This window comes from Anopheles marshallii, chromosome X (assembly GCF_943734725.1).
Source record: "Anopheles marshallii chromosome X, idAnoMarsDA_429_01, whole genome shotgun sequence".
NCBI classification, from domain to species: domain Eukaryota; kingdom Metazoa; phylum Arthropoda; class Insecta; order Diptera; family Culicidae; genus Anopheles; species Anopheles marshallii.
Window position 1 is genome coordinate 6,072,512 of NC_071325.1, and position 142,154 is coordinate 6,214,665.

General features: G+C 47.2%; 1 protein-coding gene across 1 annotated transcript; it reads right to left on the bottom strand.

Moving 5' to 3' along the window:
- Positions 1–727: 727 nt before the first annotated feature.
- Positions 728–54,936, bottom strand: LOC128712985 (serine-rich adhesin for platelets). Its single transcript, XM_053807853.1, has 8 exons — positions 54,796–54,936; positions 19,419–19,610; positions 17,405–19,276; positions 16,699–17,293; positions 16,211–16,623; positions 15,930–16,010; positions 1,408–2,416; positions 728–879 (listed from the first exon to the last, which is right to left on the bottom strand). Exons 1-8 carry the CDS (start codon positions 54,934–54,936, stop codon positions 728–730), a joined length of 4,455 nt encoding a protein of 1,484 aa, XP_053663828.1.
- Positions 54,937–142,154: the final 87,218 nt, after the last annotated feature.

Below are 142,154 nucleotides of genomic sequence, written 5' to 3' on the forward strand. Positions count from 1 at the left end.
GATGTGTGTGCTTTTTTGTTGTTGTTGATGTGTTTGTTGCTGTTGTTGCTGTTTGCTGTTTCGTAGTAAATGTCGAGGTAAGCGAAGGTTTTTTGTTTGTCGGGGGTTTTGTGTGTGGTTAATGGTTGGGGGGTAGGCACAACCGGATTTGAACCAATTTTCAGGCATCTCTCCTCCATCAGAACCTTCCCTACGTGAAGCCGAACAGGTTCCCGATACCTGGCGGTAAAGGTTTCTTCTTCGCGCGGCCTTGCTCTGGCTGTTGGTCCTCTGATGTCGGTAGTAGCTGATGCGGTTGTTGCTGCTGCTGATGCTGCTGGAGATGCTGCAGATGCTGCTGCTGTTGCTGCTGCTGTTGCTGCTGCTGCTGCTGCTGTTGGTGCTGCTGTTGCTCCAGCTGCTGCTGATGACGGTGCATCATTTCTTGCAGCAGCAGCGGATATGGATCACTGTGTTGATGATGCAGCAACTGCTGTTGCTGATGCCGATGATGTGGGTGGTTCGGTTGAGCAGACTGTTGCTGCTGGTAACGAGTGCTGTGATCACTCAGTTGCTGATTACGTTGATGCTGTGCCTGCTGCTGCTGCTGCTGTTGCCGTGAGTGTTGGAACAGCGCTTGCTGCTGTTGTTGCTGCAGCTGCAGCTGTTGCTGCTGTTGATGCTGCTGCTGCTGCTGCTGCTGCAGGTTGTACAGGAGGAGAAAGTTCAGCAGATGCAAATCGTCGCACTATTGGGGAGAATCGTCTTTCCCGTCGATGGGCGGCGGGGACGTCAGGAACTTTCGCGCGTACTTTGGATAGTGCGTCTTTTCGTGCGCCTTCAGTATTGTCGAGCGCGAGAACGTTTTCCCGCACATTGCACACCGAAATGGGCGCTCGCCTGCAAAAGCAAGAGGGGAAAATAGAATCAGTGTGGTGAAGAAATCAGGGGTTTTGGGGCGGAGTTGTGAAAGGGAGGGGGGGAGGGGGCAAGAGAAGCTTATTTGTGTCGGAGAGGGAGAGTGAAAGAGCTACCTCTGTCACTCCGGTCACACTGAACTGATGGGGAGCTCCGCTCCGAAAAGTGAGCTGTATTCCTTCAAAAGAGCGAAGGAGCGATGGCGGAAGAACTAATTGAGCGATAAAAGTCTATTTTGAATTAGATCTGTTGAATATCTATTTTCATTTCCATTTGATTTATTTTTCATGAAGGATTCTTCAGGAGGTTTATACTAAGCTTTTTATTGCACATTTCGGTTGGCATGGCTCAATGCGCTCTTTGAATTTCGCTCATCGCTCCGCGCTCATTGAAAAGAGCTGCCCCACCCAACTCCACATATAGATTGCTCGGGATTTTTTTCCCGGTAGACAATTCGTCGGAAAGAGAGAAGGCGAGAGTGTGAAAGCGTTTGGTAACTACAAAACATACCTGTGTGGACTCGACAGTGGTCCTTCATGTGATGCCGTAGCTTGAACGCTTTGCCGCAGTACTCGCATTTGAACGGCCGGTCACCCGTGTGTACCGGCAGATGCGTGATGAGCGACGTCACGTCCGGGAAACTCTTGCCACAAAACTTGCACAGCACCACATTGTTGCCCTGGTCGGTGCCGACACCGCCGGTGAGCGAATTGCCACCGCCAACCACCGGTCCGAGCCCGAGCCCGCCGACCGGCTGGGAGGCCAACACCGCCGCCAGCTCCAGCTCCGCCATCGCTTCCGCCGGGTCGAGCATCTGCTCGAGCGTGGGCGGACCACCGCTGCCACGGTGGTGGCCGTAGTGCGGCGACGGTAGCTGCGACGGCGAAGGTGACTGGGCCTGCTGGGCAGCCAGCGCGACCTGCGTCAGCTCGTGCCGCAGCGCCAGGTGCGGATGGATCAGGTGTGTCGCCTCGCGGAACTTGAGCGACTCGAGCGAGTGCGACAGGATGTGGCGGGTCAGCTTGTTCTGGTTGTGAAACGTCACGCCGCAGTACATGCAGGTGTGCACCGGTAGACCGGCGGCCGTCGACGCCCCACCACCACCACCCGGCTGCTGCTGGTGATGATGGTGATGGTGATGGTGGTGCGCATGCTGATGCGGATGGTCCACCGCCGCCGCCAGCAACCCGGGCGGACCACCACCGGCACCCGCGCTTCCACCACCGACCGCACCACCGGACACACTCCCACTACCGCCACCGCCCGCCGTAACGGTTGCTCCAGCACTTTCCTTCCCACTGCTGCCACCACTACCACCGTTACCGCCACCACCACCACTACCACTGCTGGCCGTACGACGGCCACTGAGACCACCATCACCACCGCTCCCGTGAGTGGTGGTACAGAGTCCCAGGATTCCACCGATGCCGCTATTTGCACCACTACCGGCGCTCACGCCGCCTGCACCGCCGCCACCACCAATACCACCAACGCTTCCATGCAGCCCCTCCGACGCTTCCTGTGGGGAAGAACCAAACAAAAATCGGAAATGTCAACTTCTCGTTTTTCGTGTCACTTTAGGCGTAGGTGTATGTGTGTGTGTGTGTGTTTGTGTTTGTGATTTTTTTTGTATTCATGTAGGTGTGTTGCAAAACTGTTCTCTATCTCCCTCTGTATGCTTTTTTTTCTGCATTCCTTGACCAACTTTTGTGTGTTTGTGAGTATTTGTAGGGGGTTTGTGAATTTAATTGTTCTTTCGCGGATGGCGTTTTTTTTTCTTGGCATTGGTAGAGTGTTTTTATCTGCTTCAGACGAGTTAAAGACCAATGCTTTTCATTTATGTTACAAATATGGCATGGGTGCGAATTCTTGAAAGGATTTCTGGAGGAAGAATTTTGTGGAGTTGGAAGAAACGACTTGCTTTGGGGGGTTGTAGAAGGGTGGGATGATAATATTTCCCACCAAGCGGCGAGGAGGCCGCAACTCCAGCACAAAGAAAAGGACAAAGAGCGGACAAGCGTATGGCGGGGGATTTTTTTTTTTATCAGAAATAACAAATAAACAAAAATCCATCCGTACTGCAGGTGGACACTGTTTGCTTTCTTTGTGTTCGCAGATGAAATCCAAACGTCAACCTATTTAGCTCCGAGACCAAGAGAAACCAACGATCGATGAAGTGGACGACACACGAATTGGACGACAAGGGGTGGGGGGAGGGTGTGGAATGGAAATGTGGAATGTTTTCATCTCACCGCCGGGGGTTAGTGAACCTGGAGAGGAAGATATGCTGTGTGTTTTGTTGCGCAGTACCGGGATAAATTAATAGTTCGCGATAGAAACACATGATGTCACAAATAAAAAAGGTACAATGGATGCTGTGTGTGTATGTGTGTGAGTGATTCAACCGTAAGACCCCTTGTATGTGTGGGCGCTTGTTCCAAGTCGAAATAGGGCGGACATTCTTTGGTGATACGTTTTGTTTTTCTTCCTTTGAAACTTTTAATGACGTTATCCAAAGAAAACATGATCAACTGACAGAAACGGGAAGACGCACACGCACCCACTGCTTCATAAACGAAGAGTGAATAGTGCAAACTTCCATCAGAAGATGTTCACGAGCGGCGGCTAGTCGCATAATAATGGGAACAGGGATAAGGGTCAAGAATTCATTAGCTGAAGGTCGTTGTTTGTTTGTATTAAATAAAGAAACAAAACCATGACTGGTTCACCATTTTCCTCGCGACTTTTGTTACCACAACATGTCTTAAAATAATAATTTCCACAAATGAAACAAAACGATTGATTTTCCCTTTTTAAATCGTACGGCGATAAACTTCATAGAAAATGAGCTACAACCAAAAGGAACTTCGTAACCTTTCCGACCATCTAGAATTAAAAATAAAGAGCGAGTGAGAACGAAAGCGATTGAGAAAGATTCAGTAAGAAGTAGCGTGGCAGATAAGAGGTAGAGTAGCGAATCCGACGTGATAACTCAACGCACAATAACCATTTCGGGAACCAGTGGACCCATATTTCCGTACCCGGCAATAGAATGGGAAGAGAGCGCTAGATCGACAGGGACACACACACAGGTTCACAGCAAACGACGTGAGAGAGCGAAAGAATGGGAGAGAACGAGCGGTCAAGTGACAGATGCAACCTTGCTACATTGCGACGGGAATAGAGCGCGCTCGCTAAAGATGGAAAGGGAAAGGCAAAAGCGTACAACCTTCTGCATCGATAGCAAAAAACAACAACAAAAGAAAAGAAAAAAACAAACAAACGAGCGAGTTAAGGGGCATGAGAAAGCAGACTATTGAACAGGTGCGCTAAGGTAAACCCGTACACTAACCGTCCCAGGTGTGTGTGTGTGTGATGGTATTTGCGCTGATCTTTCTTTGTGTGTTTGTTTGGTTTTGTTTGTCCTTTTTTTTGCTGTTGTAGGTAAGAGAGCAGAAGAGTACAAGCGATGATACCGGACATTCCAATCAAGCTCAACAGACGGTGAAAAAGATGATGGGGGCCAGTAATGGGGTGGGTGGTCAGTCAGGGAGCGAAGGAAATTCATGTGAAAAAGCGAAACACGCGCTGATATAAACGGGAGGATTAGAGTGTTGTGGGGAGGGGAAGGAGGCTGAGGGTGGGGGCGGGGGAGGTGGAGTCCACTCAAAAATGTTTTGTAATGTTTCGTTTTCATCTCTTTGGTTAGCCTTCATTTTTATTACTACTGCAGAGCAGTAGTGTGTGTATGTGTATGTGTTTGTTTGTTTTTTTTTTCATTTCAGGCGAGTGTTCGTTTGTGTGTGATCGGGTTGTAGTGTTAAAGAGGAATGCGTTAGCAGTTAATTTATAATAGTGTTACCAGTGTTTGTAAGTGTATGTATACATGTTGATTCTTTTATTTTGATTATTTTTCGATTTGACAAGAAGTTGAAATTCGATTTTTGTCTGGTTGCTTTCGTTTCCATATTTGTTTCTCTTTTTTTTTTCTTCGTTTTGTTAAATATATTAATGTGCTTTCGAGCGTTGTTTTGTTTTTTTTTTTGTTTTCGTTTTTACTTAATTTCGTTTAGTTTTGTCGGATTTTTGGCTTTCTTTTGTTTCTGTTTTTTCTTCTTCTTTAATTATTTGTTTGGTTTTTCATTATTTGTAGCACTAGGGCGCTTCTTTTTATCGTCGTCTTCAGTCAGACTGAACGATAATTTGTGCAGGGTTCGTCGCTTGATTGTTGTTCTTGGTTTGCTTATCGTTATTTTTCTTATTTTTTAATCTCTGATTCGGGGGGGCTACTGGTGAGCTAATTTTGGCGCTGTGCTCTGTACCTTTGTGTTTTTTTGACGGCACACAGCGAAGCGTCAGGCGTTTTTGGGGTTTGCTGTCGAGACGTCGGGGGGCTTTGTGAGCGTTAACGTTTTTGACAGAGTTTTGACAGCTTTTTTTTTGTATCAGGTTTGCCGATTCGGGAGTTTTGGTTCCTGTTAATTATTCATAACCTTTTTTGTTCTCACTATATTAAGAAAAAACAACATTTTTTCGTGATTGACTGAATGTTGACTGATTAGTGACCAATTGGGAAATTAGTTTCAAATGTAACACACCAACCCGGAAGTTGTGATTTGGAAGATAGAAAAGTAAGAAAACAAATGTAAACACCCCAGTAAACCAACAAGCAAAACAGCGCCCAATTTTCGCACAATCGTGTATGTGTGTGAGCGAGAGGAAGAGCGCCAAACAGTGTTGTTCTTCTTTTCTACTGTTCTTCAAATTGGTCAATTTTTGTTCACTCTCTTCATCAACATAATATCGCTCATTCGATTGCTTTCTTTTGGTGCGTTTTTTTTCTTGTTTTATGTTTACTGGCGAGCTTATGGTCTTATGTTTCTTTGTAATAAATAAAACCATGTAACGTTGTTTTAAACTTTTTAAAAAGAATTTTTACTTGGCAGAAGGCTTGGCCACCGTCGTGGTTCGAATTTTGTAAAGCGGTAAAACAAAACAAATAACTAAAAACAAACTCGAATTATATACACAGTGAATGGAATATTTGAATAAATTTGCAAAACGAAACAAAGATTGATCAAAAGATTAAAAAAAAAGAACAATTATGAAAGGAAAAAATTAATCCTTTCTTTAACAACATCATATATCAATTACTGTTTTCACTTTTCTTGCTTAATTGATATCTCATAGCTCAATGTTGTAACAGTTTTTAAAAACTTCAGTAATTTAATGGAAAAACAAATGAAAACGAAACACATAGGGCGGTAAACAACCATGTTACTATAAGAAAGATAACATTTTGAAGAGATTTCCAATGGGTGAGTTCAACAATCGAGAAACGAAAAAACAAAACAAACGTAAATTGCATATTTAAATATATAGCAAAAACAAAGTTCTATATATTTACATATTGAAGATTTTGATCTGAATCGGAAAAAAAGGTAAAGAAAAAACGTGTTGACAGCCAATGCGTTACATAAGTGAGAATATGTTAAATAGTTGAAAATGCGCAAACAAAAACAAAGAAACAGAAACGAGTACACAAATACTAGAAAAAGGGTACACGTGTAAATAAATTTTGGTTTTGTTTTTAAATTTAGTTTTTGATATGGTTTTTTTTGGTGTATAATTTTTTGGTGTTTTTTTTTTTTTGAATTTCGTTTTGGAAGTCCGAAAGGTTGTATTTTTTTTATTGGTATCGATAATCTATATATAATAAATATATTTAGCACAGCCATGTTCAAAAAACGTAGATCAACTTCTTGACAATTAATCATATGAAACTGAAAACGCAGGAAAGTAAAAAAAAATAAAAGAAGAAAACGTAAAAGGGACAAAGAACGAAAATGGAATAACAAACAAAAACAACAACAAAAAACAATAACATTGTTTGTGATAGGTTTTGCATCGTGTGTAAACGAGGACACTTAAACAAACAAAACAAAAATCGAATTCACACTACGGGGAGGGAGGATGCAGAAAAATACGGAAACGAAAACAAATAAAACAAAGACAATGAAAACAAAACAAAACATAAAAAAAGATAATGAACAGAAGAAAAGAAGTAATAAAAGGTAAGGATCATATCGATTAGTAAATTATAAACATAAAGTACATCATGTTGATAAACATGAATAACGAACAGAAAGAAACTAAACGAAAAAAAAACTCAACTGAATGAACTAGCGGTGTGAAATGGAAACGAAAAGAAAAGAAAGAAAAAAACAGGCTAATTACAGGCGTACGAAACGATACAATCACACATGAATTCGATTAAGAGCAACAACAACATTTACACATCGAGAAATAAGTTAAACCACATCGAGAAGTAAACACACAGAGAAGTGAGAGCACGAGCGAACGAGAGAGAAATCTATATGTACATACATCGAGTAAGAACAGAAACAAAAAACACATCGAAACAAAAGGAAGACAATAAATGAAACAGCGAGCAAGATCGATCCGACGACCGGAAAGAGGCGCGCGCGGGAGGACATGGCGACGAGCGTTCTAGAGGAATGGTTTGACGGATGCGGTGAAACGAAAATGCACTGGAAAACAGTTATCCTTCAACGTCGGCACGACATAAAATATGCGAATTATTAGCTTAATCTAGCGCGCCGTTGAGCATATTTGTGCGATGGAGACGCCTGGCCGCGGACGAGACGAGTGCGATGGAGACGCATGGTCGTGGACAGAGACGGGCGTAATGGAGACGCCTGGTACCGTTTAAAATTTATCAGCAAAAGCAATTCGGCCGGTGATACGGTGATGACACAATCGTACCCAGCGTATTCAAAACTAGAACAAGTCCCCGTCAAGCGCTTTGTTGTCACTTGGCAGTGTCGCTTCCAAAAAAAAAAATATTCCAAATGAATCATGATTGTCCCCCTCTCCCTCACTCTATCTCTTCCCTTTCTAAAACAAAAAAAGGCGACAGTTCCCCCTTGTATTTACCACCATTTTGTAGCAGCTGCAGCTCAACAGAAAAAAAAACAACCCCTAAAACGTCACACACAATTCATTGTCGTGTGGCATCCGGAAGAAAGGGTGAAGGGGGGGGGGGGGAGGGGGTTGGGGGGTGTATTATATCGATCCGTCCCGTCTGGTGGTCACGTAATTCGGTCGCCTCAATATGTGTGTGTTTTTTTTTAAGTGTGCCCACACATTTTCCTACTATGGCAAGTTCGGGGGTGAGAGGGTGTGAGAGAAATGGAACCAAAACATGGGCAGCAAAAAAAAATATACGGGACACAAAAATATGAGGTCATATTGGTAGAATGGGGACACATACAAAGCTGTGCCAAAGAAAAAAAAAACACACACACACACACAACAGCGAACTAAACTAGCCGGTCTCGTACAAGCAAGCAGGTTGGAAGGATGAAGCTACAAAGGAGGGTGAAAAGGTGGCAAATGAACGGATAGTCTACATCCTGCTATGGCCACCTGCCATCTCAACGCATTTATGCCTTCCTTCCTCTCCTCTTCTCCCACCCCCAACCACTCTCTCTTATGTGTGGGAAAATGAAAATGTACGACTGTTGCAGCAATCAAATGCTGAGGTTCGAATGCTGGTTTGAAGCAAGCACAGCCACGAGAAACCAGGTGAAAGAAGCCGATTAAAGAATTGTTTGTTTCTCCCCCTTTCCCACCATTTCGTCCTGATCACCTCCCACCCCCACTTCCAACCAAAAAAAAAAAACATAACATCGGTCGTATCGCAGCAAAATGAAATCATCCGAAAAGCAAAAACTGCCAAACTGGTCACCAGAATAGACAGGGGTAGGGGGGGGGGGGGGGGGGTAAGGGGGGGGGGAGAACAGGCGTTGGAGGCGAGTGTGTGTGTCCCCGAAAGCAAATAGAACTAGAAATTGTAATAATCGAAACTCGGTGCAAGCGGCCCGACCGACGTTTGTCGCCAATATGACGTGGTGTGTAGCGAGAGTCGCAAACTGTCTCGCTATGGCGACCCACGTGTGTATGTGTGTTTGAAGAAAGGGAAGGGATTTAGGGGGGGGGAGGGGAGGGAATAGGGAATGGTCCATTATGTAGGGCAACAAACGCGTGGGAGAATGCGCTCGAAATCGATACACCAGCTCCGGCAGTTGCCACCGAAGACACGGCCGAAATACGGAGGATGGAATGGGGCGAATGGGGGGAAGGGGGGTGGGCGAGGCGGAGTTGACATTATCCTTTTTAGAAGCGACAGAACATGTCGGTCGGATTGAAATGCACTATCGATTATGTGTAACGCTGCCTCGGATGGCAAACCACAAATGCGCTCGCCTGTGTGAGTGTTTGAGTGAAAGAGAGGGTGAGCGAGAAAAGAGAAAGGTAGTGCAGAAAGTTTGATCTTAGTTGGTGTGGTTGTGGTAAAAATTGTGAACCAAAAGCTAGTTTATAAAATGCCGCACACGCATTAAATTGAGACCGAAATGTTTTTCACCAAGGGGTAGTCACCCTTATGGGACCAAAATTCGTCATAGAAATTGTTCACCAAAGGTGTAGCCGACTTGAGGTAAAGGGAAACGATAGTTTTGTGAGTACGCGATATCGATTGACACGTAACATGGAACCGGGACGGGGCAAGGGTGGTTCACATTTTCCTCCCCTTTCTTCCCACTCTTCCTTTTCCCTCAACCCACAACTCCCTAACCTCCAAACTTTGTCATTTCGTTCAATTGTGACCATGCACACGCCACACAAATCGTAATCGTCCCGTAATACCGGACCGCACACAAACTCTAAATACACACAAAAACCACACAGGTACTGTACAAGCTGTTGTTTCTGTTTATGTGTGTCTGTATGTGTGTGTGTTTGTGTGTACGTGAGTTGGTAGCTTATTCTCTGTTAGTAGCTTCAGTCGCAGGGTGTATGCCTTTTTCGCTTAGGGTAGGTTCTGTACGATATACAACGGTCCCGCAACCCTCCCCCCTCCCCCTCCCGTCCCCCTCTTTCTTGGTGGTTTAGTGTTGTGGATTTTTTTCCCCGTCTGATTTGGTGGCGGTAAGGTCGTACCGGACCTAATATCATTGTCGCGTGTGCGTCACTCAGCAATAGGGGTGGTGTGTGGGATTGGGATAGGGGGGGCAAGTAATTCAAATGGAGGTAAGAACACACACACACATTCGAAGGAAAGTGTGGCAGTTTTTAACGATGTACAACCAAATCGTCAGGAGAAAAAATCACTAGTCTAGCAAAGCTATGACCAAATGCTAGCAATTTGTTCACTGGATTGCATACATTTAGGCGCATTTTTTGTGTTGTAAAACAATTATAGAGAAAGGTTCGCTCAGATGCTCGTTTTAAAAGCTGCACCTATGAAGACTTCAACTATTACGTTGTGCTTGTTTTCATGAAAAAGTACACACTTTATAAAGTATGTAAAAATGTATTTTAAAGCCACTTATAAGTTGAGGGTTTAACAAGCTTTCTTATGAAGCGCTTTAAAAGTAACTCATCGGTAATCAAATAAAATTACAAAATAGATAGAAGATACCGTTGTTTAATCCTTAAAAAACGAGCCTTGGTGTTGAAAGTTTAAACTTATTGGCAAAATGGCGGACGGTCGAATTTGAGAATTTTTAATTTTAATCTACCATTTCACTATAAATTAAAAATGTATCTTTATAAAAATAGAAACTCGGTAGAAAATGTTGGAATGTGTAATTGAAATTGCAACAAATGTTTCTGCGCCGTTAAGATAATAAAAAATGAAAAAAAAAAAAATTACCAATTTGTATATCACGCCTAAAGGTATGCAATTCAATTGACAGTGAAATCTTTTTAGCACCACTGGTTAGGATAGGCGGTTGCCAGCCATTCTCAATCGAAAGTAATTGATTGTAACAGCCTGTAAATAGCTCAATTTCTACCATAACGTTGCATTGCTACGACAATATTCGTTACATTCATACAATGTCCTGTGTTGGAGTTGTGTGTTTGTACTTTATGAATTAGTTTTACAATAATGTACCTGTCAAACTAGCGGGGTATAGGATGCGAGCCAGAGCCGCAAATCAACTGCTGTGTACTCAGTGGATGGCAAACATGGCCGCTCTCTAAATCTAAAAATTACAACCGAAATTGGTACACACAGTGGTACAAGCAGGAGCTAAAGCACGAACAGGAAGAGAAAACGCAGCGAAGTACTTTGCCGCTTTCATTCGGTCCTTTGCGTGTGCAAACGCTACAAAAACCGTACGCAGAGTGCATTCAAAGCACGGAAACGCAACGAGCGTGAGCTAAAATATTTAAAGATTTGCCACTCGCGTCGCTTCGCTTTTCCAAGCCCCCCCGGAGGGGGGGTGTGGCATTTTGCCCCCATCATCCACCGACTCGTGGCCAATGGGCCACCGACAAATGGAAAACTTTTGTAAAACTAATTAAATGATGAATAATACATGGAACCGATTCGGGCAATCGGACGCTGCCACCGCTTCCTGTTGTCTCACCCTTTGGTCGTTCGCTTTCCCGCGCTGTTATTTCGTTCGGATTTGCGTGATTTTACCTATTGTCGAGCTGCATATCGAGGGAGCGAGAAGGGTTTTATACCGTACAGTAGATACGGCTCTCTGTGTGCCTAGTGCTGCATTTGACGGGGGGGTAAGTGCGTGTAGAGATAGCGAGCACATGCACTCTCCTTCTACACCCTTCAAATAAGCGTTCGCTTCGTTCCTTAAACGAATATATAACGCATAGAAACTTGTTACAATCCGATAGTTTGCGCTTTTTTTTGTTCGTTCGTTTCTGTAACATCGCCAACTTATCGCCTTTATGGAAAGGGGATAAAAGGCAAATAAAAAAAAAACCCCAATACATCGAAGCGAACAAAAGTGATACGATTTTTTAGTTGCTGCCTCGCAGGCCCCGAGAACATGTTTGCAGCTGTCGGAAAACTATCGTCACTTTGTCGGTACTCGCTTGTTTTCCCAGGGGATGAAACCTGGACAGGAATAAGAAAAGCGGGGGGAGACGAAAGCGGGTCGCACTTCGGAATGTCCGTATAGTTTGCGAAATGCTGATCGAAAACCCGGCAAAAGGCTCAATCTAGCACCGGACCGGACGGAGTTTGGGCGCGATGTACGCTTTTCCTTCGGCCTTTGTCTGGCAGTTTCGTGTGGCGCTTGCCGAATAGGGGCGCATCATGAATGGGGGAACACGCTTTATTAAGATGCTTTCTTGCTGCGCCGGAAGCACGGAAGTAATCCTGTCAAACACGGTCCAAACCCTGCCACGTACTTCCACCTATCATCGGGCCAACATAACCGGACTAAGTGTGCTGGTGCTCAAATTGGGTTTTCCGTTTTATTGGATATCCCCATTCATATTGAGTCGATAAAGATTACAAAAGGATCTTACTTGCCCTTAGGTTGATGACAAGAGAGAGAAAGAGAGAGCAAGAGAGAAAAGGGGATGGGAAAAGTGGAGTTGAGGGAGATATTGGTCCCATGCACTCCTCACTGTATTGGAGTTTTGTGCATTGACGACATAGACATAGACATAGCTTCAAGTGTAACGAGAGCTAATAGAGATTGCGAGATATGGATTGCAACTGCTACCAATCACATAGGAGTTAGATAGAAAAACAAAAAAAAAACCATCAAATTTCATCAAACTGTTGTCACCACAGTGAAATGCTTTCCCGATTGTAATGAAAAACAAAAGAAAATGGGAAAAATCAACAGGAAAAGATGAATCAATATACCACTCCCTTTATCTATCCCCCCCCCCCCCCCCCCCCCCCCCCCCCCAACCCAGCTCTCCTTCCCCCACTACCCCTATTATTGCTGTCCATCAAATGCCCGTTTTGTATGCAGATAAAACCCTTTTTAGACACTTCAACAACCGAAAGAGACCGATATTTTGCCGAGCAGTCAAAACAACGGCAAATGTCACCAAGTTTTTCTTATTATTATTTAATTTCCCATCCCTTTTCCGCCTCCTTCATTTTGTTTCTTCTTTTTTTTGCTTGCTTGCTTGCTACCCGTTGCCGCCTGAATGTATGCAATGCGGGCTACGGGAAAAACGCATCACAGACCGTGCATCTCGACACGAATACATGTACGCGGCAACGCACCGGACGTCAACTGACGTTGAAGCAGCTGGATTGACAACCTGGTTGACGGACGGATACAAAATCCGGCCCGAAAATGGACCGATTGCTCGCGGAAAGTATGGGGCTTGGGTGAGGCGAAGGCGTGTCAAGGGGGAAAATGGATGGAAATATGCAATTCAATAGTAAGGGACGAGCTTTTTCCTCCGCCATCGTTTTCCCCCTTTTAAGTTCCATGTACACGATTGTAACTGCACTTATTTCTATCATCGGGTACGTCTGCGATGCGTATTGAGAAAAGGCATTTTCGAATGACTTTTTGGGAAATTTTTCATCGAAATCCATCAGTCACAAAATCAATAGTTATGTACGCTGAAGTTGTAACGCCATTAAAAAAAAAGACGGTAAATATTAAACGTTTCCATTCCGTGGAAGAGATAGAGTGTGAGAGCCAAAATTTAATCCTACCTAGAGCTGAAGGACCGTTGAGACGAGTGACGAACCGGGAAGGGTAAGATTGAGGTGAACACACTGCAACACAACACACAAAAGAGCTTTTCTCGGACGGGATCGAATTTTACAGAGATCATCGTAATGAATGTCTGGACGATGACGAATGATTGATGCTGAACGTTACAACAGCACTGCATATGCGGGTGGAGGCAGATGAGCGATGGTTTTAATTAGTGAATAGTTTGCTGTGTGAAGTGAAGCTTATCGTTCGCAGAGTGTATGGAAATGACAGTAATTGTGAGTTGGAGTGGGAAAATGTGGATATCGAGAAGCAGAATACACGCTAACCGGACAACAACGAGAATCACAATGGTAAACACACACGGACAGACGGAGTACACACATACGACCATTAATAGGAAAAAAAAGATCGATGAATTGAACCTTTTTTTTAAATGAAATATGAACACATAAAGTGTTTAAACAGTTAACAAAACTGTACGAGAAAATAAAGCCTAACAGTAAGTCATGCAAATGATGGATAAGATGGTGATAGTAAAAAAAATCCTTTGTTATTTAAAAGAAAACACACACACAAAAGAAACTAAAATGACACTGGAATGTTCTCATATTTTAGTAGCAAAACATAAATATTTAAACATCAAGAAAGCAAAAACCACAGTGGGAGATATTTTAGTAAAAAAAAACACCTTATCTTAAAGTAAAAACCAAAATCTACCAAAGAGTTGTGTTTGTGTGTGGGTTGTGTGATACGAGCCCGAGAGTGGGAATGAGAGTAAAAAGAAATTAGAAAAGTAAATTGAGGCTGTGTTGTTACCAGTGTTTTATAAATAAAACGCGCTTGTGTAGGCATGTGCGATTAGCAAAATAACAACTTTTCGACAGATATTACCCTCACAATTTGTGATGAAAGATTAAATTTTGTATGCGCATTCAAGTATCACGTTAGCACACCGCTTAATACTATTCCTACTTTGAGCTGTCATTCGGTGACAGCTGTCAAACCAGGAATAACGTTAAAAAAATGTGCTTGCTAGTAACATGAGTATTTCACCTCATTGCTGAGGATTGTTAATGGTTGTGTATGTTGGAGGGAAATTTGTAGATATCTTGGTTTTTATTTCAAGTTTGTGGTTGTGTGCAGCGGATGAACTCGTCCAGCAAGAAGAAGAATACAAAGAGAATATTTTTGGCCTGTCAGTACCGTATTTGCCTTCCGTGTGTGTTTTTGATACACGACGTTCAACAATCAACATGCATCACACACGCACACAGAGAGACATTTAGATATGTAGTGTATATTATGTTTTGTTTTGAAATATTGACGTGTATATTGCTTCATATTTATATTTATATAACGATAATAAACACATAATTGGACATATAAAACACTTAATGGCATGAGACTAAACATTACGCTCATGTCAAACGGAACGGAGGAAAGCTTATATTGCGGTTGCACTACCGATGAGTGGCACAAAATGGCGGCCTTCCATCATCTGTCAACCACGCCCCACCGCATTCAGTTGTCTGCACAACTCATTCTACCTACAGAGCGCGCTGTGTCGCGATGCGATCGTCCTAAACACGGAACACTTAACGGGCGGGACGAGCATTCAGAGACACACATACAAAATAAAATAACACACACACACTCACACACACATATATAATGAAATTTAGCGCGCAACAAACAGCAAACTCCCCTCGGGGCGGGAGACATTGTTTCTTAAAGGGAGACACCGAGCAAAAAAACAAAACAGAAACATACACGTAAACACATACACATACGAAGAAGTATAGATGTATTTGGCAAGATTAACACATACAGATGCTGAAGATGCTGCTGATTCACGCTCCATCTCGTCCTATTCCGTTCTCTTCTCCCCCGTTCCACCCCCCACCAATACCTTCAAAACAAAACTTCTGAGTGAGTGCGGGTGGGCGTGTGTGAGCTAGGATTAACCCAAATCAAACACAAACACACACATCCACTCAAATCACAGCGTACACACAACAACCAGAATGAATATCACACTGTTCACAATGAAATATAGCCGGGCGGGCATACAAAAATACCGCCATGCGAGACACATTTGAGAGAAAGAGACTGGAGATGAACATGGAGCTGTGTGTGCTCCAATCTCTTGGACAGACGAGAGAGAGAGAAAAACAAAACGAAACAAAATAAAATACACAACAAGAGTAATACATCACACGCATACACGAAAAAATGAACGAAAAACAACAAACACAGCTAAGCACACAACAAGAGCAAATCGTTGTGCGAAGGCGCAGTTCCTCTTTCATTTCTTTTTTTTTTTAGGGGGGGAAGCGGAAAGGGGACCGAGCGCGCGATCGGACACAGCGATACATTATATGATATATATATATTTATATATACGAAATGTAAAAGTAAACCAAAGTAAACAAAGACACGAACGAAGGTAAAGAAATGTTGTTGCAAGTTTGGCAAGTTGGGTTTGCGGTCACTTACCGAGTCATGCGCATGGCGGAAGTCAAGTGAACTTTCGCCCGACGACTTGTCATCGCCCCAGTCGATCTCCTTCTTTAGCGACTGTTAGCAAGGGAAAGGAAGAAATATGGGTGGAAATTGATTAACACACGGAATATGGAGCTCAACTGCGCTCAGTCTGCACACAGCATTTTAAGACACTGCTTTCGTACTGCAAATTGCATACTTTTAGGCGCTTTCAGTTGCATTTACTTTAGAGCACGTCCGCGCGTGCCGGCAAGTGGATGGGAAACTACGCTTACCAGAGGCACTTGCTGGACCGGTCCCATGATGCCGGATGGTCCTGCGATCGGTTCGGGCAGCGGACTGGAGAGCCCGCTCGCCTTAAACACAGCCAATGCGGCCGCCGTCGCAGCGGCCGAGGCCGTCCGTTGGTGGTGGTGCTGCAGATGATGCGGTGGCGAACCGCGTTCGCGCTGCTGCTCACCATTCTTACTCCCGCTCGGTGCGGTTGTGGACGCGGTGGAGGCATTGCTGACGATTAGCGATTCCGCACCGGACACGGCGATACCGCCGCGCGATGCAGGCCGCAGATCGGTGGCGAGCAGTAATGGGCCCGGACCGGCCGCGGACGATGAGTTGAGTGCTGCGGAGAGGTTCACGTTGGCGCTCGCCGCATTGATCGTCATGTTCAGACCGGAGAACGCCGAAAAGTCTGCAATCGAACGGTAAGAGACAGTAAGTATAGGAGGGGACAGGGCACAACCCTCGCACGGTTGAAAATACGTACCAACTTCATTCTTGATTTTCATCGGCGGTTGATATTCGTCGTCCGAGTTGTTGTTGAAGTTGCTGCTGTTGTTGTTGTTCGTCACGCCGCTGTTGTTGGTTTGCCGCGGTGTGCCACCATCTTCCGACGAGCGACGCCGGCGTTGCTGCCGCTGGCGTGCCTGGTGCTGCTGTTCGGCCGACCGGAGCAGTTCCGCCGCGACGAGCTGCTGCTGATGCTGCTGCAGCAGCGGATGTTGCTGATGGTGTGGATGCGAGGAGAGATGCAACAGATGCTGATGGTGGCGACTGTGGCTGAGAAGACTGCCACCGCCAACGCCGCTGCCAGTGCTGCCAGTACTGCCCGTGCTGCCAATGTGCAAATCGTGCGGACCACCACCATCGTCGTCCTCGTCGTCATCATCATCGTCGTCGTCCTCGTCATCCTCGGCATCCTCCGGGACGACGTCATCGTTCGCATCAGTTCTCGCGGATGCCATCCGGTGGTGGTCCTCGGCATCATCCTCCTCATTCCCGGTCAAGGCGCGTCGACGTCGACCAGCACTCTCCACACTACCCACAATGTCCGCTCCTTCTTCACGAGCCTCACGAACATGCTAAACTCGGACAAGCGGGAAGAGAGAGAGAGCGAGAAAAAGGAAGTAAGTATAAAGGTGAAGGGTGGGAGGTGGCGTCCAAAAACAAATCTTAACCATAAAAATCCTTACATGTGCAACTGCGGCAGCCGCCAACAACATCTCTGCCGCACCATCATCCACATCGTCACTCTCCTCATCCTCATCGTCATCATCGTAGTCCGGTGCCATTGCGACGTCCCGCAGCAGCAGCGAATGGTGATGATGGTCGTCCGTGCGGAGATCGGTTGCCATCGGTAGTAGTGCGCTGCTGCTGGTGGTGCTTACCGGACGTCTCACCTCCTCTGGATCACTGCCGACCGGGCTGTGCGACAGACTTCGCCGCCGCGCCGGACTCCCGGCGACTCCACCACTAGCGCTACTGTCCGCAATCAGTGAGGCAACGGTTGTGAAGCTACTCTCGTGCTTTGCCGCCGTTACCACGCCGGGCGTACCGCTACTGCTGGGCGGGACCGGCTGTTCCGGGGCTGCGATCGAGGTAGAGGAGGAGCATGCCGCCGTCACCGGGGTTTCGTCGGGTTCGTCGCCTTCGTACTGTCGTCGCTCGTTGCACACGTCCGTATCGCCCCCGCTGCCCGACGGTGGCGAACCTATCCGCGTCGCCGTCCCACCCGACTGGTGGTGATGGGCACTTTGGTTGGGGCCCTTCTCGCCGCTCGCTGCCGGCAGGTGCGTGGACACCGCTGCAGTAATCGTGGCGTCGTCCTCGTCTACGACCCCCGCTGTGGTGGTGGTGGCACTGGCCGTTGGAGGTGTGTCCCGACCGCCTTGTTCGCCGTGTTGCGGGTGTTGCTCCTGATGTCCGTCGTCCTCGTCATCTTCGTGGTGATCGTGCAGTGGCGTGCTGGTGTCGTCACTGCTGACGGCGGATGCGGCCAGCTGCGATGGTAGAATACCGCCCGCACCGTCCCCTCCCCCATCGCCGGACGTCGGTCTTTGAATGACCGTGCTAGTGCTAAGGGTTCCGGACGACGAGGTGGCGGTGGTGGAGGTCGGTGACGTCGTTGTACCCGCCGCTAGTGCCGCCACCGACGTGAAGGAGGAGGAACTCGACGCTTTGCCACCGCTGGTACCACTGTGCAGCGCCGTGGAAGATACGGTCGCCGATGAGGATAAGGCTGTGGTGGCTGAGATAATCGCACCGACGGTGTCGCGATGCTTCCGGGTGAGTGAGAGTGGCGTAGTAGGGCAGGCGATCGACGCGACCGCCTCGGACGTGGGCGACAACTTCGGGCGGCTCGTGGTAACGCGCGCGCCCGTCGTGGAGGTGGTACCGTCCGTGCCGTCCTCTAGGAATCGGTGCTTACCAAGCGTTGTCGATAGATCCGTCACACCACCGCTGCTGCTGCTGGTGGCTGTGGTGGTGCTGGTGGTAGTAGTAGTGGTAGTACTGCTGCTGCTGCTGCTGCTACTATGCGAGCTTACTGAGGTGGCACCTGCACTGGCAAACCCGGAGGAACTCATACGTTGCTGTTGGTGGTGGTGCGGGTAGTGATGATGATGCGGGTGTTGGTGATGCTGCTGCAACTCTGCCAGCTGCTGCGACTGTTGAGGGTGGTGCTGATGGGATGGCGATACCGTGCACCGTCTCTCTCCACCATCCGGCTCACTGCCTGCGCCGGACGCTGCAGTGCTAGCGCTCACACTGCTACCGGTCGTCGTCGAGGCGCCGCCACTGGTCGTGGAGATGGTGGAGGTGGTGATGTACGAGGAGCTGCCGCTGCTCGCTAGCGTCCCCGTTGGGAACGTCGTCGAGAGGTTCGTTGGAAGGATGGCCTCCGATGCGGCCAGTGCACCGCCTCCACCACTGCTACCGTTGTTACCTCCTCCGCCGCCGCCTCCACCTCCGGCACCATGGCTGCTGTGGGGTCTGAGTCGCTCGGGTTCTAGTTTCGGCTCCGTCAGCGGACTGCTCTGATTTGTCATTTCTGTCAAACCTTTCACCTGCGAATGGGATTGCATAATAATAGTGCCGAGAGAAAGATGAAACGAGAGAGAGAGAGAGAGAAAAGAGAAAGTTAATACCGACTGCGGTTTATTGCTTCCGCTCCATGCATATCACGAGTAGCTACACAATATGACTTACCTTGAGCGATTTTGCTGTCTTTAGCAGTGCCGAAAGCTGACAGTATTCGACATTTACCTCGCCCTTGTACATGAATTCAATCAGCGTGCGCAGCTCGGCAAATCGGACGTCCTTCAGTATGACGATCGGGTGCCGGGCCGGATGGTCAAGAAACAGCGTTTGGAAGTACGAGGAGCAAGCCGAGAGTACAACCTGTTCCGCGCGCAACCATGAAAAGGAATAAAAAAAACCCCCCGACAAGGAGAAGGAGGAGAAAGATTCATTAGCATCATTTATCATCTTTTCTTTCGTTTTCCCTCCCCCCGTTCCCATGTGTTGAATTACAGCAGGCAAAAGGAACTATGTTGCAAGACAATGTGGATCTCGTAGCGGCAAAATTGGTACGTGTATGCGGTATTGCAGCGCTGCAGGCGCACCCCGCTAAGCCCGGGTGGAGAGATTTGCACCGAGGCCGAACAATGACGCACAGAAGAAAATGGACGTGTGTAACGGTTGTTGCTGCTGTCATCGGGTGCCTTTACGGGACAAATTGCCCGTCACCTGTCACAGCGTGAAGCAGGGGGAGTTGCAGGGTAGAGCAAAATCAATCCAACCAGTCGCTCAATAAGCCAACCACCAACCACGGCGGTATCCCACGTCAGGCGAAGGCGATTATCATTAATAATCTTCTGGACGTTTGTCTTTCTTCCCTTCCCTACTTTGTTTGGCAACACAAGTGGCTGCAGATGTTATCAAAAGCTTTACATCCGTGTAGGATATAAATCACGTCCAACTAATTTCGGGTGATGATTATTCAGCCGAAACGAGACGACTTTTAATTAGGATAGCTTGAGTTACTTGTTTTGTCTACTTGCTTATATTGGGGGTTGTAAGTTGTTGGAGAGCTAATCGGCGAACAACACTGAGCGGGTTTTATTGTCAACCTTTATGTGCGTTTTAAATGGAAGAACCCCCAGCAAGGTTCCAGGAAATGGTGAATGTCGAAAGTTCAACATCTTGGTAGGACCTCCAGACTCTATTAATACATCATCAGGCACGCAATTGTTGTTGCTCGAGAGGTGACAATAAACCTCCCCTCCCCCTCCGATACCACTAAAAGGGGAATGAAGAGAAAGCACGATCTTTATTTATGAAGTAATTGTGGTCGTTGTAAAAATTTGAAAATTATCATTAAAACTCGCTTGTAAATGAGTTTCGTAGCGCCGAAGGTTACACGACACGTTTACGACACGCGGTGTGAGGGCACGTAACAGCGATTGTTGCTGACGCAACACGACGATGAACTCCGACTCCTTTCCCCCACCCCCCACCCCCCCCTACGGTTCAGCGTCACAGTAGAGCTTCAGTCGCAGATGTACAACCGTTTATTTCTTGACTAATTTCATCCCTTCACCTGCACAGCGAGCGACCATTTCACACCCCCGCATTGGCGACCGAAGGGTTTCGCGGGTTAAAACGAACCAACCGCCCCTGCGCTGGGGTGAGGGGAGTTGTGTATCCCCCCTGGTTTTGCGATCATAAAACTGAAACCCAACTTTCGTTTCGGTTTTAATGGCCAGTAAATGTTTGTATCGATGCAACCCGCCACTAGTCGCGTGGAGGACAGGAATCTACAGCATCTCCAGCAAACCCCCGTGGTGGGAGGGTGGTCAGGCTTGGGGAAACGAGCAGAGTGTCTCGTAAAATTGTTAAATAATTTAATATTCACCAGAAAATGCATCACTCTCCCGCGAGACCGTAAGATTAGCCCGTCGAGGCTGTTTAACGACACAAACACGTCATGCTCGGGACACACAGAGGGAGGTGGGGGGAGTGGGGCTGACTTTTTAAAAAGGTCTCGACTTCCCCGACTTCATTATTATTGCTTCGAAAGGAGGAAAAAAAAAAAGGAAGTAAAATGCATGCATCGAGAGAACGGCAAAATCATTTAAGCACAGGCAACGAGAAAGGCGACGGAGACGAACCTTGAACGTGTGTGCATAAATATTCCAACTTGAGGGCTAATCATCATTTCGGAAGCCAGGTCAATATTGCGTGATTGCTTTGGCTTCCCCGCAGGCACCAAAACGACAACAACAACCACAAAAACGACCGGGAGAAGCTTAAGCAGCTTAGTGACGCTTACCTGTCCCAAACAATTGCAAAACCGCCGCTTTTTTTCCAGGAATTGTTGCGCGCTGCACAACGCACAACTTGCGGGCACAACAAAATTGCATTTTTCGCGCGTTTAAAACCCAAGGCACACATATTTAAATTCCCTTTCGCTACAGCAGCAACAGCGAAAACGAAAAAAAACCCCATTAATCTCGCGCGCCTCATCCCACACACACACACACTGAAACGGAGGGGGCATCCCAGTGATTTAAAGCGGCTTCCAACTTGAACGTTTTTATGCGGAAGCCCAACGTCCATCATGCACATCTCACCACCGGGATATGCGCCCGCAAAATGAATTGAATTGCTTCATTCGGTTTTATATGGGCGTTTTGTTTAGGGGAGCAAGGGATTGGTGGTGGGTGGTTTAACGATGCGCTTCGACCTTAGCGCTCACCGTTAAAAATGTAACATTTTTACGCGTGTTGTTTATTAGAGAAACGCGGATAGGATGTTTCGCTTCCCACGCTCGCCACCATCGCTGGATCCTGCGGAGGAGCGGGTTCGTCACTTTGAGTCTTTTGTTATTTTGAAGCTTATTTTTCGCGCAACAATTTAATGCATTTGGGAATTGCATTTTTCTTTCCCATGCGATCCCGCGTACAAATTACTTTTCAAGCTACCGAACCGAAATCTTATCTACGCAGACAAAATCTAGAACGAAATCGCGCTTGTGAAACAAAAGGCTGCACACAAACAGTGATTTATTTAACAAAAAATTAAAAAAAAAAAAAGATGGACGAGCAAATGTACAAATGGATATTAAATGGGTGCAACGGCAGCGGTGAAAAAAGTGTTGCATCTCGCACATTGAAACATACCGAGCGCGGAAAAAAAAAATGCATTACCCAGGAGCATCATTAGGGTGGCGCGCAGCATGACATCGCGCATATGAAAGGACAGCGCGTCGCGCGATTAAAAGGCGGCCCCCTTCATTGGCGGGCTCGCATTTCCCACAACGCCTGCCACGTTTGCAGATCGAAGGGATCCCCCCCCCCCTCCCCTGGTGCTGGAGGGTGGCGCTAGGGTGGAAAGCATAAATCAGCGCTGAGAGCTTGCAGGGACGCCAGGCCAGCAAGCCCGCGGGGATGCAACCGCACCATCACCGGTTGATGATGATAATTACGGTCCTTTTTTAACTCCATCATGGTAGATAATTTTCAATCGCAAAATCCACACCCGGCTTTCCAGTCGCACGCAGCAGGACGACACGACGCTGATGGTGAAATAAACAATCACCGTCGCGGGGTTTTACATCGTCCCCCAACAAACCGGCGCGCGCTGTGGGAATGGGGTGAAAAAATCAAAAGACTTCCACAAATGAAATTGTAGGCGACGAACCTCCTTTCAACCAACCCGCACACGCGCTCGATGGAACAAACGGGGTAAGAGGGTGCGACTACTGGAATTAATTCCAGCGGCAGCAGTAAATAACAAAAAAAAAAGTCTCAATACACATTCACAACACGGAATTCCACTCGGCAAGGCTCGAAAACCGCAAAAAGGGTTTGCATTGAAACGCTGGGGATTCTCCCGTTTGATGGCCTGCGCGCTGCTGAAAAATTGTGTACTGTAACGTTTGCCACCGTGTCGACTGGCGCGGGATTAGCATAGAACCAGCACAAAGCTTCCCAAGCAACAAACCAACAAGACAAACTGCCAGACTATCCCGCAAGCATCCCTTTTGACAGCGATGCATCGCGGATCAAATGTGGCTGACCTCTGCTGCCCGGCTTCGTTCGTTTCTAACTAACGCTGGAGGTACGATGAGGTGCAATAATAAATGTAATCACATGCAGCTTCAGCCGCCGCAACATAGTGGAGGAAAAACGCTCATCGACAACTCAAGCGATTCGCGCAAAAGCAGCTTGCATTGTGTGGAGAGAAATTGCAACGCGATCAGGTGCATCCATGACTGATCAACGACAGACAACAACAAAAAACGCAACTTCTTCTCCTTGTTCGTTCCCAATGATTCTTTTTTTTTGTGATTCATTCCCACATCACATCCATTAAACCGATGGCCAATGTCTGGCTTAACATCCTGTGGCAAGTGTACGAACGTAGCTTTTTTTTTTTATTTCAGCCTCGCGTAACGTTGTGTTGCCCCCGCCCGGTGGCGATTATCTTTTGTATGCCTCTTGCTGCTGATATTTCAGCTCCAACCCCGCGCCTCCAGTAAACACGCGTATCGGGTGGTCGCGGAGTGGAAAGTGCATTAAAAAAAACACACACACACAAAACAAAACACTAAAGCGCGCCAAAATTAAGCGTTCAGCTGAAGAGAATTGAAAAGCAGCTCACTTAAAAAGATTCATTCATACCTTCGTTGCAACAAGGTCACACGGGGGGTGACGAAAATACGCATGTGGGGCCGCGGGTAATATTAAATCGAATGAAGCCACACTATACCAAACACCACCGCAAGAAGACCGGTAGCGCATCAAATTCATTCACTCAATTTCTTAATCTCTTTTGCTTGATTGTGCTTTTCTTGCCAAACCGTGCACACCATCCCCGCACCATTGTAAAGAAACTCGTCGCTTTCCCACGTCAATCTTTCGATACTACACCTTCCACCCACCCACCACCTCTTGCGCCTTATCCATCCCGATCTTATCCTACATACAACGTTGCATCCAGCGCCATGCAACAGGACACCCAAAACACAAGCGATGGGATTTTGTAGCAAACAAAAAAAAAGGTTCGTCGCTTGCGTCGGCTTTGCAGTCTTTTGTTAAATGTTGCAAATCAACGAAAGACAGTTTAGTGGCCACCGCCAGGGGTTTTTTTTGTAACATTTTTAACATAATTTTCTTGTTGTTTCTTTGTGGATTAGATACAATTTAAATATGATACAACTGTAAAGGAGATAAATGTGTATTTCCATTTGCTTATGACCAAAAGTTATTTTTTAATGAAAATAAAAAATGAAAATTTACCAAAAAAAAAAGCACCAACCGTAGAAGCATTCAACGAAAGGGACAATGTGAAATTAAATTCCGGGAGTGACTTGCACGCGGTAGCCAGTGATGTATTTAACTTCAAACGCCGCTAACCGCATTACGACATTACTCAACTGACGGGCTACAAACAACCATCCAACCACACACTCGGTCAGACAAAATAAAAAAAATAAAAACCCCAAGCCCCCCCCCCCCCCCTATAAATCCGGTCCATTAATTTAGTTGTCCTGTTTTTAGGCAGGATATCGTGCCCCTCCAAAAAAAAAGTTAATTGGAGCTGTGGGAAGCATTAAAATAAAGAGCGAATGAGAGAGAGAGAGAGAGAAAACAGCACCTTAATGGCAAAGTGAGTGAAATCGATTTTTCTTATTTCTTGGGCGCGAGAGAAAGAAGGCAAAATGTATTGCAAAATAATGCAAAGAAAAAACTTCCTCCCCGAGCCACAGAAAGAATGAGCAAAATCAGATGATTCATCAATCCACCGCGTGCGATAATGTAATACGTGCGAGCGGTCTCTCACGCGTGCATCCGCGCAATCCGTTGCTGGAACGGATTGATGAATGACGAATTACCATCATCACTACCGGGAAGGAAGAGAGAGAGAGAGAGAGAACGAGGCGTAGTAATGAAAGGACTCGCAAACGGAAATCCACCGTCTTAACACAGGCCCGTCCCGGGCCGCGAAACGAACGGACGCTCGCCGAAGCAACGGCATGGGAACGCACGAACGGCTAAAGGCGAACGAATTGACAACAACGATCGATGCGCCAACAAGGCAAACGGAACAAAAGTGGTTGGCAAAGCAACAAAAAAAATAAAAAGGAAAAGAAAAATGAAAACACTTGTAAAACCGCACCAGATTCACCGACAGTGGAAAGCTTCCTTCCCGATTACGGAATGAAGGGGGGGTGTGGCAACGGGCAGGTTCGGTGGAAGGTGGAAAGAAGCAAGAGGAAGAAGAGGTGTTGCAGTTAATGTACACCAAATTGATAATAAATGTCTATAATTATTCCATTTCTTTCCGTCACCGGTTACGGGAGACGATGTCCCCCACCCCCCCAGAGGCGCACACACCATTATCATCGTCATCGTCGTCAGCAGCATGCGCGGCGCGGCAAAACGCAACACCTGTGCGCGAGAGGCAGGATACGCGCGTTGTTTTGCGATTGCAAGCCTTTGATTCCACACGGTGTGCCTGCGTCTCGAGAGGCGAGAGCGAGAGAGAGCGAGGGCAAAAGAGAGCGGGAGGAAAACCGTTCGAACAAAAAGGAAATGCAACGAACCTGGCAGGGCTCATTGTAACGGAGGAGCAATGCAATGCGACGAAGCAGATACAAAGCAAGCGAATGATCGCGAGGGAAGTACGGAACATGGGCTAAAAGGCTGGGCACACACGGGACGTCCACGTCCTGCCCACGTCCACATCGAACTTCGTGCAAATCCGAACATAAACGCCTATCCTTTACCGTACGCACGAGCGAGACACAATAGTCGCACGATCAGCCCGTATGCTCCGTACGCGTCTTTCTAATAGAAGCATATGTAAAATTCAGAGAGGATCTATTATCTTACCCCCTAGTTCCTTTCATAAACATTTTCTTTGAGTTTTGAGAGCCAGATATGATGTTCATTTTGCCTAGTCTAAAATTTGTTCATGTAATTATATTTTTCATGTAGGTTTAAGATAAACCATTGCAAATAAAGAGTTAATAAAAAAAATAATATTGTTCCAAAATATCGGGAACCGCTTCGCAATATGTTGTGGTGTTTAAACATTTCATCACAAAAAAATCCAATGCTTTTCTTCCTAGTTCTCACAACGGTTCGATCACAACCCATCTTTTTGCAATCCATCCTTTTTACTCTACAACAGCAAGGCTGCGTAAGCGGGTAAGAACAAGTCCACTGATCTGCTCTCGAGAGAATTATTTCCGAATCCTCTTTCACTTCGTGCTTTGTGGACGTCTTGTGGACGCGTCCACGGCAGGACCCAATTTTTTTGAATTTTTGTATGACTTCGTGGATTTTGGACGTCCAGTGGACGTACGTGTGTGCCCAGCCAAAAAGCATGGGCACCTTCGGTCCCAGGTGACAAATCGGATTCCCCCGAGTTTGCTGCACAAATCAGGGTGGAAAAGGTGGTTGGAGGAGAAAGGAAAGAGAAAGGGGGGGGGGGGGGAAGGGAGGCGATTCGAAGGAATAAGGGAGCAGGGGGTTGGTTGGTTGGGCCAGTGTTTAATGAAATGGTAATTTGTATAACAAAGTTGTTATTAACATAAATTGAGCGGGTTCGTCGCTTGGCGTCGTATTTATCTTTTCTCGCGCACATTTTGCTTCTACCCCTCCTCGTTGTGTTATAATTTTTTTTTTTTTGGTAAGGTGCGAAACAGATGTCTTTAGGGTGCATCAACAAAAAAAAAACCAACAACCAACGCGGTAGTTGTTGTTTGATCATGGGGTGTGTGTGTTGATGTCCCTTTCGCCGAAATCTTTTGTTAATCGCATCAAACAGCGATCGTCGTAATCGGTTTTGTGTATGTTTCTCGCTGTCGTACGGGAGGAAAATTGGAAATGATTTTACCGCCCTGGCTGGCTGGAGATGATCTGGGTACGGTTGATCGGTGTTACAATGCACCGGAATCACGGTTGCGCGCTACAAGCGACGAACCCTACACCCCTTTAGTAAATTCTTAATTTTATACTAGTTCTCTTGTGTTGTATCTCCTATAACAAAGGAAACAGGATTGTAAATCGATGTTTGAGTGCTGTTTTTTTATGATTGTCCATAAAACTATAAAACGTTTTCATTTCCCTTGTTTTACTGCGCTTCGCCTCAATCGCTGGAAAACGGGTTGTTTGCGTACCGGGAGGGGTAAAACGATACGCCTCGGCCAAGTGCGTGTGATTTGTGGCCGTCGCGCACCGAAACCAGTGGTGTTGTATGCTTATCTATATTAGTTTTAATTAATAAAAAAAAAGTGCTCATTAAACAACAGTTACTTCCCCATTTTTGCCCCCTGTTTTGGGGGGGCGGTTAATGGCACCGCACGCTGGAACGGTGCCAGGGTGGCAGTAAAAACAGAACCTTCCCTCCCCCCCCCACACACACACCTCATAAACCGGGCGTGGGATTTTATTTAATCTTTAATTAAATTGCTGCAAGATTTTACGCCCGTCCGCGGGTGAAGCGGGCGCGACACATTGGAGCCGGAGATCTGCACAGGTGCTGCATCTTAACGGTATTACCTTCGCCGGTATCGGGCGCATTTGCCTTCCGCGTCCCGGATAATTACGCTCGAAACCGAATCCGATGGTAGCATTATCGATACTTCAACGATTCGATTAAGAGCGAAACCCGCTCAACCCCCAGAGCGCGGCACTGCCGGTGTGCGAGGGGGAGAGAATTAATCCCCGGCTTAACGAGAAACGCGATCTCTTCCCCCTACCTGCCACCCACCCCAGGGGGTGGTTTCACCCGCTACCGCTCCTTTCCACTCGCCGTGGGGGGAACACGATCGGGCCCGACCGGTGCCGACCCGGGGAGCGCTCGACTGCTTAACGATATATAGTTATAAGCCTGCTGCGTGCTGCAGCACCCAGGCGCACAGCTGCATGCGGCGAATAATGTCGTATCGTAAACTCTGGTGACACATTAAAGAATCGCGCTGCAAGATTTCGCGAGTGTGTGCGCCTTCAACCGCACCGTTCCCCCTCCCCGGGCAGGGCTGCGGCGCGCCGGCTAATTTATGTAGCCACTTTAGCACGGCCATTTAGCAAACTATCAGCTTATCATTATTGTCACAACACAGAGGCTTCGACCGGCTCCAGGCTCTGGAGAGGAAGACACCAAAGAGGTGTATGTGTGTTCATCGTGTTACGGTGGATAATAATAATTATCACCGCAGTTATATTTTGCACCCTTGATCGTCAGGGCACAGAGCAAACAAAAAATAATAATAGGCGAACGATGGTTCCGATGAGGTCGGGTCGGAAGAACCCATCGCAATAACTATCAGTGTAATGCGTTGTCAATAATAATAAGGTGCGAAATAATTTATCCCATGCATAATTCACACGGGAAGGATAGTTTTACTTATTGTTTTACGCATCATTAAAGTTTTAAAGTGGCGCTATTATTGGTGACTAGCAGTGTTAGCTGTGTTGGCATAAATCTGCACATCTCTTGGAATTGATTTTGTTGAAAAAGAATTAATAATTAACTTTAAAAATATAACATCTCTATAAAATTTTGACATACAAATCAAAAAGTCATTTATATAAGAAAATTTACGAGTTTCTGCTGAGACGTCATACATTTCGGTAGCCTGAGTAGCAATGAATATTGGCATGATTCTGAGATGTCATGAAATTCTCGCAACTCTAACACATCATAAATGTCTCACAACTCTGATGTAGCATATGTTTTTCAGAGCTTTGAGATTTCATAGATTCTCTCAGTTCTCTGTGAAACCGTACATTTCGAAGAACTTTGAGATATCAGGAACACTTCACAACTCTGAAGCATCATAAATTAGTCAGATCTTTGAGGTATCGTAATTTACTATGAGATACTATATTTTTCATGGTTATGAAAAATTTAGAAGTCCTCAGGATTCTGAGAAGTCTTCAGAATTCTTAAATGTGTTCAGGATTCTAAGAAGTCTTCAGAATTCTTAGATGTGCTCAGGATTCTGAGAAATCATCAGGAATTTGAGATAGCCTCGGAATTTTTAAATGTCGTCGGGATTCTGAGAAGTTCTCAGGATTATGATGTGTCCTCAGGATTCTGATATGTCCTCAGGATTCTGATATGTCCTCGGGATTCTGATATGTCCTTGGAATTCTAAGAGATCCTCAGGGTTCAGAGAAGTCCTCAGGATTCTGAGATGTCCTCAGGATTCTGATGTGTCCTCAGGATTCTGATATGTCCTCGGGATTCTGATATGTCCTTGTGATTCTGATATGTCCTCCGAACTTAGGTATGTCCTTGGGATTCTGAGAAGTCCTCAGGATTCTGAGATGTCTCAAGGATACTAAGATATCGGAAATTTATCAAGATTCTTACAGATGATTTATACACTTTTGTAATAACTCTATAAATCGAAGGATATGATTCAAATGATTAATTAAACCTCAAAGATTCATGGATCGCTTGAGAATCGTCTGATTGTTAACTTTTGTTCCTCTAGCGAACATTCTACGTTGACGATCTTGGACGGGCGCATAAAGACATCTTGCTACAGTCACGTACATGCACACCGGAATGCCATCGGCCACCAACATTTCGAATTCTGGTAGATGTTTTGCACTCTCCTGGAACCTGGCGAATGTTTCCCACGCATGTTTTACCTGCCAGGGAAGCGAAACGTCAATCACAATACGGTGCCGCGAGGGGAAGGGGGAATAAAAATGGAATATTGTGCGTGTGCGTTTTCTTTGTAGCTCCCTCCTGTACCATGTTACTTCCAATCCCAAGTTCGCTGTGTGTTTGTCGTTTTCATATCGAGCCGAAGACGGTGCATTCGCACCGTTAGCCAGCGTACTAGTAGACATTACCATACATGGCGCACAAAAGTTACCCTCCACCCAGCGGTTGCATCCTCCCTTTGAACGTTTCAACAACCCTTCCTCCCACCGGAGATGCCAAATGGTCATCATGATCTATCGGAACGTTACGAAAAGCAGCGGGCAAACGCAACGTACCGTTTGTTGTGTCGTCGTCGTGCAAGACGGAAATGCGAATGCAAATGTGCGCATTAGGTAACCTTGGTGCCGCGTCTCGCGCAACGGAGGCTTCGTGAGCTAGTAGGAAGCCACAAATAAATAATAACGACGAAATGCTTGGCTGAGAGCGAGGAACGGTCGAACGGAGGAACATTCGATTCAGGTCGGCTGGAGAATGATTGGCCGACGTGGAAAACAGACATCAAAAAGAACCTGCGGAGTGGAATGGAAAAAAAAAGATGCTGTTGGGAGGAAAACGAAGGCAGTGTATTCAAATTTAGCCGATCGTTTGACGCAATGGAAATAGGCACGCGCAGTAAAAGGCGTCTCCTCCAGTGTTTCGTCGAACCTCATCCGCGCCTGTCCGCTGGCGCGTCCAACACTCACCCTTTGTCTTGTCCTTATACGGTGTTCCGGGTGACACTTTATCTTGGACTTGGGCCCTTTTCCTCCCCTGGCTGTCGCTTCCACCCTCTATAGCTCTCCCCGTCTCTCGGCATCCCTTCAATTGCGCCGTAACGAAGCTGTCATCCTTGCTGTCAAACACTGGTGTGTGTCCTCAGTCCGGACCCTTTCCACCCAACCGTTCAACGATTAGGAATGGTTTCGGATTGACAGAAAGGAGAATGCATCCGCAGCATAGAACCCCGCACACGCAGCGGAACCCCTCTCGACCACAACTGGCTCCCTACCGTCCTCGGCTAGCAGTGGAAGATTGCACAAGCATCGTTACGGCTTGACACTTTTCTTTTGGTGTGGAAAAACACTTCCCTCTACCACACTATATTCCTCTTCAACCTCCCCCTACAATACGCTTCCCTTCTGCTGTGTGTGTTTATATATATATATATATATATATTTATATACAAATTTTTCTCCCGCACGACACGAATGGCGCGATACCAATTTCCAATTGCGCCACACTTTTTGCAGTCACACAAACACACACCCACATCGCACATAAACACAGGCCGATTAAAGTACGCGCACCCAGGGTTCGCACGAATTCACACGCCAATCAATGTGTCTCCACGGATGCTTTGCCGAAACGAAAGACTTGCGCGAGCGACACACTGAAACCTAAGTGACGAACCTTTTAAAACCTCTTTATTTTTTAATTTTGGTGTTCGTTTCCGGGTGTAAAATTTTCTTAAACAAAAAAAATAATAATAATAAAAGGGGAGAAATCCACACTCCTCAAATCATTCGAAAAATTCCTCAAGTCGTTCGAAAAACAAGTTAAAAAAAACAATAAAAAAAGGATATTTACAGGTGGTTGTATCCATGCAAGTTATGAACCTTTTATCGCAAGACCGGCGCGCGTGCAATGGAATTTTAGTGCATTTATATTACCCATCATCCCCCCAAACACCACACACCCGGCGCAGTACATCTCGCAACAAAAAAATGCCTTTGCCAGTGAGCTTTAAAACGGTGAACATTAATCTTTTGGGGCCGCATTTGTTGTTTTTTTTCCCCCTGCTGCCCTTAATTATCTTTTTCTTGAGGAACCGCGGCAACCGACACTGTCTAAACAGCTTCGTCCTCTAACGAAAAAAAAAAGAAATGCACACAAAAGTAGCTGCTTTACTCGTAAGGAGTAAAAAAAAAGGGGGTACTGTGTGTTGTCGTTTTTAGCTTCGTGCTATCGCCACTGCTGCTGTCCCATTAGTGGCTCATCATTATCATCGACGTGTTATAACTTCCCTTCCCTACCCACCCACCGAGCAGCAGAGGCTCTTCATTTTCTTCGTAAATGATGATGAACGCGTATTTTCTTTGGTTTAACGCAGACGTTAGTTTGGTTTGGTTGTCTACTTCTTATCAATCGAACCACAAGGGTGAGAGGGGAAACGATAAAGAACAAATATTTAAATGATTTTCTTTTGTAATTTCCACTAAGCGTACAAATTATTCATAAATAAAATAAACAACATTATTATGGTAAGGCCGTATTGTCGATATCAGTAAGGAGAATATTAAATATATGCATAATTCAACTGAACAGATTAATAAAAATCCATCAAAAAATGAACTTTTCCAAAAGGGATTTGTTTAGGGGTATTTTTAATATCAACATTCAGAAGTTATAAGGCGGGTGTGTGGGACCTTCTTAAAGCAAAAAGTGTGCTGGTACGTTGGTAAAGACACAAGGCACTGTTGTAGGGGCGGGAGGGGAAGCCTAAAGCAATGGAAAGGAACACCCCGGAACAGTGCGAAAGGTTTCTCTCGTTTGGTTTGCGCGCAATGGCAACAAAAAAGATGGGCCTCCTCCGTGAGAAAGGCCAACGCGTTCAACCGTAAAACGCCGCCACACGGTACGCGATTGAATCCTGCAAAGCTATTCCTTCCCTCACCCCTAACACGTACACCCCGTGCGGGAGGCAGGGTTCGTGGTCGCCAACTCCGCACCTTCTCCCATCCAGCACAAGGAACACACTCAGGCAATCAAAAAACAAGGGTGATGTGGGTGGGTAGTAGCAGGGGATGGGGGAGAATTCCACGGCACGAACATTGTGCAAAGTGCCTGCGGCACACATAGCACAAAACACGGATACAACATGCACCGAATTGAAAATAGACAAGATCATCGACAAGTCCAAAGCCGCAAGTGCAAGGCGAAGGAGCAGGGATTGGGCCGGTGCCGCGGTAGAAACACCAGTTACACCGTTGAATGGAAGGGAAGGGGGGAGACGCGTGTGGCGCAAAGAATACAATCGATTTCAATGGTTGCTGCCGTCGCACGATCAGCGCGTGTGCATACAACCTCCCGCTCCACCACCATCAAAGCGCTCAATCTCCCAACACTACCAACATTTTCTTTGTCTTAGGCTCAAATGCGTTAAAAGTTAAATGTAGCAGCACCCACAAGCCTGACAAGCAGAACACCACAAAAAAAGCGCCTTTAACCCTTCTTCTTCCTCCCCGATATTGCTCCCCCATTTTAACAACCCACCCTACCACACACACACTTCCGTAGGCGCCTTTTTTAGACGATTGTTTCCTTTTCTTCATGTCTTGTCCAAAACCTACAACCCGTGTGTGCGTTACTGAGCGAGTGAACTAAAACGCAATGCAGTAGTGGGTCCAAAAGTTCGCCCGAAAAAAAAGGGAAAACACTTCTGGGTGCATTTTTTTTTTTTTTGGTATTGTGTGGATTATAAGATGGAAATTAAATGCACGGAAGTAAAGGGGTGAAAAAGAGGGAAAACGAAAAAAAATATTTCGAGTCCGACTAACCTTTTTAGCGGGAAAGGGGAAGAGGTAGGAGAGGAGAAGTAATGATAGAAAGGACGTAAAGGGTTAATAAGAAGAGAAAAATAGGGAAAAAAAAGCGAAAGTACTAGCATCTATTGCCGTTCCCCGAAAACCGCCTGAATGTATGCAATCGTAGGCATTTGTATATTTTTTACGCTACACTCTGCAACAAAAATAGAACTAGAACCGAAATGGTGAATAAACGCACACAAAACATGCAGACAAACGCCCAGGGGGGGGAGGTGAGCAATCCCCGCTGTCTGTTTGCCCCCCCCCCCCTCCCCTTTAACCCTTGCTTTTCTCATTATTTTACCCCTTTTTGCGAAGCTTTTTTTTCTGTCTCCTCATCAGCCAAACCAATTTCAAATGGGCAGGCTCGGCCGTGCCTTCCTATTGCACATAGAAACGGAGGCCTAACAAAAAAAAACACTCCTTACACATACAGAGGCACACACACGTACCCACATGAATGCGCGTCGGCGCAACCGCAACAGTATAATTAGGAGCCTTTGCCGAAGCAAAAAAAAACTGCAAACAGCAGCACGAAGGAGGGGAAGCGGGAGGGGTGAGAAGATTGGGGGGTAGTCAGATGCATGGTGTGTTGCAGCAACATAAAAGGGTACGCAAGGAACCGTACGTGACAACAGAGGTTGGGGAGGGTGAGCCCGAGGTGGGTAAAAGAAGTGGCCAGGGGGGTTTGCTGGGAGGGATGTTGAGTTTTGAAAGCAGCAAATATATATGAAAAAAAAAACGAAACAAATCTTAACACACGGAAATGTCTAAAAGAAATAGCTGGTCGCATAGAAGGGGAAAGGGAAGTAAAAAAGAAAAATCACAGTCCACCCCCCACCCCCTCCAATACACAACGTGACGATGCAACGCAATGCTGGGCCGTTAAAGTGCGAACAAGAGACGCAATGCAACGGTGTACCGAAATGCGCGTGCGAAGGGTGGAAGGGGGGCTGTGATGGAGATGAATGGCGGGATTGGCGAGTTGGGGTGGATTTGGTGCAGGAAGGGAAGGGGTTTGGGAGGGACAAGCGTGTGCACTTGTGGGTGCACCGATTGCAATCGCATATTCCGTAATAGCGAGAACGAAATAGAGGGAGAAAGAGAGAGAAGGAGAAAGAGAGAGAGGGATAGCAAAGGGCGCCGCTACTATGCTATACGGGGGAGGGGAGGAGGCCGGAAGGGTTTTGCAGCAGGAAAACAAATAAAATTCGTGTCTAGCGAGACCTTGCAAATATGCTGATATATTAAGTGGTATTTAGCCCTCGTGTGCGCCCTAGCCCTTCCAAACACCATATCTCTCGCTCTCTCGCTTGCTTTCCTGCTGTGTCGCGCTTGTATTTATGTGTGTGTGCTGCTCTATTGCAATGCTTCCCGAACTAAGGGTGTTGTAATAGGTTCACCCTGTCGACCATCTACTACAGGCGTGCTCCACATGACCAGCACAGTTGCGGGAGGAGTGTGTGATTTCTTATTCCATCTTAAACCCAAACGTAAAGACAACTGCAAACGGATAATATTTAAATTTTATTTAAAAAAATGTGTAGTGGAAAATCTACTTTTTTTTTGTGATTTGGGGTGAGTTTGAATTTTGTTGAAAAGGGGATGAAATTAAGGGATGAAAGTTTGAATCAAAACAAATACCACCGGTAATAAGATTTTCCACCATTTTGGCTCCTTTCGATCATATTGAAAAAAAAAAAAGGTACAAAAGGCAAGAAAAGAAAACCGAAACCCTTTCCTCGAAAGCGAACGGAACCGTCACCGAAGGGTGGGTTTTTCGACAGTTAATGACACGGTTTGGGCGGGCGATTCCGAGTGCCAATGGTTGCACCGTCTCAAACCACGCTTACATTGTGAGGCGGATTGACGGGTTGCGGGCACCATCGGGGCGCGTGAGACGACGACAAAGGCGCTGATGCGGCGCCCACTTCAAATACCGCCAACAACAATCGCCACTGTCATTTGCTAGGGGTGTCCCGCGCACCATGACGTTGGCAAATATATCCTGGAAGGGGTTTTGGGTGGTGTTTTTCACCGCGCATTTTCTTTTCTGCTGGTGGCTACCTTTCGATGGCTCTTCTTCGGTTTGGGGGAGGGGGGGGGGGGTTAAGGGGGGGGGTGGGGTTGGTATGGAGGATAGCAGTGCTGATGATAATGATGATGGTGACGATGCATCTTCTATGCATCGGTTGCATGCAGACCTTCGACATCCATTCGCAAGGAACGGGGAAAACGGAAGGAAAATTGATTCATTAGCTATGTGCCTGAACTGAAACCATCCCTTACCATACGTGGTTTAGAGAGGGGGATAAAAAACGGTTCAAAGTAAAAGAAAACACAAGCAAAAGGGACGTAGTAACGTGGCTTTGCATAGAGTTTTACTGAAAAGAAATTATGTTCCTTTGAACAGAAGGCGCTTTTTGTGCAGTTAAATTGAACATAATGAACAGCATATTGTATTACTTTCGATGTATTAACTCTCTTTTTGTAGGTTGTGTCTTCGATTTTGAGGATACTATTTCTTTGTCTTCTTCTTTTTCTTATTTTTACTTCATCTACTTCTTCCCATTCTTCTGCAACTTTTTCTGTTTGGGTGAAAAGATTGCATTTCCCTATGGCAGAGTTTGTACCATAATTAGACGTTCTTGAGTAGACGTTCGTTGATGTTTCTGTTTTAACTTTATTTTTCGTTAATCTGTCAAATAAAATGTCAAATGGTACTTAACAATTGTAGTTTTCAATCAAACACCCAAAACCAACCAATACACAGAAATTAATAACAGCAAACACTGCCTTTTGACAGCTTGTCAAATTGTTGACAGTTCCGGTAGAGGGCGCGCGCTCGTCGGAAAGCTAACTACTAAAAACGGCGACGCAAGTGTGCAGCACATGCGTGCACGATTACTAGACGATCATGCGGCGTTTGTTGTGGTGAATGCGCCATTGGAAACAACCCCTTGCTTTGCAGCCTCCCTATACTTGCCCCCACTCCCTCTTTTCCACATGAAACAATTCAATCAAATAATAAACGAAGGAGAAGTTGAGTTTTCTTCTTCAGGGTTTTGTGCGCTACAGCAGGAAACACTAAGATATCCCTCTCCCTGACTGCCTGCCAACACGCGGCTGTGGAGTTGTGCAAAGGCAACCGGGGGCACTTGCTGCTCCCACGGTGCATTTTCTCTACCTTTGGGCTCACGGGGGGGGGAGGACATTTTGCGCAAGAGCAAGTCGCGCACTTGCTTCGCCTGGTGTGTTGCTGCACCAACTCGCCTCTTTTCCTTCAGCTAATGGAGTTCGCTCCTCCGGCTCGGAGTGCGTTAGAAAGGAACCGCTGGTAAAACCAAGCAGCAGCGCTGGTAGCACATGCCACGGTGTGGTGTGCATTGGAGTTAACCTCTTCCGTTGATCAAGCCTACCGCCAAATGAACCTTTAACACACTCTCTCTCTCTTCTCCTGCACTTCCTTTCCTTTTTTTTCCTATTCCAGGGAAGGAATATTAAAATCCATCGCTCCGTTTTTACACAATCCGGAAAGAAAAAGATCCGTAGATAAATAAACAACGCTTGATAAAAAGGGAGGCAGTACTAGCATACAAAAAGAGACAGAAAGAGAGAGAGAGAAGGAGGACAAACAACAACAACAAAGCGCAACGGAGCTACTCAGCTTGGTGAGTTTGACGTTTCGCTCGGTACGTTTGACATTTGACGTTTCTCTGTTTTGACTCTCCCCTTTTCCCAACCGGTGTGTGATGGCGGTGGAACGCGGCGTGAACCAATAGACTAAAACCCACCGGGAGAAGAATTTGCCCGTCGCTCTGTGTGTGTGTGTGTTGCTCGGCTGTGCGCTGGCTCGAAGGCCACCTCGGCGAAGGCCCCGTCGATTGTTTCGAACTTTGACAGCCTGACAGCCCTGACCTGCACGCCGCGGCGGACGGTAAGATTATGTCCCGACAGGAGGTGCAAGGTGGGTCGGGAAAGGGGGTGCTGGGAGGGTGTGCAACGGTATATGCACTGGTATTTTCCGGGGTTGCAACAACGCACAAGCGCGGACCATTTTTGTGTTGCTGCACCGACTAGCAGAGGGTTTTTTTTTTTAGGTGTTTTCTAGCGCATGTTTTGGTAGGAGACCTCGCAACCGTTTAATCAACAGGAGGAATAGGTGATATACAGGGGAGGAGCGTATGTACACAGTGTGCTTGCTTGATTTGCTCCCCGGGACGCTTTCGAGCCAAGGTCTAATTAACGTTCACTTTACGTCCGGATTGTTGTGGCGCTATTTGTTTAGTAGTGGTTTGGTGAATACTAAAGCCGGTTTTATCTCAAAATCGATCATGTCGCTCTTCAAACAACCGTTTCTCGGCAAATTATGCACGCTTACCACGGATCCGAAACGGCGAGATTTAACTCCCAAGAATGCTCAAAGTTCAAGACATCTCGTCCAAGGTCCCAGTGATCGATCGACAGATCTAAACAACGGGTGATAATCACCACAGAGATGACATCCGAAAGGCTCTTCAAGAAGCTTCAGTTTCTTGAGTGATCACATTTTGACACTAATGTAATGCACTCGCGAACTCCGCGCCCTTAGACACACTTAGACGTGAGCGTGGCCCATTATCCACAAAGCGGTGACAGCTGCGGGTAGAGAGATACTCCATATTGCTAACGAGGGGGGGTGGGGGGTGGGGAGGGGGAGTACCTCTGGGTAATCTATAGTGCTATCAACATCAAACCACTGACAGCTTTCCTTTCGCACACTCGCGACCAAACACACTTGGCGAAAACCTCCGCCCCGAAAAGCTGAAGCGAACCACCACCACCGGGGGGGAATTTGTTTATTTATTCATCTCAATCACTCACCCTTGAGCTCCCAAAAAGGGTTCGCAGTGCGCGCTGCTCGTGGCAGGGCAATTAGCAGGCGGGGACGCGCAGGCAACAAATTCCACCAGCGCAAGAAAGTTTGGCGTGGCGAGGATCACACCACCGGAGTTGGGCGGGAGTCATTCGTCCGGGCAATGGAGAGGCGGATCGGCCGCGCGGATCCCACACGTTTGGGGGGGAATCAATAAATAATAACATAAAATCGATTTCAGCACAACCGCTTTGGTGAAGATGAGATTCCGCCGTTATGATTTTATGTCCACCGGTTTTGGGGCGAGAGTGCGGGAGAAATGGACGGTGGAGGAGTCGTTTTTTTCTCTATCTTATCGCGCACACACACACACACACACACACGTGTTTATGATGACTCGTTCCACCGCAAGGCAAGCGGATTTAAGCTAATTTGCTCGCTAAGTTGCCGGGGATCAGAAGAGGGCAGTAAAAAAAAACAAACCACCCCTCAGAGAGAATGACGGCACACAAACACAACAAGTAGGTGCTTGGCAGGATTATAAATCAGAAAAGAAGGGGGGGAGGGGGGGGGGGGGGGTGGAGGGGTAGAAAAAGCAGCATCCACCACCAAGAGGGGGAAGAGATCAAGAAACATTACAAAACTGAATCCTTTCCCTCCTATATTTGCCTATATTTGCTCGGTTTTGAGCGATGCTCAAACAAAGAAGCACAGCCGAGGCATTCGGGCATCCGAAGCAAAGTAGTATAAAAGGTGTGCATATAAATCAACGCATATATATATAAGCAGCTTTAGGCAAGGCACCTGCCTCGATGGACTTTCTTTACCTTCGCGCCAACACCCTGCCCAATGTGTCTTGCCGCGGGGCTGGTAGAACTGCCCGGATCAGGCTCTATTGACTTAAGGGTAATTAATTCGTACACTGCCCTCCTCTCTCCCCCCCTCGGCGGTGACTCCACGCACAACACAACAACTACGATGAATACGCCTTCCGTAAACATAAGCTGCTGCTTGTTCGACATTTCGAGGTACAGGGGGTGCGGAGGGGGAGAGGGCCTATTGACAGGTTATGATAATGCGACCGAAATAGTTTGACAGGAGTCGGAACTCCACCACCCCACCCAGAGAGATCACACCAAAGCAGGGCGGTTCGTTCGGAAGGCTCTATTTCCAATCCAAATACTCAAAGCGAATCAATGTCCAAATGGGAAGTTTTCGTTTTTTTTTCTGGCGCATCTCACCTCACCCGTCTCTAAAGGGAGAAAGAACCGCGGAGGTCAAAAACCTCATCAGTCAACATTAGCAACATTGTAAATTTGCCAGCAGGGCGACGATAGCGGGAACCGCCTCGGACGTCAATCCGCACCAAGAGTTTCTTTTTTTGTTTCTGCAAGATTACGCCCAAAGCAGCAACGAGGAGGAGGGAGGGAGAGGGTGGGCAAAACCTTGAAGTTCGCGGCTAGGATTTGCTTCGATATCTTCGTTCCCGCACCGACCGGCCATTTTGTGGAGTGTGGTGTGGCATTGACAGTTCACCTAAACCCTTGCGGCAAAGATCCTGTATGTTAATTGATTTGCTCCGGGTGTGGAGGTGGGGGGTGGGGGGGGGGGGGGGGCATGTTGGATCACCAAAAGGTGGACCCCCGCGCGAGCGCACCCATGATGTCGCTGATGTCGGGAGCGACGTCAATATCGCCAATATTGACAGGGCAATAAAGTTATGCGCTGGGCCGGGAAAGGGGGTGGCATTTTCACCAAGCGAAAAGCGACTACCGTCGACCTCGTTCAGCGTTACCTCCGGTGAAAGCGCACACCGGGGAGGGTTGACACTTTACACACGCCTCCCCCCCCGGCAAGGAGTTACAAAGGGCTTGTGGTGGACGAATCTCCTTCGCACTTGTCCAGCGGGAAACAGCGAGGTGTCCATTACATCGGGGTTACACACATGTCTATATCGGAACATTGGTGGAGCCGATTCTGACTTGTCCCCTCCTTCAATACCGTACCGAGCGGGGGGTGGTATTGCTGTGCATCCTTCAGGTACGGTTCCACCCCCACGGTTAAGTGCGCGGATGACTTGCGCAAACCGAAGTCCTCTCCACACGAACGGAATGCGCCTTGTGTGCGCTGTGTGTCCCCGGTCCACTTTGGACGCTCTATTTTTCTTCCGAACGCTAGACCAAACACCTCGACTCTCGACTATACCCACACCCACAACCGTGGGGGGGATGGCAGTGAGGCCTCGATAACGAGGAAGTAAGTGACCTGCACTGGCAGCACTGCATGGTGCTTCCTTCGCCCGCTAATGGACATCTTGGCATCTTGAGAAATAGAAGTAGGTCCTCCAACCCCATCCATCCCGGCTGCAGAGTGCTACCGGTCTTCCCCGGCAGCGGAACGAATATTAATGAGCAACGCATTCCAATTGACATCTTTGCCGCCTTTCTGCGCTTCCCTGTGGTTTTTTTTGTCTCTCCCTCCACCCCCCCCTGTAGCGGTTTGCGCTTGTCATGTGTTTCTAATTGAATGGGTGCCCCCCCTCGTTCCAACCCTCCCACACACACACACACACACGACGGGAAGAAACGGGAGCTAATATACACGCAAATCTAACGCGGTGCAAAGTGACAGATGAAGGCGATTCCGATATGTACGGGGCCCGAAGGGCGAAGCGCTTGACGAAAATCACACTCTATTAATCAAACCGGTGGTTATAAGCGGGTTGGGTCGTGTGGAGACGTCGCCTTCGATATAAAACCGACGGCGGTGAAACCGTCCGACCCGCGGTACATTAATCATGCAGCGCGGGCGCAATGATTATTGAAATGAAAGCAATGGAAAAAATGGCAGCATAACGTGACCTGGCGCGCTCCAACCCCCACCCAAAAGGCTAAAAAAAGCGAGCGATATTTTTCGATAAACGAATTGATTTATTTCTGGTTTTGTTTTTTGTCTCTTCTATTGATATCTTTACCACATTTCCCATTGCCTTCCGGCTGTCACAGGACACGCTTTTATATCAGCAACGATAAATCCTTCTGTCTTGTGTGTAAAAAATAAATTATAATTATAAATATCTCTTTATAATATTAGTGAACAAAAAAATAATACTGATGAGGGTTAGACGATCACGCAACTTCTTCCCTGTGAGGTTTAAACTTCGCCGAAACTTTGGGCCTTATTTAAATACAAATGAAAACAAAACAAAACAGCAACATCACGGAAGGTTCTTGCGGAGTTAACAGCCCCTTTTTGATAGGGGGTGAGGGGTGAGGGAGGGGGGGATCTTATTTCATACACGCGCTGACAGCCTACAACCAATTTCGGGTTAATTGTGCTCCGATTCGCAAGATCAGTGTTTCCCAATCCTTCCCTATTTTTGCGTGACGATATTTTTATCAACAAAAAAAAAACAAAAAATAAAAAAACCACACACATATAAACAAAATTTACAACATAACTGGGTTGCTTTCTTTTTGGTGCATATACAAAAAAAAAAAACAAACCATCCCTTTCGGTGCCCCAATCACAGCCGCGGAAAGAAAATTAAATTACTACGGGGCCGCGTGTGTGTTTTGCCCCGCGTTAAAGCAAGTTGAAAAACTCGCAGCGAAACACGTCGGTTTCAATCCCAAACCCTTTTATTCACCTTCCAAAAAAAAAAAAACCGATCGATTGCTATGCGCGCCAGGCGACGAACCTCCAGCTTTCTACCTTTTTTGTTTTTGCTTAAGGAAGAGGACTTCAAAAAAAAAAGGTTCCAAAGCAGAAATGCAAAAACTCATAAAATGTTCCGCAGCAAATATTAAACCCAAAACCGCTCTAAATGAGGGATTCAGAAGGTCTCTTCATCTTTTTTGTTTTGTTTTTTGGTTTATGCATCACAAAACTGCCACAGAGCGAACGGGATATGCGAATGTGCTTGAAAAGGTTTTCAAAACTCTATCTGCTTGTGCCAAAAAAAAAAAATAATAATAATAAAAATCCACCACCACATACATACGAAACGCAAAAGGACGCTTCCATTTCCACCTCTAACGGGCCATATCTAGATGTGAGTGACTGCCACTTCTTCCCTTCCCTTCCCTAAAATACAGCCAAAAATAAAAAACCTTTTACAACATTTCGAATCCTTCAAACGCAACATTCAACTTTTGCGTGCCGATTTTTTTTTAAACAACATTTTTAATTCTCCCCCTTTTTGGCATTTTACCTTAGGCAGCTGCATTATGTGGACATACAAAAATACACACACACACACACCCATACTCATAAAATAGTCCCAAAATTTAAGACAAAGGTAGGGAATTCTAATGCTAAAGACAAAGCGAGGTACCTCTCGAAAAAGAAACGAGAAAGGGGAGGGGGGGAGGCACGACACGAAATGCCAAAATTCAACCATACACACACACACACACACATACATAAACTATGCTGAAAGAACCACAAATACAATAAATAAAGGACGCATTGGCAAGGAACACAGTGAAGTGCAAAAAAAAGAAATGCATCCCCTTCCGAAACAACGGCGTTCTTTTGTGAAAGGATATATGGTTCTCCTCTCTTCCAACCCTTTTTTGGGCAATATTTCGAATGAAGGACCCCCTCCTCCTCCCCCCCCACACTCGTTGCTTTTCGTCTAATCCCCACTTATACGTAGAGACTATTTGGACGGTGGTACAACACATTCACGCGAAAAAGGTTGAGTTTGAGGCACTCACACATGGAATACTAATCAGCAACACAAGCCAAATGTTTGGTGACATGGAAACCCGATATAATGAGGAGAATTTTTGGAACAAAAGATATCTCCCTATACGACCTTTGCGATAACTTCCAAGGCTCTGTAAAAAACTGGGGAAATTTTAAGTAAAACCATTGCTTGAAATGCATCGTGGGTCTCAACTGGACCCAAAAGTACGCAACCGTGTATCATACACGCGTTGATTGAGTTGGTGCGCAGGTAATTGATCATCTAAGCGCCAAGAGGGCGCGCACAACAGACCTTCGGTACACACGTTTCCGAGCAGTGGGGAGCGCTGAACCAACTGCCCTCAAAAGACCGCTTTGCTTACGCTGCCCCGACTGCACTCACCTCCAGGACAAGTCTGTTGGGGAGGAGGGGGGTGGGTCTATCGCGGGTGGTGGTTGTGCAAGACCCCTTTCGGACGTAGAGACACACACGTTGCAGGTGTTCTGGTTGGAAACCGGAAATCCTGCACGCTGCAGAGCACAACAACAAACTGCACGAGATTGTCCCCTCCAATACCGGCATTCTGCAAACACTACACGGTTCACACCATTAGACGGTATATGTAGTAGCTTGTGCCTGGTCTTTTAATTATGTTTTCCCCCCCTTCTGTATGGCACCCGATCCTTTATTTCCCGCATTAAGTGTAAACACGGGTACCGGGTTGGGCGCGTGAAAGCGTGAAACCGATCCTGTCCTCCACGCGACCATGCGAGTGTGCCGGACACGGGTTTTTCAACTAATTGCGGCTACTAAACAACGTACGGGTGCGTCGTCACACCTGTTTCCAAGCGGGAAACGTACTCCTACACCTTTTTATCGTCTGAGCAGCAGACAATAACTCTTTCGCTTTCGGTGCCCACTGCCGCAACACACCAAAAACCAAACAAATCCTGTTTCGGCACCACTTGTTGCATTTGATCCGCCTTCTGCGTCGCCCGGCGGTGGCAGGAATTCCATGCACTGCACTTGTTCACTAATTGCAGCAAAAGGGTACGCTCTTAAGCGCCTTCTCCACAACATTCCACAGGGTGGGAGAAGCTAGTGGTGGCTAGCTTCAAACTCACAAACCCCCGTTAAGGGGATTTTTGCCGCAAATCTACCAACTTTACCACTTTTCTACAGCAACAACTAGGTTGAGGACCCGATGATACGCGGTAGATTCCACAGCTGCACAGTGCACACTCTTTCCAGACATTGTAGTTGGCTTTGGCAGTAGGAGTTGATCGTTGTCTACCATCGTTGAGCCATCGAAAACCACCAAAAGATATCATCCAGCAGCAAACCAGCAAGCTCCAAACGCCTCCATGGTGATATGTGTCGGATGACAACCAGCTCGGTGGACCCATCGACCCAAGCTACGCACGCGCAAGCGTTGCGTACGCACTTTTATACACGCACCCGAGCAGTAAGAGCAACGAAGCTGGAAGAAGTGAACGTAGAAGACGCGCACGCACACACTACTTCACTTCCGGGTTTGGATTGAGCAAAAAAAAAAAAGGGAAAATGGGCGCAGCACAACAACCACAACCTTGGGAACTTTACGCACACACATTAAGTACCAACACAACAGTAATAATAATGGCCAAAATGGAAACAAAATCCAAGGAAGAGTTGGGAATGTTCCGATCGATTCTATTCTGCCTTCTATCCGCATGGAGCACAAGCTCCATCTTATCTACGAGTGTGTTTACCCGCACCGCTACTCTTTCTCTCACTCTCCCAACACGCATACGCACACGCCCAAAAGCCGAGGTTGATTGTATTTTTGACGCTTGCCTTTGCGTTGCGGAGCGGGGAAAAGAGAGGGGCAGAGGTGAGACTCGAATTGATTTTCATGCGTGGTTTGGGCGATTGTTGCTAATGGGGCCTGGATGGACCATTCTTCCCTCTCGCTCTCCCCTCTTCCGCTGACACCGCACACATCTTCGCTGGCAAGCAAGGCACGCACACTGATACAGCCGCAAAAGAGTGCGTCGTCGTCCGCAGGTTCGCACTTTTAATAGACCAAGCCCGAAGTATTCAGTTTGGGTTTTTTTTTGCGGAATGGTGGGGGGTGGGGGAGGAGTAATGGAGTAGGGAGAGGATGCTCTTTCACGCACACTATACACCGGGTGTGGGTACAGCGCTCTAGGCTCATGCTATCTGTGAGCACCAACACACCATCTAGGAGACCGTCCGTCGCACGGGTCAGAGAGGAGTGGGGGAGGGGGGGGAGAGAGGGGGAAGTATTTCGGTGGTCAATTTGCAGGAATCTAACAACAACAACAACAACAAAACAGCAAAAGGAACAAGAAGCGAAATATAAATTCATATTAATTCCAGGCAAACACGATCGTCGATGTCTCTCGTGGGGCCCCCTCTGTGCGTTGGGCAGAGCGAGCAACAGAAAAAAAAGAAAAAGACCCAAGAATTGCGTCTAGTGGATGACGCGATAGAGAAGGGTTAATGGAAGGGGGCTCTCGCTGCGTGTGGTGGTGGTGGTGGGGTGGAGGAACGCGGAATGGGGATCAGTTCAAGGTTTTTTGGCAGACTTTTTTTTTGTCTCTGCCCTCTCCCCTCCCCCACCTGTTATAGCTCTTCGTCTATTGTTCTCCTTCCACTCACACCCGGGCACTCCCTTCCCCGCCAGCTCCTCCTGTGTGTGCAAAAGCCTGCCTGGAGCTGTTGCGCATAGTTCATTGACCCTTGATGCCAACCGAAAACCGAGCTGTGAGATCTGAGTGTATTGGGGTCCACCACCATTCGCCCATAGGTCGGTCACATAGAGAGAGAGAGAGAGAGAGAGGGTTGCTTATCTATATCCTCGTCAGTTCGTTTCTCCCCCCCCCCCCCCCCCCTTTGCCGTGCCAAAATGGCCGAGAGTGCGTATCTACGCAGAGTGACGACCCAAAAATTTGCGAACATCAAGCCATTCTGCACACACACACACACACAATAGAGATCTGCTGGCGGATAGCAACGAGTGAATCGTCGAAGCAGGGTGGTACACGTACATTAGGAAGATGATCGGGTGATATCTTTTGTCTGTTTGATATCTCCTTTCCTGCGCTGCTTCGTTCTTAAACCTCCTCTCCCCCCCCCCCCCCCCCCCTCACTCGTTTCAATTTGGTGCGTTGAAACGCAGGAAAACATGCGAAGGTCTAGCAGAGCGGTCGCACGTAAGAGCTGTGGAGGACCCTACACACACCATGCTCAACGTGACGTTTGAAGAACGTTTTCAACAGGCCCGGCTAACATGCGCATACATCGCAGGACCATAAACACATCCGGTTGACAAAAAAAAGGGGGAGTGGGGGGATCCAAACAGAGGGAAAAAAAACACACCAACACATAGCAAAATATCGTGGACCTCACCGCATATTGAGATGCCTTGGAAGAAATTCGACCATTAAGCCCTCTGGTGCGCACATGTTCCGCCTTTGCGGGCTAAAACCTAAGCGGTCCACGCCGTTTTTGAAAAAAAAAAAAAACGCTCGTGAACGCCGACACACCCGATGGAAGGGAACAAATTCTAAACCCACTGCTCGGTTGTCTTCTTCGCCTGTTGGCTTCAGTTTGAACCGAGTGCGTGCCTCACAACCAAACCTGCACAAAAACGCGGGAAGATACCCGCAGGTATCTCATGCACGTGGAAGAGAAAGGTAGAGCGGAACGAGGAAGATAAAGGTGAGGCCGGTTCGGCGTTCGAATCGCAAGATCTACGCAGGTATCTCCCCCCCAAACACGGCGAAGTTCTTCGAGAGTTCGAACTACGGAGGGATGCAGAGCAATCAACGAGAATGGAATAATGCCCATCTGAACGACTTCGTACGCATTTTATTCACAATCGAAATCTGGAAATGGAGAGTTCTTTTGCATCCCAATAATATCTACAAACGTGAAAAGCTTTGATACGGACGCGCAAGATATCAAGAGCCCGCGTTTAGACCATAAACACAACCAAGCCTTACGTCAAACGCGCCGTTTTTTCGATTAATTTAGACATCACCCGACTAAAAATAGAATCGGCTAGATTAGTGAGGTTAGGATGCGAATCGAGCAATCGTACCGATGAAGGAACTGTCAAGTGAGATATAGACAACCTCTCCTTGTGATGTCTTGCTGGATAGACGTGTAGAGACTTGTGGAGCTAATCACACCAAGCGATCGTAATGGTCGTTGATCAAACGACATTTATACGAGGCGCATGACAGTTCTTCAGTTTGCCCTGTATTCTTTCCAGAGTTCCATCATCCAAGCTGTTGTTGTTTATTGTTTTTATAGAGACTTTGAGCTGCGCAAAATGGGGAACTGCAAACTAGAGGAATCATTTATTGAACTCATCTCACCGTTTCCTGGACCTCGGACTATTTCAAACGCAGATCTTCTAACGACGGCGTTGCAAAACTAGCACCCGACATCCTACGACCACGCGATCCAAACGCACACGCAAAAGAAGACGCTCATGGTGTTTTAGCAAATAACAAAAATCCCACCGTCTCTCTCTCTCTCTCTCTCCCGCATTCTGTTCTACACTTTCTCGTTTTTTTGTTCTCGCACCGGTTCGGACACACAGCACCACACCGGCGCGGCCGTGTTACAAATTGAATTCGCAAATGCGTGTGTATGCTTTATTGCGTGCTCTATTCCGACCATTTCTCTTTCTCGCACACACGGTGAGGTGTGTGCGCTTCCCTGTTCGCTGCTAATATAAATTGAAATTCGCTTCACCGCTCTTGGAGCCTCCGCACCATGGAGCATCCCTATTGCCGTTGGCGCGCACACACTCACACCCGACAAGCTTCTTCCCGGAGACTCTCTTCTCCCGCAGACCGCCCGCACGTCAATTAGTGCACGCGCGTTACCATGCGTTACCCGGAGGGGGGGATGAGCGTGCGTGTGCGTACGGCGAGAGGAGCTGGCTGTATGCGTGCGTGTACAGATGAACCAGCGCTAGCTGAAATTAACCACCACAAAAAAAAAAGATGGCAACTCCTGCCGGCAGATAAGCCGTATCAAAAAAACCGTATTCTTTCGGGTGCCGGGGTTTTCTTCCCATCTTCAAACGCTGCGGTAGCACAACACAGAGCTTCCCCATCACACATTTATCCGAAAGTTTCTTTTTTGCGCGCGTGTTTGTTTTTACTCGTGTGGGGGCAACCGATTCGTATGCGGACACACACACGCGCCGTGGAATACGCTTTGAGATACGGCGCGCGATCGGTCTACGCGTTGCGTTCCATCTTTGAACTAACGCAGAGGAGGTAGGGAACAACAACAGCAGCAACAACAACAAAAGCTACGCCACTTTGACATTCGCGCGCCATAAGCGCGCACGCACACCATTTGGCGATACGCTACTAAGAGGGCTTGGGAGGTTCAATGACCGGTCCGTTGTGTGTGTTTTTTTTCTTCTATAAGCCACTCGTTTGTTTGCGCACACTGCGTGGACACGAGCGCTAGAGGCCCCAAGTTTCGGCAACCAAACTGCACAGCAACGAACAACAACAAAAAAAACCCTCCTCAGGCGACGCATGTTACCCTTCGGGGGGGTAATCATACTGACAACGCGCTAGAGCGAGACACACACGTTGCGTTTGCGTGACAGTTGTGTGTGTGCGAACAGAAGGGAGAATGGTTTAAAATTAGCTAGAGCTTTATTTGGTCGCGAATTGTGAAGGAAGCGGGGGCAGTGGAGGAGAGTCTCCCTTTTGATAGATTCGGATTTTTGGCACACATCACCCAACGGGCGAAAAACTAACGAAAAGATGAACATTAAAATTAAAGGCTTTAAGTTTATTGCTGAGCATAATTTATCTCTAAATTGGCTTGTAGTTAAAGGAGATTTATTTGAATATATTCCATAAAATCCTCCTTCGTTATTTATGTTATACAACGAGTCGGACACATCTGCTAGGGATATAAAAATTATAAATTAATGTTTTATTGTCCACGCCGATGTTCTCCATTTTATCCGTTGTCTAATATGTCGGTATGATTTATTACCGACCAAAAAGATCTAACATCTTGTCGAAATAACCGTAACTTCCATAACTATACCGAAGCTGACGGTTGGTTTGGGGTGCGCCGCACCGCATTGGGTACCATATTTTCACCCGACCAAAGCATATTCAAGGACACATTTGGGTTGGTTTTGCGAAATTCGCTATGCTTTCAAAACTTCCCAACAAAGCTACCTAAAACCCCCGAAGAGAGTTAAAAGCGAAGGACAAGCTGGGAAGGGGTTCTGGTTGTTCCTTTAGCTGCCCAAACGTTCTTTGTCTCCTGTTCCCGGTGTTAGAGAGCGGGATTGCGTGAGCAAGGAAGTATCTTGTTTAGGGGGGGAGATATAAAATAAAAAACCTGTGGAACCCGCGATCGAGGAAAAGAACGCAGAATGACAGGCTTGACGAAGAATTCTGGGACCGTTGGAAGATTTATTCGCATCGTGCAAACAACCCTCTATCCTTCTGTTGTTTAGTTTCCCATCGCTGTTCAGAAGACCCTGTTTTCTATTAGCCCTGGCCCGAGAGTCCTTCTTCATTCGTCCGGGGTCCCGTATTCTGATCTCGTCCACTGTTTGGATTCCTCCACTTCTCGCTACGAAAACGTCAAAACCCTAAAGAAAAGAGCAAGAACAGAATGTAACGTAACACTCCGGGGAGAAGCTAAGAGTGACTTATAAAAAGCAAAAAAAAAGCTCACAACATCCGTATCTGGGATATTTTTAGCATAGAACGCGCGCTTAGAACTGTTTCTTGCTACACACCTTTCTCTCTACCTGCGAGCGCTTAGCACTGTTCGGTCGACGAGCCAAACCACACTGCCAGCGGAACCAGCTTGCAAAACTACAGAGACAATAAACTAAAGGCACATGGTGGTGTGCCACACCACTTCACAGCGGACGCACCCGGACACGATGCGTAATGGGTCGCTCTGTGCAAGAAGAAGATCCCCAAAGGTTTTTCGGGGGAGCAAGCAGAACGAGCGGTCAAGTAATATAAGCGAACGGTGTGATGAGAACAGCGGGAGAGAAAGGCAGAGAGAGAGCGAGCGAGATTGGTCTACTGGTTACCATTCTAATGCGCTTCCACTAGTGTTGGTGTGCGATTCCACGCGTGGATGAAATGCGTAATCTACGTCCGACGCTCCATATCCCCCGCAACGGACAATAGCCTTCCACACCTGTTAGTGGCCCCTCATGCCCCACTGGTGTGCGTGTGGCTTAAGCACGGTTGGCTTACGCACACACGGCGTTACCCATACCGACGCCTTCCACGCAAAGCAGGGTTTATGGGGTTTTTGTTTTTGCCAAAAATTTGCCAACCACTGCTTAAGCGCGGTTAAAACACACGCACCTCTCGTCAAGCTTTCAAGGCTTTGTATGTGTGGGGGGTTTTTTTGTTGTGTTGTGTAACGCGAAGAAGGCTATGTAGAACAGCTCATTTGACAGCAGACGACACCGGGCGGTATTCACACATTCCCGGCACGTACATACACGCTGGCGCTAGCTGTCTCTCATAGACCATTCCATTTCAAGGCCAAAGCAGGAAGTGTCTGAACATCGCAGAACAGAAAGTGAACACTGCCGAACACTCTGCATCAGTAATCATCAGTTAAAATAGCTGTTGAATTTTTGGATATGCGTACGGAACCCGCTTCAAGTCTGTGATCTGGCACCATTATCAAACACCCACCCAGAATCGAATGTACAAGAACATCAAACGCAATCAAGTGACATGCCGCGTCTTCTGCTTCGATGCCGACCGAGACACCCCCCCACACACACACATGCCATCGCAAAATGTCAAACTGGGCTGGAAAAAGCTGAAGAAAAAAGGGAACTTGTGTGTGTTACAGACAGCAAACAATTACCCAGCCAAAGGGCAGAAACACGCCACTGAGCCGTCGGGGGGGGTAATGATGATCGTAAACTGTCCCACAAATGCGGAACCGCAAGGTTAACGCTGCCGTGTTCCAGAACAGCCCGCGGGATACAATTAAAGTGGAACAACGGCAGCACGTGCGCGCTCATGTTTCTTAATGAAGTCCCGAAGTCATGTTTGTGCCTCCGGAAGGTGTGCGCCACACACCAAACCTGTGTCGGAGGCCCAGTGTCCATTTGCTGCTCCATTTTCCCATATGCCACACACGCATCCTTACGGTTTGGTGAGGATACGTTGTATGGGGAGGGGTATAACACAGCAAAAAAAACATGACAGTTGGGAGCTTTATCTTTCGTGCGAAAGAAAGGGAGGAAACATCTTGGCGGAGCTGGTGTAATTAGCTTTACGATCACAGCATGCATAAAACAACGAAGTCTTATAAATATAAATCTATCCTGCCAGATACAGAGGACCCCCGTCAGTACGAGAAATGCAAACGAAGCCCACAAATATACACGAACGTGCTCCCTCTCAACGCTCCCTATATTCGTTACTACGCCATCAATTAACCTTTGCGAGGCAGCACTCGCACGCACCCATACAGATGGAGAGGCACTAAATGAGCGTTCCAGAAGAGAGGCAAACCCTGTCCAAGGGAACTTTTAACGAGCGCTTTAGGCACACACCAATAACAACAAAAAAAACACTCACACACTGGACACACACAACTTTGATTGTCTATTCGAACTCTCTTTCTTTCCTTTGTGCAGCATCCCGTAAATCATAGCCAGTTGGTTTAAGGCTAGTGACGCTACCGAGAGTGACACCTTCGGGTGTTCGGTGCGTCCGCCTCCATTTGTCTGCTTCACCTGCGAGTGGAAGATCAGTTTGACGGGAGTGAAGAATTACGATCGTGCATAAAATAGAGCACATGAAATCGGTAATGGTTCGTTCTTGCGGTGTGCTGCGAAATTAGAATGCATAAGGTAAACGTCAAAGACAACGCATACGTGCACACATCAATATCGGAACTTCATGTTTGGTGTATGTTTGGTGTACGCGCTAGGTGCTCCAAGCAGTACGGGGCACAGTAAAGTTCTGAAGCCCCTGACCCTGGACAACATCGGACGATGGTGGATTATGTTTTTTTGCGAGTGGGTGTTACTGTTAGCGCAAGGTAAAACCACACACCGGCAGAGAGGAGCGCGCGGTGTTGGTTACGACACGATGCCCCGCAGAAACATGACGAGATGTTACGGGTATGATAATGAGTTGGCATTTCGAACATTGGTCTCGTTGCGGATGTGTTAGATGCGAAGCGGTGGTGGTGTGGGTAGGTGTAGAAACCCCTGCAACAGGGCACCAACCAGTGTGTAGGGAAATTGGAGCGTAGACTTGTTGGAGAGATCCGTAGAAATTGTGGTCTTGGTCCACCGCCGTCGTGGAAGAAAGTCATTCTGGGGGGAATGTTTAAAGCGGTGCTTTTTATTTTGATGTTTTCGCACCAGGAGAATACGGTCCGACCGACCGCGATATCCGGAATGGTCCGGCCGTGAAGGTAAGGGAATCTCGATGAACCTTCTCACCGAAACAAAGCGAACTCGAACAGACATTTCTTCATGGTTGTGTGTCTCTCTTCCGAACAGGATTCCTTGACGTCGTGAAGCGAACCAGAGGAGCGAACCCATCTGCTTCGCTAGCCAACAAAGAACCGAAAAAAGTTTGACAGAGGACACGACTTTACGACGGTAAGTTCGTTACACGAAGTGAGATCATAAAGACACACTGATGTGCCCACTGCATCTTTCTCGTTAGGTTTCCCGGGTGCGGCGCAAGCTGCACTGTGCAGAACCCCCTTCGCGCGTGACGTCCAGAACGCATCGGACCGTCCGGAGACGACATCACCATAGCTTCTGGCGGTGTATATGAGGTGAATGCAGCGTGAGACTCCCACACGAAAATACGTGCCGCGGTTTAGGTCACGTTCGGGGTTTTTTCTAAGACCAACATCAATCTCTACTGTGCCTTCTCTCGCTTCTGCTCCATTCCTTCGAAAAAGCTATAGGAGCGCTATAGGTAGGGGCCAAGCAAAGCCCAACTATACCTTGAAGGAGAGATAATAATAAAAAAGAAACAACAACATCGCAAGCCCTGTTGGTTGTCTTTCTTTTATCGCTAAAGTGGTCCAACCACCCGGCGTGTAACGCTGGTGTAGTCTATTTTCCAAACCCCACTGGATCACTACCCTCCCCCCCCTCCTTCTCCTGTTTGCTACGATCTCACCCACGCGCGTATACCATTCCCGTGACTAGTGCGGCGGTTAAAGGATATCTCTCGGCCGGTCTTCCACTTTCAAGCAGGCCCCGAAAGCAAAACAAGACTAAAATCACTGCACCACAACTCCAACAACTCTCGCACTCCGCACAACCCCACTTCCGCCCCGCGCATTGGACACGTTCGCTGTGGGTGCATTATGGGATCGCGGTGTGTATATTTTTCACTCCTGCTTCTCTCGTGTGGCGCGGTTCTAGCCCTCGGGTGCGCGGGGGGGGGGGGGGGGGAGACGCATCTATATAGCACGACCGACCAACTTCTCACCGGGTTGGGCGCAATTGTTGGGCGCGTTGTTTTATTTCTATGCCTACGAGGGCCCGGAAGGGTTTTGTATTACCTTCTCGCTTACCTTCCCCCCCCCCCCCCCCCTCCCTTTTCGCAACAAATTCGCACGCTTCTCTTTGTGTTTCTGCATCAGAAGGAGTCATGATGGGAAGGAACCGATCCGTTTATTTCTGAAAGTCGTTCCCTTTTATGTTTTGTGTTTTTTTTCTTTTCTTGGTTTTAGGTTACCTTTACCAAGGCCCTGCACCGAATACCATCGAGTTTGTTTAGCCCTTAAGCCGACTTGGCTGCGCAGAGTAGTTGAGATGGTGGGTGCATAATATAACTATTGATGCGATTATCTTCCTGACTTTTTTCCTCGCCCTTTAAAGCTCGTCCGTGAGCAGTGCAGCGATCTTTCACCGCTGGCTTGATCATGAGATGCTGCTGATGATGAGGACATCCCCCCCCCCCCCCAACCCCCAACTAAAAACAACGGCAACAAACACTCACGAATCGCGCGGTGAAAAAGTCGCGCAAGTCGTGATCATTGCAGGGTTCGCACACGCTACCTTCCCCCCTCTTTCCTGCCCGCTTGCCCACTGTGGAGATTGGGTTCAAATTCGTGGAACCGGGTTAGGGGTGGGTTTGCATCTTCTGCACGCGGGTTTTCTCCGGTCCCGTGGTATGCGCGTCTAGCCAACTGATATATTTTAAAAAGGCCACGCACCTTCACCATCCGGAGAAAAGTCCAATTTCCCTGATAAGTTACGGGGGCTAGGCCACGGAGCTGTGGGTGTGGGGGAGTTGGGCGGACGGTTGTCTATATTTCCACGACCACGAACAGACTTTTCACGATCATCACGACCGGAGCTGGGGTTAGTTTGGGCAGCAAAGAAGTGCGCGTGACCTTCGCGATCTTCCACCAATCTGGATCGTACCACCCATGGCAGGGTGGAGAATGTGGAGAAGCTCCCAGCGCCAGAAGTCAAAAGCCACCGTCGTCTTCCAGGGCTCTCAACAAAGTAGATAAAACGTTTGTGCGCCGGTCAAATTGTCATCCAGATTGTTCCGGTGCCAACCGGAGGTTGCCGTCCAACATCTTTGCAAATGTGCCTTCCGCTTATGGGCACAACATCCCCCTCCCGTGACTCTTCTAGGCCCTCGTAAACAAACTTCCCCTGTGCGCACTTACCTTGTGGGCTCGGATGGAGGCGCCCTCTGAGCAAGCGAGTGTAACGTCCACCAGACTCTCGTCCTGGAGCAATTGGCTGAACACCCCGAGAAGGTTGGATTGATGATTGTTCCACCTCAAGCAGTAATGATCACTGCCCATGTCGGTGACAGCTTACGCTGCTGTGAGGGAAGAGTGAAAAGAAGAGAAGAAAATGGCAGAAATTAGTACCTGTCGGAGTGTTGGAAAGGATGGAGTAGACAAAGACGCTGAAAAAGTTGCATTTGTACCGGGGGGGGTATTTTGGGTTAAATATTAGCAACCACCCACAACGCTGGCGAGGGGACAAAAGACGCAGAAGCGATGCGTTAATTAAATGTCGATACGTTTACAATCCTACAGGCATCCATTTCTTTCGCTCGCCTGTTGATTTATTAAATTAGCAATCACCTTTGTTTGCACCGAAAAAGGAAAATAGCTACTCTTATACCTTCTCCCACCCACCCCTTTCCCTCCCAACCCATTTTAACAATCAGTGGAGCATGTCGTCGCGCCTTTCGTTCGCTTTTCCCATTAAATAAACGATGCTAATTAAAGCAATGTACCCATCCGACACCGTTGTTTCGGTACGGTTTGAAGTGTGCGCTAACGGTGGCGCCGCCTGGCGAGGAAGTCGTGAAGCTCAAGCGAAGCGTTCCTGCAAGGACTTCAAAACTCTATTAATTGACCTCCGGCCGTGGCACAACCTCGCGGGCTTGATAAACCATTTTTCTTCCATTAAAACAATCCAACTCCCCCGTCAACCGGACACCGTACAATATTGGACATGGCATCGAAAGTGGATGATAATTTATGCATCGGCACACCATTGGCTGGGTGTTGATTTTTTTTTAAAATATATTTTACACCTTTCCCGACATTCGGGATCTTTGCCCACAACATCCACAAACGCTGCGCTTTTTAGCCACGGCGCGGAGTTAATTGACGATTGTCAAAATGGCGGCACACACATGTCGATCGGACCCGGGAGGGTGGTGGTAGGGAGGTGTTTTTTCTTAGCGCTGTTGCACTCTTCCGGAGGCACTTCTTGTTTGTTCGGACTTCTGAAGCGCGTGCCCTCGGGCGCTCTTCGCCGTCCGCAGCACAGCGAGAGATTGTCAAGTCGCAACAAAACCACCCCCTCTTACCGCTTATAAAGGCACCATCGCTCTCTTTTTCCGCTTCGATATTTTCCACGGTTTCGCACCTACTTCTTTTCACCCTCGCTTTTTTTGCTTATTCGCGTGCTCCTCCACCCCTGCCGTGGCAGTAACAGCGGAAACCTGACAGCGAACATGCGCTCGTGACAGGCGGTACATGTTCCCTCTCCCTTTCCACAGGCACCTACTAATCCCTTCCCACCCCCCTCCCGAAATGCACTGGAAAGCTGGACACCCACACGTCGGGGGGGGGGGGGGGGGTGTTCCATCTTCCTTGTTCCGTGCCAGTCACTCCAGTTTTGCTCCATCTTTCCTGAGGGGCTGAAGGAGGAGGAGGTTCGCTGGGGTGGAAAACGAAACCCGCGGGCGAGCGGTTATTTGTTTCCTCTCTATCCGGTGGGCTCTATCCGGGCGATCGAGATCGGGGGCCGCTTGGTACGAAGGGATTCGGCGGACCAGGACACGTGTGTTTTTTTCTACCCCGTGTGTGATGGATCGATAAGCGGTGGATCGATGCACCACCGCCAGGAATTCTGTACGATACTGGGATAGTTCGCCCCGTGTGAGAGCTTCGCCTAGTCACAAGCGGTGTTGAAAGGGTCGATAAGACCGAACATTGGTGCAAGAGACTCTGAGGGCGAAGAACACCTCGCTCCAAGCACACTAGAGCAAAGGCAACCGAATAGGCTGGACTGGGATCAAGATTGCTCATTAAACTGGAGTGCACCGCGCTGGACACCACAGAAGCCCCGTGTAGCTGTCAGGTCAAAGGTTTGGCAATGGAACCGCGTATGTGGTGGTGTTCGCCATCTCAAGCTGCCTCCGAGAGATTTAAATTAAATAACCTCGATGCATTGAAACATGTCCCCCCTATTGGGCGCCAGATTTGTATTGAGTTACTGAATCATAGGATGGGCTGTTCCTTTCCAGCAAATCTTCCTCAAATGTTTTCCTGCAGTATTGACGGGGTAGATCACGCTCTAAGCCAGTTTTTTTGTATGCGTTTTGACGTTTCCAGGCTTATCCGCTTACAGCTCGCCATACAAATGGCAAGCCAAGTTAAGCCTGGGAAAGAAGGATTAGATTGGTTTCTCAATGAAAGTACCCAAGTACCCAAAACCCAAACTCGACAAATGTCAAAACAAAGAACTTTGCTAGCTGGTCTGAGCCAGGTTAGGCCAAGTTTCCCGTGTGCGAAAAAGGTAAACAATTTTTTTTTAACGAAAACAACTAAAAAAAGATTATTTTAATAACCAGTCTTGTATATAATTTCAAACGCATTGAAATTAAAATGAAGTTACTAAACGTAAATCGATTTTTCTCTAATTGAAGTTTACAAAAATGATCTCTTGTGTCATTCTTTATGTCAAAATGCTATGTCCTTTACGAATCTGTACAGAATGATACCGCCCGGTACCTGGATTATTTGACAGATACAGGCTTAAAGCTTAAGCTTTCTAACTTTTGGGATGATCTACCCGGATGTTGGGCGATTCACAATTGAGGCGGCAATCGGGAACCCTCAGCAGGAGCATCTTGAGATTTTTCGATGCTTCCAAAGACTTTCGGGAAGGCACCACTAATCCCCCTCCGGGTCAACAAACACGCTTCACGCCCACGCACACGGCATATGGTTCCCATTTGCGGACGCGTCGGTAACCTTCGGTGGATCACACCGTGTGGCGTCACCTCGATAGTCACCTTCCTTCCCGGCGAGAACGTTGGAGTGGTGCAAACTCCGAAGCGCGAACTAGAGGTTGTAAATTAGAGATGAGAATAATCACTCTTTTCGATGATTTGAATCGGAGTCAACGAGTGGGTTTAAAGATTTGAAACCTTTACTCACTCTTTTGAGATTCATCAAAAAATATCACACTGCATTTATGTTTTCACCACTCTTTTGCGTTTATACTCACTCTCACTCTCTGTGCCGACTAGAAACTCACTAAGGAGTAAGGAGGAGTGAGTAAAACTGTTTTATCACTCTTTGGATTATAATCACTCTGTAAGAGTGAGTAAAAGAGTATTATCGCTCTTTGGATTATAATCACTCTGTACGAGCGAGTAAAAGAGTATTATCACTTCTTTGGAATTTTAAACACTGAGAATGAATGAGCAAACGTGTTTTATCATTTTCTTTGGATTTTATTCACCGTCCGCCAGGGGATCCCCTGTCGTTTCCTGGACGTTTTCTCACTCATCCTTGGTGATTACAATCCCAAAAGAGTGATGATACTCTTTTACTCACTCATACAGAGTGATTATAATCCAAAGAGTGATAAAGCAGTTTTACTCACTCCTGAGTGAGTTTCTAGTCGGCACAGAGAGTGAGAGTGAGTATAAACGCAAAAGAGTGGTTAAAGGAGTCATTAAAACTCTTCGTGCTGATTTATATTCATTCACTCTCTCGAAGGTTTCAAATCACTCACTCACTCTTACTCAGCGTGCACATCTCTAGTTGTAATTACGTTTATTCCGCATAGGAGAGGGGAAGGGGGGGGGGGGGGGGGGGGGCGGGGATCCTATGAAGTGAAAACAAAGCTAAATAAAAAAGTTCTTTCCCCCCAACAACCCCCTTCCCTCCCTCCCCCCTCCTCAAACGTTGCCACACACAGATCGTAGTTACCGATACGGGAAAAATGTCCGATGCGTTTGCACGTTCCGATCTCAGCACCTCATCTTACAAAAGCTTCCACGCCAGAACACGGGAAGCCTCGAAGCGATCGGAATCGAAATTGGAAGGAGCTGTGCGCGCTTACTGCTTTGACCTGCACACACAACCACGTCGCGGAAAGGGGGGGAAAAACAGATCGGACGCTGCTGATATCTCGTTCAAGATGTCCGCCGCATGTACACCCTACCCCCGATACGCGCAGTGGGCGCGGGATGGGGTTGCGGCGGTGTTGCAGGCTCTTTGCGTTTGCAATGCTTATCCGATCACGCGTTGAGTTTCACTCAACGCCTCGCGAACACCGGCGTGTGCGAAGGTGCCGACAGTTTTGCCGCGAGCCAAGCACAGCATCCGTGTAACGCTCGCTCGGATGCCCTTCACCACTCTTACGCTTGTGGTCCATTGGGGGTGGGGGGTATTGACAGATGTGGAGTTGGAGTGTCGCCTACGCACACGGCGGGTGGCAATGGGTCCAATGGTTTCCACCCGTGTCCCGGTCGGCCATTGACAGTGGCCTAGAAATATATTTAAAGGAGGAGGGGGGAGGGGGAGGGAGGGGGGTTTGGGGGGTGGTAAACACACAGACGCATCGAATGCTCAATATTTCCTTGGCCCTTTGGGAGATATCAGTCACAAAACTTCACGGAATGTTATCCAACACGCTCAAACTCCAATCCATAAAGTACTCAACGCACCACTAGCGGACGCAGAGTTACAAAGTTTATTCGTTTTCTACAACTTCCCTCCCTCCCCCCCTTAACCATACCAGCTTCAGAAATTATGACTCCACGGGCTCGTTACGCCACAAGCCCGGAGGCAAGTGTGCGAGTTGATGACTTCCTCCTCCACAGCTTTCCCAATTTTTAGATCAATTTTACGATCTCGCTCCGGCGTGTGCTGGTCAACCACATTCCGCAGCCTTGCACCGGGTTTTGCTTGCGATCCGGAATGTGATCTATGCGCAAAACTTTAACCCACCGCACCAAGCGCACCAACAATAGGGGCGCGGAATGTAGCGGAAACGCCGTGGAAAGGCAAAAGCCCTCCGAAGGGGGAGGGGACCCGAAGGGGTCCGGTGGTTCACCAAATGAGTAATGATACACTAATGTAGCCGCGTAGCATAAGTGCGATTTCTTTTCCCGCCCGCCACACCCTAACACCCCCGGCCCTTCCCCTCCCGTTCTCTTCCCAAGCCGAACACCGATCGTAACTGGGCATGGGGATGGGAGGAGAGTTGGAGTATACACACCCCACACACCGGACCAGCGTGACCGACTTCACGTACTCGTGCAAACGGGCCGGTAGTTTTCCGCGGTGGGTGAACGCATGCAACTGCAACGAACCGAACGCGCATTTCTTTTAGCCGCCCCCGCTTGCTTGCCGAACACCGCTGGAAACTTGCCACCGCACGCTTGTCAACATCCAGGCGCAAACGGTCGAAGAACTGTCGCAATGGTCGCACCACCCCCCCCCCCCCCCCCTCCCCCTCCCCGTCACCGGCCGGGCAGTGTGTAATGACGGCGCTGTATGTATGCGCGCACGGGCGAATAAATATAAATTAAGTGTAAACCGCCACCTTCGGGCCCACCATTCTGGACCGCCCCCTCGATAGAGGGTGAGGGAGGGGGGGGGTTGTATGCTTGCCCGATCATTTCCGCTTCTCATATGTGCGCTCGCAATAATTACACACCGCGTGAGTGTGTGTCGCTGCTGTACGCACGCAGGAAATGAAGGTGGACAACGAATAATTTAAAAAAAAAACGAACCAAAAAGCAGATTTTTTTTGCAAAACTTTCACACAACAGCACACTTAAGGGGTTGCTGTATTTGCAAAATGTTCTATTAGGTGCCACGAACGCGTAGCAAACGCAGAAGATTGTGTTATGAAACGTTATCATATTAAAACAATCGATCGCTTAGCGCATGCGACAGATGGAAAGTGAACTTGCTAATGAAGCAAACACAAAGAGCTTTTGCAAAAGCGCCCTTCTCTTTTCTCCACCTTCACAACGCACGCAACTGTCCCCCACGTGCGTTGTGTAGAATTATCTGTTTTTGATTCCCTTTTTTGTTTTGCATTTCGATGCGACGGTTGGCATTGCGCTTCTGCTGGGTAGCATATGATTGAGTGTGGCGTTGCGCGACGCAGCAGTGGCTGAAGCGGAGGAGCAAAAGGAGTGGTGGAGGAAAAACAAAAAGTAAGATCTCATGATTGCAGAGCACTGCGGAACGGTGCGCGCACGCATGCATCTTTACACACATGCCGGGGGGGCTAGGAGAGCGAAAAAGCAAGGGGAAAGGCGTGAGGAGGAACGATGGAGTGGGGCTGGAGGGGGGGAGGTCCAGGTGACGGCGACAACATTTACGCATTTTTCCTTCTCACCCGCCCGCAAAGCACAAGGGGGGTGGGGGGTGGGCATGAAGAATGCACCCCGTTTGGGTTGGGGTTTTGCCGACGGGGGTGTGGGGTCGGCAGCAGAGAGAACCGAGAGTGAGGGAGAAAAGATTCATTAATTATTTTATTTATCTTTGCCCGGCCCTAACCGTGGTGGTGCTTAGGCATGTGTGTGCGCGCTCGCGCCCGCTCAAATGGCACCGGAAGAGTAACGGCATTTGCGCGGCGAAGTTGTGCAGCAAAAAAAAACCACCCCTTCCCACCCTCTTCACCTTTCGCCTGCTGCTCCTGCTCCGGCTCCCGTGCCACAAATCCTGCGTGCTGCTGCGTCATTTGTTTGTTTCCCACCCACCGCGGGTGCCCCCGCTTTCTCTGCCGCGGCTGGGGCCATTTCCTCCTACGCGGTTTATGTTTACCCTGTGCAACGGAAGCATAGGCACGCAAAACCGAACCGTGGTTGAACAGAGTGTTGATTATTTCAGCCCTGAAGTCTTACTTTTTCTCCTTTAAGTAGGAAGAAATGTGTCTTAAAGGGTTCTTTTTAAAATAAAATAATTAAAAATAAAAAAAAGACATAGAAAACAATAAGCTCTGCCTTCACTAGAATTGAAAATTCTTCCTCAAAAAATTATTCGAGGGAAGCAAATAAGAAAAACCTCTTTAAAATGGAAAAGAAATGCGTAAAAACCCAAGGATGCTGCGTTCGTACGGTTTCAGCATCCATGACCTACCACTCTAGAACCAAGCAAAAGCGGACGGGGCGCAAATAAATACACGAAAAAGCTTCGGGGCTAACCAAAACAAAAAAAAAAAAGAATAACACTAAAAGTTCCACCATACAGCGCGCGCGCGCGCTCGATCGTAACGCAGGAATTCCATTCCCGCGCGGATAATGAGCGTGCGTATGTGTCTTGTTCGCGGAATTATTTATATTAAGCGATCATGCAGCCACATAAACAAACCTGCCCTTCCTCTGCCCCCCCCCCCCCCCTCCCTCCCCTTCCGTCGTCATTCCACCTTCATCCCACGTTCCCAGCGTTCCCCCCCTTGATGCGATGGACACGACATTCCGCACGAAGCATGCCGCTTTGTAAACCCTTTACATCGCACCTTTGATTGGTTAAGGCAAAATTTTTAGTTTTAGTTATCTTGGAACGAATTATTTTTTGAAAAGTTCTTTTCTTTAATCTGGAGCTTTCAAATTCTAAATAAAGTGAAAAATGTTGTCAAACAAAATGGAGATATTTTTTATATCTTTTTATATTTTATTATTTTTTATATTTTTTATATTTGTCCAGATGGTTCTGTCATGACAGCGTAGTGTTGTCGGTCTGGTTGGCGATGACGGATAGTGAGAGAGAGAGAGAGAGAGAGGAGAAACGTTTTGTCTTTTAATTAAAAGTGCTACGAAGTCGATCCACAAGCCAGAAGGAATAATAGCGGTGAAGTACAATGGATGTTTATTGAAAAGAACGTTTCTGTTACTTGGGATAAATGATCTCGAGACGGAAAAAACCTCACGCACACACTCTCAAAAACTGCTTCACAAGATCTGCTATGAAGCCCTTGCGAAGCCATGAACTCCGCTAGGAACTCACCCGCAGTCGGGCTACTTTGTCATTTAGGATGTAACGAGATTCATCCATCATTGCAGTCGACTCAAGATTCGAAAGACTGTTGAAAACCGATAATCAATATTTCTCTACGATCCGTTGGCTTTGGGCCGAATAAACCATCACACAGTATATTGGTTGAGCACAGAAGGGTTAATTTAAGATCCATAGTTTAAAAGGAGAACACCAGAAACCGATCGAAAGTCATGCGCACCCGGTACACGCGGAACCGGCGTACGGCGTGTGTCCTGGAACTCCCCCTACCCACCCCTCCTCCTCCTCCTACCTGTTCCCTCGCCCACCTGACAGTTGCGACAACGAATGGGCGCAATGAAACTGACAGAAAATCCCCATAATGCAATATAATAATAGCGTAGTGATAATCTTGTAAATTACCGTTTCCCTCCTTGCGCATTCGTTGGTTTGCATCACCACACCGCTGCTGCTGGCCGGTGTTTGCGTTTATGCGCGTGAGGGCGGCAGCAGTGGCCGCAGCGAGACCGTTAAAGTTCGCCTAAAGTTACGCGCGCGAGATAGATAAAACACGCAGGCGGGCGAAAGAAAAAACGCACACAGCGCAAAACGGAGCAACAAAAATGTGCCCAATGCTGCTGCTGCTGACTGTAAACGAACGAAACCTCGCAGCAGCCCCAACGGACGGGAAGTTTTGTCCACCACAGCCGCTCAAAGGAACGCAACCTTTATGCGCAACAACGCAGCAACAAAAAAAAACCACACTCATCACACGCAAACGGGGAGCGAAAGGAAAGCAAAAGAGAGACGGATAGAGGAAGCAAACCGACATACCACCTACTCCCGGCAGAAAAGGGTATTTATGGGAGGATCGCAGAGGGTTTGGAAGGGGTGAAAATCGAAATCTTGAAGAAGGGCGTACAGGGGAGCGAGCTCCCACATTCTGTCCTGCAGGCACACACGAAAAAAAAACACAAAAACGCAACGCGTTCCGGCCCTCGCGTACGCAAATCGGGGTGCAAATCGGCGGGCTAGGTTCTACCCGCGAAAGGGTTCGCGTGGTCAATCGATTGGTTGTGGCCAACCGGTGACCTGCGGGGTAAAATGGGGTGGAGGGAGCGGTCAGCAGGGGACGCAAAAGCGAGCAAAAGGGGAAGCGTGTGCATTCGCGATTAGGTGGTCAATAAATTTTTGCGCGTTATCTCCCGTCCGCTAAGGCACGCGCGCGTGTAACGATCGGAGCACCGCCTTCACGCTAAACCTAGCGCTGTGTGCTTTGTTAAAGTGAGGTTAGAAAGCATTTTAACAGTTTATCAACGGGTTTAACAAATTAGTCATATGCTGCACCATCGAGCGTAGTATAGTATCAGAAAATAAAGTTAAAATTAACATTAACAAAATTAACAATTAATTACATTAATTCACTTATTAAACTTTTTCAGTGTATCCTACTAGAAATGATCACACGATCACAAAGGGTGCAGGAAAATTTTTGCTTCTTTTTGCCCTTAAGAGAAAAATATTAGCCTCAAATTGACAAATAGAATATTAAATTGTACTACATTGACACTATTGACAGCTCCGTTGGCTTGTTATGATTTGACGGAAGAGGGCGCCACCGTAAGCGATGATAAAGCAATAGTTTTTTTTCAATTATAGAACAAAAAACACGTACGAGACAATTTTGAACGTTTATAACCTCGAACGCAATATGCGAAATGTTAACAACAGCTATCAAATGTCAAATTTGACAGCTACTAAAGGTATTTGACACGCGTGAAATTAATAAACACAGAGAAAGGCACTTTATTCATTATAACACGCACAGCTATCCTTGTTGACAATAGTAGATAAAGTGTAACAAGTGGCTGTAATATTAAATAAATAACAAGCATTTTTATAAACACTTGATCACCTTGCTTGTGTCATTTATTATAATCAATCTGTCAGCTCAGTCTCAAACATGCTTAATAGACATATTCTTATTTTTTAGGGTAAATATTCACTATTGAAAGCTTTAGCTGATTACCATGAAGATGATTTGTTTTGAATTCGAATTGTCAAATTGCGTTCTGTAGTGAACTGTCATATTCGAGGCTGCACGGATATACCGAACACCCGGATAAACGATGTTGCCTAGTATAACACTAGATTGTTCAAGCGTTTTAAGCGTTTGTCGTTGATTGTTACTTTAGAAAGCATTTCGAACATCTGCACTTTAAAATGTTTGTACTAAATAATTGATTGTTGGGTAATGGAGAGTTATTTTATCAATTTCGTAAGTATTAAAACAAGTTTTTTTTAGCATTGGCATTAATTTCGTTAATGCTAACACAAGCTTTTAGATTTTTGTTTTTAAAATATATTTTTAAGCAATTATTATCCTAAGAATGTCCTTCTATTCAACAAATTCCCTACCAAGCGTTCCCCGTCAGGCGAATGCGGAAAAATCATGACTTACACGCACGCGAGTACGTGACAGTGTACGATTCTGCTAAGCAAAATAAGCCGCATGAGAGATACCACAAAGCTTACTAATTTTGCTCCCCTCTTTCACCCCCCCCCCCCTCCCCCCCCCTCCTCCCATTCGCACCATCGAGTGCACACTCGAGCACCTTACCAACTCATGATCTTTACAGCGGTGAAAAGAAAAATCCGCCAGCCGGGCACCCGGACTAGAAAACCGTTTTCTGTGCGCACCTAATTTGCTGAAACTGAGCCGATTCCAGGCTGGGAAGCGACAAAAGCGGCGCGAAATAGGTACGGCCGAGCGAGACGGCAAAACGGCAATTTGAAACCATACCACCTACACACATTTGCCTGGGGTGGAAATGGGGTGGAAAAAAGGGCAGCACGAGAGAAGGAGAGAGCGAGAGGGAGAGAGAGCGACATAGGGCAAAAGGCTGATGGAGGAAATCGATCAGGAAATGCACCCGCAGCCCGGGATCCTGGGTTCGGTGGAGTTCCTGGGTGTGAAGAGGAAAGGGGAGGGGGCACCAGGGGGTGGGATATTGGGTGAAGGGAAAGGATGAAATTAATTTCGCAACTATATCTCGTTACTGCCCTCCGTTTTGATTCCCGAGACCGTATAAAACCTCGACCCCCTTCTCCCTTCCTTCCCAACCCCACGGATGCTGCGAGGTCCGGATCACCCTCGACAACCGCGTGGTAACTGCGCTACGAAAAATAAAAGCGTTCTTCTAGCTGTGCGCGCGAGAGAAGCTGAAACGATCATTAATTTGATCACGCGTGCACGAAAACGATCAAGCTTCGGGTTTCGTGATGTACGGGAAGGGAACTCGAGCGAGTGTGTGCTGGTGTCTGATTGGAGTATTTTGCTCCTTTCTACTCTTTCTTGCTATTTTGTTAGAAGCATAAAAACGACGAACAACCCGCCCGCGTGCCAGGATCATTGCGGGCAGAAATCAGAGCGTGAACCGTGCGCAAGGAGCGGACACCGACGCGGTCTCGTGGCTAGAGGGAAGGAAAGAATGGTTGGGATAAAATGTACGATTTCACAACCAAATAATTCACCACCCGCACACACAAACATGCCAACCCTCTGAACCTACCACCCAGACCGTAAGGGGGAGGATAAATAAATAAATGTACCACACGAAGGAGAAAGCTAGAGCTGTACGACCGCACGAAAGAACACAGCCACAACACCCCCAACGGGAGGCCAGGGGGGGGGGGGATATTTTAATGCGCTGGAATTAATTGTCCTTTACCCTCACGCAACACGGTGTTGGACCGGGGCACAACAAACAACACAAATAAAACACTCGCACTGACCCTTTCTAAGCACCGGTAGTACGACAACGTCCTCTAACCCGCCTAAGCCATCTATTTTAACCGGCGTGGAAAATGGTGTCCCTCTAAGCAAAGGGGGAGTGGGGTGGGAAGGTGGGTGTGATCAAGGGATGATGCACGGGAAATCCAATAGGGTCCCCCCCTCTCCCGCGAATAGGCGCGGTTGTCAGGGGAGCTGTGGATGCACGCAATCACGCATGCTTTTTAGCGGTATGCGCATTTATTAAACAAATGGTCACCATAAATAAGGTGTACACTTACCCCACCCCCCCAAACAACACCTTCTCTTCTTCTATATCACCACCTCCACATCCAAGTTGGGGAGAAGAAAGCTTTAGATCTCTTTGTCGGAATATTTGGGACTGTAACTGTTCAGAGCACATTGGAACACCTCAGCTTCGTAGTGTTTTTACTTTAGTTTAAAGTGTCCTATCACTTGTACTCTTATCCTTTTATATACTTTTTTATTGAAAGACCTTTATGCCTGGCTTCCCCAAAACTCTCTGGACTTTTCGCTAAAACGCCAGATATATAGTATATATAGCTAAATATAGTTCAGACGAGATTTCGTCCATGACCCTTTGGGGAATTTCAGACTGGTTGCAGAGGTTCCAGTCCATTATAAACAAATGTTTTACATTGCTTCCTGAGCAGGATTAATCCTTACAAAAGATTCTAATGAATGATTCATCTCTAAAGATTCATACGAATCACATTTCCCAGAAGGTTCTTATGAATGAATATTCTCCACAGATCTCTCCACAGATCTCTCCACAGATCTCTCCACAGATCTCTCCACAGATCTCTCCACAGATCTCTCCACAGATCTCTCCACAGATCTCTCCACAGATCTCTCCACAGATCTCTCCACAGATCTCTCCACAGATCTCTCCACAGATCTCTCCACAGATCTCTCCACAGATCTCTCCACAGATCTCTCCACAGATCTCTCCACAGATCTCTCCACAGATCTCTCCACAGATCTCTCCACAGATCTCTCCACAGATCTCTCCACAGATCTCTCCACAGATCTCTCCACAGATCTCTCCTCAGATCTCTCCACACATCTCTCCACAGATCTCTCCACACATCTCTCCACAGATCTCTCCACAGATCTCTCCTCAGATCTCTCCACACATCTCTCCACACATCTCTCCACAGATCTCTCCACACATCTCTCCACACATCTCTCCACACATCTCTCCACACATCTCTACACACATCTCTCCACAGATCTCTCCACAGATCTCTACACAGAGCACAACACTGCCAGCATTCTGTGATGCAGATATCTGATCATTGAAGTCGTTGTACTTCTACGTCATGTTCAATATTAATTGAACCATTTTAGCATCGAATTATAGCACATTTGGATATATGCTCCTGCCGGAGTACAACGAGCAGTTTGCAAGTTTTGGTTTCTTGCACAGCTACTCTATCAACTACTACTCTTTTATCCTCATATACTTTCTAAAGGAAATTGACAGATTAGTTGTTCGTTAGTGACCATCGTTATTCGACGAGTTCAATGCGATACAAAATAGTAAGATGTTAGGACTCCTTCACTATTCTTCGACAGTTAAGAGCGGGTTCTCGTCTAAGAGGTGACTGACAACTCCCTGAGATTAATCTCCTGCCCGTACAACATCCATAATATGCGTGAGAATTAGCTATTCTCGAAGAATCCCTTGGGCCAAAGTCGACTAACTGGTGACCCTGCATTGCACATTAAGCTCCCAACCGTTCCACAGCTGTGATGCTAGCAATTCTTGCCTAGCGAGGTTAATGGAGACCACTAAACCAATGTCCAAATACTTTCTGCGCCCAGAGTTCCCAACTCTAAAGAAAAAAGACCATAAAGCAAGGCACATAATCGCTGTCGTGAATAATCGTATTTCTAACCATTTTTTTACTTTTGCCAAGCGGTGCACGTTGCAGCGTTGCATTCAGCGCTTGGCGTTGTGTTCTAGGCGCTGATGAAGCAATTTTGCCACCAACATTTCCCGCACACTAAGATGAGGGGGGAGGGGGCAAAATCCAATCATCTCATCAATCTACGCACCAACCATTTCCACACCATCAGCGAATGGGGAAGACTACCGAAGGAGTTTTGTGTTGTGCGGGCTCGGTGCACCAATGCTTTTTTTTATCTAATCTCCCTTATGGTTTCTTTTCGCAACTGGGTGTCTTGTCTCGCAAATGCACACCGGGGGGGGGGGCCGGGATGTGGGAACATCAGGTGGATGGGGGACCCGGGGTGGGGGTAGACAACACACCGGGCTACCTGTAATCTTTAATCTCAGCTCGCTAATGCGTCCGCCGGTGGCCGATGCAAGCCAATCTCGGCACTAATCCTTCGTACGGTTGCGATCTTAATAGACCGTACGCGGCTCGGAAGCCGGCTGGTAATGTATAAGTTTCGTGCAGCGAAGGGAGGGGTGTGAGCCGACCCGATCCGATCGGAGCGATGATCTTAAACGACATTTCAACGGCTACTCTTGGCGCGGTGAAGGAGATGTGGGTTTTTTTTTTTCAAATATATAAAATGCATTGTACGTGCCTCACATTTACAACCCTCGGTGGTGTTCCGGAGGGCCCTAAAACTCCCCCCCCACCCGCTTTAAGCTCTGGTAGGAGCTCTGGAGTGCCCTCCTGCACACAGCAAAAGATCTCAACATGCTTTATAAATTAGCGTCATTTTCGGAGCGGGGGTGTCCGAGACTTTCTACGGTCGGCTTTACAGCGGCACACGCGCGCACCCCAGGCCCATGCAGGCTGCTCTCGGAGGGAAAAGAAGCGAGAAGGAACAAAAAAAAAACATGGTGATATCAATCGACTTTTCCCACTGCAATTTCTTCAGTGCCGCCCGGTTTCCAGCGTTCACAACCCAAGGAACTAAGATCCGGGGGGGGGATCGTCAACACCGCGGCGAGCATTTCCCACATTTCGCACCGCGTGGATGCACCAGCTTCACCCTTCAGCACCACCACCACCACCCCCCGCGCACACGTAGCGAATCGTGGCACACTGTAAATTAGCTTAAATTACACACCATCAGCATTCAAAAAGCGGGGTTCATTGGAGATTGCGCGTTCGGCATCATCAAGGCACCGCGGCGAGTGGTGCGCGCGCGAAACACGCCGCATAGTGTTGCGGTGGTATTCTTACGATTAATGATCGAAGGTATCTTCCCGAGCGGCTGATTTCCCGTTCCATTCCGCGGTGGAATTTTCTCCCCTCTAGCGCGCGCCGCATTCCTGTTTCGCACCGTGGGGCCGCGGAACCCGCATTATCACCTCGCGGACCCGCCGGTCGGAATGTCAAACGGTGTTGAAGGGATAATGCGCGCCCGGCGAATGGGGGTGGGGGGGGGTACCAACATCAGCAACCTTCTTGCCGATGCAAAAAAAAAAGGGGGTGGCTAATGATATAGAATGCCCGCCTGTCAGTAAGAGTTGCGCTGTTGTCCTGCGGTGAAAGGGGTGAGAAGTTGACTCTTAACAATGTTCAACAGTCTCTCTGTTTCTCGTTCCCTCCGTACAACTTCACCCGCCACCAAGCCGGGAAAGCTCAATAGACTCGCCCGGGACATTCATTTGCAGATCATTAGAATTGTGGACGTGGTGTGTGTGTGCGAGCGCAAGTGCCATAAGGTGGGCACAGCAGCAGTAGCAATGTCTCCTAGCGCGAGGCCCCATATCACGGCTAGGCTCCAGGCTTGCCACTATGCATCAAACGATACGTCCGGCAAAGTGCAGGAGAGAGCGAAAGATTGAGTGCACCAGAAAGATGGATGGGAGCGTGTCACTGTTAATAGCCCCGCAGAACGCTGAGGCTTGTCGAGACGATAAATCTGAGTCATCTCAAGGGGTGGAAGTTAGGGGGTGCTGCGGCAAGCGTCTGTCAAGAGCGGCGTAGATCAATTAGCCCTTCCGAGGCGATCGTTTCCAGTGCGTGTGTTCAACGGTTTTGATCCCGCATATTGAGATCCCAAGCAGGGTGGGGAGGGGGGGAGTGAAGATTGGGCGACCAGCGGGAGGGTTCTAAATTAGCACCAAATGACACCTTTACCGTTGCACACCCGGGTGACTTGCAGGGAAAAAGGGAAAATATAAACAGCAAGTGTCGCTCCGCTTTCCCAACAATCCAACAACACACACACACATACAAGGCCGCAACGGAGTTGGGGTCCCACCGATGTCCCCCAATGGACCATCAATTCTTCGCAATCGCGCGATCCATGCACTCTCGGGGTGTTCCGGGTAACCTGGGGAGATAATTGATGTATTGCAACTCGCTCGCTCATTCACTCTCCATTTTCACCCGCTGCCCCCTGCCCCCGGGACTGCGGCCGCGGTAGCTAATGCATCATTAAGTCACCTGGCACAATCGGCACCCGTGGCGCCAGACGCCTCTCAGGCCCATCAAGGGGGGGAGAGAGCAGAATCAAGCAAACCTTTCCCAATGTCCGACCAATGTCTTGGATATTCACAACCCCAAGAGCCGCACCCCGAGTGGCCTTCCGGATATGTGCAACGAGAGATGGGCAGGCAGCAAAACATCATCAGTGTGCATGAGTCAGCGCGAATAAAAGTGCAACATCGTTGCCGCGAACCCCGCGCGTTGGGGAGGGGGGAGGCACCCGACACACACACATACGGATAATAAACAAATGGTGATCCCGTCATGCGAAAACGTGATTATCCCGCCCAGCATACGTGCCCGGAGGAGTAGCGTGGGTGACACATCAAGGGTGGTGATCTTAATTAGACGAACCCAACCAGTAAACCAACAAAACGATTGGGCGACGGTTCGATGAGATGCAAGATGTGTTTTGTTTACGTGATGCAAGAGCGTGCTGTCGCGGGCTGTTGTCCGGACAAACAAAACATTCCCGGCCCATCCTTGCACGGGACCCTCCCCTGTGGGGTTCGTTGTTGCCACCAGCGTTAATAAGCGGTTCGTTTCGTGCTGAGTGTGCATATTTGGGTCTATGGGATGGTGCGGATGAACCAGCAGGAAGACACCAAACAAACGCGTGCTGTTCTGGCGTGATGCGAGATGTGATCCCAGTGTAAGACGTTATGGAAGATGTGTTCCGTGCTCGGCCGGAGTAGTTAGTAGAGCGCTCGTTTTTCCGGAGAATATTGCGCGACATGTGTGCTTGAATATGTGACGACCGTTACAGCATTCTGACCAGCACCAGCGAAGATCTCCCCAATATCCCAAGGCATCTCGAAGGGTTTTCAACAACGTTTTTTTTCTCTCTCTCGTCGCTCAAGACACCGTCATAACCGTGGGTGCGCTTTAACGCAAACCTGCTGCCAACTGCAACTGCGTCGTTTTCTGCCACTTGCATCTTTTTTTTAGAAAGGTAGCAGGGTTGGGTAGGTGGGGCGAAAAAGGGCGGGGGGGTGGGAAAAGTGGGATAAATTTAGATACACGTGCGGTGCGCGCATTTTTGCACCGGAACAAGACGAATAAAAACAAAACCATGTTAGAAAGAAGAAGAAAAAAAAGAACAAGAAAAGAAATCAGGAAAAATCTGGCATGATGGAGGTTGCCAACTGCACAACGCGAAACGTGTATACGCGTGTCCGACCCGAAGGACAAAATTTGAAACTAATAGGGCTATATGGATGGGTGGTTGGTTACATGCGAAGGGCCATGTCGGGGCGGTTGCAAATGAATGTTCTCGATATTCGGGAGTGACACAGCGGTGCCCTCTGTGTGTTGGCAGGTCGCTAAGCGTGGACGAATATCTTCCCTCCCACTCTAACGTTCAGTGCTCGGGCGGTGGTAGTTGACGTGGAGGCGACTCTCGCTTTACATACGATACGTGTGTGTCCTATTTTCGGTGCAAAATCCCTTTCCCTTTGTTGACTGCTGCTCTTTTTTTACTTGCTGTTGTGATTATTCTTCTCTTTTAATTTGCTTCCCCACTTCTCTTACAGGTGCCCAACCCCCAAACCTCTACGATGGTGCACACGTGATGAGGAGCATCTTGCGCTCGCTCTGGCTGCGACCCATTCCGTTTTCTCGTGTCTTCCCCTGCGCTCACGCGCCCTAAGCGTGAACTTGAGAAGCTCGCACTTACCACCCCTTCATTCCGCCCATTCGGATTGCAACCCCCTAAAATGCTTGCCCACCCTTTAATGCACTCTCTCCCCTCCCCGAACGGCAAACATATCCGTCCAAGCCAGGACGGAAAAGGGGGATGAGAATAGATAGCGCGCACACAAAGGGAAGCTGAAGCGGACATAAAATTAGACGCAAAATCATTCCTGCACCCCGAAAGTCCCACCATCCGCCCCCGGAAACACGGTCGCTGCACGGATGTGGCAGGGAGAGCCTTAAGAAGGTAGGCCTGTCCCTACCCTCCCTTCCAAATGCAACCACCGCATTTTGCAAACGAGCTCACTCTGCTGCGAATTTTGCATACAACGGTAACTCTAGTAGCGCGCGTGTGTGTGTGCGAATGCGCAAAATAGGATGCATACGTAAAAAAACCCCCCTGGGCGAGAGGGAGCACGAAGGCCACTTGTCCAACTGCCAAATTCGTCGCCAACGAAGCGCACACGGGGCGGGTCTCACACGGAGACACACCGAAAAACAAAAACCAGATTTCTGTGCCAACACAGCCCCCGCCCGCCAAACGTTTGGGGGGTGGTAGAAACTGAAAGGAAGAGAGTGTGACAGACAGGGGGTGGAGGGTGGGGTCTGGCAACGGGGTGCGGGGTGGGTGGAATGTTAAATTAAATGCAAGCGCGCTTCGCGAGCACAGCGAATGCGTTTTGCGGAACACTTTCTTTCACTTTTGCCTTCTACGACGGAGATGAACTTATTTTAAAGCACCCAACAACGCGGCCACTTTCCTTTGCCGGATTCGCGCCCCCGTTCCGCGGGCTTCGATGTTGCACAACCTGTTGGTGGACATAAATAATAAACCAATATAAAATATTCCCACAATCCCTTATTTTCCCATAGAAATAGTTCTAACTATTTCTATGTCTGTAATAACTAATTAGTTCCCCATGAAAATAATTTTCAGATGGTTTTTTCCTACCCAAAACTTATGTTAATAACATTCTATCATGGCTTACTATCAATTTTGTAGTGCAACTATCAAAATACATTATGACCATTAAACAGTACGATCCATTCCCATTGTGCGATTTTCTCTATAAAAAAATAAAATAAAATAAAAACATGAAATGCAAAAAGCGCCTAAGAGCGCCTCGTGTAGATGATCGGTTATAGTTCACGCGTCAGAAGAAAATCAATATTTTGGTTTTGGAGTTTGCAATAGATTTTCTATCATTCGTGTGTAAAATTGCCTGTTAGTGTTAAAACTGAGTTTGAAAATGATAAATTGGCAAACAAGTGTGCTTTCTAACGCTACTTTGCTGATAATTTCATGCAATAAAGAACCTTGCAACAAGGGATATTGCACTGTTTCGCACTGAGCGCCATAAAAATATTAGAAATTTTGTTTTAAATTTTGAGCTAAATTTTCTAACAGTTAAAATTATGTAGTTTTCAATAAAGGAGTGTCGGCTTGCCAACTTGATATGTGTACATAACGATGACAAATAAAATTTAAACAAAAAATACAATAAAAACATAGCGATGATACGAATATATGAACATTTTACTTAAGGGTTTTTAAAATCTTGAGTAACTAACGAAAATTATGAAAAAAATATTGTAGTTTTGTTCTCACTCCTGTTGGCCGTTTTGCATGATGTCAGACGTATTTAAAACCTCTTCAAAATTACACCCCATTTTCCACCCTCTGCCTTGTGTCCTTCCCCTCTCCCGACACTTTACAATCACTTTGCATCCTTTTTTACGGGGTAGACATCACGTTCGAGCCCGTGCAGAAGTGTGTACAATGTAGTAAGACACAGCAAACGGGGGGTGAGAGACGCCAAAAAACGCATACAAGGGGTGAAAAATCATCTTGTTACATACACATAAGAACAAAAAACCCAAATCCTTCCACCTACCTTCCCAGGGGTATATAAATCGATCGCCTCATCGCTTGTTGTGAACAAAAAAAAAATACACAAACAATCAAGATCATGCAGATCGCTGGTGGCGGGGGAAAAGGATTTTCTTTATCATCCTTTTTCCCACCCCTTCAACCCCTCGAAGAAAAAACTGTTCCGAGGCAAGCAGTTGTTTTCCGGGCAATTCCTTTCGAGTGCGGGCGTTCGCTGGCTTGCATTGTGACACACATCCACTCTGCGATGGTTTGCATTATCCTTTATGCACTTCCACCTTCCACCTTCCCCTAACCACACGGCCACCCACCTATATATTTGCGATATCGATCGCAAACCCGTCATCATTATTATCGGGGCCAAAATGTCTCACCCTCGAGCGTTTGTGAGCGAAAAGGGTGTCAAACATCACCCCTCCTCACCCCCCCCCCCCCCCCCATACACACACACGCACCCCAAAAACCATCCCCTCATCCCCTTTTTTGGTTTGCTGCTGTACGGGGGCATAAGGCACGGTAATAAATGCATTCGAGAGAAGCGCAATCACAATACGCGAAGACTCCCTCGCACACACTTTCTCTCTCTCTTTCTAGCTCGCTTTCCATGCCGCATCCTGCGACCGTTGCATAATGGTTTTGGCTGTGGGCCCAGCCGAACCAGCAGCGGCAGAATGGAATTTGTGTCGCTGCCGAAGTTGACCCGATGGTGGAATGGCGGAGGAGCATGGAGAAAGGGAAGCGGGGGTAATGGAAGCAAAGAGCAGTGCGTTCGGAAAAGTAGGATGGAAAATTGAGCAAAATTGGTGAGCTCAGGGCAGCGCACCGTTGGGAAAGCATATCGGTATGCGGTTGCATATTTGAGCAGGTGCATGTGCATGGAAAGAGGGGGGAAACCTAAGGGGTTGAACCTAAATCTGATTTAGGGAAGATGGGACGAGCGGGGGGATGAAAAGGGGATGAGATGGGTGTGTATCGGAAATGTATCGAAGGTGTGCGATTCGAATACCATTCAGGATCGATAACTGGAGCAGTAGGTTAAACGCATCAATTAGGGATTGTGTGTGTGTCTGTTTGTATGGCAATGAACGGGGTGGAATCCAAAACAGGAGGAAAATTGAAAAACGAAACAGAAATTAATATAGGAAGATAATAGTGATTCGATACACCAGGACGAGAAAATTAATCATACAACCCTAACAATATTGCCTAACAAACTAAAATAAAATAAATTTCAAAAAAAAAATACATTCTGAGGCTTAAATGTGGTGGCATAATAAAATTGTCACCATTTTCTTGAAAGAAAGATAAGAAAGAGAAGGCACTATGGTTGTGGCTCGGACATCCGTACACACCAAGCACATTACGGCAATAAACTCCATATGTTCGTTGTGTCATTGATTTTCGATGGTGTGTTTTTCCATCTGGAAGCATTAAAAGACAAACACACGCGCCCGATACGCTGGTGAGACACGCGTGCTGACGCAATCGATTGAATGGTCCGTGGCCGTGCGGTATAATTTTAAAGTTTCCCCATTTTATTTTTGTTCCCAAATGTCGCATTAATGTGGCATGAAGATATTAAAAAAAACGTATTTTCTTTGTCAAGAGTTAGTGTTAAATCCATCCCTTTACTTACAATAAAAGTTTGGAGTTAAGAAAATAATGTTGCGATGGAGCCGCCTGGTACCTTTCAGAATAGCTGTACAGATGGGTGTGCACATACCTGTAACGAAGAGGGAGAAAAGTGCTATTAATATAAATGAAGTAAAAGATTATGTTAAAATAATGATAGCTTTCTCTCGTTCTTCTATTTTGTTGAAAAAAAAATAAATAAAAAATAACTCTTTTTAATATTTATTTTTCGCAAAAATAAACTTTCATAAATAATATTTCTTAAGGCGAAATTAAGCATTTCGTGCGCTTTTTATTTAATTTCAAGATTTTTTTCCTACGTGCAGCACACGTGTGCGCAACCTTCAAACGATTTTTATTACCGTTCAATGCTTTTAATGGGACAGATTGTTGGTGAAGGTGGGGTGGGCTGGTCTAAAAGGGGGAGAATCCATTCCCCCGCCATAAAAAAAAACCCTTTAGCGTAACAGACATGGGACGCAGAGACACGTACAGTATCACACTACCTTGAAAAAAAAAAGCGGTAGCTGGAATAGCAACAGCAAAAAACGTTTGAGCAAGGTAACAATAATAAAATCCATTCCAACACGGTAAATAGGACACCCGAGTGGCTTTAAAAAAAAAACGGAAGAAGGGACGGGTGCCATCCCGGGCGAGGGTGACAACCGATCGTGTAATTGTTTCGGTGTGCTGGATGCGTGCTGAATGCATGCACGTTGCGAGCGTTTGCCGCTGGTGAATGTAACGAGCGAGCTGCGCTGCGTGTCCCAAGCGCTAACCCAGCGAGCGGATTGTGGGGTGGACGGGGGGAGGACGAAGGGCATCCGCGCGGGGAGGGGCGCGAAAATGCAACGTTTGCAGCTGTAGCGCGCAGTGCCGCGATGATGATCACGGCGAGCGAGAGATGGATGACAAGATTACGGGCGTGTGTAACAACGATGCTGATCGATGATAAGCCAATGGACTACAACTGCCCCCCCTCCTCGCAATGGGAAGATGGCGGCCCGCGGAAAATGCGGTGCCCTGTGGACCGCACGAACTGTACGGGCTGATGGATGATTTACAATACCTTTCTTTTGAAAAAATTGTGATCGAAAGTACAAAAAGACGGCAAGCACTCATGAGTTACCCGACCAAAAATTTGGACATTTTAACATATTTTTAAAAAATTGAACATCACGCCGCTTTTCGTGGCCCTTTCGTCATCATTTTTTTCCCCATAACTGTTCCAAAGATGAAGATAGTTTGAGAAAAGAAAAATGGCCAACAAGCGTATCACACTCACGAGTTCCAAACATCTCTACCACGAACGTTTGCTATTCCCTCCCTCCATTGCGTACACATGAAATGACGATTCAGAATTGACAATTAGATGCACCACTCAACCTCTACACCCCCATCTTCCTCATCTACACACGCCACTTCACCCCCCCTTCTCTTCTTATCTGAGAATTGTGGCGAGAGAATTGCGTCGGATGCACCCCGATGCACAGCAACCACGCGCAGATCGTGACCAATGCAACCTTGACGAGGGAAGAAGATGTTTCTGCCCCCCTTCCCCAAAGTTCTCCCCCCTCTCACCCTGCGATAGTGTGTGTGTGCTGCGTATGATGCTGGATATGTCAACGACGACAGAAGTCGTCGAGAACGTGCGGGTAACTCACCTGCCGCCTCTGCTTCCCCTTCGCTTTTCGCACGACTCCCCCTAAAAGAAAACCTCTCCCCCTGCCCCAACCTTTGTAGGTTTGTGGGGATCTTGTGGTACACACACACACACGCACTGCCTGCCTCTTCTTTCAGGTGAAGATAAAACTTTGCTTTTGTTTGGGACGATTCTTGGCAACCACGTCCGTACACCGCCTTTTGGCTTTCTTTGCTGTACGCTGATGTTTTGCCCAGCTAGCAAAGCTTGCAAAGATCACCGTTGAGACACAGGTTTGCTCACTTAAAAATAATTTATTACATCATAACATGCACTAAAGCCGACCGATCACTGATCACTCGGAACATCGTATCACCTTAAATCAGCTTTTACTCACTAAAATAGTAACTCAGTGAGTAACGCACCGTAACGCACACACCGGCGTTACTCAAGCCGGCCACAAGAACACTACTGCGCACTCCCCTTCCCCGCCCACTACCCATTCATTCTTTCTGCCTTAATTCTGCCCCGAAAACCCGGAGATGGTGGAATGGGCACGGCACAGCACAAACACAGTAACAAAGTCGACTACACCGTGTGCAGCAACAACTGGTCCGATGTCACATCAGCGCGCCACTCGCGACCGTAGCGGAGTGTTCACGCGCGCGAAAAACGCACTGGCGAGGCGGGAAAAGAAAAGCCGCTTCGAAAACAAAAAACAAACAAAAACAAGATGGCCACAACACACCGCGCGCACACACTTGTATAAAAAGGCAAGGGGGGGTGGGAGGAAAAAACGCATACGCACGCGCGCGCGCACACACACCCCGCACACACATCCGGTCGGTCTTGCACCACAGACGCATCTAAAACCGGCAGCAGAGTGTTGCACCACCCCGCGCGCAAAGTTTACCAATGCCAAGGCCGAAGCCGCTGTGCGATCCCACTTACAAACGGGGTGGCGAGGGAGGCGAGAGGGAAAGGGGGGGGGGTAGTGAAGGGAGGGAACCTAACCGATCGATTTCCGTCCACAGACTGATCGATCTTCCGATTTTTCGACCGGTCAACGGAAGGATGCAGAGTGGTGGGGGGTGGTGGTGGGCGGTTTGAGGAAGAGGGAGGCAGTGGTGCATCTTGCAAGCGCACATTTGACGCTTCCTGACTCACGCTGTGGGTGTGTGTGTGTGTGTATGTAACAAATGGTGGAATCATTTTATTTTCGTTTGTAAGCCACTTACGGTTACTGAGTATACTAAGAGCGCTAAACAGAGCCCTGTCGCACACCGTGAAGGAGAAGAAAGACCAGTGCGGTGAAACAGTGCGCGTCTTGCTTCTGATCAGGGATAGAAGAACCCAAAACGAGCCAAGAAAACAACATATCATCCTATAAAAAGGGAATGTGGATGAAAGCAAAAGCGTTTGAAAAGGGGTGGGGTGAGGGGGCGGGGGTGCCTTGTAAAAGAATGACAACCCAAAGCTTGCACAAGTATAGATGCAAGCACAGGTTTGTGATGTTGCTTAAGAAAGAAAAAAAATGTATAAAGAATGAGTCATTTTGCCCAAAACACCTCCTAAAGCTTCCATATTGCCGAGTGTCTACACGATGCGCTGCAGCAGCGATTTTCATAAACAATTTTTAATGGTTTCTATTAAAAGTAAAACTTGTTAAAATCGATTGAAAATGATAATTTAATAGTTAGATAATAATACTAAAATATTGTGCCTATTGATGTTGTCTTCTATCTGTCAACAGGAATTTTGACAGAACAACACTGGTCCAAAATGTACGTTTATCTGACAGAGTAGCGAACTGTTTTTACCTTTTTTTAAATGTTTCCATTTGTATTTCATGGTACGGTACCGAGGAAATAGTACAAAGGTTAATTAATTGGAGTTGTCAAGTACAGTCCAGTCTCCCTTTGGTAGTATCTCTCAAAGGCAGTCAGTCTCTCTAAGATGAATATTTTTCAGACAGTACCTTCATTTTCAATACATTTTATGCCTCTCAAAGCTGCACATGATGGTTATACACCGATGTCTCTCTAAGATGGCCGTGTTTAAGTGTTTGTCAATGACAGCTCGTCATGGCTGCATTTACAGAGTATGGTTGAAGACGTTAGCCATACATAAGTAGCATTCCATCTAAGTGTGTTTGTTTCCCAAAGCTGCAACTCTCTCTAAGATAGTGGTTCCTTCAGACTGCAGGTGAGACAAACTTGACTGGAAGGTGTTCATCTGTCAAATGCCCCTTGATACTGCCTTATTTGACAGATAGACGACAAAATCAGTTGACAGAAAATTTCACACCTCCTAACAAACTACTTAATTGTATGGTGGAACCCCGATTATCCGTGCTTAAGGAGATATCTCGATCTGTGGTCGGATTAGCAGACAACACTGAAGGTTGTACTTCAACATTCCGTGTAGAACCAGTATTCTAACACCCGGATAAGCAGCATAAGATGATGTAGTCTTTATGGTTAAACTCAACCTCGTCTATTACAAGGAATGAGCCGTAGTAGAGATTCCAACCGTGCGTGCGTTTGCAATGAATAACTTATCGAATTATGACGCCATACGTCACGTACCTCACATCGCACAGTTTCTGCCAAGCGTACCAACACTCACACACTGCACGGATGAGTCACAAAGCGGCACACACATCATTGATCGGTGTACCTGTCATCCAATAAAAAATGATTGGCCTGAAACATTTCATCCCTCGTGGAAGAAAATAGAACTTTAACAGGGCGTGATTCAGTGCTGTCTGGTGTGTACGCTAGCGGCCGGGATGATCGTACTTGCCAAAAAACAGAAAATAAACTCTACATTTGCTCCAAATGATTGATTTTTACGCCGATTGAACAGTTGCTACTCGCGTGCATTCTGGCTAATGCAAAAACCCGCAAGCGAATCGTTCTGAGGCTGAGTACCGATTGCGTGCGGGGGAAAGAGAAAGGCAGGGTTACGGATAGTTGGAGGTCGGTGTGCGTGTATATGTAAGCCTCTTCTTCATCTGATCTAACCGTCTGTCACCTGTTAGTATGCATTTTTGCCACCGTTCGCTACGCTGGACGTAAACGGAAAGGTGTGCAAGAGCGCGTGCTCTTGAGAGAGAGAGAGAGAGAGTGAGAAAGAGACACTTTTGCAATACACATAGAGGGGCACAAAATTAGCCAACTGTGCAAATGGTTAAATTGCATTCCAACACACTGACAACAATGGACGCTCTCGCCGTACCTCCCACGAAGGAAGATGGTGAGCTGTCAAAGTGACATTAGCTAATTGCTTTGTTGATCTCACTTGATAATTGCGTACGCGTGTGCAGAGAACCCCCTCCCTCCGTGTGGTTTCACTGCGTAAAGAAGAGTTTGAACGGACAGGAAAAGATATCTAAAACGCGCCACACACATCGAAGATGTTCATCATAAAGCAAAAGGTTTGACAGCTCGCTCCGGCGGGGAAGAGCTTAATGTTTTGAGTGAAAATAATATACTGCTCAACTGCTATCATGACCGCACACACAATCACACCTCGTGCCATCGTATTTAGTACCTCTCCCCACGCCCCCCCCCCCCCCCTCCCCCTCCCCTCCACTCCCCAAAAACTTCAACAGCATCCATACAAAGACGGCGGATCGGCACTTATCTGCTCTTCCCCCAAAGCGAGCGAACCAAAAAAAAACTCGGCACATACACACACATAAAAAGCGGCGCTTACGTAAAAACAACAACTGCATCAAACCGATGCGCCAATGTCAGGCGGAAGAGAGCGCGAAGACGCGGAACGGAAGCGACCCAAAATCCGAAAAACGCATGCGGCGTCGCGCGCGCATGGCGTGGCGTTCAATGTCAAGGTCGCATTGGGTGGTTGCTTGTGCTGCGCCGCCACTGTGCGAATGATGCGGGACGAAGATCGGAAACAAGGGGAAAAAATCGTGGTGTGTTGGTGGGGAGGGGCTGGTTGGACAAGGGAGGTAAGGTGCGGGAACCCGCTTTACTTCTTCAATCGAGCTGTTTCGTTCTCGTTCTCTTTTTTCCTTCTTTACATCTCCTTCCACCGTGCGCAATTACACGCATGTAGCTCTCCTTCTCCCTCTCTCTCTCCTTTATCCCTAGCGCTGCTCTCATCACACTGCACAGTTGACATTGGTAAACGGACTGCAAAAAAAAAACCCGCGTTCGTTCTCGTATGATTTACTGATCGGTGCGAACGGAAAGAGTGTGTGCGGAATGGTGCTGTGTGCGTGTTGAAAGAGGTGCCCTCCCTTCTCCTTTCTCGCTCTGCTGCACACATGCAGGCGCGGGCATATTGCGCACTGCAACTACTGGGGCATCGATCGTGACCGGGTTGCCGTTTTCTGTGCGTCTCCCACACGGTCACACACAAATCCCTGCCCGCACCCGCACAACACCACCAAAAACACACTCACACTGCACACACACGCACGGTTAGCTGTACGCGCACAAGTGTGTTTTTGATACGCGTGCAGTGTGTTGGATTGTGGCATTTGGGGTTCGGAATCGGACGTAAAGGAGCAGGAAGGAAGAGAAAAGAGAAAGAGTGAAGAGGATGAAAGAAATGCGTTCGAACAAGAACGAGAGTAATGCGTGTGCAATGAGAAAAAGAGTGCGGAAGCCAAGCTATAAGAGGCGTTGACACATACGGGTTTGTGTATGTGTTCTCCGTTTATTTCTTTTCCTTTTTTTCCTTCTTATTTCGGTTTATTTTTTTTTGTGTGCTGTGTCGTCTCCATTCGTTAATTATATTATTACGCGATTTTTACACTCGTTTTCTTCATGCATTCTCTTCTTACGTTTGAACACACACGCAAGCGTATTAATCTTGCGCAACCTTTCCCGTTTTAAGCCGGTGGTGTTGTGTAGCCTGGTTCTTTTTTTTTTTGTTTAATACACTACACGTCTAATCATTAACCTCATTACGGAGTCCCATAAAAAAAAACCTCACATTAGAAGAAAGGCACACGAAAATAAAAACATTGCACCGGTGGTGCGTTATCCTTCCACACATCAAGCGGACGTTAACCATATACACACACACCCCGACTCTGCGACAGCAACCAAAAACACGATGTAATAAGCATCGATTCGGCGATGCAGTGCATTCTCGAATCGGGGTTTTGCTATATTTAGCCCTGCTCGTAGTGAGAGTGTGTGATGTGTGGTCAGGTGCATATTTGTTTTGCGCGAGTATCGTTCACTTCCAAACCCGGTGTCACGACCCGTAAACGAAAGGTTCTGCTGGGGCAGGTGTGCTATATAATGCATATATGAGACTAGGTTGTTGCGACGCAGATTAAGATGGACGCAGATTAAGATGGAGCAGGAGAGGAGATGTGTACGTGTGTGGGTAGAGATTACATAAAAATGGTGCAAAGCGAAACATTATTGAGGGCTTCTCAACGAACACGAGGGGTTCTAAAAAGATCAGTAATCTCTCCATTCGGTTCACTAGTTCCGAAATAGATGGTGCGAAAAGGGGTAAAGAGTATTGATCACTAAAAGCCGAGATTTGAACCCACGCGCGCCTTCGTTTGAGAACGTTTTCCTAGCGCTCTTATCAGTTGCGCTCTCAGTACACCACACCGACAAGCAACTGATAAGCGACCAGTATCATCCGTGGGTAAAATTGTAGCTCCGAAACGATAGCAGTGTCGAACGTTATTGTAATTTTTATTGTTCCTAATCTGTCTTACTTCTGCTAACCAATTGCACTAAAGAATGAAATGAATGAAGAGCATTTATTGCGATCGCGCAAAACGTTCCAAATAAGATGCAACAACCACTGCACATACACCAGACGATCACACACTAATTATACTGCCGGAAGTAAAACAACAAACCACGCAGGCATGCAATGGGAAAGGTAGCAAATGCAGGCGCCACGCGATGTTGACGTTTAGACGGGAGTTATAGAAGGCCGTTGCCGTTGGTTGTTGTGTGTGTTTATGTTGCATTTATGTGTATCTTTTTTTTTTTGCTTCATCTCGATTTTATTTTATTTGGTATCGTTCTCCCGGGCCCAAGAATAACTATTGAAATAAAAATAAAAAGAATGATGTGACGTGTGAAGTATGAAAACAGGCTAAATTCATAACGATGTATCTTCGGTTGCTACATTTTGTGCTTCTCCCGAATGTTGTTTTCTTTACTTACATCTCTCTCTCTCTTCCTTTTTATTTTGTAGAACCGAAGAACCACAGTGGAATGCAATTTTGCATTTGTAGCCGTTTTTGTTTTGGTCCCCCTTTTTTTTGGGGGGGGGGGGGGAGGGGAGCAAAGGAAACAGCAAAAGCAAATCTGTGTCAGTGTGTTTGCAGGTTTGAGGCATCTCCACAACATCCGGAGATGCTTTCCGACGTTTCAACTTCTTCAGCGTTTGCTTTTTCGTGCTGCATTTATTTATCTCCGTCTGTTCCATTGATCTTGCACGGTCAAGTCAATACAATGCGAACATGCATTGAGAATGAAACTTCCCGAACGGCAATATGCAAACAGGTTTGCGCGCGGAGTTGGTTTTTGTTTGCCTTCCCTTGCGGTTCCCCCTTCTTGCAGGGGATGATTCTTTTTAACTTTCACATTCGATGCTCCGAAAACCATCCACCGTTCGCACCTCTTTCCACTGCAAGTACGTTGGGTGTGAGTAATGCCCTTTTACTGATACCATACGTACACCCCAAATTAGATGGCGTGCGTATAAAACCCAAAGCATGGATGGGCACAGGGCTGGTCCAATCCACCCCCAGGTAGGTTGCTTAGGTGGGTTGTGCATTTCCGCCGTGGTTTAGGGTTTCAAAAACAGAACGGAGGGGAAACTGGAGGAGAGCATTACCCAAAACGCAATCTTCACAGCAGCGGCGAAATGAGGAAGTCACCGCCGGAACGCATTCTAATTAGCCAAAGCTGGTAACACAATTCGGTGGCCGGGTGGGGATAGGATGTGCGGGGCTCAGACTGAAAGGGGAAGGCTAATATGCACACGCAACGTGCGCAAGATGCACGCGTGCCGTAATTGCACGCAAAGCGACAAACAAGTGGAGGTAAAAACGGCATGCAGGGAGTTGACCACCCATCTCTTCCCGCTCTCACACCCTTCCCCTGCAATTCTGTTTAATTTTTGGTTTAAGTTTTGATGTTGCGTGCGGCGGACACCGCCGCCGGAGTGTTACCCGTAGAGACGCGGGGGTGGAAAAGGAAAAGCTTTGGTTGCATACACCAAAGAGGTGGTGGGCAGACATGTCGCGACGGTCCCTCTCACCTGCACAGAGCGGCGATGAAGGCGAGGCGATGAAGGTACGAGGGGAAGGGGTCTTGCTTTTCAACCTGAAGCACTCATACCCACGAGCGTTATTTTGCTTCCCTTTTTTTTTTTTTTGCTCGCAACTGAAGAGGCCCGTAATTCGTGCGGTCGGCATCTTCGTGCGTGTTCACGTGCGTACCCCGGGATTAATGGCGTCTCGCAGAAGGGAAGTCACTGGTTCGTAACCCCCTAGTGTGCTTTGTGCCGAGCATATCGCCGAGACTACATCGGAGTGCCGCTGTGGATGTTTGTCAAATAAGACGCACCGAGTCACCTACCAGAATGTTGCTACTCCAAACTTGAAGATACCAGCATAGATATTGGGAACTTCTACCAACAGGTATTACAGAAGGTAAGACACACGAGTGACCTGCTAGAATATAGCTACTCCAAGCTTGAAGATCTCAGTTATATCTCCATAGATGTAGGGAGCATCTCCCAACTACTGCTCAATAGGAGGTAATCGCCGAGGTGTAATCCCAAATGAGATACCAAATACTGTAAAGGTGCTGTTGCTACTACAAACACGTAGACCCTACCATATCTTCATTAAGGTGGAGGCATCTCCCTACTGCTGCATAATAAAAGCTAAGACACATAAGTGACCTGTCAGAGTGTTGCTAATTCAAACTTGAAGATCTCAGCATATCTTCTTCCATTTAGCGAACAACTCGCAAAGATCCAATAATTTCATTGATAAGGAGTCATCTCCCTACTGCTGCATATTAAGAGGTAATACTCCTGACAGTATGTGAGTTTCTTCAAACTTCGAGATCCACTCATATGTCCAGATACCTTGGAGGTAATGGAGGTAAGATCCTAATTACTGCTAAGGTCATCCACTCCTCATACCTCATATTTATATCTGTGACAGCGATAAGAAGTGGTCCAAAGAATTTGGACAGCAAAATATCTCTGCTCAAGTCGTCCACTCCTCCCATTTCTCTACAAAGCAAGAGTGTCATTGCCTAGGTGTTGTCGTTTTGCTGAACGGTTATCTCTTGCAAACTCCACTGGCAACGGTTCCATATCACCCGCAATCTTAACCCCCCCCCCCCCCCCCCCGCCTCCTATGCTATTTGTGCGGAGTGCAACGACCTCTCACGGCCGTATCCCGTATCCAACCTTAAACTGTGCGATTTCCGAGAATAGACTTTGTGTAAGTTTTACCATCCGCTGCGCTTGGGGCTGTAGGGGCCTTGCGCGAATCGAACTTAAACGATCTCCACACACACAACCGTGCAAAATTTGCTCCAAAATGTACACGCGCGGCTACCACCCCACGTACACGACCCGCGGCGTCATGGTACGCGCGATAATGCACAAATTTTGCACAACAATTTTACACCCCATTGCAGAGGGGGGGGGGGGGGGTGCAGCCACACCGAGGCGGCACCGGGCGCAGGATCGGGAACCGGGAGGTTAAGTTTACTGCAACTTGTGATAAGAAACAACACCGTAACACCGTCGAATTCTTCCCCGTTTGCGAGAGGAGCGCGCGAAGAAGAAATTGCAATTGCGTTTTCGCTGTCCCGGAGAGTGAGGGGTGGAAGAACTCCGATGGGGGGGGGGGGGGGGGTTCTTGGATGGGAAGGATGGGAGTGGTGGGGCCCGAGATAAGCAGGTCCCGGGGCGAGCGGAGCGGTTCTTATCGCGCCAAGAGACTCTGCACAAACTTTCGAACGGGCGGCAAAAAACCCCACACGGGAAAATAGTACCGAATAATGGGCCTTTGCGGAGTTGTCCGGCATGTCCAGGATGTGGATGTCCTTGGGAAGAGGGGGAATGAACCAATGGGCTGATGTTGAAGATTGTCCGTTTGACGACCTTCAGATGAGGGTTGCTGGCAAAAGACTTTAATCGCCCAAGGGCTCTTCAGATACCTGCTCAGATATTCATACAGCAGCGAGGTAGGCAAAGTCTTCCGCCTTGCACAAAGCATGGTTAGAATATTCTGAGCAGAACTCCACACCCAACTCTTGCGGATAAAGCAAGCAAGCAAGTCCCTGTTAAGGTGTACTCTCCTCTGCTTATTGAGATGTGTGACGAGAACATCTCCCTTTTGAACAGTGCGAGACGACGTATACGTGTTCGCACTCTCCCTCTATCTCTCTCTCTCACTCTTCCTGTTCTTCCCTATCGCTTTAAAACCCGCATCTATTTCACTCGCCTGCACAAACACAGAGTGGCCTTCGGGGGGGGATGATGTTGATGGGTCTCAGCCCGCTCAGCTGATGATGCAACGGCAATGTCGTTACGCAACCCGGAGAAGCATCAGAACATGTGGGCCCCGAACGGAACCGCAAACATCACGAACTGATCGGTTTGCAAAAGGGTGAAGGGGGTGGGAGGGAAAAGGGGGAAGGGGGGTTGTATTGAAAAAAGAAACGGGATACGCTTTTAAGCAGCATTCCACCCAAAATAGGTAGTCCAAAAACAAAAAATCACTCAAGATGTCCAGATGACTGGGGATCGACTGTCCCGGCTGCGTGTGGCCATCAGGCCAGTGAGGGAAGCTCCAAAGTACGTGCAGGAACAAGTGTTTATGTGTCGCGCTTTAAACGGCGAGAGGCCGTGGTGTTTGGAGATGTGGCCGTTGATGATCACATGTGCACTAATTATATCTGAGGTGCAACACGCAACACAACAACAACAACAAAAACGTTGAGACTTTTATTGCCCCCTTGGCTAGCGGGTAGGTAGAGTGAAATCCTCCTCCTCCTCCTCCTACTCCCCCCCTCTTCTAAAGAAATTATTCGAAAATGCCAAAATATATTGCCAGCGATACACAGCACGGGATGGAATGTTTGGCAGAGGCGACCACACTGCAACGTGTGTGTCTGCGCTATTTTTAGCACCTCTCAGGGGCGCAACACACACACACACGGCAGCAGCTCCCACTAGTGCGCGCCGCTAGTCAGCTGCTAGCTCTTCCTCTTCCTTTGCGAGCCCTTTTTTTCCACCCCCTTCGTCATCCCGGTGTTGAGAATAAATCTCCGCAACCGTTTACGACCTGGCCCATCCAGGTTTGAAGGGACCACCGCGTGTGTTGGATCGCTGCCTGCTATGATCCCCCACACGCGCTCACCGGCCGGACACATAGTCACGCGGTGGGAGGAGGCGCGGGGGGGGGGGAAAAAAAGGCACATAAAATCCCCCATTTCGTGAACGGGTTATTATGCAGTTTGTGGATGAATGTGACCCTTCACAGCGTACCACCAACCCCGACCACACCCCCCCCCCCCCCCCACCCACCCCTCCAAAAATGATCAAATCCTGCTGATGGGGGTATCGTTTTCGCACACACCTGTCACCGGACACTCACCGTTCGAAGAAATTCATGGATCGATTTTACCTTTACCGTTAAGCGTTAACACCCCTCCAAAACTCTCCAGCCACCCCCCCCCCCCCCCCCCCCTCCACCCACACCCACCGTGTCTTATAAAATTAAAGAAAAAAAAAACACAACCCTTTTCTTACTATAACTGTAATCGATCGCTCGTCAACACAAAAGAAAATAATAAAATCGATCTCAATTTACGGTTAGATGCACCGATAAGCAAAAATTTGCGCTACTGGAACCTAATGGTGCAAAGTGGACAGAAACGTGTCGGTGTCGTCATACCCCGCACCGACAACAAAGGTTTCTTCAGGGGGCGAAAGGGGGAGGAGATGCGCGCACGTTGGAAAGCAAAAAAAAAACCCGAGCATAATACCAGGAAAACAATACTGCACACACACACAAACCAGTGCGTTTGTGCAAGCCAACTTCAGAAACGGCTCGCCCGCCCAAAATGTTTGCGGCCTTCACCGGGTGGTGCAACAACTCAAGGGCAATGTGTGTGTTTGGGTGTCGTTTTGTGTGTGTTTTTTTTTTTGGTTTACTTCTCCCGGTTGGTAATAAATTCATGTAAAGCGTGTTCCACACTCGCAGCGATGACGGCACCCATCATCAGCATGAAACACTAAAATAGGGCGATGTGGGGGAGGGGGATGTTTTTTTTCTCGCTTTTTAAATTTAATTTTTGACAAGCGCGTAGGAAGCGCTGAACGTTCGTATCGAATGCATGTGTAACAAAATAAACGGAAGCACGCACACATCACGATAAACACTATGATCTTTCCTTCTCTTTCCCTCCCTTCTTCTTCTTCTTGCCGAGCAACCCAATACAATAACCGATTGACACAATTTGCAGTGCGGGTGGGTTTGTATATTCACTAAACAAAAACGGCTTGAAGTGACTCTAATGGGAGAGAGGGGAAGGGGGTGCATCCGCTCACGCCTGCGCACACCGCTGACTGCCATCGGTTTGTGCATGCAACAGCACCAACACTTAAAAAAACAACGCAAATATTACGAGTAAGATAAGGCAAAACAGATGAATTTACACGTCCCCGGTGACAGTCGGGGTCTCTAACATACGTTTTTTTATGTATAAAAAAAAACATAAAAATAGATTAAATGAAGTACAAGTTGTACGTCATAACAAAATAAAGCCATATACATGTATATTTAAACCATAAATAATGTAAAAGTTATAAAAATTGTGTGAATTAGAGAAGAAAAGACTGTACAAAAAGAGATGGAAACAGGAGTAGTGAACGCTAGCAATTCAAATCTATCCAGCGGTCCCGATAATTCTGCAGTATTCCGGGTATTGTTTTACGCAATTTACATACCACCACCACTTCCCATCCCTGCGCGACAAATGTCATACGGAACAGCGCTCCGCAACGCACGCAATCGTGGCGGACTCTTCCCCTGTACCTGCCCGGCACCGCACTGAAGTACTGCGCCTGGTTGGTACGGTACGCACACAAGCAAGACAGACAGATAGACGAGTTACGATTGCAGCCTAACACCCCCCCCCCCCCCCTCCCCCTCTTCCTATCCGTTTCCTCATTCCCGCAGCCCATCCTGCTGTGTGCAGTCTCTCACATGACACGTTTATAGTTGCGCATACGAAGAAGCCGTGTGCGTACTTGACACTGACATTGACAATTAATCGTCGTCAAGCGCGAACCTTCTTCCCCCCCCCCCCCCTTTTTTACTTCTCCCCCTGCACCATCCACCTTTTTAGCGCTTCAACACTGCACGCGGTTACGACACGCTTGTGTGTTATGCACCGCCGCGCCCTCATCCTCCTTGCCACCCCTCTCCACCCCACCACCCCCCTCCGTTCCCTATTGCCCTTCATTGCACTCTTTATAAATGCAGTAAAAGCAGGCGCTGCTTCACTTTTTCTCTCTCTCGCGCTCTCTCTCTCTCTCGCGTGCTTTTTTCCCTCGCTCTCCCTTTCTCTTTATCCTTCCTTCTTTATCACTCCTTCCTCCCACTCATCCCTTATCATTCTATCTTCCTTCCTTTTTGCTTAACGCCTCCCCCCCCCCGCCTCCCTCCTCCTCCGCTCCTACCCTCCTACCCCAATACACCAAAACCAACTTCTCTTTAAGCGAACGGCGCACGCGCGCACCGCATTCAAAACGGTTCGCAACCAACCCCCCCCCCCACCCCACCCCCTGCATCACTCATCTTTCCCTCGGCAACACCACCACAGCACAACCCCAAAACTCACTGTTTTTGTTGTTGCTTTTTTTGCCACTGCACTTTGTTTGCTGCAGCCAAGATAAGGGTGTGTGTGTGTGTGCGTGTATGTAGATTTAAACCGGCGGCGCGATTACTACACCCCCAGCGCGCTAATATGCTGCGTGTGTACACTGGGGGGGGGGGTGGGTGGCTTGAGTATAAGCGGTTTTTTTTTTCTTCCATTGCGTCCGTTTTAGTGTCACAATAGGAAAACGAATGAAGGTTTGGGATTTACCCCCACCCCCCACCCTTTTTTTAACCACCAACTTGCGTAAGGGCCAATGTCAATTGGAGACTCTCTGGCCCGGGTGTTTCATACATGCTAATAAATAACATTTAAAATCACAATCGACAACCCAGCGCCGTTTGCGAGTAGGGTGTCTGTGCGTTCTTTTTATTGTTTCGTTTTTGTGTGCGTTAAACGTAAACATAATAACACACCACTGGTGCAAACGTTTGTTTACAACTAACAGTTAGGGGCTGGCAATAAACGAAGTAAGTAAAAGTGCGAATGGACGTTTTTCGAGAGGTTTGTTTACAGCCAAGTGCGAACCAAGACCAAACAAACCAAAAAAAACGAGGGCAATTTAAAATTGAAGAAATGAACTACGCGATAATTGGAAGTCACTTTTGGAGTTTACTTGGAGGGAAATTTGACACACAAACGCACAAAGATATTAGTCGCAACACTATATTTCACGTGTGGCTAACGATTTAGCTTGAAGTGAATAAAACATTTGTAAAATTACCTGTCTTTGGACCAAATTCTAAGGCAATAGTTAAAATTCATTATTTAGTCTAATTGGGAGGTAAATAAATTATAAATGAAAAAATAAATAAATAACTAATGTTTGGTGAACTATTATAATAAGTATTCTAAAACGATTAAACCAAAAGGTAAATAATAATTTCCAATATAACAAATCAAATAAACAGCTAGCACCGAATAAGGCGCAACGGGCAAAAAAGGAAACCACAAAAATGAAATTGTGCATCATTTTCCATCTGGGGAAGATAATTGAAGTTGGAACTCAAAATGGAGGTTTTTTTCTGTTATATTTTTTATTGTATTGGCTGTTGCTTCTTGCCCATATTGCAATATTTTATGGATTTTTTTTTATTTAAATAACTTTAAGGCGAAGTATTAAAATTATTATTTAAATAAGTATTTTTAAGATATTTTTAAATTAACCTTTACACAACAATTAGCTTTATTTAGCACTTTATGTTGAATTTTTATATTATTTCACAATACTTTCTGAAAATACAGCAAAAAGGCATTTTGTTTAGTAAAAATACATACTGTTTCATAATGCAACATTATGGTTTTAAAACGCACTGAATGAATGCATACCAACGAGAATAAAACAAAACATACTAACCAACGTAAGAACAAAACCGCAAACAGAACAATTTTTCGCCTTCTGATTTAAAAAACAAAACCAAAATAATACAACCGCACGCAACAATACGCATTCGGGAGGAAAAAGGAGGCGAAAAACACAAAAAGGAAAAGGAATGGGGGGGAAGAAGGAGAAGGTAGACTAAGTGTACGCAATAATTGAAAAATCTGCTGGTGTCGGGTGGGAGAATGGTAAATGGAGAGAAGCAAAAAAAAAGTCACTAAGATGCATTCCGACAAAATACAGAAATGCAGGGGTGAGGAGGAGGAGGAAAAGAGGGAAGAGGGGTTGGTGCATCGTATAACGCATCGAAACGCAACACACCTGGAGAGGAGAAACAAAAAAAACAACCTCCCCCCTCCCTACCGACCCTTTCACTTTGGTGTGGTTGTGTTGATTCCTCTAGCCTTAATTCGTTTCTGTGCATCATTACTTAATATCATCATTATTAGTGTTTCTTTTGCTTTGCGTTCCTTGCGTTTTATTATTATTTGCGCTTTTTGCCGTTTTGTTCTTACTTTTTTGTCCTTTTTTTCTGAACAGTTTGCTTTGGTTTGTCTTTTCCTTTTCTCTTTCACTTTATTTTACTTTCTTTTTTTTTTGTTATTGTATTTTACTTTGTTTTTGTATTTTACTTCGTTTTTCTTATTTTTTTTCCTTTTTCCTATTTTTTTTCCGCTTCTCCTTTACGTGTAGTGCCTGCTTTTTGTTGTGCTATTTTATTTCTTTTCGCTTTTTTTTCATTTTCCTTAATCTTTTCTCCACACACTCGGAATGCGCCGGCGACCCCAACGGCAATATCGGCCGGAGGGTAATTTCATGCGTTGAGCAAAAACACACGTACACGCTCCAAATCACCATCATCATCGTGATTGTTGGCCATCGCCTAAACCTGCACTCCACTTTACCCCCCCCCCCCCCCCCCCCCCCCTGCATCCGCCACCCCATGCTGCTTATATCACCGCAAAGACATTTCACAAAGCGGAAACGCAAGAAAACGCATTCGAGGTGTCGCCCGGTGCAATTTTTTCTCTCTCTCTCTCTTTCTCCCTCTCAACCTTTTCCTTCCCCCATCCCTCCCCCTGCAAAACACAATGAGCATTATGCACCGATGATTGTGTGCGCCCCCGTGAGGGAATGTTCCATTTTTCATCCCCTATCTTACCTCCACCCCTTCGCGCGCAGTTGCTCTTTATGATTTACGTTTCTTTGATCCTGATTTTTGTTTTCTGCCGACAGACGGGCGGACCAGCGCCGGCCAGAAATTTTCCTTTCATCCCCGGATCCCTATTGTTGGTACGTGTTGCGCGCACCGACCCCGTATGGGCGTGTTGTTTCCCAAAACATTTCCATCCACTGTGCCGCTGGTGCAGCTGTAAGTAATTAAGCGAAATTAAGCTATCCCATATGTGTGCGCCCACTTGTTCCTACCGCTTTTGGTTGTGGCCCCGTTGTTTAAGTTGCCAAAAACAACCACATCATATTCGCGCGGTTGTATTTGATCGTGTATTGAAACTAAACATACCGACAACCTGCAGTGCATCCATCGGTCATACGATGGCAACACGAATAAATCAACCCCCAACGGTAACGCCGTTAGCGTATGCTGCTACATATGGGAAAAGTTGGATACTTTTCCTCCATTCTGCTTCGCAAAAGCAACGAAGGAAAAACATATAAAAAGTAAACAAAAAAAAATTGTATACCCAACTAGGTCAATTAACATTATCAACACGCTCCGTACCGCGTCACCCAACAGGTGGGTGACGCTCTTGTGCGCGTAGAATAACATATTCGTTTGTACTTTTGATGCAGAAACAACCGTTTTTTATTGTCGAATGATACCGGCCATGCATTTATAAAATGTCCCGAACGATTAGAACCTTTTTATTCGCACTTTTTAGCTAATTTTTTATCACAATTAGAAGAAAAACTTTTTTAAATTCCTAAATAAAATATAAAGAATATTTACTATAGTTACGCGTTTAGCATATTGTAAATTGATTACAAAAATTCAAATGATTTTTCATAAAAAAAAAACAATTCTTGTAAATTAACCTAAAAAACGATTTTTTTTAAATATTAAAAAAAAAAAAACAAGTTCGAATTGCAAAAACCATTCGTGCAATCCCACGCACACACATTCAAACAGGGACTGGTGTTTGATGGTTGCTTGCAGCAGCAGTGCACTGTCGTAGAAAGAAAGTGCATTTCCGATGAGATAATCCACCGTACCCGCATCATGTGCAAGTGGTGCCAATGCCACACACACACGCACACACACGCCCGCTGTGGCCCTGACTTTGATAATGAAAAATAAACTTTAATACCCCTTTTTTATGCGCCCAGTTGCCATTTGCACTATCATGCCGGTGTGTGTGTGTGCACCCTGTTCGCCCTTCCTTTCCTTCCCCATTCGCGCCTCACCAAAACACCAAAGAGTCATCTCAAAAACAAAATAATAATACGAACCCAACTGCACACACTTATGACATGGTGATAATGTACATTTGCACAGCTGTATGAGGGGGGGAGGGATGCATTTAAATTAAAACAGTCTGTGATGTGTTTTGTTATTGCCATCGGAAGACGTTGAGGCTTTGGGTTTTCCGGGTGTTTTTTTTTTTTACTTCCTTCTGGATCGCTTCAACGTTCATCTTCCCCTCGTCCTCGTCTGCATTTTGTTTGGTTCAATGAATAAAAGGGTTTTTTTTATTATTATCATTACCTCATGACTGCATTTGCCCCGCTTTGCAGCAGTTTAGCGGTAGGTGATTCATTGGTTTAATTAGAAGATTGAATAATTTACGGTTTGTTTACAAAACAAAAATAATTACCCATTTTTACACAAATTGACAATTTTTGTTAACTTTCTTGGCAGAATAAATAAATAAACTGCTTTTCAACGGCCTACTCCTTCCGGACCAATCTTTCCAACGTCACTGCGACTTGGGGTGTTTTGCGTCTTCAAAGCTATTATTCCCATTGCCCTGTTTCTCTCTCGCTTTCTATTAGAGAAGGGAAAATCCAACATCGGAAGGAAAGCGAACCGGAAGGAAGTAGAAACTCACAAGCAAGTTCCGGCGATCGGGAAACATCCTATTCTGTCGTGTTTCGAGATTGGCAACCGTGGGTTTGAGAGGTAAAAATAAAAATGTCTTTGATGCTCCCCCGCAATCTTGGGAAATTCCAGCGCATTTGAAGTGAGAGATTGTGTTTGTTCGGACAAGCGAGAGAGAGAGCTAAAGCAAAGTAAGAAACCATCGAAGGCGATAATACATGAAATCTCATCCGGTTTTCTGCAACAAAACCGATCGCGCTTGGACCTATTAGTCATGGCGATTTGCTGTCAATTATCTTCCTTCCTAATGCTTGTTGGGGGAGGAAAAGGCGCGCTATTGACATTGAAATGGTGTTGGCAAAATGATGTCATAAACCATCGCCCGCAAGTAGAAATCGCATCGGGCCTGGGGCATATTATGTAAGATCTCTCCATTCATTTTATTGCCTTCTTTACGATGCATAATTGTGTTCCAAGGAAGGCAACAAAAACGGCGGGGAAACCAAAGCCAAAGCTTCCCCACCTTTCGTGCGGCGTTTAAAAACCACACCAAACGACCAAAAAACCAAAACAGCAGCACAAAAAAAAATCAGAAACATAAAACCACCGGCCACATCGGCGGCCAGACATGAATTGGAATGAGGAAGGAATCGAAACATCGCATAGAGACGCATAACAACCACACGCAACGCATTCGCGAATTTGTGGGACGGAGTTGGGAAAAAAACAAAAATTTACCTCCCTTTCCCCTCCTCACCCCCTAACCGCCCACCCACCCCCTCGAGTGTGAAGGAATACAAATTTTGCCCATCGTCACTTTTCGACGACGCCGTCTGGTCGTCTAGCATTTCCCGCTGACACTTGAGAAGGTCATGGCTCGGCGAAATTCGGGGGGGGGTGGGAAGGAGAAACGTAGCCGGTTGCTTCAAGTGGGTGGTGGTTGTGCGTGTGTTGGGGTTCGTTTTTTTTTTTTTGGGGTGTTGCGTTATTGCGTGAAACGACGGTCTCCCCAGACAGCAGAGGTTCGGTGGGCCGAAAAAAAAGGGGAAGAAAAAAAACCACGCACCGAGGGACAGAAAACGCGTGCGAACAAAAAAAAAGAGAAAGAGAGACAAGCAGAGGGAGTGCGAGTGAGCGCACAAAGGGGAAGGGTTCATTGGATGTCAAGTTCAAAATGCGCACTCACCCCTACCGGTGGGGTGGACCTCACAGAGCTGGCACACGAGACACAACAACCACCTCCTTCCCCCTTTGTTTTCCACCCCCACCTACCCAGTAAGCAGGTTCTTGGGTGGTTTTTCACCCTTTCGGGCCTGTTAGCGCTTACACCAGCTAAATCCCCCCGAAAAAAAAAACATACATTTGATACATGTAATAAAGGAAGGGGAGGGGAAGGAGGAGGTGGTTGTGAGAAGAGGAGAAACGCGAACGGGAAAAACTGGCTAGACAGTGCGTTTGTCCCTACCTTCCACCGCACACCAACCCGCGCCATTTATTTCGACTTCCGACGACGATGTGTTTCGGGTGCGTGACAGACAACAAAAGAAAACCGGGAGGAAACATTGCTGCTCCAGCAAGCGGACAAATGGGCACTCTTTAAGGGTAGGAAAAAAGAAACCGGGTATTTATGATTACTACCCCCCTAGTCCTCCCTACTTCTCGATCCTTTGCAAGGTAAAAATGATGACAAAAAAGGGAGAAGACAATGGAGGGGTGGAGGGGGGGGGTGTAACAACAGCAACAAAAAAACCCGCTGCTTTAAGGAGAATGAGAAAATCGGGAGGAAAATTCAGTGGAAAAGCATCTTATCATTTTAGGGACAGAGGGAGCGGAGAAGGTGGGGAGGGGGCGGGAGTTGTGCGTACATCACAAAAGCCGACACACACGTCAAGGGGTAGGCAGCCGCCCAAGGGGGTGTAAGAGTGTCGTCGAAATGGAAAGTCTAGGATTTTCCTTTCATCCCCTCTCCTTTTCCCACCCCTTTTTGTCCGGTGGTCTTTGCAATGCGGATAAAACTTCTCTCACTCCAGTGCCAACTTCTAGCTGTTGGCCCAGACATACTTGAGTGATACTCCTCCAAACTCCCTTTCCCGCTTTCCCTCTACGCCTCCTCACCATCCACCTTTGAGATTTTCCCAGATCTCCCCCCCCCCCGTAGATTGGCGGGAGTGAAGGGCCCGACGACAAACGAAACGTGAAATCGATGCGAAAAAGGGAGAGAAAACCCTGAGACCAGATGATAGCTTTTGATGATGGAAAACAGTTTTCCCTATCTTGGACATATCAGTGTGTGAATGCTTGGCTGTGTGTGTGTGTGTGCGTCTGCCCCCATATGTCATTGACACAGTGCCGGGAGAGACCACCAACGATGCAGAACTAAATAAAGGATAAAAGGCCATACATGGTGGGGTGGAGGGGTGGAATATGGCGGAGAAGACCACCAACGATGCGTGTTTGGGAAAAATCCAAAAAAAAAAAAAAAGCACGAAGTTTTCCTCAACAAAGCAAATGATACGTACGCATCTTTGCAGGACTATTGCAAGACCACCCAAGAAGCCATCCTTCCCTCTATCTATCTCTAAATTTCTATGTAATGTTTGTGCTCTCTCTCTCTCTTGCGACTATTTGTAAAGCATCCTTGCTTGTAAGGATTCACCGATCTAACAAAGACAAACTGGATGCGAGGCCTTCCCAGACACGAATACCTTTCGTCCTTTGGCAGGATAATAACCTCTCCAGGAGTGGAGTTGTGGAGAGTGGGGGTGGAAAGGGAGCTGTAGGAGACGAACTGATTGTACTGTTTGACCGTGGTAGGAAAGCTGCTCCAGCGGCGACTACTTGCTTAGTAGTGGGAAGCAATTACAAAGGATAACACTCAGTTCAACGAACTCTCCAAAATAGTTACATAAAATATTCTCATCATCCCTTACGAATCCTTTTTTTTCCAGTAGTCAGTATACCGTCCTCAAAATCTCTACCTAAGCTTGGTCAATAAAATAAACCCATATAAAGGAAAAAGGACGCCTCGATGCGCCATCCCTTCGAGAAATCAAGGGCAGCTTAATGACGAAAATATTTGTCACACTGCGAAACCCAGCCGAAAGCAACCGATGCCACAGGTTCCAAAAACAACACGCCGCTTATTACTGTGGCCCGTCTGGTCGCTGTCTGGTCGGTTTTTGATACCACCACCACCCCACCCCATAAAACCACCCCCCCACCATCCATCCACACGCCCTTCTGCCAATCCCCAAACCTTTTATTATTTGTCTACATCGCAGACCCCTCTCCCCCTCGCGCATCCCACCCCTTGCACAGCCCCCAAAAAATCCACTACTCTCCCCTTCACCCTCACCAAGCGTTCGATCCCCTCTTTTTCTTCGTGTTCGGAGCGGGCGGCACACGAAAGTTGAATGACTCTCGAGAGTGCGTGAGCTCCACCGCATGTTTCATGTGTGTGTGTGTGTGTATATATGTGTCGCAGGTGAATCAACGCGCCTCTTTGCCTACTGTTTGGGGATGTGCGCATTATTCCCCGCGCCCTCCCCCAAAAACCCACCCCCCCCCCCCCCCACCCACTTTTCCTTATCCGAATATAATGGAAGGATAAAGCATTTCGTGTCGGTGTGTGCTGGGTTTTTTTTTCTATGCTGTCGTCCTCCTTTGATGAGGATGAGAGTGTCTGGGATTGAAGGGGGGTACAGGAAGGTACCGTCTAGACATGTAGTAGGGTGGTGAGGGTATGCGTGAGGGTGCAGTAAGCGGAACATTTAACTGATGTCTGACAGTTACGAGCTGTTGCGTGAGCATGGGACACGCAAAGGCGGTGTGTAGTATGGCAGGACATGGGGGGATGAGCTGTAATATTATGACGCCACCACTAATGCAACCTTACGTGTACCACCCCCGCTTTACATCAAATCGGGAAAAGCAAAAAAAAAAGCTAATCATGAGGTCATGACCACGCAGTAAAAAAGTTACTTTTATGCTTATACTTATTGTTGTGGGCATTCAAAAATGTAATAAAATGCAGGCAGAGAATTTATATTATTACACAAAATTATTATTACAAAATACATGTTACATTCATTTAAAAAAAAAAATTATATACACAGACAACCTAAGGAATTTCTCCAATTCAATCACTTGACACTCTCTGTCTTACTTTCGCTTATGCGAACCTATGCACCGAAATCAGTTTGAGGTCACTCACTTTTCGGTGGAAGTGAGTCCAAAGTTAGAAGGACTTTTTTTTCCTTCTATTTCATCATTTACTTCGGCTCCGTATGCCACAGGTGGAAACCCTACACGATTTCCCCTAGTTAAGGGTAGTTTCGGGGGGAGTTTGTTTGTCCAAAAAAAAATTCATCCACCCAAAAACCACCCACCATTTTTCGGAAGCTTTCGGGCGAAATCCGGCTAGCTGGAAAGCTTTTACAGTTGAGTGGTTTGTATCAAATTAATTCAAATGATTCGAACCTTTATTAACTAAGAAATATAATTTTTACTGATTATTATAATAATTTTTTATATAAATAGGTGTAATATGAACTAAATATAATTAAATTTAACATATTACATGAGTTTGACACATTAAGCCTCATTCCAATGTGACACGCACCCAAAAACCCTCCTCAATTGAACTATTTTTTCCAATACCCCCAAAAGTCTGCAAATCGCATACACCCGAAAATAAAACGTGCGTACGGCGGGTTTTCTAATCGGGCGAAAAGTTTATTTCGGCAGTAAGAAAAACAAAATCGCCACCTAAACTTTCGCTCCATTTTTTTCCCCTTCGTCACCAAAAAATTCGCTCGGCCGCGCGCTAAAAATTGGGGAAATCAAGGTAACTCACGCACGTGCGTATCACTCACGCGCTAGTGTCTCTCTCTCGCACTCACGCACCAAGAGTGCGTACTGAAACGAGAGCGCTAATGCGTGAGTTCCTCCCTGCCGAAGGTGTTTCTGTATCGCTCACTCATTCTATCACTCACAAACATGCGTGAGTGCGCGCCAGGAATGCGTATGAGTGAAAGGGTAAGGAGCTGCCCAAAACAAAATGCCGAAGCTGCGTTTGCCGAATGGCAGAAGGTAAACGGAATGGAGAACACACGCACTTGCGTGTGTTTTTGTGTGGGACTGTTGTGCGCCAGTGCGCCAGCCATGAAAATAAAAACTAACCTGACCAGCGGCGCTACAGCCTCTGGCTAATGAGCGCGCGTGAGGGATGATGAAGGACGGTGTGAACAACGATCGAGAAGAAAGAAAAGCGCGTATGGAAAATACACACAACCAAAAAAAAAAACCCCAAAATCCGAACACCCAAAAGCCGACCGACCGCGTGGCACTCATTTTGAACGTGTGCATCATCCGGCGGCACCGACGCGCCGAAGAGAAAGAGACAGTGAGCTGTTGAGCGAAGTGCCGGTGAGGCGGGCATGGGGAGGATGCGTGTGCGTGAGTGGCGTGTAAACAAATGCCATATGATTTGCCGCCGGTCACTGATCGGCGAGCGATGGTGGTTTTCGTACGAGGTGGTTGGGAACAATACAGGGGGTGGGTGGTGGTTGGATCGTGAATGTTACCTCATTGGATGTGTCGTTTTGTTCTTCCTCCTTCTGTTTTGCTACGCGGTGCGTTTTCACTGTTTAATTTACTTAGCGTCTTTTTATCGTGTCTGGGCCCGTCTGGCTCGGTGTCTGGCTGTATCGATGTGCGTCGTGGCGCGACCTTTCGACCGGGGGGTTTTTTTTTCCGTGACGGGAAAACGCTGGGAAAAACGGTTGAAAACCAATAAACAAACTCGAGACTGGAAAGCAGGAAGGAGGCAACCGCAGCTGGCTATTGATTAATAAACATTGACCACAGACAGAAGGCACCCCGTAAGCACGACGCTAATGAGGAAGACTTACTGGCTAAATCAAGGGAAGTTTCCCTGCTCGTTATCGGTATCAGAGCATGAGTTCAAGATATTCCAACTCTTTAATAAAAACTTCACTAAACCAACATCCAACATTAATTTAATCATATTTGAGTGTCATAACTGTGGCACTTTAAATTATATCAACAATTAAACCATATACGTTCAAGCGTTTTAAGAAAATTTGTACTGGTTGTTTGGTATTATTCTCATGACATAACTGGGGAACAGAATTATTGACAGCTTAGATAAGAATGTCCACTTTAAAGCATTAATCATCAATTATGGTTACTTCATTTGATTACTGAATTTCCGGAGAAGTTGGAGATTTTTTTTTAGGATTAATTAATCTTTGAGAACTCAAGAATCTTTTGAGGATTTCTGGAGATTCTAGAATCTTTGAGAATTCAAGAATCGTTGAGAATTCAAGAATCTTTGAGAATTCAAGAATCGTTGAGAATTCAAAAATCTTTGAGGACTTACTAATATTTGAGAATTCGCAAATCTCTAAAGAATCAAAATCTTTTAAGGATTCACAAATTTCTGAGGATTTAAGAATCTTTAAGGATTCAGAAATGTTGAAAGATTCAAGAATCTGTAAGGATTTAATCATTTTTGAGGATTCAAGAATCTGTCAGGGTACAAGAAGCTTTGAGTATACGCAAGTTTCTGAAGATTCAGAATTTTCTTTGGATTCAAGAATCTTTGAGGATTCGCAATGCTCTAAGGATTCAATATCTTTAAGGATTCACAAATTTATGAGGATTCAAGAATCAATGAGGGATTATGAATCTTTCAGGATTCGCCAATTTCTAAAGCTTCACAAATCTCTGAAGATACAAGATTCTTGGAGTATTAATACTGAGGATTCACAAATCTCTCAGGATTTCAGAATCTTTGCGGATTCGTGAATCATAGAGGGTTCACAAATCGCTGAGAATCTTTGAATATTCATGTATATTTGAGGATTCAATAATCGCTAAGGATTCAAGAATCTTCGACGATTAATTAATCTCAGAGGGTTCATGAATCCTTTGGCAGTCGACTCCTGACTTGAAGTATTCCTGAGTAAAAATTCATGACACTTTGCACAAGATTTATCAAGCATAATAGAAGTTTAAACTACACTGTAGCTCGATCGTCTGGTGTTATTATCATGACATTTCCAGGACAAAGTAATATTGGTGTCTGACTAAGCAATAGTTGAATTCTGGCAAGGCCTTCTTGGAGGGTTCTTGCATTTCTCCATAAAAAAGGTTGTTCGTACATCTGAAAGAAGTTCTTTACAACCTCTTACGATAAAGCCAATTTTTCTCACCCTCAACCTGTAGAAGGAAAATTTTCATTAAAATATATAATATTCTAGAAAAAAAAACCGTTTCCATAGCGCGCGCGCTCTCCATACAGGATGGGCAACACACGTTTGGTGAGAAGATCCACAAAGTGAACGAGACGAACCCGCGACTATCTCGCGCGAGTGTGTCCGCGAGCGCGCACCGCAACTTTTATGTGTCAAGGTTATTTCACTTTTCGCATATTCGCGAATGCCGAAAAAAAAATCTACGTCTCTCCCGCCTGTACTCTCTCTCTCTCTGTCTCTCCCGTTTCTTCTCTTCGTTTAACGCTTATCGTTACACCCGGCACGTCGCGCCACGCTGAATGTATATATGGAGTCTCGGCACGATAGGTACACACGGGAGGTATTTTTTTTTGTTTCGTTCCCTCATTCTTCCTCCTCCCACCCTTCCCACCCATCTCTTCTTCCTTCCCTTCGATCATGGAGTGGTTCTCAAACTTCGCTTCTAAGGTTAACGAGCAAATCAGCCAAGACCACACTGACTCCAGCCAAACCACTTGCGCAATACTCGCGCACGCGGTATAACGCGCGTAACCGACACCGACGACAGGAAGGAAAACGCGCGCGCACGCATAAACTGGGTACGGGATTCGGTATGGTTTTTGAGCACCTTTTAGACATAAGAAAAATGAAACTTTAATTTGTTTAATAAATTAACAATTTATCAACATATTTTATTCTAAGCCGAGCTACAGTGTGTAGCGTAACTATAGGGCAAATTTTAAAATTTAATAAAATTGTTTTAATTGTTTTTTTGCGAATAAAAAAAAACAATTTTGTTATTTTCCCAAACATTTTGTTTGTATACTAAAACAAGGCTTCGGTTATTTTAATTTAAAGGTTTTTTATGCTTAAAATTAAAAAAGGCAAATTTTTATCATTTTTAATATAATCTTAAGGAATGTACCTGTAATTACTTGCCAAAAAAATCTAATTCATATAAAACAAAAATATACAAATGGCCATATCATTATGCTAAAAACTATAACAATCTATTCGAAAAAAGGATGTACTGCTTCGTGGCTGCTAATCATGTTTAGCCAGGTGGTCGCGCGTGTTAGCTATCTGCTCGCCACACTTTTTTTTATCAAACGTTCCACGGCGTGATAGAACGCGTACAGTCTGTAGCATACGTACGCACGGATGCGTATACGCACTTCCAGCTGCATCCCTCGCTCCACACCCCAAGTGTCCCCCTCCCCAGTGTCATATTAATATCAGCAAAACACGAAATATTGGTCAAGGCCACAAAGCTTGCGTCGGGGGGGGTGGGGGGAGTTCGTCGTGTGCGACATAGATAAGTGTAGGCACAAATTCCCAACAAGACACATCTTCTTTTCGCGCACGCAATTCCGCATCAAAATGTGCGTAAATAATGGCACAGAGAAGGGGAGGGGGTAAGGTGGATGAAGGGAGCTATCGGGGGGATGACTTTGGGGCGTTAGGCCTTGAAACACTCGGGAGGACACTCTGATAACGGGAGGGGCGAGTGTATGCGTGCGGGATGTGCGAATTTCGTCGAAAACGGGGTGTGGTGTTAGTGGACCGGGCCGGTGTGTATGCGTGACACGCTCACAATCGTGGCCATGCTTTTATTTTGTGGCATTTCAATATCAAGCACCGATAGAGAAAGAGCTGCACGAGCGCTTAGACGAGGAGGCAAATTTAGAAGCAAACAAAAAAAAATACCGAAGGGAGCCGCACACACTTACACAGCTAAGCATCCGTATAAAAAAAAATCGCACACAAGCAAATGCGCGTTTTGGCCAAACAAAAATTTGGCGAAACCTAATCTCAAAAGACAGCTGGGTGGCAGCTGCGTTTCATGTTGTATGTTGTTGTATTTGATCTTTTCGTGTGTGTGTGTGTGTGTGTGTGTTTCTTTATTATTTTCCAAACCTTTTTCAATTGTGCATTGTGCGCAAAGAGGAAAATTCTCTTACCTCGCTCTCGTTCTCTCCCCCGGGTGCGAGCGCACATTTCCAACATCCCCCATCTAAAACGGCCTCACAATTCAACCACGTGTGTGCACGGTGCGAGAGCGTTTTCTTTCTTTTTTTTCTGGCTGTTGTTGTCTGCTACAGGCCGCGCATTATTCTGTGTTCCACCTTTAGAGCGCATTTTTATTCGCACATGCGTGTGTTTGTGACGGTCAGATCGTTGCCAAAAAAAAAAAAACAGCACCATCCCCTTTTAAGACCTTGGAAACATTTGGGAACCTTTTGCTCTCTCACCCTCTCCTTTTCTCTCTCTCTCTCTTTATTCTATTAACATCCTTAAAGGGGTAACATATTTTAGTTCCTTGTTTTTGGTGTTTATTTGTTCTATAACGCCCTAAAAAAGGGCTACGAAACAACGAAGCTAGAAAGGACATCGAGTAACGTACGGGGGGAGGAATGATAAGAACAACCCCCACCCCCCCACACGGCAACGAAGTGTACTGCATTGGTTTATAAATTGAGGGAAAAAAAGCCCGAAAATACTAAAAGCGTTTCTAAATTTGCAAATTACAACTGCTTCCACGATCGCTACACGAACCCCGCTCGATCGCTGCTTGATACCCCTATCGAGACCGGGCAGGGGTAGGGTCAACACACGCACACTCCAAACAGCAGCCAAAGGAAGGCAAAATCAACCTTGAACTGTCCGCGAAACGCACAAAATTCGCAAAAATTCGCCAACGACTACCCCGGGACAGTGTAGGGGGAGAGGGGGTTGGTGGAGGGGGAGGGAGGGGGGAATAAGAAGCGGCCCCTGCCAGAAGGAAGTAAAAAAAATCCGCACGCACACACACACACTCGATCCACACCGTAGACAGACGCACCTTTCCGTTTCCACCGCCATCCCCTCCAGGCGCATCCCCCCACCCCCCAACCGACCGAAGCCGCGCACGGCGGTCGAATGCAGAAGAAACAAAACAACAACAACAACAACAAAAACGCAACGCGTTGCGCACGCGGAAGAAGCGCTTAGAAAATGCGTCCTCCGGTCGTTAACCAAACAAAAGAAGAGAAACAAAAAAAGGCGCACCCCCTGCCGGGGTGCGGGGTGTCTCAGGGGGTGTTATAAAATAGTGAGAACAAGAAGAAAATTTGCGTGCAGAATTTGGTTTGCTTCTTCGCTTGGTTTTTGCTATTGCAATTTTAGCATCGCGTGGCGGTCTGTCTCTCTCTCTCTCTCTCTCTCTCTCTTTATCTCTCTCTTTCTCTCTCGTTGTGCGATAGAAATTAAAATACAAATTCGCAAACGCACTCAAAACACGCATCACACCGTCTGAGTTTGCCGGAGAAAAACGGAACCGAACAGGGGTTAGAAGAGTAGTTTTTAGTAACAACACCCCCCTCCCCCCTCCTCCTTCCTAACCCTTCCCTTCTTGGAGCGAGAAAAAGTGTACGCAAGACGCGTTTGTTTCAGAAGAAATAAAAAAAAAAGATTACATGCTGAGCAGTTGATAACTTCCTGCACATGGAGTGAAGAGAGGGAAATGTTCGGGGGTTTCATCAGGGGGTGTGTGGACTCATCGAGTCAACAAAAAAAATTAAACAAAAGTGCGTAAAATTCTATGTAAAATGCTGACTCATTGTAAGATTATTATTTTGTATTATCAGAAAATTGACAGTAACATTATTAAAGTACTGTTTTTTTAGTAAAATGTTTTTTTTATTCATTAAATTAGGTAAAAAACACTCTAAAACTCTTAGAAACCTCATCTAATCGTTCACTAATGCTGGTGGTGGTTGAAGAAAACCATTCGTTGAAGTATTTGACGGCTATTTGACAGCTCGTGGTGACATTTAGCCCTTCATGCACAGTGAACACTCTTTTTATAGAATTATACAAATGTATTAAATAGTATAATTCTAAATAATTATATCGCTAACAAGATTGTGAAGCCTTGATAGGAACGAAAAGGTTTAGATAGACAATCTTTATTTTATATACTGATTTGTTCGTTGTTTTTTAAGTTAAAATTACGGAGAACTTGTACATATTTCAACAGTTTGTCTAAAATGGCGCGTTCATTTTTAAAGGTAATAAATCTCATCTTAAAATATATATTTTTTTAAAAAATCTGTTTTTTTTTTCTTTTGCTTAGCCATTCTTCTCTTTAAATCTGTAGTTGCGTAAGCATTCTCCAAAAAAGATAAAAACAAAACTCTAAATTATTATCAAAAACCCTTCCGTAGTATGAATCCGTAAAACAATGCACAACGCAACCCCACATATGCTGAGGGTGCGGAAGACGTACGTGCGTATGAACACTGTCCCCCCCTTCGTCACCCTCTCCCCCCGGGCACACCCAACAGCCCCCGACGGAAGGGTAAAAGAATTGTCATCGGTGCGGTGGAACGTCCACTGGGCGGCAGGGAGATGGGGGGGGGTGGTGCTGACGATGGAGGAGGCGCAAGAGAGGATGAGAATGGCAAATGTAATCTAATTCATTCCAGCTGCAATAACTCTAACTCGGCCGAGAAGCGGGGAGCACACATATGCGAGACACAAACCACAACTTTACCACTTCGGGGTGGGGAGGGGGGCTGGACGAGTGGAAAGGGGAGGAATGAGGAAGAAGCGGGATGACGGTTTTTTCGCAAAATTTTAGAAGCAACCCCAAAAGAGGAAGAAAAATTTTGCACATTTACCCCCGTTTGAGAGAGTGCGATGGAGAATCATAAAAGAGAGAAAGAGAGAGAGAGACTGATAAATTCGCACTCACGCAGTTGTAGGGTTTAGGTTTAGAATAGCAACAAGAACAACAAAACCACCCTGGTGTGCCTATGAAATAGATAGAAAGAGATGGAACGATAAAGTGTACACTTTTGTCTGAAAGGATTTTGGGGTGGGCAGCGGGACCCGGGAGGACGGGGGGTTTGCAAAAAAAAAAAAATAACGTACAATACAACGAGCAAAATGCGCGTTTGGGCTGCGTAATCGGACGAACTCCAATCGTGCGCCGGTGTGGTTAGCGGTTTAAAATTCGCAAAACCAACCCCCTCACCCCCTTCCTACACCCCTCGTCTCACACACACACGGCCCCAAAAAATATGCTCATCGGAAACCATTTTGGTGGATCAACGTCACGGCCACACTGGAGGTGGGTCCCCCTCCTGCGCCGCCACCGCACCCGACACCCATCCATTGCAGGCCCCACAAAAGGCCATCGGAAGGAACACGAATGACCTCCAAAGAGAGACAGACGCAACCCCTTGCGCTCTCGCAACTGAAAAACCTAAGACGGGCACGCACGCGGGGAGGGGAGGTTTGGTAGGCGCGCGCCGGCTGCTGCTGAATCGTTAGACAAACGCATACACAGAGCAAATCGAGGCACGCACACACGGCGGCCATAGGGAGCGGCGAGCAAGCCCCGTGCGTCCCCAGCAAACAAAACTTGCCACCGCAGCTATGTCACCCTCTGGTTTGCGAATTCGCAAACTGCTGCTAAGGCTTCCCCCGTCCCACCCTGTAAAACTCCGTCCTCGAGTCGACGCGGAACACTTGGCGCGGAAGGAACCCTCGGCCGGCGAAGGGGAAGGGGGGCGAAGTTAGATGATCATCGCATCTCGGACAATCGGACGCCCCCCGGGGGACAATAAGCACGCCGGCGACCGGGTACTTGTTGCCAGGCTGTTCGGTCATCGGGCCAGCCCGATCGATCGGTTTGACAGCTGGCGGATCGTTTGCTTACTCTGTTTTGATGCGCACACGCGAAGATCACCTTCCCCGGCGGTTTGTTGCTTCGCTAAATTGAATTTAATTTCCGTCCGCAATTGTTGGATGCGTTTAATAGTGGGAGGACGTCGAAGCAACAGCATTTACAGCACGATAAAACATAAAGAAGTCTCTTTATTTTGCATTCCAAAAAAAATACAATTATTAATGGAATAGTTGAAAGAAAACAAAGGTCAGTAAGTGTCCGAATAAGTGTCCGAATAAGTGTCCCAATAGGTGTCCCAATAAATATCCTAATAAGTATCGCAATAAATATCCCAATAAGTAGCCCATTTTACATGCATATCGCCACTCGCACAAAAAAAAACCGTTTCAATTTCCTGCTCAAGAATGAATAAAACTATGACACAAGAGCAAAATAAAGCGCACAAAAAAAAAACGCGCCGAAAACCAATCTCCCCCTTGAAACGCACTGCCGTTGTGTGCACAGAAGGGGAACCGAACCAAGCGATAAAGAACAAAACAAACACACACAACAGCAAAAAAAAAATCGCGATCGCTTTACATTTTTGGCAATCGTTCGCTTGCTCGCTCTTTCTTTTGCATGATAGTCGCACGCACTGCTCTCTCACTCTCTTTCTCGCACTCTCCGCAGCGCGTTGCCATCTAATCCGACTTTAATATTGCGTGCGCGTTTACAAGCGATATCATTTTTGCGAAAACCCGATCGAGCCGGGAGAGAGAGAGAGAGAGAAAAAGGAAGGCCACGAGAGAGCGGCATACGTTGGAGCGGTGTGGGAAGGGGGGGAGAAGGTCAACGAGGTGTGCAAATTTTTTTTGTTAGCCGTGTGGACGGGGGTTTGCATTTTGGGTTTTTTTTTTTGCTTCGCAGTTAGACCTGGATTCGCCAAAACTCAAATTGGGGGAACAGAAAAATGGGAGAGAGCGAGCAAGAGCGTAGCTCGCTTCTAAGCGCTGCACACTCACTCGCATTTTTTGTTGTGCGCCCAAAACACGGCTAGCGCTTGCGGTTGCGTGTGTGAGCGAGAGGGAGCGATGGGGATGGATCTGTCATCTGTCAAGTGTATATTCCAGCGCAGTGCCGTGTGTGCGTATGCAGGAGAACCACACGCCGGCTGTTTGTCGCCAAGACGGGGTACCGGGTGGACCATGGGTAGGTAGTAAAAGGGGGAAAAAAAGGAATAAAATTCGCCATACTACACCCATCTCGTTCGTGTTTCGCTGGTGAGCGCTGGTGTGACCGAGCGAGACACGAGATGGAGAACAATCGAAGATTTTTTTTTGGCAAAATGTTTTAGCCGGCAGTTCGAGGTCACTCGAGTTAGGACGCGCGCGCGTCAACGCACGCACATGAAAAAAGGTTTCAGCTATATTATCTGGAGATATCTCAAACTCCTGCCTATTATTTCCAGTTTATTGTGTGAATAAAGTGTTCCAGCTGTTCCGTTTTCTATTGTGAACGTAGTTTTTTTTTTTCTTTTTAGACGAATTTGTCTAGAATTTTTGGGAGCAAATAATTGCTTCCAAACATTGACGCTTACTCAGTGCCAAGTGGGTATCAGTGTATTAGAGGCTTATCATGAACGCGCACACCGAAACACCGGCCCAGTGTGACGCGTCACCGATGCAAGTTTGCACAAACCTCTTTACCGAGCGGGTTTCGCACACCGACAGAGAGCGTACCGCGATGATACTTCCCTCTTTGTTCATCTTCAATCTTGCTCCAGTTGCGCAATAATCCGCAAATCGTCTCCCTCACTGACAGATTCATGATGTGGGGTGTTGACAGTTGAAGTTCAAAAGAATTTCACGAAGCGATCTAATCGTACACACAGGTGTTCCTGATCTACTTGACCAAACGATCTGTACGGCTTATGTAAAAAAAAAAAACCCCTAGCTGTCACTAAACGTCATCTCATCTGTCATTATTTAATCGATGGGAGTGCAGTGTAATAAAAAAACCCTCATAATTATGGTCAAAACAAAGTTCACAAACTGTGTGTCAGTGTGTGTTGTTCTCTTCCGCGATTGGAATATTGCGTACATCTCTTTAAAATCTCACCCATACCAACTCGGCACACTGTCGCGACCCATACCCGGAGCGCGTGTGACGCAACAGGACAGGTTCTGCATTAAAGCGTCCTCTCTTCTCTTTGTCTGTGGCCACCCCCGGGAGAACCTGGACCTTCCATTGCCAACCGAAAAAAAAACCGGCCACAAATATTGGTTTCTCGTTCAAGGTCACTACCATTCGCTCTCGTACTACTGCAGCGCCGACTCTCCTTCTCTCACGCACACACACGCACGCTCTTCGTAACGCAACTTCATTCATCTACGCATGTGCGTAACCCGTTGTGCCGGTCCCAACCACCCGAACGTGCGTGAGCAACGCGGCAGTGAGAGCATCGACGGAGCGCAAACGAAGTACGACGCGCAAGTGTAAGTGTCCCATCTCGCTTCGACGCGCGCATATCGTTCCCTTTTTATGCACCACCATTCGCTTTCGCTTTCATCTCGCGCACCCCGGGGTCGGGCGTGACTGAACCCGAAAAAATGTAACCTCCTCGGCGGAGTTCCGACTCCACCACACCCAAACGCTTGATCCCCCCCGGCCCGGCTTGATGTGGGGTGTGTTTTCTTTTCCCTTTCCGCACATGGGTTTTTTTTTATGGCAGATTTTTTAAATAGCTTCTATTGGCCTTTGCGGGGCCGTGTGTGTGTGCGTGTGTGTCGGGTGCGTGGCGTTAAAGTACCGCGCCGTGAGGATGCGTTGCCTTACTGACTTACATTTTTGTACGCATCTGGTTCCACTCCCCTTCCCAGCACTGTTTACCCCCCCCGCTCCCCCTTCTTCTCGTCATTCTTCTTATCGCCCGCTTTAGCGCGCGAATTTTACGCATGCGTGCGTACGCATGTTGCGGCGTGCGTAAAGTGACAGGCGTATCGGTACGGATGTCACGTATTTATGGCGCGCTCTGCATCCAACGGTGAGTACGAATTTCGCCGCGCACCAGGATGAGATAGGCCGGCATCAAGATGTCAGACATTGGTTCTTGCGCTCCTATTTACACTGCTCGTTTTTGGCAGCCGAAACTATTGCACATCGAGAGGGAGGAGTGTACATCAAACGGTACCGGTTTGTCTTGTGAACTCCTCAATGGTTTCCATCCGCTGCGCAGCCAAAGCTACTCTTTGAAGTGCATTTGCATACTTTTTCCAATGGTTTCCATTCCAGACATTCGGACAAAAAAAAAAATAGAGTTCTTAAAACAGCCGCTGATATGTGTGTCAGGGATGTTGACCAACCAACTCGTCTGCACACACACACACGGTAGAAAAACTGGAGCAGCAAAACAGGAAGCAGTCAAGACACTCCGCCGAAAGCCCGGCCAGCATCTCTGCGCATTCGAAGTGTTGGATGAAAGGAATCGCTGGCCAAACCGAAACAGATGGAAGCCACTCCGGGTCTCAACACCGGCAAGATGTGAATGGCGAAGCCGCCATTTTTAACTTCCAGCGCATCCCGCTAATGTCTAACAAATGGGTGTGTGATTTGGGTAAGCGAGCAACCACATGCCCCGTGTAAAGGCGCGTTTGTGTTAACGTTCTTCACGTAATGTGGGTTTACGACTGTCACAGGTGTGTATCGGAGGGGATCAGATATCGGAGGGGATATGTCTATTCTGAATGTGGCTATTATATTTTTCAACAAACCTTACACTTGGCAAAATCTCTTTACAGGTTAGTACGAGTAGTTGGAAATACAGTCGAGTCTCAAGTAACCTGCAGCCTGAAGGAACCGCTATCTTAGAGAGACTTGCAGCTTTGGAAGACAAACACACTTGGTATGGCAAAAGTCTTCAACCATACTCTGTAAACGCAGCCATGACGAGCTGTCGTTGACAAACACCAAAACACGGCCATCTTAGAGAGACATTGGTGTATGAACATCATGCGCAACTTAGAGAATGTCATGTTTGGAAGACTTTGCAGCTTTGAGAGGCAAAAAATGTATTAAACATGAAGGGACTGTCAAAAATGTTCAACTTAGGCAGACTTGCTATCTTCGAGAGATACTCCCTTAGAGAGACTTGACTGTAGTTGAGATGAACACCTCTGGAAACGCTTTATGCGGTATCGTTTACTGCCTTTCGTCAATGTCTTCTTCTTCTTCTTTATCGACAACAACAACCTCAAGAGGTCTAGGGGCCTACCATTTCTGGCTTTCTGTGACTTTATTTCCCTGAAGTTGACCAGCCAGTCCGCTACCATCATGCCACATCAAGTCAACATCAGTAGAATTCAATAGGTTATGCTATTGGTCGTAAAAAAAAAGTTAATGTTTTTATAGCTATGTTAAATACACTCAGTGCAGGGTTACCTACAGGCAGGACTTATGACCGAAGTTCGTTTGGGTTAATGGAAATATTAAATTGCAATGAAGTCCCCTTGCATTGCAGAGCATTTTAATGGCGCTAGATTATTGCAGCTCTGCGCCTCCAATTATGTAAGGGCCTCACAGCACCACACGGCGTACGTGCCTAAAATCTTTTCGAACGAATGCAAGCGCGTTTGAGCGATGGTGGCGCGGCTCCTTATCTATGGCACACAACAGCGCAAACCCGACCATCGCCCGTCGCTACTCGCGACCCGACAGATGTGCATCGGGGGGGCTGCATTCAAACACCGAAAGGGGGGGGGGGGGGGGGGGGGGGGTGGTTGAGAATACGAAAATAAACCAACATGTAATAACACCGTCGCTCACTCCAGGCTCTGGTATCTCGCGCGGCTAACCGATTCCGAATTCGCAACCGTACGTGTCGATGGCGGTTAGGGGAAAAAAAAGGGTGATGTGGCTGATGCACGACCTGCCAACGTTCTTCCGAACCTTTCTATCTCTCCCCCCCCCCCCCGCAACTCGCCTTCATGCAGTCAATGCATCTGTTTCGTCTCGGTCCGCATCGCCGCACGCTAAACGTCATTCTCTACTGTCATCACCAAATTACGTCATGTCCACCACGGGATGTGCTCGCAAATAACACTTGTGAACTCCGTGTCTGCGGTTCAGGCTCTAGATCGCCCGAAATGGACCCGAACACCTTTGACACCTGGTGCGTGCCAGCAGTGATGTAATGGTCACCCCACTTGCACGCACCCTAATTGATGCGCCCGGATGGTGTGGGCACACACACACATCACACTTCAACGTCAAGTGGCTGACAGAAGAGGGAAGAGATTTAACCTTCTTATCAGCAACAGGTAATCCACCGTTCGAGTGCCTATTAAGCCCGCCGGGAGGGTGTTTCATCGACGGGTGTCGTTAAAGGGTTGGAAGTGGTGGAAAGACAGAGAGACCATCTTCTGCCAAATGGTTTAAGCCCAACTGCAAAGTACATCTGTACCGCCTGCGCAAAGAAGATCCGAGTGTCGACATGCTCCAGAGACATGCTTCCTATTATTGCAGGTTCGGAGAACGGCAGCAAACATCGGAGCGGAATGTGCTAAAACTGTTGAATACTATCGGACGATTGCTTCGGTCGCCTCCTTTCCCGTCCGAATCGCACTTCCCCGCTGAACTAGTTACGATCATCGCTTGAAACCAACGCCACCCGCCAACATCTCCCATCGACCTCCGGGACCAACTACTGCGTGCTTTGCAGGGTCTTGACCATCTTTACCTTCATACACGGCTTGTTACTACGTGAGATCGAGGTGTTGTTGTAATGCCGTTTTCGCTAATCTTTTCCACCATTACCCCCCCCCCCCCTCCCCACCCACTTCCCCCTCCACTCGTTTTCTTGCTCCCAAGACGTCCCAACACCTTTTCCGCTTTCTCCCAAAACCCCACCCAACACACACACACCGGTGAGAAAGAGCCCGGGTGTTCTGTCTAATCTTATCTAATCGCAAACGCTGCACCAGCGGCCCCGGCCGCGCTACTCCAGGCAAATACATATGGACACACACACAAACACATGATGGTCGCGCGCAAAATCTCGCGCACGAATGCAGTTTTTGTGCATTGTTGTTAGGTTTGGTGCGAGCCGGGGAACCATCATCACCCCCCCCCGCTTGGAGGTCCACTCCCCCCCCCCTCCCCCCCCCTTTCGGGAGGTTACTAACACACGTTTTAGCCGTGGGTGATATATTGCGAATTTTACTGCCCGTGCGCTAAACAAGCGAGAACACGCATTCGTCCAGTGCCAGTTGTCCACAGCGCGTTGGCCCATCGAGAGATATTGCCAACATCAACGAGGGAACCTCCGTTCGAGCTGATGGTGAGGTAGAAGTACGCAAAGCGTTGCCCGGAGGACGGGGAACCTTTCCCGAAAAGGGTGACCATGTGTTACAATCGACACCGGAGTTGCCGTTGAGTGGCGTATTTTTATCAAGAATTCAAATTCCAGCTATTCGCGGGACTATCTGCGGGACGATCCGCCGGCAGCATCAGCCCTGAAGATCCCAGAACGTTCCCAGGGACCCAATAAAGGCCTGCCGGCCGACGGACGGCACAGTCGGAACAGGAACGGTTAGCGTTCGCAACGTTCTATTAATAAAAAGAAGACATCAGCTAGCGGGTCATTACCTAATACGCACGTCAGTACGACCTACTGGCCCCGTCGTGCTGCCCTGGTGCATCCCAGCTGCACATCTTCCCGTCGTCACACACTCGCAGGCGGGGGAGGGGGAGGTAAAAGGTAGAACGCAAACGGGTGGTGGTGAGTGTCTCACCTAACTAGCTGACTTTATAGCAGCAATTGGGTCACTGAACAAATAAAAAAAAAACCCCCCCCAGGCACGATTGGAACACTGGTGCGGTCTCCTTTCCGCGCGCCGAGCTGTGATGCGCCGCACGCAATGAACGCACGCGGGGGGGGGGGGGGACATACACATCCAATAATTCGCAAACACGAAGCGACATTCGCGAATTACTTTTAGTAAGGTGTGTATGTGTGTAGGGTGGGGGGGAGGTAGGTGGGCAGATGATTTGCAAAACGCTCCCGCGCACGCACGCACACACATTTGCTGAGGAAGAATTTCGCAATCTATTTTCGTCGTCTATGCAGAGAGCAATGAGCAATGGATGTGTGTACGCAACGAACAGCGCACACATTTTGGGGGGGGGGAAATGGGTTTCATGTGGTTCGGGAACACACTTACAGCGGCCCATATGTTCTAGCGTCCTGCCCGTGTTATCAGGGGTTTTAGCATCTGAAGCGTAATGTCCACTAACGGGGCCACTAGGCGATGTGCATTCCGTTGGGAACTGCATGACAATACCTACCGGTATGGTCTAATACTTTGTCTAAGTTCGTGAAGGCATCTTTTGTAGTAAAAAGACGTATTGAGTTAATATAGAATTCTGAATTCTGAAGATCTTCCCATTCCCAAGGCATCTCTCCTACACCAGACATCTTGAGTTGACATCGTGATGTTGAATTTTGAAATTCTTAAGATCTTCCTATTTTCAAGACATCTATCTTACGCCAGACTTACTGAGTTGATGTTGAATTCGGAATTCTGAAGATCTCCTACATCTCCAAGACATCTCCTACGACAGACATATTGAGTTGATGTTCAATTCTAAAGATCTTCCCATTCCCAAGGCATCTCTCCTACGATCGACATATTGAATTGATATTGAATTCTGAATTCTCAAGATATGTATATTCCCAAGACATCTCCTACGCCGGACATATTGAGTTGATGTGGAATTCTAACAGTACACTGAGTATGGAGCTTCTAGGAGTAACTTTGAAGATTGGATGAAGGCTAAGCTCCACAAAGAATCGCTAATTGCTAACCTCTCCCAATTGGCTTCCCTAATGCCTTCCCCCTTTCAATGGCCACTATATGTTGTAACGGACCTTCCCCTTCCCTTCCTTTCACCCACACAAACGCACCATGTATGTAAACGCTGTGCAAACGCGTTAGCCGAGGAAGAGTGCTCGGCAGATCTCGAAGGTGATGTTATTTTTATCGTTGTGCTAATAATTTTTCCGCGCGAATTTTTCGCAAAACCCGCCCCCCCCCCCCCCCGGCACAACCCTTTACCCTCCCTTCTTCCACTATTCCGACCTTTCCCACCGCTGCATACGTTCGCCTTTCCTCGCCATCTGCGATGAGGCAGAAAATCTGGGCCACACACGCACAAAATGCTCTCCTCCGGCTTTGCTGGTCAAGCGCGCGCTTGGGGTGGGTTGCTCTGTACGCATGTGAAGCACGCAGAACCCAGTGCATGCATGGCTGGTTCCCGAGTTGGCACGTCGTCGAGTGAGAATGAGGAGGTGTGTTCTTTATTTAAGTCTTCTAAAATGCGCATAGCTCGCGCACCGTTGCTGGGAGGATCGCTTCAACCTCCACAAGCCATGGGGATCCACGGTGGTGGGATGCTTTTTCCGTCCTACTACACTGAAGTTGTAGACATTCGCTGGGTGAGGAATTCGTTAATCTTCAAATAGTAAGAATTCATTCTAAGAATGTTTGGAGAGCGCTTTAATAACAGAGTTTTGTACACGTTACGCAGACACCACGGTTGGAGCTATTGATTCGAACCCGATTCTAGCCCTAGATTACAACGGAAACGGAACGGAAAGAACGATCTCCCCTCGATCACAACAGACAGCACAACGCATAGAGGAGGCAGACGCGTAACCGGAAGATGCCTCCTGTGGAAACACTAACGACACCCGCAGCTTGTGACATCATAGATGACGAAATCACCACAGTAACAGACGACATCGGTTGACGGAATCACCGAAGCTGAGTCCCATCGAGCCGATGGGACGATAACGAACTAGGGCAGAGAACATAAAAGAACATGCAGGGCAGAATAGGGGAACTTTCAAGGAGTTCAGTCAGGAGACGGACGTTGAAAATCGAAGCCTAGTTTCGTGCGCGATTGTAGCATCGAAATCGAAACGTAGTAATGTCAAATAAAAAGTTAAAAATAAAAGATTTATTTTGTTTTGTTACCTTCGACCACGACGAAGCATAACTCACAATTACACTTTCCCAATATGTTTTCGGTTGCTTCCCCAAAAAACCAACACTTCTAAATTGTTGCAGGGGGGGGGGGGGGGGGGGGTTTTCGAGGAGGTCTTCAGGCGTTTAAAACCGCCTCCCCAATGTTGCGAGAGCTTACTCTTTCGCTCGCACACACACAAACCCACCAATCGGCTTTCGCTCGGTAGTCGCCAAAAATCCTTTGATGATCCTTTTTTCGATGCAAACGACCACACACAAACACACACACACCAGCCTTCCCAAGTTGACCAATCGTTAGAGTTGATAGGCGAACATAAACAACAACACACCAAAAAGGAGGGAAAGAAACCGACAACACACAAGCGCATAACGCCCCGCTGTTCCTTGTTAGAGTCGCCACCTCGAGGCCTCGCAAACACAGTGTTCGGTGAGGTTTTAGGTCCTTTGTTTGAAAATTTTCTGCAGCCATGACACCAAACACACACACACACACCAACACAATAAAAAAAACAAGACCAAAACGAGCTCCAAAAAGAAAAACCTGTCCAGCAGCTTAAGTATGTTGCGGGTTGGTCTCCCACTCTCATCCCCCTCCCCCCCTTCATCCCCCCAAAAAAAAAAGGAAAAACGACACAAGAACGGGATAACACGATGGATACAACACCTTCGGGGTACTGCAGCACGCCGACGCACCGCCATGATGCGGGGGACCCAAAAATAGCTGGACGTCCCCTTTTCGGCAACAGTCCCAAGAAGGGGGGGGGGGGGGGAGGAACCGAACGCACTCTGGACTACTTTTGGCATGATAAAGGTAAGTGGGCCCAGTGTGACCGGGCAGCCAGCGATCGATTCGGGCGGGTTAGATTGGCCGGACAATGTCCAGGGTACGGGTTGTTGTCTCTTCCCGCAGAACGAAGCTGTTGTGGGTGAGTTTGGGACATCTTTTCACCCGGTGAAATAGTCCGCTGACTACTCGACCAATACCAGCGCACGCGGTCCAGCAATCGTATCATCCCACACACACACACACACACACTCTCGCCGCTGTAACTGCTCCGGAATATTGTGGACATTGCGGAACAACACACACCGCACAGGACACCCATCGGTCCACCTCTGATCGTTGCATCGTAACCCGTGACGGAGCTCACGAAACCATTGCTGGAGTTATCCCCTCACCCGCTCACACTATAACACTCCCCCCCCTCACCTGATCTATACAGATACAGTCCGCAACGCCTCGGAAGTGCCGCTTCCATCGGGATCCGCACCGTGGTTGCCACCGACTGTCCGCTTTGTGCACTGGTGAACTGCTGGCGGCCATTTACTGCGGGCGCCCTGCAGGGTAAAGTGGAGCAGTGGAGCACTTCCCCAAGGAGTCGGCGTAGGGGTGGTTTACTACCCCCCCCACCCACTTGCCTGTTAACTACCTCGCCACTTGTCTCGTACAGGTGCGGCGAGGACAAGGAGTTCGTTGGAGCGGCCGGGTAACCGTGAGAGACCCGTTCCGATTGATAGAGCGATTGTGCGAAAGGGAAAGCAGATTAGCATTGTTCCATACTCCCGTTTTGCTCGCCAGGGAGTGGAAGAAGCAGCCGGGGAAAGAAGAAGCTCGGCACCATTTTGGAAACGCACCCCACATGGTGGAAGGGAGCGGCGGGGGGGAAGGGTAAGTGGTGTGCAAAGATGAAGGACACTTAGCCCCCAAAGTTCCCCCAAACTTCCAAGGATGTGTGCGTGTGTGTGTGTGTGTGTGTGTCAGTGGCAGAGCGCGCGAGAACCCTTAATGATGAGCACTTTAGAAGGGTCGGGGGGCTGGAAAGGAACGAGATGACGAAGGGGAACTGGTTGGAGATTTGAATTTAAAGGAAGTACACCACACGAAGGGAAAGAAAAACTGCAACCGAACCAACACACACACACACACATACACGTGTACGGGTGAATGAGACCGTCCACAGAGAAAAGGGCATCGGTTGCACCGCTTATACGTCCCGACGGCAGTTCGAGCGAGACGGGCGCGAGAAGAGGACAGAGTGGAAGAAAAATGGCGGCCCACCCCTATCAAAAACATGCGTCCGGGCGAGCGGGGTGGTGGTAGTACCGGTGGGGTACTTTAGAGAGGGTTTTAGCCACGCCTCCATAGATTTTCCAATCGACAAACACACGTACAACGAGCGGGCGGAGGGGCGGGGGGTTGGGGGGGGGGTAGCGCACACGTACACCCCGCCGCGTGGCTCTGCAACAACACACATCCACATACCCGGGCAGTACACCCGGGTGGTGGGTACCCACGATCAGCCCAGCCCGGGCGCAAGGGAACGGGGGGGGAGGCACACTCGTCCATCTTCGATCGAACCACACCGAAAGAAAGCATCGCCTCACCCACTCGCTCTCGCCCCAGTGGGAGTTTTGGTGGAAAACTTTTATCCTTCCCGAAAATCCTGGATGCATTTTCCCCGATGCTTTCCCACGCCAACCCGTGTCGGGGCCACCCGTCTACCAACCCGTTGGTAGAGCGAACCAGAAATGGTTCAATGGCAGAGGAGACCAATGGCTTTCTGTTGTGTTTGTGTGTGTGTAGCAGGAAAGCGAACGCATCCTTGGTGCAAGAGTGTGCTACGGCGAGCCGCAATGGACTCCTGATGTCGCGCCCCGTGTGCGTTTGAACCCGTGACTCGGAAAATCGGCGAACAATCTTCAAGGAATTTCTTCGGGGAACGATGTCGTAACGCGATTCTTTGTGCTCTACCGGTTAGAAGTTACCCGTTCCAAACACGCTTGACAGGGTGGATTGTAACAGATATTAGGCAAAAACATCCTTTTCTTGTTAAAAAGAATCTTCTTGTTAATGTAAAAAAAACATCGCTCCGCAGGAGTCTTGAAGGCTGGTATTGACAAGACATCTTCGAATAAATGTCAGAATTTGAAGTTTTTGCCCTGTTTTTACGCATTGCAAATGTCCAAAATGTTCTTTCGATTTAGAACTGATCTTATCCGTTTATATGCGTGGATCAGAATCTTCAGAATCAAATCAAATCTTACAGAGCTAACGCTTGTTACTAGTAGGTCGTTACGCCGAAGAGTGGAGTTATTCCAATCATCTGATTATCCAAAGAATTTGAAGATTTTGCGTTAATGTATGCATGGAAAAGTTATTTCCATAATATTCCCACCAATTAGAGCTGATCTTGTCCGTTTATACGCTGGGATTAGGATCTTTACGAGTGCGTCAAATATTAGAGACGTAACGCTAGTTGCTAGTAGACCGTTACGCCGAATAGTTATGGATTATCCGTGGGGCAATCAACTCAAGACACCAATCGCTGTTATGCGTTGGGTTTAGGGTATTTTAATAATGAGAAGAAAGGATTGAAACAAACGCAAGTTGCTCAGATATTTACAAATCTTTAAGGGTTCTTAGGTGGTTACAAATAGGTCCTTAAACCAAGCACCTTTATATTAAGAGTTTTAGTTTCTCTGGTTTATCCGGGGCATTATTCAAGGTTTTACCAATCGATATGTTATGTTTTTTTCTTAGAGACATCTTATAATTTAAGGCTTTATATTTGGTTTCGACTTACCTTAATCGAAGAATTTCGCCAAGCGGGCGTTACCCGTCCAGCACTCCATATATAACGTTCGGTTGATTGTGGGCAAAGCCGGGACCCGTACAGCGGAGTGCGCGGCTTGATGGTCGATCGGTCGAAGGATGGCGGGACGGGGGGAGAAGGGGTGGGAGGAGGGGACTGTCGTACCGTAGGCGGGGATCACAGGAACAGGACCGCACGTTATACAGCAGACCTCCCCGAAACAAAACAACAACAACAACAACAAAAAACCAGGAAAAGCCCACACACACGTACGACGGTACGTACGCACACTCGCGCACACACGGACGCCCACGCGATTGGGCAATAGGAATCGAAACCGCGCGGCGCGTCGATGACCACCGATTGACACACACACACACACGTGCGCCCGCCCCACTCCCGGTTGGAGGCTGCGTTGGAACTTTGGGGGGGGTGTGTATATAACCCGGTGTATGTGTGCGGATTTGGTGGGTGGGTTGTTGGTGGGTGCTCGAGGACAAAAGCCACCCCCAGAGCTGGAGGACGCGCGCTGCGTTACGTGGGGTGGCGAGGCCTCCTCAACTACAGCGGAATCACACTTCTTGAGGGGGGGGGATGGGGAGAAGAAGGAGGGAGCGAGAAAAACACAATCACTCACACGCACACGCACACACGCACAATTATGGAGCAAATGAGGCGAAATGGCTCGCGCGCGCGCGCACACACACACACGCACACCCCCTTCGTTTTGTGTCGAATTGGCTGAAATGACAGATGACAGGACACGTGGCGGTATTTTGTATCGGCGGAAGATGCAAACGGTGCCTTCGCAGGAGAAGGGTGAACACCCTCCCCCTCCCGCTGGCTGCGTGGGCGTGCGGGGAAGGTTCGGTTGATTGTGGAGTCTGTGTGGCTGCTGCTGCTGCTGTGTGTGTGTATGTGGAGCGATGGATATAGTGTGGGGGGGGGGGAGGTCCAGTTCCAATGGAGAAGCACACCCCGACGAGAGGGGGAGGGGGGGGGGAGGTAAGTATTACTCCCGGCGGGCTCCTACTCTTTACACACACCACACACACACAATGGTGCGCGCGCGCACACCATAAAGGATGTACATACACAACACATATACGCGCACCCACACACACACACGCGCGTGTGTGTAATTGACCCTTGTCCTTTGGATCACCAGAGCACCCTTGCGGAACACCTCTCGCACGGCTTCTTTTGATTGAAGACTGAAGATCCCGTCCGGCTGACTGATGGGCGAGGCGTGGTGGTGGGTGGACAGGACACACGCATTCACACAACACGCACACACTTACACTGAATGTCTTTTTTTGTTCTGGACGATCACTGACTGGGGCGCGATCTTCGCTTCCGGTGTTTGGGTAGGTGGGGGGTGGGGGGTGTCAGTCGTGTGCAGAAGTGTGTGTGTGTTTATCCTTTGGAGTGTGGAGAACGTTTTGAGGCTGTTTACTGCCCCCTGGCGCGAAGATGACGATCGTCCGCTAGCATATGGAACGGGGGGTGGGGGTGGGGGAACTATTCCGCGTGCTGGTAGAATATTGGTCCACAAGGTTGAGCGACTCCTTCCTTCTGCCGCTGGCCATAAAATCCCGCCAGATCGGTTTCGGGGGGTGCTCATCCGAGTCTGGCGGCGAAAGGACTCCTCTTCTCGGGTGTGTGTGTTTGTGATCCACCGAAGAAGGGGATGAAGAAGACAAACACAAATCACACACACACACACACACACTCGGGCAGACTGATGGTGGAGGAGTTTGGTGATGATCCTGCACCTAGTGGGCGGAGGGCGGCGCCGCGCTCTGCTACCCCGAAGGGCACACTTGCTTACGCGATGATCTCGACCGGGTGCTGCTGCCGTGCACGGTGGCTACCATTTTCAATCATCGCCCGGGTGTCGTCCTCTCCCCGCTGCTCGTCCTCTCCCCGCTGCTCGTCCTTCCCCTGGGTTGCACGGTGTTGTAGGGTGGTGTGCGGGGACAACCGGCAAACCCTGCCTCACACACGCGCGAGTTGTTGATGTCCTTCCTCCCTTTAACACACCCACCCCTATCTCTCAAGGACGAGCCGGCACACACACACACACACTCGATCACCAACGCACAACACTTGGAGGCAACGCACAACACGATCGTACACGCACACACACAAACGTCCAGCCTCACCTGCCAGTTCGATCCTCCTTCTGGGTGCCCCCGGTGGGGGGGGGGTGAGGGCGAAAAGTGCGTGGCACACGTGTCCACCGGAGGGGATGGGCGGGGGTTTGTTTGTTGTCAGCGGGGCCGTTTGCTCGTTTTATTTTGTTTCTTTGATTGAGATATATTCGATCGCAGGGCTTGGAATTTGCTTTGATTGCACCGCGCTCAAATCTTGCTTCGCACGCACACACACACACACACTTTGCCACTAATATATATTAATATTTTTATATATATATTGTTGTTTTCGCTGTTTGTTTTTTTTTCTTGTTTTAATTCGCTAACCCTTTATCGCTTGTTAGTAGCACGCGTAACGCATAGTAACGGATTGGATTGAGTACACGTTGGAGGGGGGAAGGAGAGGGTAGTTCGTTTTTTTTTTCCACTGTGCTATTTGCTATATATATCTATATGTATATATATATGTATCCTGTCGGTTGTAAAACTGTTGAAAAATCACGCACGGGACTCGAACTTGTTATAATCCTGTTAAAAAAAAAACAAAACAAAAACGATTTAAAATTGACATGAGCAAACACAAAAACCGAACGAACCCGTGGTGGTAGAAGCGACAGGGGCAATCAAGCAAACCAAACTAACTCCAACTCCGAAATGGTGTGAAAATGTTCGAATACGATTTTTTCTAACTTTTGCCAATTTTGTACCGAAAATTGAGTTTTTGTATAGAATTTTAGACACTTAGTCGCTTAGCCGCACACTACTCGTTTCGACGATTGCTCGAACTGCAATGATTGTGACACTAGCTCCGAAACCCTCAAAATTTAGTTTTAACTCCGAGCCCCCACACAAACACACATTTGTCCGTCCGGAATCGTAAAAATTAAATGTTAAATGTTAAATGTTAAAATCGTAAACAGTTTTCCGAAATTGCGGCACCTACGATTTTTGCGGTGTTGAAACAATTCCCCCAACGGCGCGTGGATCAAATCGGCAAGAACGGACAAAGGATTACAAAAACGTGTTCCGTTCCCGGCAGTTCCCGGGAAATAGACCCAGCAACGATTGCTTTTCAAGCTTTCCAGCTATTGCATACGAATCATTGCTTGCGGGGGCAGGAGGGAGGGAGGGAGGGGGGGGGGGGGGGGGTACGGTCACTGAGGCACAATTCGGTGGAAGGAACACGCTTGCCGCACGGATCGGTCCCGTCCCGGTTTTCGATTGGTTGCTGCGGTCGATCGGAGGTCCTTTCTCGGGATCGGGTTGATTGTTCCGTTGGTGGACCGCGCGGCACAGGCGGTTCCGTTTATTGCGCGGTGCAACTCCCCCCCCCCTAAACGTCCGCACGGTCGTGACATTGATTGCTCGAATTGAACTCTTCCGTGCGGGTTGTTCTGGGATGGCTTTAAAACAAAAAATCCCCCCAAAATGGGCAATTTTTAAACATTTTTTAATGTCTACAACTCCTAACTTAACGAACGAATTTGGAGTCGATTTTTGTTTTGGAAAAAAAAAACTATAATACTAAATGATTTAATTTTTTTTTATAATGTTTTAAGATTTTGGAACTTTTTTTCGATTTTTTTTTGGAAGTTAATCACTGCGACTTTTGAAACTGTTTGTTGGGGAGGGAGTGAATAAAAAAAAAACTGTCCAACGAACACCCACACCAGAAATGTTCCCTTATTTTTTTGCCTCTGCTTGGTGGAGTTTGGGAGCATGTTCCGTCATTTTTGCGTACGCGGAAGGGAAACCGCACATGTGTCACATGGTCGCATCCGATCAAACAGCACACACACACACACACACACACACACACACACAAATACACACACACACAGACACACGGAAATTGCAAGCAAATTAAGAAGCACTGCACTGTTCTGATTGTGTTAGCTGCCTGGGAAGGGATTGGTGGGGTGGAATAAAACCACCCCTGTCCCCTCATCCCCTTGTTGGATGGGGGTGTGTTTGATTGAAAATTGCGTTGTCCGGCTTAGAAGTTTTTCCTGGATTTTTTTTTTCCTGGTATCCTTTCACAAAATAGCAAAACAAAAACAAAAAATACACCGAAACACAAAACACACGCGTAATGGGTGGGTGGGTGGTGGGTGAATTTTTCTTTCCAAGTTGCGTGCATCTTCTCGACGCGGCTGCAATGACTGCTTCCTTCCGCGTTTGCAAGAATGTCTTCGCTTTGGAACAGGTTGTTTCTTCCAACCCCCCACCCCTCCAGGGGGTGGACTTTTGATAGATGGTCACGGCACTAGTGGGGAATACCATTTTCTCAAAAAAAAAAAAAAAAAAAAACCGCAAACGCGCGAGGCGGAAGTTGGCTGGCGCTGTTCGCGAAAGACACGTTCTGATTCACCTGCACTTGGTCCGCTTCGAGCACTGTCCCACCGCACGTGTGTAATTGCGTGCGGCAAACGGGGTTTGGAGAAGAGTGTATTTCGTATTGAACTGATACGTTACAACATTAAGCAAAACAGCACCAAACACACAGAACAATATCGCACAACAAACGAAATAAATCGCACCGCACGCGAGGAAACTTTGCACGGCCAGACCGGAGAAGTCGTGTGTGTTTGTCCGGCCGACGTAAAAGGAAATAAATAAAACAAAAAAACAACCACACACGGGCCACGGTACGTTACGGTTAGCCTGTCTGTTCGCAACTCGAACCCCAGACCTATAATGGAGAATGCGTGTGTGGCGCGTCCGCTGCTGGTGGCGTTTCTATTGTGACTGTTCTTTCCGTTGCCGTTGCTGCCGTACTGATCCCGGGTGTGCTGTGTGTGCGAGACGCAACCGCAGCGCGCAGCAAAAGCGCGAATCAACACGCCAAAGCAACAAAAAAACAACAAAAAAAGCGGGGGTAAAAAAAACACGCAAGCAGGCGGGTGGAATGAAACGTAAAATGAAAGGTCTCGGTGCGGGCGAAAAAGAGAGCGCACAACCGTGTGTGCCTAACGGCAACGGCAGCAACGCGCTGGCACACACAGACACAGGCTGCACGCGGGTACACGCGTATCGATGCACTCATACTCGCAACTCGTGTTTGGTTCGCGCGCGCCGGACCACTGGCCTTAGAACGGAATGCACATTAGAGGGGGGGGGGGGAGGGTTGGAGGGATGTGCCGACCATCAGAAAGAAGGGGGGGTGCAGGAAAAACGCGTGCGAGAGAGGGAGTGTGTTGTGGAGATGACGAGATGCGCTCCGGTCACGCAGGGCGCCGTGAGTGTGCCGGTGAGTGCGCCCTAGGTGCGTGAGGGAGAGGCCAAATCTTGCATCCTGCCTGGTGTGCGCTTTTGCCGGTTTCTTGTTTTGCCTTTACCCGTACGTGACCGAATGCTGCACGCTAGAAAGAGCGCGCCAACCACGGACGCGCATTATCGCATGCGGGTAACTCACCCGCTCACGAACGCGCCGGACCTTTTTTGTCCGTTACGTGTGTGTGTGTGAGTGCGTGGTTTTTTTTTTGTTGTTTCCGCAGTATGATTGCCCCGTTCCTGGCCGGTCGCTCACCGCGGGAACGCGGGCGAGTTTTCCCCTACCGGTCGCGAGCTTTTTTGTCAACTTTTCGCTCGTGAGTGATCCGACCATCCCCACCACTCGCGTTCGTGCACGCACACGAACCGCTTCGTGCGCGACGAACACCACCAGCGCTCTCGCTCGCACACCGCGCTGGTCAGTTGTGTATCTCACCGGCGCACCCGGGTGGATGGGAAGGTGTGCGTTTCGCTGTCTCTCCCGCTCACGCACTCAGTGCACCAGTTCGGCGTACCGCAAACGCAAGCCCTTGCTCGCTCGCGCACAATGTCCCGATACGTCCAGTTTTTCCCGTCCCGAACGAGAAAAGCTCCCGACGCGTTCGGACGTTTGAAAGCGAACGAGCAAAGCGAAAAAGCAAACGAAGAAGGATAGAGTTAAGGAATAAAAAAGAAAAGAAAAGCGGAGCAAAAGATAAAGAACTCCCCCCCCCCCCCCCCCAGGTCTCCCCCTTCCCGCACGATGGCACGAACCGTACGCTTTACGATATTCGGGAGTGTTTTTTCCTTTCCTTCTCCTCGCCTGGTTGCCTCGATGCGACGGCCGGGGACTGCGTTACACGGTAACGCGGTTCGGTCGCCAATTAGAAGCGGCGGTGCTGGTGCCATTTCAGCGTTTGGTCCGGTTTGGTGTGGTACGTGGCGTGGCGGAACCATCGCTGGAAGTTTGTGCGTCCTGTCTGGAGCATTGTCTCAGATTGGGAGGCCGACCGATAAGCGGCAACGGCTTTCGCACGCCTACGGTTCGTTACGGGTCAAGTAGCTGCCGGAGGCTATGATATCTGCCTGGGAAGTGGAGTTATCTCTTAGGTAGCTAAACTTCATCTGAAGTTCATGTACCGCACGAGTTCATGCAAACCAACGTCTTCCTGACGTTCTGTCAAGTTTGACAGTTATCTCGTAGAAATGAGTTTTAATCAACCTACGATTACGTCTATCGTGTGCAGGTTGAGCATATCTTCGATCGATTTCATTGGTACAATAGTCATCGCACTGTAGACAATCTGTTTTGACACAATGCTTATGAGTTTTGGTATGCTGGTAAGCGATCTTCGAACAGGGTGTTGCTGTGAAGATGGGTTTGAAGTTTGAAAGGAGTTGGCGAAAGAGAAAAATGGAAATTAAGGCTACAGCGTAAGTAACCATAAGTTTCACACAACTCCGACAACGATCATTAAATCTTCAAGGAATTCTCTATGAAAGCCTTGCGAGGCTCCTCTTCCTTCAATGAGTTGGTAATAAACTTACAATAAGACTCGAACTCAGTGAAGTATTGTCTTTGGAAATACTACTTAAAAGGTAGTGTTTCTGGCACTTTTCCTCCAGTTGTAACGTTTCTTTTATACAGCGATGACCAACTCTTCAGAGAATCCCTCTCTCTAGCGCCTTATCCTTATCCTAGACTATCAAGTAAACTTCATGTTTATATTTTCTGTTTGAAGCGTCTAGACATCTTTGCCCTGTGTGACCGGTGTATATTGAAGTTCAGAGCTCCAACTTCAATCTAGTAAGACTTGATTTGTTGCGTGAAGAGCTGGTGGTAGTTGATGTAAGGAGATGTCTCTAACGTATCGTAGATCCTCCAAGATTTCTTCCACGATAAGATGAACATCTCCATGCTTTTGGAGTTGTCGAATGTTATGAGTTTGATCCTCCGAGAAATTGACTCTCCCCTCAATATTTCTAAGGTTCCTTAATTGCGATTTCGCCCAATACTTTGCGAGAGGTGTCGTCTCACTGTAGTCACCTTCAATGACTCTCTGTGCTAGTGCCTGCGTCGCTTTAACGCGTTATGTTCTTCCGTTTCTTTAATTCTCTTCCTTTTCGGCATTTATTTTTAATAATTACCGCTTCCATTGTGAGGTATTGGGAATCAAGATAGGTCGAATGTCTCCTAAGTTTACCTTTTCTTAGCACTTAACAATAAGAAAACAGGATGAAGATTTGATATCAAGAGATGTACAAACTTATAAAATGATCAATATTAGTATTGAAATTAGACAAATATCTAAGAAGCTCTAATGTTGAATAGACGACGATGAATATTCTTGAACTACAACTGTATCAGCAACCTGGTGTGTCCAAATAGACCAGAATTAAGCATTAAAAAAATACATTTTAGCTTGTTGCAATTATTACTCAATATTATACCCACACCCACTCCTACCCGAAGCTACCATCAAAACGGATGTAATGCGAGATTTATCTCCCCCGTTCACTGGTTCTCCCGATCGGCCGTTTGTAGGAACCGAGCCGAAATGAAGCAACAACAACAAAAAAAAAATGGCGGCTTGATCTTACGGAGCTAAAATGTAACGAGAAGCGGCACCGAGCAGTTTTGATAAATGACGTTTAACTAAGGGCGTGAAATGCATCAAGCGGGAGGAAGGAAAAATACACGAGCACGGAACCCTACCTTACACACACACACACACACACACACACACACACACACACACAATCCGATGCTGCATCTACTAGCGGAGACGAAAAGTGTATCCCGTTGCTTTGTTCCCGCCCGTACCGATAGTAAGAGTCGCCTTACAACTGCCTCCAAGAATCGTGATGATGGTGATGATGAATTCTGCTAATGCATCGCAATGACGCGCTCACTGTGTGTGTGTGTGCATGTATTGTACGTGTACGTATACTTTCCCTTTCCGTCTCCGTCTCGTCTTACGCTTGAGTTTTTGGGCTTGTTCTCGGTGCAAAATGTTGCTACTGCCTCGACGCTTGACGATGATGATGAGATTGTTTAGGATTTTCCACGACTAACGGTGCCATCCCATCACCACCCACCCCCCCCCAGAAACGGACTAGTGCCGTAGTGCACTTGCCGCTTTGCAGCTTTGGCTTTTTTTGCACTCTCAATCCCCCCCCCCCCCCCCCCTCCAGCCCCCCACCTTCGCATCGAATGTGGATTGATGGTTTTTAAAGGCCATCGCAGGCAACGGCTTGGCAGGCGAAAAGCGAACCAAAAAAAAAAAAAAACCGGAAAGGAGTGAAGCGAGACTGCAGCCAGCCAGAAGATGGATGGCTATGCATTTTGGCAGCCTCCACTCCATCCCTTCCACCACTATCACGGTGTCCTTGCTTCACACCCCGCCCCAAAATGGCTTGCGGATCACGGTGCCCAAGCATCAAGCACAACAACGACAGCAAAAAAAAAAAACGCCCGTTCATTTGTCACTTTTCATTCTCCGTTCCCCCATTACAGAGGCATGGGAAGAGGGGAAGGGGAAGGGAAGGATTGTGATGGTAGGAAAGGAGAAGTGGTGGTGGTGGTGAGGAAAAAAAAAGGTGCAACGGAACTATAATGGCGTGCCAGGATCGTGTTGCAGTCAGCGCAGTTTGCGATGAGAAGACGCAACGATCCTGGTCACGGCACCGGCAGAAAACAATGCACGCTTAAGGGACGGGTCCGGCAATGGCAGCCAGCAGCCCAAAAACTGTCAGGCTCGGTGTGGTGGATGTGCCCCCGGATGACGGACTCCCGGTGACGGAAACTAAAATCCGAAAAGCGGTAGCTTTCCTTTTTTTTTTATTTATCCCCTCCAATTTTCACACCCCCCTTTCCAGCACCTCCCGCGCGGGTGGTTTTCCCCGGGGAGGCAGGCCTTTAGTTGCATCACTGTTTTGACGCTGACAAATGAACCTTGGCCTGCGCTTAAGCGACAACAACAAAAAAATGCAGCAGGGCTTCTCACACACCGACGCACCCCTCCCCTCTCCCCCCACCCCCGGGTTCTTAAGGCAAAACACGCCCCTTCCCCCGTCCCCCGTACGGTGCGTCGTTACGGGCGGAAGGAAAATGTAAAGAAAGCCACCCCGAGCTGCAGCCGTCAAACGATCAGCGATTAGCTTTTCTTCCTTTTTTTTGGGAGGGGGGTAGGTGGTTTTAAGGGCACTTTTGTTGTTGTTGTTCGTTCATTTTTCCTTCACTCGGTCGTTTAGCTGCAAGCTGCAGTCACGGGTGTGAAGCTGCGCGGGAAACGACCGTTGCCTGTGTGCGGGTCGGATGTTTCGCCGAGATCCGAAATGATGGATGAGCATTGGCATTTGGGGTTAGCAAAAACAAAACGAGTAAAAAAAAAAAGGCACCTTAAAAGGAAAACGGCATTAAGGGAAGCGGGAGGCTCCTGCGTTCATCAACGCTGCCAGTTGCAGTTTGCTAATGCACTTCGGCACAGCGGTGCAGCATCAGGGGGGGTGGATAATACCGCGGGCAAGAGAAGGGGTGTAGAAAAGTTAAGCAAGATGTATCACATCCACAAGCTTCCGCGAAGGAAATTAGGAGAAAAAGGCGAAAAGTTTCCGGCAGCTGTAAGTGCGACCGGAAACACGGTACGAAAAATAAGCGATTCCTTCAGTTTTCCACCCGGCTCGGCTGGTTAAAGTGTGCCACTTGCGCGGACGCTAATGAAAATCCGCCAAATTTCACGACATTTCCGAATGTGCCATAATTTTATGGCTAGTAAAATCTGTCTTATGCACTGCGGATTTAATTGGTCCGCTTTCCACGCTGTCATCTCGTCCGGCGCTTTGATACATCATTTCGTTCCGTCGAAGGTTCCTATTTTATTACTCGCTGCTAGAGCGTTCCTTTTTATTCTGGAATTAATATTGATAGCAATACGAACGCTATAAAGCAAGGGGAGAAAAGGTAAAATGTCAAAATTGCTGCTACTTATCAAGAAAAGCGACTGTAAATATTGTTTTTAACCGATATTTAACGGGTCACCGTTGAACGGGTTTTTAATTGGGGCCGCTCGACGAGTTGTGAAATGTTGGAGTGCTTTTAATAGAAGCAATATTTTGGCCAAATTAATTTCCATGGGCACGTGGGTTTTGCGATTAGCATTTGCATGAGCGAGATGGCGCGTGGGTGAAAAGAGAACAGGGCACGAGCAGCAGCCAGCAGCAAGTGCGAGACTGCGATGACGGTTTCGGCCCCTCCGAAAATGGACACGACCTGGCGTTGCTTTCGGCTGCATTATCCACTACCAAAATGGGTGCCCACGCATGAGTCTTCCCTCTACCCTTCTCTATAATTCCCCCTTCAGCTCCATTTATCTCCCCTAAAATTTTCCTGCATCGACTCGTTCGACTCCGACGCACGGTTTCGGTGGCCGTGCTGCATCCTTTTCCATCCACATCACGTCCGCCCGATCGCAATCGGTGCATCGGAATGCACAACGCCTACTCGACGACCCGAAGGACCAACCAAAAACCGTCCCTTTGGTTTCAACCGTTCGATTGCATACATATACACACACACACACATCCAAAGACGGTGCAGAACGTGAGCCCACATATCCAATTCCCGCTAGATAAACCGAAATGAATTAAACCCCTAGTAAAGCAAAGAGAGAGTGAGAGAGAGATTGAGCGAGAGAGAAAGAGAAGGAGGGAAATGGAAAAGCGGGAAGGCAGGAAAAACGCGTCAAACGGTCAAACTGACCAGAGGCGCTTGGGGGTACGTCGATCCTGTCACTGTTGCCAATTGCAAACCGGGACCACACCGTTGGCGTTCTCGCTCTGACCGGTACGTTCGTTCGCCGAAAAATGCAGTTTGTTTTCCCAGCTTTGCCCGTTGGTTTTTTTTTGTTTTGTTTTGTTTGTTTGTTTGCCGTACCACACCATCGTACATCCACACATGCGAAATGCGCACGGTTTGGGAATGGGATTGGTTAAGGAAGTTAGGGATGCACAAGCTAGTGAAGCGGCAGCATTAGATAAAAAAGGCCACCCCCCGCCCCCTACATCCCTCCATCTCCTTCGATCCTCCTTCAACTCTTTTTTTTGAGCCCGCTTTTCCCATTCATTCGTTTTTCTTACGGTTAGTAGAACGGTTTCGGTTGCTACACGGAGCAATTTCTCCTTCATTAATTTACAGTGCGTGATAAAATGTTGCTTCAAATGAAATTGATTTTTTTTATAAACACCTTTATTTCAAGGAAGAAAATAATAAATAATAAAATAAAAGTTTAATCCATCACGAGCATGCATTACTTAATTAATTAATAAATTACTTAACTAATTAATTATTAATTTATAATTGACATTATTTAATATTCTAGCATTGGCAACATTAAGCACATTTTAATCACCTTGAAAAGCTACGAATTCACTGATAAAATTTCAATGGAAAGTAATTTACGGTCTTGGACACAGCGCTTATAAGGTTTACAAGTTCCTATTGTTAAGTTGATGCCAGTTTTAGATTCTTTTCAAGCTTGTCCGGCTTGTGGAGATAAGCATTGTAACTTCTAAACCTACACAGTCTGATTTAGCTTTCTTCAAGCTGACACAATTAAGGCATTGCCAATAATTTAATTGACAGAATCGAATTCATTTTGTGAAAGATCTGGAAAGTGAGAAAATTCCTGATTTTCATTACCGAAAGAGACAAAGGAATATAACTACCGTAAATTGCATACTTTGAGGAGTTGTTAACCCTTCCGAAAAAAAATTACTTCACTTTTTATTGTTTTGCAAGCATTGCAATAAATCGATTGTAAGCAAATAGCAGATTGTGTGCCTAATTACAAACAAAACGCAGATGGACACAAAAATCTGGCACGCACTGTAGCAGTGCGGTGAAGTTACCAAAAAAAAAAAACAACCCTCGACCCTGTCGGCCGACCACTCGAAACGTTCGACCGAGCGCCGGCTGCAGGCGCTGCATTTCGATTGATTTTGAGCACACCCGCCCTCTCCTCTCTCTCTCTCTCTCTCTCTCTCTCTCTCTCTTTCTCTCTCTCTCTCGCTTTGGTCTTAGCTGGAAAATATCCTATCTCAACTGGAGCGAGCCGGAAAGGGGTGGGGAAAGGTTAGGAAAATAGGAAAAACTCCATCCCTTTAGAAAGGTTTCCTCTCTTCTGTCACACACGCACACAGACACACCGCTCGGTACGGAAAGATGCTGCAGCAAAAACAAGCAGCAGCAGTAGCGCCACACGTAAAAAAAAAATGCTGGTAATGTAACGTAAGGAGAATAAACGACTTGTTCCACGCCAAACCCCGGGACCGGGTTTGCCGCATGTAACAGGGACTTCACCGTTCGGCTGTCTATGTGCTTGGCGAGAGCGTTCGTGTTTGTTTTATTTGTTGTTTCTGTGCTTTCGTTGGTATTTTTTTTTCTCAGGGCCGTTGTTGTTGACGTTGTGTCCTTCCACGCTATCGTCCGTTGATTTTCTAATCCTACGCCTGGACAGGGACGCGAAGCGTATAAACTCTTACCCCATGAAGTACCCCCTGGCTCCTTCCCACGCAATTTTCATCCCTGCGAGCATTAGCAGTGGAAAAAGTGCAACCGTAACTTGGTAGAAAGAAAATAAAGGAGATACAAAAAAGTACTATAAAGAAAATAGAAAAAAGGTAAAATAAATGGAAACACAATGGAAAATGTTACTAAATAAGGGATGGAATGAAAATTTTATAAGTACAATAAAAGACATATAAACGATCAAATAAGTCTTGCAAGATGTTGAAAGAGACGATGATGTACTTGCTAATAAGACACTTGTGACTATTATGGTTAGAATAACGCGTCTGCGGTATTCAATAATATGCGTCCATCTCTGACAAAGCTTGGTGCCTTGGTAATAAATGCGTTAAATTATGATGCTTACATGCCTCACACCCTTTAGTATCAGGGATCGTTTAACCCTTTAACGGTGCAGGCATTAAAAAAAAAACGGGCACACAGGCGACGAACCGGCAACACTGCACAGCAATTAGGCACCACGTATCAATAACAGGAACATGTATGAAACGTAAGGGTAGCATGGTGGCGCTAGGCGAACGCAGAGAGATCAATTTTAATGACCGTTCCAATGCCGATTTCTCTGTCACTCCTATTTCTGTGCGGTACTGTCCATCCAGCGGCACCCACAGGGACAGGGCACGGAGGTCACATACGCTTCCATAATAACCGGGTGTTGTAAATTTTACACGCGCATCTCGCAAATGACCGCCACGATGCCATAAAACTCGGGCTGATCGAGGTGTTGTAAAATGAGCGTACACCCCGGCACACAGGCCGTGATAGCAAGCATAACGCAACGGATGTCTCAACCGGAATAGCAGAAGGGACAAAATTCCACAATATTTATCCACTAGAGGGCGCTTTTAGTATTATGGTACAAACAGTCACCCGTGATACTCCTGGATACTGGTTCGAGTATCTCGAATTTCAAGTCCTGATGTTTATACTTCATAGTTAGATAGTTGACTTCTTTCTCTACACTAAATTTATGCAGCAATTAATGCGACATGTTGACAGAAAACGTCAGCATAAAGTGAAAACAAATGTTATATATGACAAACGAAGGTTTATAAGAACGATTTTTCACCTTTTTTCTTAGCTTTTCTGCCATAATCTGCTTATATTTAAATCCGCGTATCTCGCCGACTATCTTTAGTTAGATATACAGGCAGTCGCCGAGATACGCGCTTCCTCGTATACGCTGATTCGGAGATACGCGGTGTTTGGAAATTTGACAGCTAACTTAGTTTATAGCACAAAATCTAAGCAAAATGGTGTAAAACGCGGATTTTTTCCCGGGTTATAGCGATCCGCTGTAATAGCGTATCTCGGGGACTGCCTGTATTCAAATAAAAAATCATGCTTCGAAAAAGACAAGATAACTTGAAGAAAGTAGAAGGGAGTAGGAAGATGTGCGAATGTGGTGTCTCTCACCAAGTTTATTCGTCCGGCCGTCTAGTTTAATCTGAGTACGTTTGCTATAATTCTTGTCCAGTTTATACCACCTGCTTAACGCGTTCTACATCATCTTACTATCTAGTTGTGCTATAAAAATGATTACAGACATTCCCTGAGATTTTATTATTCTAGCGGGTTGCTATAAATCAGAAGAGATCCACGTATCTGCGAGATCTCTGCGATGGGAGGTACCTTGGATCTCGGAGACTAGCTGTTCGTTATAATTTAATTTTTAATTTTTATTCAATATTCTTGTGCCAAAACTCTAAAATCATTTATTTTTGTATTATAGCAAATAAGGAAAACATGTCCATACGCTACGCGCCACTGTGCCCAGTGTGCGTGTGTCCGACATGTGTGTGGCCATCGTACACAGGGCACAGCGCTCCTTTGTTTTTGGTACTTTTTTTTTGTCGCCCAAGTTCGATTCCGTTCTACCTTTGCCATGTCCATGCAGGACACAGCGGTCGCCTAGAATCCCGACGTCAAAGGTACCGTACCGTTCCCGGATATATACCGGGGGGCCGGGCTGGTTCGGGGTGGTAGTTTGGCGTGCATGAGATAAAGCAACCCTTGGGAGGTATGTTTTATTCGTATGATCGGGAGGATGCATGCAACACTAAAACCTTCGCAGTGCACATGCCTGGTAGTTTTCCAGCACGAAACCGTCCCTCTCTCAAGCACACAAGAAATAAAAAAAAACCCTCCCCGGGAAGACCGGAGGACATCAATAGCATCCCGGGACATCGACGTCAACAGAAATGCCAAATCCATCGGGCGCATTCGCCTTTTTTTTTCGCTTGTTGCTGCTATTGCTGTCGTCCTCCCTGGCTGGATGCACCATGAACCAGCATGGTCCTTTAAGCCATGTCCCCGTTAGAGTGAGTGTGTGAGCGTTGAGGTGACTGTTTGTTTTTAGCACCCCTTCCGCGGACCGCCCGCACCACAGCCGGGCAGTGCAAGTGCGTTCTGGTCAGGTTCTGGCACATCCGCCCAACACGATTGGTAGCAATGGCCTAGGGTGGACAAGTGCGGTTCGATCGGGTTTCGTGGGGAGGCAATATCCGGTGCACATGCACACACGGTCATCGCGAGCAAACCACTCCTTCCACCCGTGCGACTTGATTGGCGGATCGGCAAGATTGGTTCGGCAACGTGTATGCTTCCGGTATGCTGTCTCAGGAGTCTCGGTGCACTGGCTTTGATTATTTCTCTTTTCGTTGTTTTTTTTCCGAGCCCCCCCCCGCAATGATAGGCGCTCCAGCTGCTGTGATGAACACCAAACAAAAAAAAAAGGAAGACTTTTCCGGTGTGCATGCATAACGAACATACACGGGAACAACAGCAACAAAAAAATATAGCAAAGCCTCACACTCTGCTCTTAGCAAACAAATAATAAAAAAGGACACCTAAAGGACACGCAAAACTGGCGCGCGCGTGTGTGTGTGTTCGTGGAGGTACAAATGCAATCGAGGTTTTGCGCTTCGGCCAATCTGGGTTCTGGGTGCATGTGCGATGCAGGATGTTGTCCGGTTCGCGCCTGGTCCTGCAGCTCGATCGCTATTGGTAGGTTCTAGCGCTGGAATAAATTATCACTCCTCTCCAGCAGCCCGGTGCGAGTGTGTACGCCTCGTGTGGACGCAATTCTTTGGGTGAGGATTTATTTTTAGTCTCGGACATTGTTCCGCTGGAATAAAGGTGGACCGTTGATTTGGATTTTTTTTGTGTGGAGCTCAGTGGATTTTTTTTTCCTCACGAAAAGGAGTTTAAAAGTAGAATTCCCACTTACAAAAAAATAATGCTGGAGATAGTTGGGAAATGTTGTCTATATCCTCCAAGGATTTGCCATTTCCTTGAGGCCTACATTGGTGTCGCACACAAGAAGTTGCTCCGTCCTTTGTCCAAACGTTGCTCACGACAAGAACGCTACATCTGGGGTGGAATCTCAGTTTTCTTCATCCATCCTTCACCAGTGTCATTAGAGGGTCTTGATAATCTAATCAGGTTGTTATGTCACATCTGAAACAAAAGACGGTTGTCGGTGTTTTGCGAAGATTGACGATTCCTCAGCGGTATCTTCAATATCTAAGGACCAACTATATCACCTTTCCAGTTGTTGATACCTCAGGAATGGCTGTACCAAAGAGATATACCCAATCTGAATGGTTATACAAAAGGAATTCTTGTATCCTTAATTGGAGTCAACAATGGTCTCCTAGTCTATTCTACAACAGCATAGACCGAAACCTAGACAGTTCGTGATAATCTGGAAGACATCTGACATCCTCTTGAAGTACAGATTATCCCGGACGTAGAAGACCTCTTCTATTCCACATAAGAATATGATCGTCTAGGCCCGTAAAAGCCTTCAATGGAAGAGCCTTGGAAAAAACCCTGGTGACTTCCTTCAGATATAGAAGCCAAGTACATTCCAGACATCTAGACTTAGATCTCAACTTGCCAACCTGCTCTTGGACATAAAGAATTTATAGAAGTTAGATTAATTAGACTATATTATAAGCTGATAAGCGGAGTAGTTGAAAGGGGACCCACATATTGAAGCTTTTTCCAATAAAAATCCAGATTGTTGAAGGTAGATCTGTCTTTAGATATTCGAGTGCCTTGATAGTTAATCCTGCTCAAAAGCGCTCTGCTTGTTCATCTAAACCACAGATGGTTTCCCCACCCGTAAATGACATTCTTTGATGTGTTATAGTTGTCAAAGAAATGTGTACATCTACCTGCAGCTAACTAGAGAATATCCCATATCCCGTACCAGGTCGGACATTCGGACACTAAACCTAAGAAATTGTACACTGTGTGATTATACAAATTCCATCCACTGGTACTGATGGGTTGCAGCAGTAACCCAGACACTCCTTCCGGGCGGACCATCCACGGGGGACCTCGATCCGGAATTCGATTAGAGCATCCCAGGCCGAGGCATTTTCTTTCTGACAAGTAATTCCAAACGTCATCTCAGCTCCGGGAGGTTCTGGAGCACGTTTACCTACCACGAACCGACCCCCGTCTTGCCGTGTCCGGTCCGAGGGGTCCTTTTTTTTTAAAGTACGGCTTCAATAGACACGGAAACCGGAAGTTGAGTATCAGTCTGCTCAGAAGACTGATGACAGGATGCAAAAGCGGGGGGGTGAGGGGAAAAAAAACAACAAAACATGCGACCAGGGACAACCGATGCCAGCCACGTATGTACATGTCCAGTGCTTTATGCGAGCGGTGGGTGTGGGATGAACCGCTAGTGTGTGGTGCGGAACCTCCCGTGTGCCATGTGAACGATCGATTGCAAATTTTTACTGGCCCGGGGATTAATTGAAATTGGAAAAACTCGGCTCCCTCCCCCTCCACCCCCACCCAACCATTCGGACCGGATAGGATCGGTGAGCAATGGGCGGCAAAACGAGATCTTGCAGAGGCAAATTTCCGGGACATCTCATCCGTTTCCTTTGTCGCGCACCCCTGCTAGTTGGAGCACCGTTTGCCATTGGAGGTCCATCCATTAGAGATCCCCGGGGAAAATACTTCACATATGTATAGGTGTGTGTGTGTGTCGGGGGTGGTTCGTTTTCGTATTCTCGAGCTGTCGATTTGCTTCTGCTTTCTCCATATTTTTAATTACAAATTCTTCATCAATATCCTGTATGCGAGTTTGCATGGGCGCACACCGAAACGGGAAGGCAATACGCTGCTTCCAGCCCGTACCGTCCACGGGCCGTTATATACGTATAAAGGAGCTTATGTTGTTTTTTTTTTCGTTGTTGTATGTGATGCTTTTGGCATTCTTCGTTCTTGTCCGCGTTCAATTTTGTTGCATTTGAAGGACCTCGGACCGGTGGACACACACCGGTACCGGTCCTATTTGCACTCGGACCAGCAAAAAAAAGCAGAAAGCGCAGGGAAACTCGTCCAGCCGTACGGGGAGCGAGCGGCGATGGGTTGAGATTGCGAAAGCTTTTTCCACCCTTGTTTGTTCCAGCGGGCGAACACCGGGGAGGGTATTGAATTTTGCGACGGAAATCGGGCAGCTGGTGATGATGGTAGAACCGGAAGGAGATAAAAAAAAAAGATATATAGAAGCAAAACACATCCTGTCCAGTTTTGGTCCGGGTCCGTATCGAAAAGCTTCTGTCTATATTCCTTTTCCCCCGCTTTCATACCTGGGTTGCTATAGAAAAAAAGGGCATGGTTGAAGGGAAAGCAGGGGCTTGTGTTGCCTTTTCGGAAGACGCGAATCCCGCACGCCACACACGCGAATTCTCTGCTACATCGTTACATACTCGCGTGTCCTTTATGCTCGTCCCCGGGAACAGCCCAGACCCAGGAATGTTCGGAAGGGTTTTCCAGGATTCAACAAGAAGCAAAGGAAATACAAGCAACGAAAATAAAATAAAAAAAAAACAATCCCCATCATGCAGCCCGGCTCGCAACGGATCGGATTCGATTTGCGAAGTGAAGCGTACATTCCGAACGTCGTCAATTAAAAAATCCGGGACCATTGGACGCGCCCGGGAGCAGAAGAAATAGAGACGCCGGCCAGTGTCCTACCGTATGGAGTGGGCTGTGGGCTAGTTGGAAAATGGACCCGCCGCCCATTTCCCCGTCACACTAATCGTCCCGACCCTGCCTTTGGGCGCCATTTGCATGCATTCGATCGTTTTGCGCCACGGTGTGTTCCAATATCTCCCTTGGCAGGGATAGGGACATGTCTGATTTTTCCTCTTTGTTATATAATTTCTTCTCTTTTTTTTGGGTGGTTCCATCTGCACAGGGAGGATTATGTTCTCTTGCTTGCTTGTTCTTTCGGTTCGCCTCGGAATAATTGATCGTTGAATTCGCTCGGAAACGAAATGAAGGATGCTATCAACCGTCATCTCTCGCGTCCCTGGATAGACTAACCGGGCGTTGGAGTTAGCCCAACGAAGAGCAATATATTTTCTAGTTAGTTTGTTTTCCGTTTTTGGAGGGAATTGGAATTATTGCGAAACTTTTAATTGGAAAGCATAGCGACCATTAAGCAAAAAGTTTGTAACTATTTTAATTTTCCCAACAAATATTCTTCAAAATTTGTTGGCAATGTTTCATAAAGCAAAAAAAGGATGAGTTATTGAATTGGATTTATGTAATCTTCTGCGTGGACTAAATGTACAAACTCCGAGCTCTAGTTTTCTATCTGAAGTCTCTTGTCTTAGAGAATAGTAAGTGTCTCTAGCTTATAAAACAATCCTTGAGATGTCGAAATGAATATCTGAGAACCTGGAGAATATACAGATCAAGTATCATCGGGGTGAGGATGAAGTATGGACCCAATGAGTTGTTGAACTGGGCTCTGAGCTCGAGATTTCAAACTGAAGTCTGTTGCCTTAGAGAACAGTAAGTGTCTACAGCTAATAGAACAATCCTTGAGATGTAGAATTGAATATCTGAGGACCTACAGAATATACAGAGCAAGTATCATCAAGGTGATCAACAAGAATAAGCTCAGATTTTCATTTGAGATCCTTCCAATTTGTTTGGGCTATTCATAAAAACTGAAAAAATTAACGGACATCTTGCGTTGCTAAGTTACTGCATCTGATATTACTATTGTGCAGCTCTATGTAGTCTCTTATGGGGCCAGGAAGGCAAACTCTTCTTCCAAGCACACATCTTCTATTGTTGCTCAGGACCTTGGGAGTTGAGAGTGACTCGTTCGAAATTCTCCAGAGATCTTTTTAACAGGGGTGGTCCGATCTACACAGGAGAAGTCTTCGCCCATGAGTTACTTTCTGCCCAAGTTCTACTGATACACCTTCTTCTTTATCGACACAACAACCTCAAGAGGTCAAGAGGACCTGCCATTCCTGGCTTTCTTTGACTTAATTAACCCACAGCTAGATAATCAGAACCACCTGCAAGGATTGGCCCGTAAGATAGGCGTAGCGGACGAATATCTGGCTGCTCGTAAGCAACTCCTCTTGAAAAGAGATGACTTCTTGGTTTCTAGGCCATCAATGATGGCCTCATCGTCAGATGTGGCTTCTTTCACCATCATTGTCTAGAACTCCAAAGATCTTCCAAAGCTATCAGTGTGTGCTAAACATCTTACATTGTAAGTCATACTAGTCATTGTAGAGCACATGCTAGGCAAGCTGGAGTCTACTGGTCTACTAACAGTCTACTAGAATCTATTTATATTTATTTTGCTTATGTAGATCCCACAGATGCTTCTAGAACTGTGTGAGATATGTTATCCTGTCCTCGTTTCCCAACCCAATACTTGCAGTATTGTTTCGAAATAGCTCACTTTAAACCTTCTCGTCCTATCCCGGGGTGCGAACGGTGCGTTCCCGAACAGCAAAGAATAAATCCTAATCGCACCGGCGATCAGATCGGACCGTTAATCGGCGCTAGATTGTCCAATTATTTTGGACATTCCCGCTCAATTGCAGCTCGTTTCAGCCGGACGGGATGATTAGATTCGAGGCAGGAAAGTGCACCCACGGGGCGGCATCAGCTGCCAGTCGAAGGTTAATGGGTGAAATTGGTCCGGACGTTGGATTAAAATTCCCAAACACCGTCCGTGCCGGTTCCCCGGTCCGGTGGTACGTGCAATAGACGCGGGCTGTAAAGATCTTCGCTCCATCCGTTGCGTCCAGCCGGTGCTGTATGCTCGCGTCCTAGACGCTTCCCAAGCTCGGCGTCCAATTTGACCGTGATCTTGCCACGCCATTGCGTACACGCGTTGGAGTTATCCCGTTTTCCACCGCGCCAAATCGGTTTGGTTTTCCCCTTCGTTTTGCGCGACCCACCCCGTGGCCACGGACCGTGAGTGCCCTTCGGGAACGAGTACGACCGTTGCGCTTGGAAATTATAGCGTTTAGCGGGTAATGCAAAATTACTGTACTTTGCCTTCAATATTTAAACAAGTGTCCGATTTGTGGACCTTTGCCATCGCCGGGCGCGCACACATGCACGCTGGCCGCCGGTTCGCTAAAGGTACCCACGCCTACACCCAGTGCGGCGCGATAATAAGCTAGACGCGGGACCACGCGAAAAGGGCAACAGATTCGTTCGCTTCATGCCC

What these genes read in the sequence shown, in the direction of transcription:
- LOC128712985 (XM_053807853.1), bottom strand. Translation starts at nt 54,936, where the DNA reads ATGGGCAGTGATCATTACTGCTTGAGGTGGAACAATCATCAATCCAAC. An exon ending in CCTCCATCCGAGCCCACAAG is followed by an intron (nt 19,611 to 54,795) that starts GTAAGTGCGCAC and finishes CGCGCGGAACAG; the next exon opens with GTTGTACTCTCGGCTTGCTC. An exon ending in TCCGCCATGCGCATGACTCG is followed by an intron (nt 2,417 to 15,929) that starts GTAAGTGACCGC and finishes TCTTCCCCACAG; the next exon opens with GAAGCGTCGGAGGGGCTGCA.